Consider the following 144,179-nt stretch of genomic DNA (forward strand, 5'->3'; position numbering starts at 1 on the left):
CTTTTAAAGCCACAGTATAGAATTTTTCTCCACTAGGGGTCGCTATCCTTTTTACAATAACAAAGGCGTAGTTTGATGACGCAACATTTGCTAAGAATTATGGATGTTGTCGTCAACGTCAAGCCGACCGATCTAATAATGTTTATGGATGAATGAATACATCGATGCTTTTATCATGACTGTTATATGAAGCAGTTCGGGATTGCTAAGAGACAGCAATCAGCTCCACACGCGACGCGAGCTCCCGCGGATATAAAAGGAATAAGGACATTTCATTCTACCGAACTACACGCTGAATTACTACTCACAGGTCAGTTTATTAGACAAATTAAACTTGTGAGGTAACGCAGCGCTGTTTCACCTGGTCTAACATTAGCCTACACTAGCACACTAAACTGCATTTGAATGTGTTGAAATGTATGTGTTAGTTTGTCTGTATGAGACTAGCAGTAAGCTAAATCAACATTAGAATAACATACAGATCATATTATAACATTTTATCATTGTTGAACTATATAAAATTGATTAGTTTTATGTAAATGTGCTCACCTGTTTAATAAGTACATGTAGGAGCGGTCGAAGTCTCGGACGTGGAGCTCTCGTTTATATACTGTCTATGGGAGCTCTCGGCATCTCGAAAACACAGCGCTGATATTGATTCTCGGTTTAGTTCTCCTTTTTTATCAAAAGTCTGCTTGCCATGGTCCGTAATGTTTGAACGAAACAACAACAGCGTGCAGATAGACATTGCGAACTCCACAGTTGTCTGCGTCTGTCGCTTTGGTTAATCAGAGGGCTCTGCTCATAGCTCTGGTTACCATGGCAGTACGAGCGGAAACCATAGGCGGAAACCAGGGACAACGCGGATATGACGCTATCGACTGCGACAAACCGGAAATAAAGACACGGTCCGTGTCTTCGAATTAAAATATTAATTTCTCTGGATTTAGAAGTTAATTGGAACTGTCGGGATAATGTAAATACACAACTTTAAAAAATATATAACATATATATAGTGATTTTTTCTATTTTTAAAGCAAAAAAAAATACATATTGTGCCTTTAATATAAGATAGCCAACACTTATGAACATGCCAAGGAAGTTTAACATGATATTTTATACATTTATTTAAAAATGTAATAGTAAAATCAAAGTCCGGACCATTACGCTGAATGAGAATTGTACACTTTGGAGCATTATTTAACTTAGCCTACATTTTCTCATTTTATTTTCACAAAAGTTATTTGAAGCATGAAAGTAGACACTTTACTTGCATTTAATATTTTTTTTTTATGTAAAATCACTTTTGTAAATTTTCCATATATATATATTTTATTTTATTTTTATTTATTTTTAAAAAAATGTATCTATAAAACTGTTCTTTCTGGTTCTCGAATCTGATTGGCTGAGAGCATTTTCCAGTCGTGTGATATTTACGCAGCAACAGCACTCTAACTATTTCACCATATGCATCACCCCGCTAGCGACACCTGTCAAGGGGGTCGAGCAAAACCACCATATTTTTTATAAATACTTCTGTAGTTGTGTCACGAATTATCAATTGAGATATAATTAATTTGTGGTATATCAAATGGGCGATCTTTGGTCTTATTTATCTATTACTTGTTTCAGAGCTAATCTATTTTGGGTAGGCCTAAGGGGAAAATTAAATTTCATAAATATTTAGGCTTTATTTCACTTGAATCCTGTACTAGAGTGCTGCTTGTACGTTTGACTGAATTGTTTGCTTGTTTATTTCCTATTGTCTTTTATAATGGCTATTGTTGTTAATTTAAAAATTGTTGTTCAATATATATTATTATTTATAAATAATATGCCGTATTTGGTATTGAGAAAGGATCATGATATGGACTTCAGTGAAAGTTACATTATTACTCCATTAGATGGCAGCAAAGACTTTATGATTGAACAAGTTGTTAAAGCGCTGTCATGGAAAGCTTTTCTCAGCGGACATTTAAACTGATTTTTTGGTTATAATATTATGAATCGACCTGAAGAATGAATGCTATATCAGATGCTGGTAATACACTCGTTTAGTCGATCTCTCTCGTAACACCATAATACTCTACATACTACAAAAAGCATCAATGAAGCGACTCAACGTTCCTTTGTTACTAGTTCTAAAGTGACGTTTTAGAATTAGTAATGGAGGCTTGAGCTCAACTGTCAAACTGTCAACTTGAGATTTGAATTCATGGCGGAAGGAAGTAGTTCTGCACAAAAGAGGCACTTGTTTATTTACTCACGTGTGCCGTCGAACTGTTGTAAAAACGCAATATCACACTCGTAGCCATGCTGATAACGCACAGCTACTCGTGTGATATTGCTCACATAAGGGATAATCCATGGCTAGCTGTGCATTAGAAGCTATTTTAATGCACGACGTGGAGGCGAAGAACGACCCGACACGAAGCCTCCACGGAGTGCATTTGAATTTAATGCACAGCTAGCCATGGATTATCCCGCTTATACCATGTTTATGTGCCAGCATTGACAAGTTAAGTATCCTAGCACAGAGATAAAGTAGTGCGGTATGGTTAACTTTATTTAATTGAATTATGATTTTTACTTGAATTAATTAGCCTATCGAGAGAAAGAGAGAGAGATGTGCGTGTGAATTACCTGCATCTGTTCAGCAATGAAGCTGTGAGTTGAATTACTTCAAAAACAGTGATGTCACCACCACCTCCTTGCTGAATACTATAAAGCAGCGATTCAGTAGCAGCAAAGTTCATTTATTAATTAAAGTAATGGGGCATTCGGTGCACCTGAATGTTTCTGTGTGTGCGCAGCATGATCTCTGATCTCTGTGTGAGTCAGTGATGTGTGTGTGTGTGCTTCAATAAAAGCAGCGCATTAATATAGAGCGGTGATTAAACTGACTTGGAACTACCTGTGCATTAAATGGTTTTATTGCACACCTTCCAGCCAAACAGAATTGTGTGCGTGTGTTGTGTGTGTTGTGTGTGTGTGTGTGTGTGTGTGTGTGTGTGTGTGTGTGTGTGTGTGTGTGTGTGTGTGTGTGTGTGTGTGTGTGCGTGTGTGCACGTACGTATACGTATATGTATAATATATGTATACATTTTTAGGCACAATTTCCAAAATTAATTTTGTCAGGTGCTGAATGTAAAGGGGGTTCCCTTCCATTTTATTTAGTCATTTCTATTTATGTAAATGGTTAAAGTATTATCTAGATTTTTTTTTTTTTATATATATACAAACTCTGACACATAAATGCACAGCACTATGAAAGCAGAGGTTGTTTCAGAGAATGAAAGAGACATCTATTCTCTCTCTCTCTCACACACACACACACATACACACACACACGCTCACATACAACCCACACAACGAAACAGGACAGTTTGTCCTCATGTGGTGTAAAAAGGTGGGATTGAAACAAATTGGTGTAAAATGACTTAATAAACTAAAAGGCAGTGCTGTGAATAAGCCATGAGTCACAGCAGTCAGCTGTAGGGTAGGCGTTACAGACCAGACTGACTAATGGAAAACATACAGTTTTATTAACTTAACGTCCTCACTGAACTCTTTTAGCACATTAGGTAAAATTCTAAGGTGAAATTAAATTAGTAAATTGCCAAATGTATTATTAGAAACTATAAACGTAATCTGCTTTATCTGTATGTTTTTCTCTAAATAAAAGGAAGCTGGTTTCCATGGTGATATATTGATTGTCTGACCAAACAGGTTGAGATGTGTGTTGTTGTGGGTTTTTTCTTCTCTTTTCACACCTATCTGTCTTCCCGCTGGGTCGTGTCCTGAGTCTCCTTCATTCATTTATCAATAGCTTCTCCTCCTGCTTTGTTAAAGCCTTCTTTAATGACTTGTATTTGATTATTCATGAGTTTGTTTTGTTGATGGTTTTTTATCATGCTGTGACCTGGGGGTTGCATTTTGGGAAATAAACCCAAAGTGTTCAAACAGGCTTTGTGTAGAAAGGAATACTAGCACACTGTTCTAAATATTGTATTGAGAGTATTTATATTTATGTTAAATATATATCCTGCTCACATTTACAGACACACAAAAGAAACTACAGGCAAACTGCCTTTTTCATGAAAGCGAGAGTAGAGCACTACTACTGACACTAGAGGATCTTTAGCGTCCTTGTTAGTGCGCCTCCCATGCCGGAAACGCCGGTTCGAATCCTGTTACATTGGTGCCGTTACATAGTCGCATTGTGGGATACATTGTTCCGCTTAGTAAGCTCTGAATACTTCAGTTTTTGTAAATGTAGTAAGTCATTCATGAATTCATACTGCACATAGTATACTGCATAGATAGTACGAGCAGTTTGGTAGTATGCGCAGTTTCGAACACAGCCTTATCCATCTTCGTTTATCTTCTTTCTGGCCAGAAACTTGCTCTCTTGTTATTTAGGGTGTATGGAAACAGTTTAGTGTTATCACAGTTAAGCCGGACTCTGCCAGACCCGTATGAATAGCTCTGTCTTGCACATACAAAAATACTCGCACACATACTTTTTCAAAACTATTTTAGCAGGCTGAACAGAGGGAATTGTTGGATAAGGCTCTGAACTCACAAATGATGACAGTGCAATGTCTCAGAGTAATTATGGGGTCACCCTGAAATTAACACAGAAACATGAACTCCCATTCTAAAATGATTGTTCTCACGGACAGCTTAACCTCCAGCTCCAATGGCGCTGTCAAGAACAGATCAGCTAAGAATAGATTTAGCCGCAAATCATTCCAGACTTCCCTCAGTCAGGGCATTACAGTTTGGAGTGGATTAACAAGGAATAGATTAATAAAGAATATCATTAAAAAAAAAGTTGAATTACCCCATACTAGATATTACTGTAACCCAGCATCAGGGAAGCTACTTTGAATCTAGCTCGCTAAGCTTCATGCTGCTCATAATTTAAAGGAGCTAAACTAGAGTCAAGCTGCCTTTTTGAAAAAGGAGATACACTACAAGCTGCTAAGAAACAGTAGCTAACTACACTGAAGCCACTTAAGAAACCAATATCTAAACATATAACTTGTGATGATTATTTCTAACTTAATCAGAGCCACATTTTGGCTCACAAACAAAGATGGGGTTTTGAATAAATAAAGATTATAATGGAGTTGAAAACATGATGAACTGCAGCATTTAGCTAAGTATTCTGCTATAATCAATTCACTCAAATCAATGACTTTTTAATCAGGTTTATGGAGTTTTTTTTAACTGTTCCACATATTGTCCAATATGGGAGAGCACATTTACAGTATGAGAGCACGTTTGTTTAGCTCACTCTGCAGTAAAGCCACATGCGCAACACAATGTAATGTTAAAAATGGTAGACGTTAAAAAGGTAGCATGCAGTCCCGCTACACATGTTAAAGTACGCACAAAATCAAAATGGACCTTATTTACTTTGTTAGTGTACATTACTACTCTGTTTTGATGACAGCTGAGCTACAACTAAGTTAGTAGTAGTGAAACTTTTAAGGCTAATTCACACTGCACTGACGTTGGCATTGGATCATCAGTGCTTGTTTTCGCAGAATGAATATGTTCAGTTGTCGGTTGTTGGGTCATTGAATGTTTGAGAAGTGACATTCTGTAATTTAGCTACTCCCCAACACTGCTGTTAGCAGTGTCATTTTTATGCGTGTTCGTTTTACTTGAGAATTGTGCTGCAAGTTTACTTACTGCACATTATGTTTGGACATATGTTTGTGTGCTTTTTCTGAACACTTGAGTTATTTTTTCCTGTGTTGACATGACAGCTAACATTGCACAAATAATCCCATGTGTCTTCTTGTAGGGTGTTCTGAGCTTAGTTAACCGCCAACATACCCTGGTGGACTGGCCGATTCTGACAGCCTGGCCAGAAGTCATGTCTACAACGCCAGTGGTGGGACGCCAGGGTCTCGTGGTGGCCCATTTGTTCAAATGCCACCGCTCCGATGTGCATTTTCACACTTGGCTCTGACCATTCGTCCGGCTGAACGCACCCCCGCGTCTGTCCAAAGGGCCGTTACTCCATCAAACAACCCTCCTCTCTGCTGTGACAGCAGGACAGAAGGTGCTATGGGCACTCGTTGCTGACACAAAGTTAGACAAGGCTGTGGGCACCGTGTGCACAGATGGACCTGGCCCAGCTCAGCGCCGTTCACGCGGAGATTCCCAGCACAGATGAATTAATGCCAGATATCACATTCATGCGAGAGGAATGGCTCATTATTAAAAAGTGCTCCGGAACAATCCATATGTGATTGAGATCACATGTGTGGTCATTGCTGCGCTTAAGGGCATTTAGACCCCCACCTCGCCAGACAGGAGCCAGGCTGCGTTATTGGCTACTAATGTACAGGCCATGAGAGCTTCATGTCTTTATTAGAGACTCCTTCTCAGCCCTTTAGAACTCTGACTCAAGGCCTCTCACTTTTCATTTTGAATGACTGTGACGTTTAGCTCAGTGTTCAAGGTGGGTGACATGTTAAGTTAATTAAGTTAAAGATTAATTTGACTTTTAGAACCCACCCATCATCTTGTTATGGTGACTTCTTTTGGCCACAATCACTGTATTAAAAAATCTGATACTGTTACAGCTGTAGATAGAACTCAACATAATTCAACATTTGATAAAATCTGTGTAATTTGACGTGAACTTTTCGTATCTTTTCTTTTCGTTATGGAATACTTATACTTAGTTTATATCGAATACTTTTACTATGAAAATTCTTTCATCGTTTACTCACCCTCATGTTACAAACCCGTAAGACTTTCGTTCATCTTTGGTACACAAATGAAGATATTTTAAGTAAATCTGAGTGATTTCTATCCCTCCGTTGACAGCTACACAACTACCACTTTGACGTTTCAGAAAGTTCATAAAGAGACTGAAAAACTAATTCATATGAATTGAGTGGTTTAGTCCAAATTTTCTGAAGAGACATGATCACTTTATATGATGAACAGATTGAAATTAGGCTTTTACTCCCATATAAACATTGATCAGCGAATATAAACAGAAGCTTAACCGTACATGCTTGCCACACGAGAACAAATGTCTTGGGAAACTCAAACGTGCAGCGTAACGTGAGGATGAACCTCATCGGTTCTTGCTGAAGCTCAAACGTGCTGCTTAACACGAGAATGAACCTCATTGGTTCTTGCTGAAGCTCAAATGTGCTGCTTAACACGAGAATGAACCTCACTGGTTCTTGCTGAAGCTCAAACGTGTTGCGTAACATGAGAATGAACCTCATTGGTTCTTGCTGAAGCTCAAATGTGCTGCTTAACACGAGAATGAACCTCACTGGTTCTTGCACATCAAGCGAACATGCTTGAGGTTCCGTTTACCATTGATGTGTGAGTTGATAAATGTTTTTATGTCTATAAAAGCCTAAATTCAATCTGTTCATCATATAAAATGATCGTGTCTCTTTAGAAAAATGTATCTAAACCAATAAATTCATATGGATTAGTTTTACGATCTCTTTATGAACTTTTTGAAGCGTCAAAGTGGTAGTTGCGTAGCTGTCAATGGAGGGAAAGAAAGCTCTCAGATTTCTTAAAGATCTTCATTTGTGTTCCAAAGATGAACGAAAGTCTTACAGGTTTAGAATGACATGAGGGTGAGTTCATTTTTGGGTGAACTATCCCTTTAATGTTTCTGCAGGAGGATTTAGGAACTAGTGAAGGCAAAAACCTTGACGCAGATTACATGTTATGTACTACCCATAATATATTCAAAGAAATGGTGACACGCAGAACTATGTATTATGCAGCATGGGCAGTTCTGGAAAATCTTAAACTGAAAGAAATAAAATAAAAAGAATAATTTCTTTCAACCAGTTCATGGAAATGCGCCAGACATCACATTGATATTGAACTCCTTGAACACATTGAACTTCTTCTGTTATCATCAGCAACCCTGAACCGAGCAACCTTTGGTAATGCCCATTAGCTTGTTTAGTTTATGATTAATGTATTTGCTGTGGTTTGCTGACTGATCGATTTGTGCCATAATAGCTAATGGAGTCTTTCACTATTAAGAATTTTACATGTAGCTAAAAAAGCATTTTCCATATACCCCATGTCACTAATTGGCACTTGACTGTCCCCCTGCAGTTGTCAGAATCGTGCTGTTCCCTCCAGGGTATTGTTTGGTTTAGGCGGTGCCAGATCCTCGGCAGGAGATTGTAGATGATGTACAGCAGCGGCTGATGGCTCGGGGCAGGCGGTCACACCTGGAGGTGATAGTAACCACTTTAGACTGATGGAGAAGGTTGGAGCCGTTACAGGATCACATAGTGAAGCGGTGCTAAATTGTGAAGACTGAGACAGCAGTTGTTATCCGATGCTGTTTGTAGATGACAGAGGTCGGACCTAGTTTGGATTATACAGCTGGTAAATTAATAATGTTTAGATAATGGATTGAAAAGATAAATGGCTATTTAAATGAGAATGTTTATTATGTTATAAGAAAGAACATCATATAAATAGATTTTGACATTTTATGAAGAAACCATGAGTAGTGCCTGCCCGAGGTAAAGTGATTTAATTTATTTTCTGTAGAGAATAGGGATCTGTGAATGTATTTTATGTTTAATTTTAAAGTAATGTCTGTTTGTTTTGGGGGATTTGTGGACACAATGATTAACTTAGATATGGATTTTTTTTCTTTATTTTTTAGGAAAAAGTTAGACTTTCAGAATTTGGACGAGACCCCCAGTGGCATGTTGTTGCTGTTGATTTTATTATTCAATTTATTGTATTTACTTTATTATTTAATTGAAATTGTAATAATTCATGGAATTATTTATTAATCTACTTTATTTAAATTACTATTTCAAACATCATTATTCATCATACTACAGGCCAATTTAGTGCCATCATTTAATCCTGTTTCATAGTTTGCAATTATTGAATAACCTTCAATTGAAAAAAGCCGGGATCTGTATAATTCATAAAAAATTATAGTGTACGGTAATTCAGTTGAATCTCTGATTCGGTCGTAATGCAATTTTCAACTAAATTGTAAAAATGTATTCTATTACATTTACGAAGAATATTTGATTATGTATTTTACATGAATGACATCTTTTCAAAAATATGAATCATTAAAAGTTAATATCAGCTGTGTTTTCTTGCATTCGGCAAAAATCAGTCGGGATAAGTTTACTTCAGGATGCTTCTTGCTTCAGAAAGGAAGTCATTTTACCCCATTATCCTGATTTTTAGTTTTGTAAATGATCAAATGTTGTGATTTATTTTCCTTAATAACATGTTGCATAATGTATCATTATGTACACACGAAACACACTGTTCTTAAGGAGGTATCGTCCTACATCTTAGCCTAATAGTAATGTTAGTCTTAGCAAGGATGAGTTTTATGCTGAAGTACAATACTTGGCAAACAGCACTAAAAGAGCATTATGATGTCATGAAAGAAAAATTATTTTGGGGAGAGATGAATGAATCTCTATATCTCATTGCCTTGGATTAGAGACTTCGCCCTTTGAGCCAGTTCAGGGTCACTTTCATATGGACTGAGCAAATGCTAAAAATTCTGCTTGCAATTCAAATCATCTGCACGTGCCCTCACAGTTTTTTTTTTAAATCGAACTCACCTCAAGAGTTGCATTAATCTCTTGAATCTGCTGAACTAAAATGGATCTGAGCCCAAGCCCGCTGCTGAATGCATCAAGCATAAGGACCCGAGCTGAACGGGAAGTGTGCATCATAGTCACTTATTGTAGTGGATGGAGAATGAGTGGTGTGTTATTTCAGCGCACAAACACACAGTCCTCTCAATTAGGATCCTTTTGCATGTCCTTCTAGCAGTGAGTGCTTTATTGGCAGGTCCAGTAGGACTGCATCTGCTTCGGAAAAAAATCTGCTTCAAACTACTGAGGCATCCGTCAACAAGAAGCAGAAAGAGGGGCGTACGTTTTTTTTATTTACTCACAGACTTACTGCTGCCCCTGAGGGCCTAACCTAGCTCACACGCAGCTAATCAACAAGGGCTTTGCGTGGGCTTCTTACACTCAGTTAGGCCATTTCACATACACAAACACACAAGAAATTGTCTGTGAGTGATTTATGAACTGACCATATCTAGTTGTATCAATAAGGCTCTCCCTCAGAGAAACTGTGTGTGTAACTGTGTGTTTTGGATCACCGATTGCATGCGGCCTCCATAGCATTAGGAAGTTCCCTGGTGTCCTTACAGGAAATGAAATATGTGCGTGTCCTAACCAATCGATCGAGAGCATTTTAGTCTTTGGTGTTTTGCAAGGAGAGGCGACAATGAGTGAAATATCAAAACATTTAGTTGCTACTGTAACGATGGTTCAATTGCCATCAATGCATCTCATTTAAAGAGTTTGTCCCATAATATAATATACTTATATAATATAGATACTATGTAGTGCTTTGCACAGTTTGTGCTTGAAATTTTATTTTATTAAATTAAAGTGTAAAAAAAATCCATTACAAACTATGTGCAAAGTTCCACATAGTTTCTCAATTAATAGTTAGTAAAATGTACAACATAATAAAAGCTGTGTGATGATGATGCTAATAATAAAATAATTAGAAAAGTGTTTTTTATTTATTTTTATATCTGTTTAAGACTGAGTATATCACGTCACATTGCTGTCACTTTCTGACATGTCATGTCAATTGACCGTTAGCACAATTTGACATACCATTTAGTATCTGAAGGGTGCATTTTGTCATGTCAGAGATGTTGATCACATGACTGGGAGACATTTTCACTAGCTTACTGAGCGTATATCATAACAAGGACCTGATCTTGATGAGCTCGGAAACCTTTTACCTGGGGAGCTGAGAGAGCATGCTGTCTTTTTCTTGCTGTCTTCATACACTCTTGATTTATTACCACACGCTGCTGGTGATGTAACAGCGCCTCAGCAGGTTATACACGTATTTGTGTGGCTGTGTATTTGAAGGTGGGGGGTCAGCTAAAAACTGCATATTTATGAAGTTCAATTGCAGCCCCACCAGGCGAGGGTGAATCTTTGGCCTTAATTGTGTCTCATTAATATTGATAAGATTAGGATATTTTGGTGTTCCAACACACCCATATACACGCAAGAAAAATAGGATCTTCTTAATATTGCAAGTTCCTTTAAATGTAGCTTACAGATATCAGCTCTTCTGATGTTCGATTAGGTTTCTTTTGCTATAAATTTTCAAAATATCATTGTGTGTGTCATACAGGTTTGAAATGATGTTTTATTAACAAAGTTCGGGAGGAGCACGTTCAAATAATCAAGTAATCAATCAACTCATCAAACACTTACCATGTCTACCCTATCAGCATGAGAGGAAGCATATATATATTCACTCTGTCAACTCATCTAACTTCCTTGACAGTTTTCAGCATCCCTCCACCACCCTGACTCCTCACTCTTGGCTTGTTCTTTCACAGCCAGGAATACGGGGGGAGTACTCTGGGTTCGGGCCGAATACCGAGCCCGGAGCCCTCTCCTCGGACAGCACGCCAAATACGCATTTATTCTATCTGACTTATTTGTAAGTGTGAACTCGTGAAATTACATTTAGGTGAGTAGCATAAATGATGACAATTTTCATTTTTGGTTGACAAACCCTTTAATGCTGGGTACACATCAAAAGATTTTTTACATCTTATAAGATTTTCAAAATGTGATAGACCACAAACATGAGGACAAAAAATTCTAGATTTAATCGTTTTGCTCCTATAGTGTGTGGTGTGCCATGATGTGACAAAGACAGCACACCACACGAAAACAGATTTTCAACCAAAGTCTTGACTGTGGAAATCAAAGTCTCGACCTGACACAGGAAATCTCGCAAAATCTCGCAAGACTTCAGAATGAGCTTGGCGGACGATATACAGGAAAAAATTTCGATGATAGTGTTTGGAATGATTTTGTTGTTGGACCAGCAATACTTGTTGGAATGATCAACAAGCTGATCCTCCATCTCTACTGTCCACATCAATTTCACTTTTTTTACTGCGACATGACTGCGTTTATTATGCTTCCGTCTTCCATCATCTTGCTTTCTGATTGGATATTGTTTTGTTTCACGTGATAATCTCCAGAACGTGCACGCGTTTGTCCTCGGGGGTTCCCCCCACACATCAGGATTTCTGATCTTAAATATTAAACATGTTGAATATTTACGATTCGCGATCGGGGCGGCTCCGACGTTCTTCCGAGCAGGTTCGGACACTTTTAACACACCCCACACCAAGGGAAAATAAGATAATCGGGACATAGCTAGGATTGTCGGAAGGGGGGAAATCGGCCCAAAATCAGCCCAATTATCTTTTGGTGTGTACCCAGCATAAGCCAGTGTCGCTCTAGAGAAAATTGATTGGAAGTCTCTCATTTTCATTGTGATCTTTGTGGTGATATTAGTGACAGCAGCTGTTGATATTGCAACAAAGATTAATAGAATGTAATTATATGCAAATGAGCGACGACTGCCAATAGGAGTGGAGACAGTGAATGGCCTTCTGAAACAGTTGGATGATGCACTCAAGTAGGAACAACTGCTAGGAATCAACTGTACGGCATCTTAATGGCATAATTGTATGTTTCTTGGATGAAAGCATCCGTTAAGTGGCTACTTACAGTACATACTACATCTAACATAAATGCATTTATTTATTGCTGACAGTTTTAAGTGCCATCAGTTACTTTGGGGCTGTTGATATCAGATGTCTATTGTCTACATTTATGCACAAATTTCTTGAAGTATGTTGAGCTGAAATCATAAGCCCCTTTCACACAGATAATACGGAAAATACACGGATAATTTGTCCCGGGATCGTTTGATTTTTGGTTCAGTGATTTTCCGTTCACACATCCCGTAAAGACACGTGACGTCAGGATGTGATGTGTAACATACGTGTCGAAAACATGTTGTGGTACAAATGTTGTGGCATTTTTTTTTCCGGATTCGGTCGTACACTAACGCATCGCGTACCGTTCCGCAAAGCTGGCGAACGATCTCAGCTTCAGTGCGGATAGTAAGGAGCTCATTGGTTTCTGCTTCATTCCAGTTTGCAGACATTTTTTCGTTCTTTCTTTGTTGATGACAAACACAAACTTTCTTCTGAGAGCAACAGAGTCGCACGATAACTACGTCATTGCGATGGCACCTGCGTCATCACTACGACACACCCCTTACGGCATTGGTCCTGGCATTTCTTCACACAGGGCGTGTTCCGGGACTGATTCTGGCAATGTTACTAGGTCCCCATCCCGGCATCAATCCCGGGACGTGTTTGCAATCACACAGAACGCACTCTAGCAATTTTACGGCAATTTCCCGGGATCAACACGCTGTGAAAGGGTCTATAGTGATGTGTCTCTGATCCTAAATCTTATGCTATTAGATCCTGTCACTGTATGTTGTAATTGAAATTGTTTTTATCTTTTAGTGCAGAAACATTTGGTTGTGAGCTCTGGATTTTGACATATGTGTCTGGTGTTGCATTAAACCCAGAGTCCTCTTCTTCATCTTCCTCTTAGTCAGGTTCTCCTGCTGTTGGTGATTTTCTACTCCAGGTGTTTTGTGTCCAGGTTTGGTGCCGCTAGGTTGATTAGATGTGCTTTGGTTGCCATGGAGATGCCGAGTGCTTGAAGAACAGCACATGCTGGATGATTCTGTCTTTGCTCTTGACTCTTGATTTCTTTGTAGAATCTCTTGTGAGAATGATGCCCAGATGTTCCACTAAGATGGTTTCTGTTTTGCCTGTGCAAACGTGCATATTTTTCCTCAGCTGTTCAGTTTGGCTGTTTGTTCTTTGCGGCTGTGCACACATTTACTTTAGCATACATTTACTTCTCTATAAAGTCTCCAGGCTTTGATCAGCAGAATGGAGCAGTTTGCTCAGGGCCTGCGAGGAGACATTTACTTTATTCTTGAATTTGTCGATGTAGATCCTGGGACAACGGTTGTCATTTTAAAGTGGTTCTACAGCCTTCATGGTGTCCAAACTACACTCACAACTCCCACACAGATTGGCATTCTACTGTTGAGAAGTCAGCCTACATCTTTACAAAGTTTTTTTTATTTATTTTTTACTTGTGTCTGTTGGCAGTCAAACTTTTTATCTGGTCCTTAAACCCCATCTGACAGTCTATTTTTTAAACACTTGCAGCTATCTTGTTTTTATTCCACAGATTTTTGCAGAATTCAGAAACTGCTTTGAAATGGTTAGGTTTTCCTCTAATTTGGATGTCAAAATGTAAACAGACATTTAATAAGCCGGTAAAGATATCTAAATGACGAGCGGCATCGGGCTAATGTGACAAATTGGGCTGTGTTTAAACCATTTATAAACTTTACCTGATAAAAGAACACAGTTTCCTCTGAGGAGGCAAGGGAGGCAGTGCCTCCTCCTCAAAAAATAAAAAAATAAAACGTGCAAAAATGTGATATTAAAAAGTGTACAAGTCACTCTTTTTTTTAAAAAAAAGTAACACTCAGCAGGTACAGCAGGATGCCACTTCTCTCTTGCCTCCCTTGGCCTGAGCCCATTGACTTTTAACAGACCCCCTAAAGCGTGCGGTGGGTTTACTGGGGGGTAATTGAGAATGAATGGGGGAAAGTCACTATTATTGGAAATTATTGGTTTTGATTGGATATGATTGGTTAGTGCGATTAAATCCCGCCTCTTGTTTACGCGTTCCGCATGTCAGTCTGAATGAACAGAAATGATGCCGTTAATGGGAAGACTAATTAAAAAGTAAGTAAACAACTCAGCCATTTAGATATCACCGCTTTATGTCACATCAGAATCAAACTTGAAATGGCCTGAAAACATGATGACTGTGGTCTTTTTTTTAATGAGCAATCAGCTTGGAGAAATTAAAGATACGTCTTCATGTCTGTTTACCGAGCATTTCTGATGATCTGAAAATAAGTTGACTATTAATAAGAACAGCTAAACATCAGTTCGCAAATCAAATATAGGCCTATTGTTTAAATGGTTTCTGCCTTTAGATTTAGACTTGGTTGTAATAAATAGAACAATCCTAAAAATAGAATTGTATTTTTTTTTTTTTTATGTAATGTAATGTTTATTTCACCATTAAGTTTAACTGGGACAGTTTACATTTGATGTATTAAAAAACAACTGAGGACTTTGCCTCATTTCAGAACACCACTGTATGCCACTGTTTAATGCAGCAACACATTTTTACCATATTTATATCCATGCCACATATTTCCCTGCACAGTGTATTAATCTTGTGTATAAAAAGAAAAAAGTGTTTTGCTTCCACATGGCTTTGTCACAGTGTTGGGTTTGTGTTCCCTGGTTGTTCCCTAGAGGTCTCTTTTCCCCTTTCTGTCATCATCATTCATGAACTGCATTTCCCACAATCCTTGTCTGCTCTCATCACTGTTCATTGTACCCAGCTGTTCCCCATCATGATCGTTAGTTTCTGTGTTTAAATACCCTGCCTGTTTAGTGTCTGTCACGGAGTCCTTGTTGAATGTCACTGCACTTTTGAAGTCTGTTTTCCTTGGCCTGTTCTTGTATTGTTTCTCGTGTTTGGATTGGATTATATGGATTTTGACCCCCTGCTTGGATGACTACGAGATGGGATTACATTTAATAAACTGCTGCTATTGGATCTACCTTTTCCCGTGTGTTCCGTGACAGAAGGACTCCGTCCCCACAAAGATCCAGCGGTATGTTTTCAAACTTCTCTTCCCCAGCCACCGAGCGGGAGAAGAGAGATTTGTTTAATGGAACCCGTCTAGTAATTTTTCGTGGGACCCGTGGAGGCCGCAGGGGAGGAGGTGGAGGATATGGACCCCAACACCACTCGCCGCTTCAGTCTTTTTCCAGCCCCGAGCCCGAACAGACCAGCGGTTCCAGATCTGAGCCAGGGCTTAGCCCAGTGGTCCCAGTTCTGGTGGTCCCGTTTCCGGTGGTCCCGTTTCCGGTGGTCCCGTTTCCGGTGGTCCCAGTTCCGGTGGTCCCAGTTCCGGTAGTCTCGAGTTCGGTGGTCTGGAGGCGGAGGAGGAGGAAGACCTCCAAGCTCCCCAAAGAACCGGAGGCCGTACCCGTGCAGTACGCAGTCGTCCCCGAGCAGACCACTGTCATCCCAGAGGTCATGCCCGTGCAGCCAGCTGTCATCCCAGAGGTCATGCCCGTGCAGCCAGCTGTCATCCCAGAGGCCATCCAGCACCCTGTCGTCCCGGAGGCCGTGCCCGAGCAGCCCGCTATTGCCACAGCGGCGGAAAGCCTGTTGGATTATTTTGATACGCTATTTCAGATCCTAGAAAGTACCAAGACTGTCCACGGCACGTCTGCCGAGCCTGTGTCTTCGGACAAGATGGCCGCCGCCGAGCCCGTTCACGTCACGCCTGCCGAGCCTGTGTCTTCGGACAAGATGGCCGCCGTCGAGCCTGTGTCTTCGGACAAGATGGCCGCCGCCGAGCCTGTTCACGTCACTTCTACCGAGCCTGGGTCTTCGGACAATATGGCCGCCGCCGAGTCTGTGTCTGTTCCTGAGCCGGTGCTTGTGGTGTCTGTTTCTAAACCTGAACCTGAGCCAGTGGTGTCTGTTCCTGAGCCGGAGCCAGTGTCTGTGTCTGTTCCTGTTCCTGAGCCGGAGCCAGTGTCTGTTCCTGAGCCGGAGCCAGTGTCTGTTCCTGAGCCGGAGCCAGTGTCTGTTCCTGAGCCGGAGCCAGTGTCTGTTCCTGAGCCGGAGCCAGTGTCTGTTCCTGAGCCGGAGCCAGTGTCTGTTCCTGAGCCGGAGCCAGTGTCTGTTCCTGAGCCGGAGCCAGTGTCTGTTCCTGAGCCGGAGCCAGTGTCTGTTCCTGAGCCGGAGCCAGTGTCTGTTCCTGAGCCGGAGCCAGTGTCTGTTCCTGAGCCCTCAGTGACCGTGACACTGGCCATTATGGCCACAGCCATGTGGTGTGTGTGGGCTACGCACACACTTGGACCGGTGGTGTCTGTTCCTGGACCGGTGGTGTCTGTTCCAGTGCCTGAGTCGGTGGTGCCAGTTCCAGTGCCTGAGTCGGTGGTGCCAGTTCCAGTGCCTGAGTCGGTGGTGCCAGTTCCAGTGCCTGAGTCGGTGGTGCCAGTTCCAGTGCCTGAGTCGGTGGTGCCAGTTCCAGTGCCTGAGTCGGTGGTGCCAGTTCCAGTGCCTGAGTCGGTGGTGCCAGTTCCAGTGCCTGAGTCGGTGGTGCCAGTTCCAGTGCCTGAGTCGGTGGTGCCAGTTCCAGTGCCTGAGTCGGTGGTGCCAGTTCCAGTGCCTGAGTCGGTGGTGCCAGTTCCAGTGCCTGAGTCGGTGGTGCCAGTTCCAGTGCCTGAGTCGGTGGTGCCAGTTCCAGTGCCTGAGTCGGTGGTGTCTGTTCCAGTTCCTGCGCCGTGGCCGCCCGAGGGGTCGTCTCCGCCCTGGCCGCCCCAGGGGTCGTCTCCGCCCTGGCCGCCCGAGGGGTCGTCTCCGCCCTGGCCGCCCGAGGGGTCGTCTCCGCCCTGGCCGCCCGAGGGGTCGTCTCCGCCCTGGCCGCCCGAGGGGTCGTCTCCGCCCTGGCCGCCCGAGGGGTCGTCTCCGCCCTGGCCGCCCGAGGGGTCGTCTCCGCCCAGGCCGCCCGAGGGGTCGTCTCCGCCCTGGCCGCCCGAGGGGTCGTCTCCGCCCTGGCCGCCCGAGGGGTCGTCTCCGCCCTGGCCGCCCGAGGGGTCGTCTCCGCCCTGGCCGCCCGAGGGGTCGTCTCCGCCCTGGCCGCCCGAGGGGTCGTCTCCGCCCTGGCCGCCCGAGGGGTCGTCTCCGCCCTGGCCGCCCGAGGGGTCGTCTCCGCCCTGGCCGCCCGAGGGGTCGTCTCCGCCCTGGCCGCCCGAGGGGTCGTCTCCGCCCTGGCCGCCCGAGGGGTCGTCTCCGCCCTGGCCGCCCGAGGGGTCGTCTCCGCCCAGGCCGCCCGAGGGGTCGTCTCCGCCCAGGCCGCCCGAGGGGTCGTCTCCGCCCTGGCCGCCCGAGGGGTCGTCTCCGCCCTGGCCGCCCGAGGGGTCGTCTCCGCCCTGGCCGCCCGAGGGGTCGTCTCCGCCCTGGCCGCCCGAGGGGTCGTCTCCGCCCTGGCCGCCCGAGGGGTCGTCTCCGCCCTGGCCGCCCGAGGGGTCGTCTCCGCCCTGGCCGCCCGAGGGGTCGTCTCCGCCCTGGCCGCCCGAGGGGTCGTCTCCGCCCAGGCCGCCCGAGGGGTCGTCTCCGCCCTGGCCGCCCGAGGGGTCGTCTCCGCCCTGGCCGCCCGAGGGGTCGTCTCCGCCCTGGCCGCCCGAGGGGTCGTCTCCGCCCTGGCCGCCCGAGGGGTCGTCTCCGCCCTGGCCGCCCGAGGGGTCGTCTCCGCCCTGGCCGCCCGAGGGGTCGTCTCCGCCCTGGCCGCCCGAGGGGTCGTCTCCGCCCTGGCCGCCCGAGGGGTCGTCTCCGCCCTGGCCGCCCGAGGGGTCGTCTCCGCCCTGGCCGCCCGAGGGGTCGTCTCCGCCCAGGCCGCCCGAGGGGTCGTCTCCGCCCAGGCCGCCCGAGGGGTCGTCTCCGCCCTGGCCGCCCGAGGGGTCGTCTCCGCCCTGGCCGCCCGAGGGGTCGTCTCCGCCCTGGCCGCCCGAGGGGTCGTCTCCGCCCTGGCCGCCCGAGGGGTCGTCTCCGCCCTGGCCGCCCGAGGGGTCGTCTCCGCCCTGGCCGCCCGAGGTGTCGTCTCCTCCGTGGCTGTCTGAAGGGTCTTCTCCGCCCAGGCCACCCGATGGACTGTTCTCTTCGCCCCGGCCGCCTAATGGAGGGGTTGCTTCGCACTGGCCGCCCGATGGACTGTTGGCTTCGCCCTGTGTACTGTCTGTGTCACCCTGGGCCCCTTTGAGTCTGTTACCCCCTGTTTCTGTTTCCCTTCATGGACCTGGCCCCCCGTCCCTCCCCCTGATCCTCCACCGTGCCACCTCCCTCCTGAACTTTTGTTTTGTTCCGTGTCCTGTCTTGGAGTGTCTGGGAGCCACTCCGTAGAGGGGGGGTTATGTCACAGTGTTGGGTTTGTGTTCCCTGGTTGTTCCCTAGAGGTCTCTTTTCCCCTTTCTGTCATCATCATTCATGAACTGCATTTCCCACAATCCTTGTCTGCTCTCATCACTGTTCATTGTACCCAGCTGTTCCCCATCATGATCGTTAGTTTCTGTGTTTAAATACCCTGCCTGTTTAGTGTCTGTCACGGAGTCCTTGTTGAATGTCACTGCACTTTTGAAGTCTGTTTTCCTTGGCCTGTTCTTGTATTGTTTCTCGTGTTTGGATTGGATTATATGGATTTTGACCCCCTGCTTGGATGACTACGAGATGGGATTACATTTAATAAACTGCTGCTATTGGATCTACCTTTTCCCGTGTGTTCCGTGACAGGCTTACTCATGATTTACTGCATGTTGTGTGTGTATAGATTGTAGTTTTAAATACTCTTGTCTTCATAAAAGTGTTGTTATTGTTACCTAAAACTATTAAATAAAAATCCAATAATTGAAATAAAGCTGAAATAAAAGAAAAAACTAAATTTTACTAGATAAAAATGAAAATTAGAAATGTTGCTTTGGCACCTATCTGAAAAAAGTATAAGTTCAAAACTAAAATAAATTAAAGCTACAGTAATTAAAAAAGTTAAATAAAAATGTCAAAAGCACCCCTAAAAAACTACAAAAACTTAAACTAATATTAAACTGAAAATATAAAACCTAATTCAAAATATAAAAATAAAAAAACTATAGTAGCATATAAATGATACTAAAATAACACTGCTTTCTAGTGGATGCTTCTAGTATGCATATATTTTTAAGCACAGATACATGCTGTCCACTGTAGATTATTCACTCTGTAAGCAGTTTCCAGGACCAATCGTGTATGATATCATCGTTCTTGAATCACTGATTCCTGGTACCCCGTATGACTCCAGAATTAAGTATCTCATTATAGGTCTATTTTAAATTGGTCTGTCTCAGTGCACCCAGTCCCTGTTCATAACGTCTTTTTATGGCAAAATGGCGGTAAACACTTCTCCTTGCGTTCCTCGTAGATCATTATGTCATGTGGTTAATTCCCGCCTGTAGATGTATGTCTTTAGCTTAGCGGGGGGGCGGGGCGGGGCGGGGGGGTGGGGGGGATTGTGTCATAGACTGTCAGCGGCAGACAGTTATTACGCCCAAATGCCCCCATCTACTCTAGCGAGATTGAAACTAGCACGGCTAAGTCAAGTGGAACGGAGGGGAGGCAGGAACCAAGAATCTAGAGCAACAGCACGTCGGGGGGAACTTAAAATGAACACACTTGTGCTGTCATCTCCTCCGAGGAAGTCAATTAAGCAACACACTCAGTATTTCACACCCCCCCGGTACCCGAGCATGAATATGTGTCGCTGTTGCGCACCTTTCAACGCTGTGACAGCGCGCTGGAGAGAGAACGGCCCATGGTCCAGATATGCATCTGTAATTATGCGCCTTAGAGAATACTCCAGAAAAAGAAGAAGATATTTCAACCAAGATATTAAACAAACATTAAGAGAAAGATTATATGCAGTGGAACAAATGATATTTAATTAGATTCATGTTTCACATGTTTATGGTTGATATGATTTTTAAACCTCAGGCAATACTGTAATTACCTTTTATTGTGTTTGATAGTGTTGGTATGCATGTTTTACTGTCTGCAGTTAATGATATCTGTCTTTCTGCTTCTGTCTCTCTCTCCCTGTAGGGAACTAATGAGCAAATCGCAATAGAAGCGCATGCTGCACTAACATCAGGATGAAGTTCTTTAACGCTCAGTGTCAGCAGTCGTCTTCTTCGCTCCATTGAGGATACACACACCCTCGCTTCTGCAAATTTCCTAACTTTCGAAATCACTGGAGCAGCCTGAAACTCTTCACCCTTATCCGTTTCATTTATAGTTACCCATCGCTGGGGCACCACTCACCCCAGCCGAAGCATGTCATTGGTGGGCGTGGCACGATTACGGCGGGAAACGGCCCGCTCCTGCCCGCGCCGCATATCTGACACTTGCCTGGTGTGGCTGCTGGGCTTGGCGCTGCGCCTGGCACTGTCCTCCTGCCAGCGGGCAGACCTCACCGCCGCCAAGCACCCTATGGTCACCACAGGCTACGGGAAGCTTCGGGGCGTACGCAAGGAGCTGAACAATGAGATTCTAGGCCCGGTCGAGCAGTACTTGGGCGTCCCCTACGCCACCCCGCCAGTGGGCGAGAGGCGCTTCCAGCCCCCGGAGGCACCAGGCTCCTGGCAGGAGATCCGCAATGCTACCCAGTTTGCACCAGTGTGCCCGCAGAACATCCACGGAGTGCTGCCAGAGATCATGCTTCCCGTATGGTTCACCGACAACCTGGATGCAGCTGCGGCATATGTACAGAACCAGAGCGAGGACTGCCTTTACCTCAACGTCTACGTACCCACAGAGGATGGTAAGTTTCATAGAAACATACGTTTATCTGTGGAATGTTCCATTCATATTCATTCTCACTCACTATAAACATATTTTCACCCACACAAAAACGTACCTTTCTCGTTGAGATAAGGAAACTAATCACCTGTATTCATCTTGTGCGATTTTGTCCTTTTCCTGGACTTACTGTAGCAGTGTGTTACAGAGAGTTTGTGGAACGTAAAGCAGAGGCTTCAAACTCATTATAACTCCAAATAAGACACTCTTTTCATATAACCCGTTTTCTGGATAACCTTGGGATCCTTCTCTTTTTGTTCTCCTGTAAAAGAAGCTAATCTGTTGCTCCTGATCACATGCAGGGTTTAAGTTAGATTAGTTGCATTTAGTGCATACAAAACGGTAGTTGTCAGAGCTAAAAAGAGCAAGAACTCCTGCGAGCGCGATGGATATTTAACATGCTCCAGTCAGTGATTGTTACTGAAACTGCACAGGCAACAATCTGAGCATGTGCTAAAGTCTCTGATAAATGGCCTCACTGCAGTTTGTAAATGGGTTGTGCAGAGACTGCTGGGTAATGTCTCACTGTGCCAGCTCTCAAAATGGGATGTCATAGTCATGGGAGTGTGGCAGGCAATGTGTGTTTGTTCGAGAGATGAAAGCTCTTCAACGATGAAACTTTATACACAGGAGGTCTTCTAATGCTAATAGCACTTTTGCGTTTTAGCAACTCTGTACTCTTTGAGTGTGTTAATGTGCCTGTCCATTACAGTGAGTCAGTAAATCAGTCTTCCTTAATTTGCAGATATACATTCACTAAGTGCTGTAGATTGCAGTTGGATGATGCATCCATTGCAGGAGCGACTCTAGGATTTCAGTCTTCGAGCAGCTCAATTGATGTGGCTCAGATAGTGATTGCAAGTTTGAATCTTGCTCTAGGTTGCCTTTGTTATATCTAAATCACACTGACATGTTAGTTTTCTTTTAATTTTTGTGATTCCACTGGAACAGATATCATGAAAAATCTTTTGAGAAGTTTGAGATTCGTTTACAATATTATTATTTTTTCTTAGGAGAAGCATAAGTCTTCATTTGCTCTCCATTTAATCTCATTCTGTCTAAATTGCGACGTTAAAATATCTCATTTGTGCTTATTCTTTCCTACCAACTCTTTGAAGTTTTTCAGCTGTAGGTCCACATGTAAAAATCATAAATAAGAATGAACAAGATATATAATTAGTGATTCTAAATCTGAATCTAAGAGAATTAGCACACATTAAACGTAGAAAGATCCAAAAGTCCATGTGTTATTTGCACACATGAGTTGAAAGAAACAGCTTCTGTGAACAGAAATATTTCTTCCCTAATAAGAGATAAAAAAGCAAATCTAGGGCCACATAACAAGAGAAGATATTTTTTCATAATTATGAAGATGAATTGCATTTACTCACAAGGGAATATGCAAACATTTGTTTCATACAGTTGTACACTGTGCGATATTCTCACAGACAGCAATGCAGTGGATCTGCAGTGTGCATGCAGGCATATGACCTTTAATGTGTGTTAATGTCACCTTTGCAGTGTTAAGATGGGTCTACATTACATTAAATAAACACACAAATCCCATTTGTTCACAGAGAAACAATGCCTCCACAGTAGGTGATTAATGCATCTGACAGTGTTGTGGAGGTGTATACGCGTTTATATGTGCTAAGCGCCGCTGCCTTGCTAGTGAGACTTATCAGAAAATCGTCCAGCACACACTCACTGACGGGGATTCCTACACAGTCACCGCACTGAGAATCATTCACAAGTTTGGGAGGGATTTCATGGATCTGGTCTTGGCACCCTCAATGCATTTCAGTTCAACATTTGGTGGGTGTTTAGTGTGGGACTTTTGGACATGTTAGTGGGGATGTGAGTGTAGTTTACAGCCGGAGGATTAGAAGTAATTATCTAATCTATTGCTCCTCTCTCTCTCTTTCTCAGGCATTTTCAAACTTTCTGAAAAACTCACAAATATGATGATCCTTTTGCAAGGGTTCTCCTTCCTACATCCTTATATGCTGAGTGTTAAAAATTAATAAGCATTATATAATAAAGAAAAATGGCTGCCTTTTATTCAGCATTCTGCTAAATATGTTTTAATTACTACAATTTATTAAAATATTTACTTTATTCACTCTGCATGATTTTTTTAACAACTCAATTTAATTTTGATGAAGCTTAATAGATTGATAGCAGAAGCATACTTTATTCAACTCACTTGCACTTTTTTTTTCGTAGCCTCAAAATGATATTTTTTGTGTTATGATATATATATATATATATAAATATATATATATATTATTATTTTAGTGTATATTTTATATATTTATAAATATATAAATATATATATATATAAATTTTTTTTTTTTTTTTAAATCAAGTTTTCTCTGCACTTCATTCTGGCCTCTAGATCCAGCTCAAAGTTATTGAAGCTAATCATAGAGGTTTCCATTGACAAGCACCTTCTCACCTCAAATCTTCTCCTGTATTACGACATAAAGGTTATCGTTCTCTTTTTGAATTAGAAATGTAACTAATTGAACAAATCAGCCACAGTTAGCTTAGTCATTTAATGTCATTAATACTTAATTGGAAATGCTAATTCTATGCTACGTGCAGAGTTTAACAGGCGATATTGTTTCATTTTTATTACAGTGATTGCAAGGCAGCATTACATTGATATTCCTAAATATTTAGGAAGGAATTCACAAATAATGAATTGTCTGCTGGTAGCATTCTTTATTTGCACATTCTGTTTGCGCTATTTAGCACCCGATGGTGCAATTGTTTGGTTTGCCAATCTGCTTTTATCCATCTTTTCAAATTTCTGCAATTTCAGCTCTGATCACTTAATGTATAGCCTAGACTTGCAGTGTATTTAAATACTTATCCTAAATAATCGTTAAAATTAAGTGTTTGATCTGTTTTTTTTTATTAATATTATTGATTAAAGGTTGAAAATCTTCCATCTCCACATTGTTAAAATCTCAACTCAAAATCTAGCCAAAAGCAATGACATCATTGCAATGTTTGCATTCTGACATGCGATTGGTCTTCTTTCTTACGTTTAATTGCATACTGAATTGTGTTTGGCCTTTCCTTTTTTTTACACTGAAAAGACTGCACAGAAGTCACATTATGTGTGTTGATTCTAGTGCGCAGCTGGCAGAAAACAAGACTTGAGTGTCATGACAAAGCCAAAGTTTAAGGAGCTTTTGCAATGTGGCATTTCATTTACGTTGAAACAAAGCATAAACCTAAATTCACCTAAAATGTAACTCGACTCATTCTCTGCCGTACAAGCACTGGTATTTCCTTCAGGCATGTGGCATTTGAAAAAACGTGATGTACGACTGTGCTTCAGAGGCAGAGGTGGGGCCGTTTCTCGGTCACGTCGGGGGAAATTTGATTTCATCCAGACGCGTTTCGTCAAGAAGATTGGAGCATAAAGCTCACTTCTCTTCATTCAAGGCTGCGCTCCAAATAAAAAATCCCTTTAATACAATCCATAAGGTGAGCAGCTAAACAAAAGGATGGTAACAGTCCAAAAGTCAATTGAAGCTTGGCAGCACTATATAAATGTAGATTCGGTTAGTGGCACTGCAGGTTGGGAGAATGTTGCGTTTGGCGGGAGTAGTGATGTCGGCGAAGGTAAATAAATAAATAACCACTTGGTCGACGCTGCAGAAGAACTATGGAGTCAACTGCTTTTGATGCAAGAACAAACCAAAAAAAAATAAAAATGCTGCTATTTCTGCCATCCTAGCAGCTCTTGATCAGGTGAAAATTGGATCTGTATTCTTCTGCAGGGGGAAAGAGAGATGGAGAAAAAAAATGGAAAGGCAGTAAGGGAGAGTGTGTGTACATAAGATGCATACACTCCTATGCCTATTGTCGTCTTATTCTCTTCTAATTGGCAGAAATATATAAGATTTGCTCTATTGTTTATTTGAAAGGAGAGGTTTCTGCTGCTGTTGGTCTGATGGTGTGGCTGCGTGTGATAGAGATGCTGAATTATGGCCTGCGCTGATCAATATTCAATCAATGATGCCGGTGATTGATGACCCGACCGTGACACACATTCATACACGGACTGGACATGCTCCTCACACCCCTCATCACCATTCTAATGCAGAGTTTTTGAAAAAAACATGCCCAGAATGTACAAAATGCCTTCAAACTATAGCCCGATAAAAGAGAGGAAATTGGCGGAATCTCACACCAATTTCATAGACAACGTTTCTGAAATGACAAGAAGTCTGTTATATCAGTTAAAGACTTGATCAGGTTTCAATTTGAAAACAATTTAGGAAAGATGGAAAAACTGCAAATTAGATCTCTTTAACTCAGTATTTTTTTCTCATTTAAAAGTTGAAGTAAAATTATGTGCACAGTTATATATTCAGTTAAAAAGACATTTTTTTTTAGTTTGTTTTGTCAATGTCATACATTCTTATGGTTGATATTTATTGTAATACAGTTAGGCCTAGATGTTATGAGGAGGAGGAGGCGGGAACCAGCGAACATTTTAAGACTTTAATAAATTAATACAAAATGAAAGTAAAGACAGCAGCCCCCCACGGTCGACTGCCGCCAAACAAAACATCAAATAAAATAGTCCAGGCCTGGTCCTCTCTCGATCTTCACTGTTGTCGCTCCTCCTTTTATGCTTCCGCTCCTCCGTGAGAGATACGAGACCGTGCGTTGCGCAGGTGTCGCTCATCATCAATCACTCCACCGGAGTGCTCGCCACATTTATGTATAATATTTAGGCTATTTTCTTAACTTTTTACAAAAAGATGTATTATCAATTTTCTTAATTCACCCACCGTTGACAACTTTTTTGGACCCTGCACCAAAGTCTTCAATCAAAAATGATTGCAAGTCAAATAGTAATTTGACTATTGAAACCATTTTAAAGTCGACATGAAATCAAAAGTTCTTAGTCTACAATTTGGAATATTAATATTGCAGTATTTATTACCATTTTTCCGTGCACATCATTATTTATTTTTTAATTCATGTTCCCTCATAATCTTTAATCACATAACTTCCCCTCCCTCTTGCAGCGACTTCTCTTCTCATCTCTTCTCTTCTCTTCTCTTCTCTGCTGACGTGTTTACTGGCATGAGGGCGGGACAACCTGTCACTCACATGACATCACAGCAATAGCAAACCACAACTGTCCAATCAATTCCCCATGGACAAAATCAAGTATCGGCCTACTTTTTTTTTTCTTGTTTCGAGAAGCCATTTCACTCAGATATATGTCACAATAGGGAAGAAAAGACTAACGCAACTTCCGTTTCATGTCTATTTTAATACTAACTTAAACTTTCTCATATAATTATTCCAAAATCAAGCTGTTGTACAGTAAAGACATGAAGCTAAAATTAACATATTCCATTCACATCAATTTTAGTTTTATGCCATTACTGTACATTGTCTCATTTGCTTCTATTTTTATTTCTCCCAGTGACATTATTAAGTATAAGATTTGTTCTTGTTCAGAAACGAATGAAAGTATTAACTTTCATTATAGTGGTTGTAAGAATTGAAGTCCTGCCTTTTATATAAATGAGATAGCCTAGGCCTAATCGCTTTTTGGTCAGTTTACTCTGGAATCCATTAGCTGACGACATACAGTTTTTTTAGTCTGATTTAAGATAATAGGCATTGTAGTCAGATTTTATTGTTGATTATTGAAACATAATCTTGACAACTTTTTTGGGAGATTTCGATCTTTCCATATTGTACAACTACTAGAAAATAGCTGCCTGGGGCTGTTATCAAGATGGCCGCCAAGTGAACTGACTTTGCCTTACAGGGACTTTTCCTCCAAAGGAATTTTAGGAGAAACATCTGAAACTAAATGAATGTGTAACTGAGAGCTCCGTTAAAAAAAGAGCAAAAATCTTTTGTGTTAAATGTGAATGTTTGAATTTGCATGTTATGATAGCTGTGGATTGGCCTGCTTCACATTCGCAATGAACTCTGAACTCATGCTGTTCACCAACAAACAGTTTCACAACCATCCAGCTGTTCAGAAAAGCAGAAAACACAGCCAAAAACACATCTGAATCTAGAACACTTCTGAGTGTATGTGTGTGTATTCATACAATGTGACAGGATCAGATGTGTTTGTATTTGTCTAGTCAGTGGAATCTTTTGAACCCAAGCCCAGGGCAGATCAGATATCAGTTATATTGATTTGTTTGGCCGCAACCGTGTTGTGTGTGGTGGTTTAAGAGCTGTGACACTGTCCACCTCCCCACAGTGCACGACAGCTGGAATACCTGATATAAACATCTGCACCACAGCACAAACACCCATGTAAATCCATTCACAGGCATACACATGTGCCTAAAGCCACTTTGCCGCAATCATATCATTTAGTGTGACATGCGCACACACATAGTGTAAACAGTCATTTCTTACTGGGACAAGGGTTGTAACCAATGCTGTGGATCATGACAATCTCCTGCGGGCAAATCTCCCATTATACTGTCTCCCTCTCTCTTTCTCTCCCGTATTTTTCTTTTCCCCCTAAGTACAGTACAGTTCAGCTGCATAAGAAAATTTGTCATGTTGTTTTCCCTATCGAATCACTCTAAACAACTAGGGGCAATTCAGTAAGAATTAATTGTGTCCACTGATACCGGCACTTATTTCTTATGCAGCACTTATGCTCTGTTTGTTATTTCACCGCCTGATTCACCAAGGCCCTGACCACTTTCTACCACTTCTGTCCTGATTTCTTCAACGGGAGGGTCTATTGGCGGGTAAAAGTATGTTGTTGTTTTTTTTTCAGATCTTTCAATCTAATGGACTATAAGCTTGCGCAATTTACATACGAACACGTCTTGAAATGTAGGATAAACGTACGGAGAGCAGCAGCTTTCGTTTCTGCCTCGAGACCACGCTGTGACTGTGTGTGTGTTAGAAATCAGTGGTGAGAGAATATCGTGCTTGTTACATTTTTTATCTTCAAAAAAACAAACTTGAGTCTTCAGCCAACAAAGTTTAAAAGGGTCCTATTATGCCCTTTTTACGAAGTCTTGATTTTGTTTTTGGGGCGTTCTAGAATATGCTTTCATGCTTAATTGTTCAAAAAACGCTTTATTTTTCACATATTTTACATTTACAGCTATCCCGAACTCGTCGTTTTCGATGAAGCTCCTCCTTACGAAATACGAAATATGCTGTGATTACTTAGCTGGCCCAGTGTGTTGTGATTGGCAGTGCTTTAGCGTGTGTTTGGGAAATGTCCCGCCCCTCCATAACTGTGTTCTTCTTTGGTGTAAATATTAAGGATGTCTGCAATTTCAAAACACTAACAAGAGGATCATCCAGAACGGATTTCATGCACGGACTTTACAAGCACGGATTTCACAGGACATTTCAGAGTGGTATGTTTTTCTTATACATTATAGATACAATGTTATCCTCCATTTAATCATGATATTTGTAGGAAAACGATGGTTATACAAATAGTAATCGATCACAAAAACATGGCTAATTTTCCGAAGCCTTACAAAAGCAAGAATTTACAAAAGCTTCAGTATATCAACACTAACGTTGGCTAACAGGCCAGTGTAGCAACAACATAAAACTTATAATTAGAACTGTTAATAGAAAACGCAACTACAAATAATAAGACATACTTACAAGTTGTGGTCCAACAACAGATTGTCCCGACAAAGTGGAAACTGCTCCATTTCAGGAGAAGCTTATACATCGCGGTTCTGGACACTGTTCTTCGTAAAATGTGCAACGCACAGATAAACATCGGGATTATAATGTTCAGGAACAGTGTTTCAAATACATTTTAACAGGAAGGTCAAACAAATGAGTTGTGGAAAAAACAGCGTGTCTTTGATATAGCAGCAGCTCATCCAGGCCTCGTCCGCATTTTTGCTTATTCCATGGGCGGAGATTATTTAAATGAGGAACATTATGACTTCATAAAGCCCGGAAAAAATCGCGTTGTAGTCCAAACGTGCTGTTCGTTGAAGTTCCTGAATGTGGATTCTGTTAAATAAAATGTCTCCCTTTGGAGTGGACTTTGAGCTTTGTAACCTTGCAGATCTTTTTTATGCTCAAATAGTAACATTACACACTAACTAAAGTTGAAAAAGTGAAAAAGCATAACAGGACACCTTTAAATCCCATCTGGCTAGAGTGCTTCCCATAATGTTTACGCTTTAGGTCAGTAGGCGGAGAGCAGGCTGTCTTTTGTGGCTTTTGACCTCATGAGCGTTTACAATATGAAAGCATCCCGGTATGCATTTTCGGCTACCTCCGGAAGTGATCGAAAGTGGACAAGCTCAAAACGCTTTATACCCTGTTTACACCTGTATTTATCGCCGTTCATTTGTGATCCGATCGACCAAAACAGATCTTAATACCAGGTGTAAACAGGGCCAAAATGACTTGCTCAAATCTGGTAACTGCACAAATGTTATCAAAATCTGTGCTTAACGTATTTTTGTTTCCACTTTTGTGGCTCGTTTCTGAGGTGTTGTTTTTTATTTATTTTTTATTTTTAAAAGTAAACCAAATCGATTTAAGACCATTAGATTTTTTTTTTTTTTTTTTTTTTTTTGCATTACAGCATTCTTTTCATGACAATTAATAATATCTCTGTCCAAATTGTCATTATAAGAATGCAACAGATGTTTTACTTAGGTTTTTGTATTTCTCATATTTAAGTTTTTTATATATATATATATATATATATATATATATATATATATATATATATATATATATATATATATACAATAATATAATACAAATACAATACAAATTATTGTATCTCAATGATTTGTAATTAAAACAGCAAAACTATATATTATACTAAATTAATACATTTATTTTTTTCTGGTAGTACTCAAGGCCTGTCTCATTTGAAGGTCTCTGTATCGACCGCATTTGTACTCAATCTTGTCTCGGACTAAAAGGACTCAGGATTTTACTCAGGACCACAACTGAGGGGATATCACCAAATTGCCTGTGCGTTGTCTGATTTATTTGTTTACGTTTTGAGCAAAAATGAATGGGGCATTATGTAAAAAATGTCACAAATTAATACAAATGGACACAAAATGCAAGATATGATTGCAAAAAAGTACTTGTATTAGATCATGTTTTTATATTATAATATTTAATTAAGCAGCATCACAAGAGAAAGGGAGCTGTTTTCACGAATATGTGCTGCAGATTGCTAACAGCAACACTAACAGTATTTAAATTTGCTCATTGGCCACTGATGCAACAGCAACCAATCAGCTGCGCTAGATGACGATGTGATCTCTGCCAAATTGAGTTAAGGACCTATCAGCCTGTGCCATCTAGAGTTTCATGCCTAAACTTGGTATCAATGAGCAACCTTCAACTTCCTCCCACTTTCATTATAATGACCTGGACATGTTCTTGTCAGATTTCACCCCTATGATATTCTTGCCTCTGGATATGGCTTGGTTCTCTCCTTCAACCTGTTTCATTTTGTGCTGGGCAAAAATGTCTGATAACTTAATATTGTTATAGCATCTCATTAAACCATACGATATGAGGTATCACTTATGTCTGCAGCATAATTCATACCTAACCTCATACCCAAGTTCAGCACTTACGGTTTGTTTTGAATTCAGCCCTAGGTCTGAGCAAAAGTAGTAGTGATGTTTGCCGTAGCACGCGCCACTAACAACATGGCAGACCCTCTTTTACTGTGAAAGGTCTATTAGAGCCAACAGCTCTACATAAACGCGCACACGTCTTTTAACTCCAGCTGTGCTCTGTGTGGGAAGACAGCTGTATTCTCATCTAGCTGACTGTGTTAGCCTCAGCCACAGTTCTGCCTCCACCAAACACCCAGAATCCTCCATTTTTATTACCGGTTCGACGAGCGATTACCATCCATACGCTTTATTAAAAGCTATATTTCAGTGCACAGCATGATGCAGCAGACGCAGACAGCACACCAGCGAGCGAAAGAGCGAACAAGAGATAGATAGAGCGCGACAGGAGAGAGAGAGAGAGGAAGAGAAGGATGACACTTGTTTGAGTGGGAGCAGCTGGGAGATTGCTAGCAATAACTGAAGGTTTATGTCATGGAGACATGGACGGTCTTCTTCTCACTTGCCCAAAGGCGCCAACAGCAAAGAAACACAGCTCCGCACACTCGTACGCACACGCGTGCCCGATGACCTCATTTTCACAGAGCTCTTGGAGACGATTACAACGGTGATTCTTCCCTCTCCCGAAATTTCACTGAAAAACTGGCCATTACATCATGTCACTTGAGGCTGCGCTCACCTCCTTACTGGGTGACTTTTAAAAACAACATGAAATGGTTTTCGCAACCCATTTAGCTTCCGTAATGTGACATTTTTGAGTGAAATAGAATATTTAGCTGGAATGTTGATGTAAGGTAGGGCATGATTGTATCCATTAGAATTTGATTTGATGTTGAAAAGTGGGCTATTATATAATGGCTAATATTATTGTCCATGCTCACATGGTCTTGTTTGTGTCCATGGTCTCTATCATAATACCTGGAGAAAGCTATTTGTTAGCAAGTGTCAGTAAAAACATTTATAATGTTACAAAATATTTCTATTTGCTGTTCTTTTGAACTCTAATAAAGAATCCTGAAAAAAAATGTATCATAGTTTCCTCAAAAATATTAAGTAGCATAACTGTTTTCAACATAATAAAAATAAATGTTACTTCAGCACCATATCAGGATCATGTGACACTGAAGACTGGAGAAATGAAAGTGCCATCACAGGAATAAATTACATTTTAAAATATATTAAAATAAAAAACTTGTTTCAATTTGTTTAGGCTAATTGTGATAATATTTCACAATATTAATGTTTACTGTATTTTTGATCAAATAAATGCAGCCTTGGTGTGTATAAGAGTCTTCAAAAATATTTTACAAATCTTACTGACCCCAAACATGTGTGTTTGTGATTTGCCATGTCATGCTGCTCATGGATGTGCACAGTTGTGCACATAATTGTTTTTGAGCCAATCACTTAGCCCTTGGCTTGAAGTCATTCATTGGGCCAGTTGCATAAACATAGCCCTTATGTTAAGACTGTGTCTTAAAGGAACACTCCACCATTTTTTGAAATAGGGCGTATTCACCTTCTTTCCTACATTTAGATAGGTGGGCAAATGCATTTTTGTCTCAGTGCATGCATTGTTTTAGTTTGACGGTCGGCGCGAGCTTAGCTTAGCTTAATGAATGGAATCCTTTGTTGCCAGCTAGCATGTCCTGAGTAAAAGTGATAACTTTTTTTTTTTTTTAAACCCACCTAATTACTTCTTGTGGCCTGCGTATTCACAACGAGTACAAATAGCGATGCAGATTAACAATAGGCGATTTCCTAGGCAGATATTGACTTGGGACTATATTAGGGTGAAGCACAGCCGAAGAAGCACTGCTACTTGGGTGCAGAGATATCACACAACACATGAAATCCTGCGACTTCTGTCAACATACCGGCGTGAATTGTAGCTGGCTATTTTTCCTACAGTACATGAATGGCGATGAACATGGCTGATTTTGTGAGAGACGAAGAGGGTGACTTCTCAGACAGTCAAGATCCAGAACCATACCTCTATGAACCAGAGTTTTCAGAAGATGAGCTGCGTGCTTTGGAAATAGAACGACAGGAGGAGGAGGTTGCGATTAAAAAAAAAAAATGTAATCACTTTTACTCAGGACAAGCTAGCTGGCAACAAAGGATTCCATTCATTAAGCTAAGCTAAGCTCGCGCCGACCCTGTCAAACTAAAACAATCCATGCACTGAGACAAAAATGCATTTGCCCACCTATCTAAATGTAGGAAAGAAGGTGAATAAGCCCTATTTCAAAAAAAAGGTGGAGTGTTCCTTTAAGTACTAGTATGACCAAGGGGCAATTGAGTCAAGGGGCAATCACTCTTACTTTCTAGTATCAAATTATACCAATTTACCTTTTTATATAACTGACTTGAAACTTGAAGACTAGTGGAAATGAAGCAGTCAGTCAAGTTTATATTATTTAGTAAACATATTTTCACTCTAATAAAAAAAATATATATATAACAAACACGATTAATGTAACCATTTTAAAGAAAAGGGGATGTTTTGTTATAGCTTTTGGAGCAAGGGCGCCGCCATCTTACCACAGAGGTATTGTGCAATACCACAGCGCGTGAGGTCATATGGTTGGTTGTCTTCAATGTCTTGCCTGAGTTAAATAGATATAGTACGTTTCTCCGCGTGAAAAAAAATTCCACTGTGTACGCCCAGCTTAATATAAGTATTTCTTTGCTGTTTGAACACATTATTGCTCTCAAATGGAGAAAAACAAACTTGAAAGGACTGTTGAGCCCGTAATAAGTCATTGATTACGCATTTGAGCCGTTACGGCAAGGTGCCGTCAATTTGCCACTTTTATAATTCAAAGTGACATCAAAAACCACAAATCCTTTTACTGTAAGGCTATAAATGTCACAATCAGCTGCAAGGTCATTATTTAGTAGAACGAAATAATAACATGATGTTTCTTTCTTTCATTCACTCTGATAAACAGTTTAAATCAGTGCATTGACGGAGTGCTGTTTTCTGCACTGTAAAAATTTTTTTTTAATGAATTAAAACAACTTTTCACAAATTGTTTGCCAAATCACATACTGTATGTAAATAACTATAGAGTGTCTTCATGTTCTGTTTTCGCTGGAGGAAAACAATAGTGTGATAAGGGGTGATTCGTGAACGCAGCGCGAAAACTTGCAAGTGCTGGGCGGTCGGTAGAGCGTTATGGCCAGAGAAATTAAAAACACACGGAGCAACTTCAGGTTTAAGTTTGTTGGTGCGGCGAATGACTAAATTGCCCGAATCAAAGGTATTTTCCTCAATGTAATCTTCCTCCAAAAAAAGTTCACTGCATACTCTGACATCAGCGCCCATTGAAGGGTTCTTCCTTTTCAGTGCCACTAGCCAGTGAAGCAGTAACGTTACATTCTCCGTTTTAGTTCTCTTTTGCCCTTTGCTTTAACGCTTTAAAAATCATTTCTACAACCAGGAGCAATACAGTAGTGCCCCTCCTTTTGACTTATGATGTGGCTTTCCAGTTTCCATCTTCCATGTCTTTAACTTACCCTGTCAGTCATCTACTAAATATCTATGTACCTCAGGTAAGACAACCAACCCTGTGACGTCATGCGCTGTGGTATTGCAAGATGGTGGCGCCCTTGCTGCAAAAGCTATAACAAAACATCCCTCTTTCTTTAAAATGGTTACATTAATCGTGTTTGTTGTATATGTTTTTATTAAAGTGGAGATCAGTTTACTAAATAATGTAAACTTGACTAACTGCTTCATAGATTTTTTCCATTGGCTTTTGGGTTATTGCAGCAAATAAGCTCTGTAACCAACAAAAGTTTATGATTCTTACACATATTATCATCACATCAAGATAATCTTCACAAATCGACACAACTGAATTTCGAAAATACAATAGCCAGAAGTAAAAAGCTAAAGTTAGGCTATAAACAAACTACACCTCATTCACATGACTTTAACGTCACCTTCACTAAGCTTCCAACAGCTCTTTCAATCTTTAAAATCTACAAGTTGGAAAATTTTAGTTTGAATAGTGAATTGAGTTTATAATGAGATGCAGAATAAAGCGTAAAATGTCTTGAGTTTGTGTTAACCAGTATCCTGGGAAAACCCTGATGAACTTCCGGCAAATTTGAGATTTGCTCTGCAAGTTCGTCTGGCCCATTTCCAATTTTTCCAAATCGAGGCACCAATCACAAACGTTGAGGCGATGGCGATCGCTCTGATTGGTTTTAGGTCTATCCAATTGCGCCCAGAGGCATTTGAGCGACGTACATGGTGGACGCCCCTTTGGAAATTGGCTGTGAATGAACCTTCCCCTGACCCACTCTTAGTTACAACTGAGAAGGGTCTGGTGTCAACCAGGCTAGTTAACCACAGACCTGTCCGTCAAATTTCCACTCCATATATTAAACATCAATTTTGTTCTGATTGGCTTGGATTAGCATGGCGTGATTTTATTAAAGTTAAATGCAAACCCCATCCACAATGATTTCATTGGTCAACTCAATCACCCAGCACCTGACAAGAGAAGAAAACAAGACATTTAATTTGTCGTTTGGTTTCTAATTCTGTAGTGTTGTGCTGGTTAGCCCTGCCCGCATCAAAATCTCATTAGTCAAATTTCACTCCACATAGCTGCATTTTAAACATCAAATATTCTCTGATTGGCCGAGATTGTGCAGTATTTTTGCTTTCAGAGTGGACAGACAAGACAGTCGGTGAAAACTGGACATCTCATGTCTGGTTAGGACACAGCGTTAGAGTTAATACAAAACAGAATGAAAGAAACTGCTGTAGCTATTGTTTAATGGCTCATCTAGAGTCTTTAATGGAGGGGAGATATATATTGAGCACATGACATCAGCCCTTCAAGGCAGATTGCTTTCATGTATTGTTTTTTCTAGGTCTGCTCCCCGTGCAGACAGTGAGAGGGAGACAGAGAGATAAAAAAGCAAAAAGAGAGACAGAAAATATACTGAAGACATTTCTACACGGCAAGCCTGTCAGGGAGGACAAACCTGCTGGTTACACTGGGATGGCGTACTGCCGGGTTTCCTGTCACACACTACTGTCAAAAAGTCCCAAATACACACTCGCTCGCATATAAACTTTCTCAAAAAGAAAGTGTTTACTGCACAAACTGTTCGGCGGCTCAACATGCACACTCGAAACCCGTTGCCATCTCTCAGACTGGGAGTAACGCCACGTTCACGGAGCCTAGTTTTCTCTTTCCGACTGTCACCGCACCAGGCGCTCACCAGCCCACGCACCACCCAGGACTCATCCCACGTAAATGATCTTTCCTCCATTTTAAGTCTTCATTATCATGCTTTCCGTTTTTCTTCCACGCCGACGGCATATCCCATGTCTTCTCCTGCACTTAGAGGTGAATTCTGGGCCTTCGTTTTAAAGCTGTTGCATCGTCTTCAAAGGCCAGAAGGATTAGGTTTCAGGGAAAAGCCTGAGCCCTAATGGAGGCTGTAGACCATATAGACGGAAGCAGTAACCAGTAAAATAGTGAAAGCTTGATCTCCAAATGCTTTAAGCGTCGATAAAGTGCTGACGTTGCTGAGACTTAATCACACACACACTCTCGCTCCATACTCCCATCAACCTGTCTCCTGCTCTCCAGCCTTTACTGGAAGAACTGGCCTGAGATGGAGAATTGAACTGAAAATCACGTCAGCATTGATCGAGTCTCGAAGCTTAAGTGCAATTCAGCTGGAGATTCAGCTCAGATGAACATGCAAGAAGGCGCACACACTCGACAACATGAGCAATAAGCATATGTGTCATTCATTTTAGCTTGCATGCTTAAAATAAACGCATGACCAAGTTCTTTTCGTTCTTCGTTTAGGGGTTAATCGAAGTTCGAAATACACAAGCAGCGATATACCGTTAGCGAGCATCCTGACGCCGTCCACACTGCTGAGACTGGCGTTTAGATAAATATGTAAATATGTGCTGCGCGCTTTACTCTCAATAACAAAATAAACAAAATTGAGAAAATAGCAAGAATTTTAATAAAGCATAAGAAAGCATCCGATCATAACATCATGGAAATGTTTGCACGAGCCCTACGGAACTCCGGTAAAGTCACGTCACATTATTTTATATATCACTTTATATAATAGATGGCTTAAAATCAAGCAGCTTTACAGTATTAAACATGAAAAACAGTATCTCATTTCATAAGAAGTATAACTTCATTTTCTACTGTAAAGCAGCTCTCCAGTGTGTTCATGTTTTCACTCACAGATGTCTGACCAAAAAAGATTTTCACCTGAAAAAAGGCGGAGCCTCCGCACACATCTACCTATTACTTAATCGCCACAGACCAATGGTAGTATGAAGGTGTTTAGCAAGTTGTTTCGAAATGACGTCACATCAGTTTGTTTTTCGATTTCGCTTGAAGTATATCGGCACTTAAGGGTGAAGAATGTAATTTCTGTTTGGTGCCACTAGAGGCACAGTTTTGTTAATAAGAGTTAGGGTGTATTCACACCAGGAAAGTCCGATAGTTCACTTGCTTTGGTCCGGACCAAATAGAATGTTGATTTTTTTTTTGTTTGGTACGGTTCGCTTTCACACTGCTCTTTTTGCAAGTGAACTAAAATGTGTAAACAAAACCACACGTGTGCTAAGGTCGTCCATTCATTGGACAGGAATTCTCAAGCAGGGAAAAGCAGGAAGTGCACAAACAGGCTCAGCATGGAGATATTTCGTAATGTAATATTTGTTATTTTACTGATTTGGTGTTATTCTCTACAAACGCAATATGAAGAAACTATATGGTATAGATAAAAGCCCGCCCGCACTGATAATTGATTGCTTGGGTCGTTACATGCGCTTCGTGAGGCACACTAGCGCACACACACACGCAAGGTCTCTCGCTCTCTGCCGTGCGCGCGCTCTTGCTCGCTCGCTTTAGACACCATTATGCCAAAATGTCCGTTTTGTTAAGTATCCTCATAAGAGCAGTCAAATAAAAAGGCGCAGTTTTCTGCAATTGGGTCGGTTCATGTTCACACCGTAAACGAACCGTACCAGAGTTCGTTTGGAACCGTACCGAGACCACCTCTTCAGCTGGGTCTCGGTTCGATTGTTTGGTCCGCACCCGAGTTCGATTGCTGTATTCACACCTGCCCAAAAGGTCCGCACCAAGGGGGGAAACGAACTAGAGTTCGATTCAATCAAACCAAACGAGGCAGGTGTGAATACACCCTTAATAAACCATGAACCAAACCGACCCGCTACGATACAAACTTTTGATTTGGAGCAAAATCAGACAGGAGTTCTTAACGGCATTAATGAGGGAAGCTATCATCAAATGAAGCATTGTGAATTTAAAGATGATTGATTTAAAGATGTTGATTATAGTTGGTTATAAATAATATATTTTATGTTTATTGAAAAGTATGCATACAAATATTTAAGTAGTTAGACAGTGTAGGGAAACTAGTGCTTCATGGGAGTGAGCAGGCTCTAAAGAGTTCTCTGGCGTGAGTTGTTTGTTTTGATTCTGTGACTGGAGTATTCTGTGTATTTGATTCTGTGAAGTATGTGTGCATACAATATGAATAATAGTATGAAAAGTAGACTGTCGTGTCGCATTGCAATTTGATCTGCTTCATTAGCTACATCACTGTTCCTCACTATTTACAAATGTAATGACTCTCCTTTGGCCTCACGCTTCAGAATTTCAGCGCAAAGAATGCGCCATCCAGGTATATTTTTTGCCTTTGGGTTTATGAATACTGTGTATTCGGGCATCCTACACATTTGAAATGCTGTTTGCATACATGCTTTTTGCATATATAGTATGGAAGGAGTTGTATTCAGACTTTGATGGGACTTCAAAATAATAATGGCTTACTTTTAGTTGTCTCTGCACTTGTGATAAGAGAAAGTGTTACTTTCTTTGAAAACATGACACTTTCACTTTAAATGGAATTGTTAATATGTGTGTGCTTTAAGAAAAATCAGGTGGTGAGCATTTGAAGGGAGTGTTTTATGAGAATACAGTCATGCTGTATATATGTTTGTTGGACAATCTGGGTAAGGATTACATGCACAACAATGACAAATGGGGTTTGTGTGTGTGTGTGTATGTGTGGTCTACTGGTGTGGAGAGCCTGTGTAGCAGATAAACGGTAAATAAATGGAGGCGATTTCTATCTCATCTCTTACAGGCCCACCGCCAGTACTAAGGGAGGGGGTAGGGGGTCATGCTGATAATACTCATTAATGTCTGTCGCCACAAACATTTAGCATTTAACCTGAGTTAGCGACAGATGCTAATGTGTGTCGCTGCACCAGATCCAGTCCTGAAGAAGCCAGAATGCTCTCATGAAACTAGGATTTGTTTCATTAGGGTGAATAAGACCAAAAATGAGAAGAAAAGTTTTCATTTTTATTAGTGTTTGTGAGATATATATATATATATATATATATATATATATATATATATATATATATATATATATATATATATATATATATATATATATATAATCACGGAAAATGATTTAGAGCCAACACTGTTATATATAAATTTTTACTGAAAAAACAAGGATAGAGAAGAGACAATGTCAAGTTTGTTGTCATATTTTACATTTTATTTTGTCCCACAAAGTCAAAGTCAAAATCAAATTTACTGTTGTGCTTTTTTTTTTTACACTACAGAGAAACTGGTAAAACTAGTGATCCATACATTGACTAGTTTTACCAGTTGCTCTGCAGTGTAAAAAAATGCACAACAGTAAATTTGATTTTGACCTCAAATTTCACTTTGTACCAGATGCTAATATTGTTTGACAATTTGAATAGATAAAAAGTTAATTTATTGCTATGAATGTCCTTGGCGGATGCTTTCTTAAAGGGTTAGTTCACCCAAAAATGAAAATTCTGTCAGTAATTAGCCTACTCACCCTCATGTTGTTCCAACTCCATAAGACTTTCGTTCATCTTCGGAACACAAATGAAGATATTTTTGATGAAATCTGAGAGCTGGCTCACTTCTACATAGGCTCCTCTGTAATTAAAACTTGCCAGCCCAGAAAAGTTAGTAAAGACATCGTTAAAATAGTCCAAGTGACTACAGTGGCTCAACCATAAGTTTATCAAGCGACGAGAATACTTTTAGTGCGCAAAAATAACGACTTTATTCAACTATTCATTTTCTCCTGTGTGGAATGACTCCTCTGAATGAGTTCACGTAGTGTAACAGTGCAGCGCTTCTGGTTTGTACGTCAGAATGTAGGCTCACTATTGGCCAGCATCACATGCATCACACACACGACCAGCATCGGCCAATAGTGAGCCTACGTTCTGACGTACAACCCAGAAGCGCTGCACTGTTACACAGCCTATGAAGGAGTGAGCCAGCTCTCAGATTTCATCAAAAATATCTTAATTTGTGTTCCGAAGGTGAACGAAAGTCTTACAGGGTTGGAACAACATGAGGGTGAGTGATTACTGACAGAATTTTCATTTTTGGGTGAACTAACCCTTTAAGAAAATTACACAGCAGGTTGGTTGGTTGGTTGGTTGGTTTGTTTGTTTGTAAGACAGAAAAAGAGAGATCAGCAGTCTTATCCTGTGAGGGGGAGTTACAGTCCCATAGGACATTAAGACGGAGGACTCCTGAGGGCCATTGCACTAAACGCAGCTTTGCTACAGTATTTCCACATGTCTCATCACTTTCTCTCTTTGGGCACAAAGAAAGATGGCTGGACATTTGTCATTGAAAGCCTGGTATGTAGCAAATGAGTGAATGTGGAAGGCAAAACTGAGGAAGAAAAGAGACAAAAACATTGCAACTGCTTGTAGAGATGTTAGAAAGTCACACCACCATCAGTTTCTCTCTCTTTCTCTTTCTCTTTCTATGAGTTTGTTGTCTGTTTTGTTCTTTTGCTTTGGCTGCTGTTTTTGATTTTTCTTTTAATTGGGACACATGATCTCTTGCTAGTTTGTCATTTTTCTTGTTTTGCTGTTTTGGAATTTTTTGCTCTTTTTGTTTAAGCGCAGTAAAATCTTTTTGAATTTTGTCTTTTCTCTTTCCCCCCCCCTTTTTGTCTTAACCCCAGGTCCACTCACAAAAAAACATGATGAGTCTTCGATGAACAGGCCGAGGGACGAAGGTATTTTTCTTGCATGTTTTTCCCTTTTTGTCTTGTTTTTCAGACTCTTTTTGGGGGGGGCGGTTGTAATATGTAACATAATTTCTCTTGATTATTTTGTCTTGTATGTTTTCGCATTTGTTTTAGCTCAAGTCACAGACACACACATAGATATGCTCAAGCATACATGCACTAATTCATACACTGCTGATGTGGTTATTTGTGCTGCATATGTTTTTAAACTCTTCTCGAACCAAATGATTCTTACATCATTTCATTATAACTGGCTTTTATTTTAGGAATAATGTCCCGTTGACGGTTATTAAGATTTCATTATACGTCTTGTGTCCTTTTTGATGAATGGCAAAGGATTAGCTAGAAATCAATAAACTACAAATCCCATCAGCCCCCTGTGATTTAGTGCAATTTCATTGGCCGACATGCATCCAGCTGAGAATGCAGTAGAGTAGCTAATGCAGTTAGTCTGTTAAAGACAAGAGGCTGGATTTATTGAGTAAAATTGAGTCTAGATGCTGAATGTTCTAATAGTATTTAAAATGACTTATTATTAATCTTAAATCTTCATATGCCCCGGATTATATGAATAAAAATGTCAACATAATTGCTATATATTAATAAAAATAAAATAATTGTTTTGCTTAAATTTTGATAATAAGAAGGAAGTTGCAGACAAATTCTTGTTGTGTGTATGTGTTTACAGCATATACTGTGTGTCTGAACACATTTGTGTTTGTTTGAGTGTGTGGGTGTCTTTGCAAATGTGTGTGTGCATGTCGATCATTCCATGTAACACTCTTTCACAGATTCCACAAAATGTGTGTTTCTGTTGTGTTGGGAAAAAAAGCTGGCAGCTGTAGTTGCCAGAAATTCACTGTATAAATACAGTGACAACATTTGGTGCCTGTATATTTTACAGTTTATGGCATGCTGTATATCTTTTACCGATTTAATTTACCTATAGGAAGTACTTAAATCTGCTTTGTATTATAAAATATATTTTCATTAATAATGCAAGTAATAAAAGTAAAGAGTCACATGATGACAATGAGTTCATAAAAATTGGCTTTAACATGAAACCAACACGTAGACAGTATACATTATTAAAATAACTAAACAACATAAAATGTAGAATATGTACATATAAAGAAAATACAAATGGAGAAAACACAAATATTTTATAATTAAATAATTTATTTACTGGTAAAGTACACGTATTGTCTTCTTAAAGGGATAGTTCATCCAAAAATCATTTACTCACTGTCATGATGTTCCAGACATGTATATGACATTCTTTCATCTGAGGAACAAAAAAAAGAAGGATTTTGAAAAATTTATTGATGTTTTTTTATTTTTTTATTTTTTATCCTGAATCAGGACTTTGAGCTACGCAAAATCACCAATAAAGTAGTCCATATGACCCATGCGCTATATTCTGAGTCTTCTGAAATTTGTTACTTTGTGTGAGAAACAGACCCAAATTTTAAGTAGATTCACAGAAAATCTTGACATTTGACCAAGTTCTGACATACTTATCTTAAGAGAGTATAAGAGAGTTCATAGAAGTAACAACGTCCATTTCATAAGCATATCATAAGTCTTTTGACTCTTAGTTTCCAATTAATCAATTGATGCAGAAACCTTTCTGAATAACCTTCAGTGCACACAAATTCCTTATTTTGTGTTCCACTGAAGAAAGTCAAATTTGAACAACAGTAACAGGTGAATAATTATTCATTTTCCCTCTGAGTGAGATATATATATATATATATATATATATATATATATATATATATATATATATATATATATATATATATATATTAGGGCTGTCAAGTGATTACAGTTCTTTTGACTGAGAAAATTACGCCCCAAAAATGTATTTATTATATTATTTATTTATATTCATTATTGTGTTAAATGAGAAAAGCATTAAATGGACATTGCAAAAAATAGCTTTAGAAAGAAATGTTATTATACATTTTATTTGATTCAACATAGAGTTTATTACACATAAACTTTTAAGCTACAACAACCATGAGGCCATGAAGGTGAGTAAATGATGACAGAATTATCTTTTTTGGGTGAACTATACCTTCGATGTTTTTTTTTTTTGTTTTTTTTATATTATTATTATTAATATGGAAATATGAAAAAAAAAAATAATAAGGAAATTATACTCTGAATAAGAAACTAAAACTGCCAGTAGGTGGCGGTCATCGGATGCCCATTTTCCACAAGTTGGTATTCTTTAGGTGTTCATGTAAAGTTTGTAATATACTTAGTTAAAATTCCTCAATGGTTATGTAAAACAACACCCTTTTTTACCTCGTCAAAAACAGATTTGTTCACAGTGACCTTTTTCGGTGCATGTCTCTTTAAATGATAATGAGCAACTGCTCACCCCTACCCCTCTCTTCCAGGGGGGGGGGGGGGGTCGAATGGCTGAGGGCAGAAATATGCAGTCCGTCAGTGGTCGTGGGCGGAGCATGAGCATTATGACATCATAGTGCTCAGAAAATCCAAACGGCCTGATTATTGAGTGTGTTTAGACTTTTTGAGGATTAAAAAAAGGAGTGAATGGATTTTTTTCATTGTATGGTGGTTGTGTCCACACACTGCAAAGACACATTTATATGCAAACACCATATAAAAGTGAATTTAGCATCCGATGACCCCTTAGTGAGCAAGTCATTCATTCATCCGATTCGCTCAAACAGCTGATTCATTCAGGAATGAAGTGAATGGTTCTCTTTATAAATGTGCCATTGAATCGTTGGTTCACCCGATTGATTAGTTCAAAGAGCTGATTCATTCAGGAATTTAGTTTAGAGCTTTATGATGGCTCTTTTTATGAATGGGCGATTGAATCGTCGGTTCACCCAATTGATTTGTTCAAAACGTGTATTAATTCAGAAACACTGCTGCATGTTGCTCGGAGACGCACAACAGTCCTGCTTTGGCTTATAGGTCATATTTTCATTTGCAGAATTGAGCAAAAACAGACAATATTGTCTAAAATAGCACAATATTAACTTTGATCACATTTGCACTCGTGCTATTTGGGATAAACAGCACTTATGTGAAATTGCACTTGTTCTTTCTTTCTTTCTTTGTTTATGTCCCCTAAGGGCAATTGGTTTTACAGCAAGACCATCATACAAAAAAGACAATTTACAATACATTAAACGTAACATAAAAAGCTACACAAGACAATTCACCGAAGCAGTCTTTGTCTTCACACTAAGACTGCCATACCAGCATAACATAGCGAATGTTAAGCAGTCTCAATATAAGATTTGTAAAACAAAGTCATCAAGGACCTCTTAACATTAAACTCGGACAGTCTCCGTAGACAGAACGGACGTTGCTGGCCCTTTTTAAAAATCGTCTCCATATTGAACTTAAAATTCAACTTGTTATAAATCACACATCCCAGATACTTCCATAACTTCAACCTCCTGCTGTTTAGTAGTTGTTCTCTTCAAGTCAATTTGATTACGCCTGAAATCAATAAGCATGTCCTTCGTTTTAAACATTTATTTGCAGGAATGCACTGTCACACCACTGAACAAAATCTCAATAATAATATTGTCAAGCAATATCACATGATATGAATATTAGACTAAGTCATTCCAACTGCATTCTGTAGGCTGGTGGGTACATTAAATGCGTTGAATTTTAACACGTTATTATTTTTACATAGCTAATTGACAGCCCAATACATACATTTACATATATATATATATATATATATATATATATATATATATATATATATATATATATATATATATATATATATATATATATATATATATATATATATATATATATATATATATATATATATATATATATATGATACCAGATAGGTAATTAGTAATTAATTAAAATATATATAATACATACACACACACACACACACACACACACACACACACATATATATATATATATATATATATATATATATATATATATATATATATATATATATATGTATAAAGCTTTTACTGGATAGGTAATTAGTACTTACTACTTTCAAAAAACATAATTTAAACAGTGTTGTTTCATTTAAAATCAAACTATTAAAAGGGTTTTATAGTATTCTATTTAAAATGACTATCATTCTTTACCGCAAACATGTCTCTGCATGTGCAGGGCTCGCACTCATTGCGTTGAGTTCTCGGATTTTGGGCGTCTCTAATTGCAGAGGTTTAAATAGAGACACTGCCAGCTAATCCAATTTTGCGTCTCTGAACACGGGAGAGAAGAGGAGAGGAAACGCACAGCAGAGACGGAGGAAAAGAGGAGAACGACAGAGAGGAGAGATGAAAAAGAGGAGGAGAGGGGGAACACTCAGATCCCCAATTTGAGAGCATGGAGGGGGAGAGATCGCAAAAAAAAAAAATCGTGATAAAGACGAGTATATGATGAAATAAGATTCATGGAGCTTTGAAAGTGAGAGAGGATGTGTGGGCGGGAGACAGGAACAAGAAGGGAGAGGGATGGTCGTGGTGCAAAAGGTAGCGCGTTTGCTCACGGGGACCCGGGTTCGAATCTGTCGTGTCCCGATCCCATTCCCATTCCCACCTTCTCTCGCTTTACTTTCCTTTAAATAACGTTGAGAAAAGCCCAGACGGAAAAGAACAAAAGATAGAGAGTGAAGTCCCATAACGAGAGCAGAGAGGCAAAGATGAAGGCAAAGAGTTGAGGAGAGGGGGAGAGAAGAAGGAAAAGCAGGAGATCAGAGAGAAAGGGAGGGGGAGGTGCGGCATAGGAGAGGAAGAGAGAGATGAAGGCTTGGAGGAGGAGAGACAGAATAGCGTTCTTGTATTTTGAGGATGTTTTGAGGCAAATAGGATACTAAGGCCTCTGTTGAAAGGATCTGGCCGTTGTGCTTGGTATCTCTCTCTCTCTCTCTCTCTCTCTCTCTCTCTCTCTCTCTCTCTCTCGCTCGGACTCTTTCCATCCCATATTGAGGCTAATGCATTGCATACGGTCTCTCTCTCTTCCTGTGTCTCCCCATTCTTCCGTCGCTCTTACACACACACACACACACACACACACACACACACAAAGATTATACTCATGGATTCGTAAGCAGGGTTGTCCCAGATAAGATGTTTGTGGATTCTATGTGCTTCTCTGTGATGCATCGCACACAAAAAATATCTCAATACTGCAGCAAAAAAAAAAAAAAAAAAACGGCTTGGAGAAATCTCTTTTTACAGCATCTGATTCTACACGTTTTTCATTATTATTGACATTGAAGGGATAGTTCACTAAAAAAAATGCTTCATTCAGGCTAGGAATGACATGAGCATTAGTGAACTATTTAATATTTGCATATATGCAGCGGAGACGATAGCCTTGTGGGCAGCGCTTTGACATCTAGCGCAAGTTCTGAGAACTTTAAAATAATAAATAACAATAATAATTGTAATAATAAATAATAATAACTTTAATACAGTAAAACTGTAACTCTTTTCTATTTGAATATATTTTTAAATATATTTTATTCCTGTGATGCATAGCTGAATATTCCGCATCATTACTCCAGTCATCAGTGTCACATGATCCTTTAGAAATCATTCTAATATGCTGATTTGGTTTCTTAAGAAACATTCATTATTATCCATAAAACAATTGTGCTTATTAAAATGTTTTGTGGAAAAACAACTTTTTTTTTCTTGGATGTTAAGAATGTTTATGAGTGAATAGAACAGCATTTATTTGAAATTGAAATCATTCAATCCATTTTATGCATCCTTGCTGAATAAAAATATTAATTTCTTTAAAAAATAGGCCTAAATAAATAAAACCTCTTTCCTATGGGCACCCAAGTCGCCTCATAGTGACACAAAAAAGCAGTTCCATCCTGATAAAGATTTCCCATCAGCTGATTGGCTGTTCACAGCACTCAGCCATAACAGCACACCTGATCCACACGGTCTATCTGATTGGCTGACTCATTGGTGTCATTGCTTCAACGGCACCAATAAAACATAGACTTTACCAAGTAACTCTTGCACTGAGGGTGTGAAACAACACATATCAACACCAGAAAAAATCTTAACAGTCTAATATTAGTCATGTGTGTATCTGTGCCCATACTTGTGCACGAGCATGTTCATGCATGATCGCACATAGGTGTGTGTGTGTGCTGAACAAACAGATGTGCTCAATGTATCATAAATGTGTGTATTTATAAAGAGGTGTGTTTGTCTACAAGCAGAGGTGTTTGTGTGTGTGCAAAGATTAAGAAGAAAAAGCGTGAGTGTGCAGTCGCTGTAATGCGTTTGTAACCCGAGATTCAGGTGGTGATGCAGGCGGGCGTGCAAATACGTGTGTAGAATTTGTTTCCGTGGCAACAGGCATGAGTGAGTCAGTGCTGGTGAGCTTCTATTAGACAGAGAGAGAGAGAGAGAGAGAGAGATGAGGCAGTTTCCATAGCGACTCAGCATCACAGCTGCCTGTGTGTGTGTGATTTTGTGTGTCCGTGAAAGGACCTTGGTCTGTGTAACTTTTATTTTATTCTCTTTTGTGTGCCATTTCCTTTTCACATCTCGATCTCTTCCTGTCTCTCTCTCTCTCTCTCTCTCTCTCTCTCTCTCTCTCTCTCTCTCTCTCTCTCTCTCTCTCTCTCTCTCTCTCTCTCTCTCTCTCACTGCCACTCCAGCCGTCTCTCCCTCTCTCTCTTAATCTGTCTCACTCTCGCTTTTATGATTTCTCCCATCTCTCTCACCCACACTCTTTCTTTCTCTCAGACCCCCCTCCTTCTCTCTCTCGGGGTAAACAGATGTCGTGGTAGTTATTTATGTTTCTGCATGGTCTGGTTTTCATATGAATTATCTACAGCGCTTGCACACCACAGAAGCACTGGCTAACTGGACATCTCTGACTGCCCTCACACACTCCATCGCACTCACACACGTTCATACACACACACACACACACACACACAAGCATCTCTGAGAACATGTGTATATATGCATGAGCATGTGCAGCTCAAACACACTGCAAGAGAAAATCAATGGGGAACAACCTGTACCAATAAGCAGCACATATAGATGTGAATCTAAAAGAGACAGGACACTTGAGATGGGGGAGTTTAGAAGGGTCTAAGGACAGAGAAGGCACCAATGAAGCACACGAGGGAACGCGAAAGGTACCACTGCAGCACCTAGACTTGAGATGGTGGAATTGTTGAGAGAGTCAAAGCTCTGTAAGAGCCAGTCTGACCTATCAGAGCTTTTTGTATTCCAAATGTACAGAGGAGAGAGAGGGAACACACACAGACTGTACTAACTGATACAGAGATACATCAGAGCAACTGAGTTTTGGAAGAGAAACAGACAGACTGTGCCAGCAGAGTGGAGAAATGATGAGCCAATCCTAGGCAGACCGTGCCAAAAGATCCCAGAGTGTGAGGAGACGATTGAGGATATGTTCGGAATCGTGTACTAATACACTATTTCTGCAATATACAGTGTTTGCATTTGTATACTCGGATGACCTACTAAAGTTGCCATTGTTTGCAGTATACAGCAGAACATATTGTACTGTGTACTGTAATGCAGTGTGCTCAACTTGACCTTCTATTTTAAGAGTGACAAGTGAACTGGAAGCAATATCAACCCCTGTTTTTACCATCATCTTCTTGACTCATTATTTGATCTGACCGTCAAATGGAAACACATTGCACACTGTGTAGTATGCAGTAAACAGAAAGCTAGTGTTCACTTCCTAACATATCTCCTGTATAAAGAAGGCAACTGCACATAAAAAAGCCTTAAATGCACTTATTATTTTTCCTAAGATAATTTCTGCTTCAAGTTTTAAAATACTGCAAAAAAAGAAAAGAAAATCTAATTGTATGTTTCAATTGAAATGAATGCATTAATATATGGTTCTATATATGTGATGTTATATACACTACCATTCAAAATTGATTATATTGACGAAAGTCACAGTAAAGATGTTTATAAAGATTTTTATTTCAAATAAATGCTGTTCTTTTTAAATTTCTGTTCATCAAAGAATCCTGAAAAAAGTATAACGCTTTCCACAAAAATATTAAGCAACTGTTTTCAACATTGATAATAATAAGAACTGTTTCTTGAGCACCAAATCAGCATATTAGAGTGATTTCTGAAGGACCATGAGACCGAAGTAATGGCTGTTTATTTAAAGTTCAGCATAATAAGCAACATATTAAAACATATTACAATATAAACAGTTATTTTAAATTGTAATATTTCACAACATTACTGTTTTACTGTATATTTGATTAAATAAATTAGTCTTTCAAAAACATAAAAACATTGTGCTGACCCCAAACTTTTGAACTGTAGTGTATAAGAAATATACATTTATTAATTTAATTGTCAATTAAAATTGTGCATGGTTGTAAAATAACATGTTATATATACAGTATATCAAGTGCATAACATCAGGCTTTATCACCAAGCAGATCATTACTGTTCATTTTACAATGATACTTCAACATTTGTATTGGATATTATATGTTGCACTCAGAATAAATGTATGCATGTTTATGCTTTTCACAGATATTAGAGATCGTCGGAAGAAGCCTGTGATGTTGTTTATCCATGGTGGTTCGTACATGGAGGGGACAGGAAACATGTTTGATGCAAGCGTTCTTGCTGCCTATGGAAACGTAATTGTTGTCACTATGAACTACAGATTAGGTGTTCTGGGTAAGTACAACTTAGTCTTTTTTATTATTATTATTATTATTGCTGCTGCTGCTGCAGCTGTTGTTGTTGACCTGTGATAGTTGTTGTTCATTTAAATTTTTATGTAATTTAAAGGATAGTGGCACATTTTTGAGAATGGTCTGGCTGTTCTTTTTAAAATGGCAATAGGGACTGATAAAATTAGATTAAATGCTCCAAAAATGAAATAAAAAATCCCCATAAAAATGTCAATGTTTGCTGAAAATCTCCATCATAACTGTCAAATCTCATTCATATGTTTTAAATAAGTCATGCTGCACCAGATTTAACATCAGTGAAGTCAAATATCATTGGTTCTCATGCCAAAGCCTCCACAACATGTCTTGACATGCCAGTTTTGAATGCAAGTGCAAATGAGATTTGAGCACTATTGTTTTGCTTCAGAAGACTTGCGGATGAATGATCCCTTTTTGTGCAGGTTTTTTTTTTTTTACATTTGTAATATTTAACTTGAATATAAACGTAATATTTACGTTCACATAATATTTAACTTCACATATTTGAAATATAAGTTAATTCAATAAACATTACGGTAAGTCAAAACTTGTAAAATGGTGTTATGCTTAAGAAGGAACTGTATTCTTATTTGCATTTCTGCATTATTGGACTGGTTTTTCACTATAAAGGAAACATTGGCTACTTTCACACCGTCAGTTTTTGACAAATGCATGTACCTACAGGTGTGAGTCTCGAAATGTCCTGTTCAAACAAAAACTTACCGTTGAGCAGCATATCGAATACTGTCTGTATGAACGTGCAACGGAAGTCAAATCCACATTCACTTACCTGTAACCATAATATCATTGACATCCATAAAACTGAAAAGCCTTAACAGATTTGATACGTCAAGAGTCCAATCGAGCTGTGATTTCATCCATCAAATCTTCATTAACCAACAGCAGTTTTTATATCTGGGTGGAGAGCGGAGCATTTGGGTCACACAAAACTGATAGACTGGATCTAAAAGCTTCAGATGATACACAGCTCATATCTCCAAGGCTGTTAGTTACCAAAAATGAAACCACACGGGAAAACCCACAACACACGGTAGAGACGTGTTTGTGCAGCACAGAGCGTCTCTCTCACTCTTTATTAGGTGACATACAACTAGTTGTCCAGTCCGGTTCCGTTCACACAGCGCGGGTTTCCAGAGAAATTTACAAATACAAGTTTGGTTATAGAATGGTTGTCATTGCTGTAACTAACTGAACTGTGTGTGAGCTTAACCGTATTAAGGACTCAAATACAGGACTGACAACTATTTTTGTTGCTGTGTGAATGTGGCCTTTTTTCTGAGAACCTAAGAATGTTGAAAAGGTTGCAGTGAAAAGAAAGGCGGGAAGTTGTAGTGGCGGTACTGCACAAATAACTGCATAAAGCTTGGTCATTGAATTATAAATTTGGTATTTTGTGAATTATATGAAACTGTCAGAGAGGTTTAGAAGAATATTGATTTAATCTCTTCTTCATTTTGAGTTGTCAGAGTATTTTTGAGTCATTAGCATCTAGATGTGGTGTTCTGCTCTACTTCAACTTTAACACATTAAGTGACCTCATCTGAAATAAAAGAATTACAGTAATTTAATCAGGAAGAAGAAACAGCCGAAACTCTAGATGTGGAGTGTTTTTAGCATATAAGAATTACAATAACCCAATCGGGGAGAAGTAAAACCCTATATTCCACTTTCAGTGGCACTAAACTGTAAAAAAAGACCCAATTATGACTGCATTTCCGAGCTGTTAGTAACGATGCTTAAGTTTCAAGCTTGGTTTAGGTGTCACAAAGATTTTGTGAGTAAACTTTCACGCATGGTGTGAGAGAACTGTTTGGGCCGTTTCTGCACTGCATCGTATGAGTTGAGATGATTCCCTTTTTCCATGAACGCATAATGAATGCAGAAGGCCAGAGTGAGTTTACCTTCAAGAATGACGAATTGAATATAAATCTAAACAGACTAAGAAGGTAAATGAAACCGTTCCCTGTGGAGATGAAGTGATCTGAGGGAATCACAGTCAAAGTTGTAAGTGGAGTAGTTTTGGCCTGTGTGTGTTCTCTAAGTGTGTTTATTTAATACAATGATCAAAAGCTTCTCATATCGGCTGGGGTGCTAATAGAGAAGAGAGGCTCCATGTTTAGGATATTTATGTGCTGTGAATAAAAAGTATAGGATTAATAAGAAGTATGGGATTAACTTTTTAACACTATGCAACATTTTGGTGAAAAGACCTCACTCTGTTGCATGTTTAATTCGTCAAGTGGCGTCAAGTACTGTATGACTGGGAGATGAAGGATAAAAACTTTTTGCCCATTAGTGTTTATGTATTTGCTCTGAATGGGCTTAAAATTAAAAAAAAATTCCTAATCAGAAAACACATAAATTCGACCAAACGGTCATTGTAATCCAGTAAATTTAAAATGCTTAATCAAAGAAGTAAAAATAGTTGAGACATGTCTTTCACATTTGTTTTTGAAAAAATTAAACACCAGTGTTGTTAAATAAAACTATTAAAACATGTTTGTTAAATTAAATTAAACTAATATTATATAATATATACATTTTAGATTTAAAAACTTCATGTAAATAAAAAAATGTTGTCTTGGCAAATAACTGAAATAAAGCATGTTTGGTTTGAAGTACTTAAATTACAAACTAAAACTGAAGTTTGTAATTTAAACTTCATTGAAAACCCGTAACTTTAAATTATATAATTATATGAAATGGCAGATTAATTTTGCAGATTCATTTCTACATTCAACTGTCCTTCAGTGGACTACTGTTACAATTACCCATTGGATCTGGTGATTGTTTCATGAGGTGGCGATTTCGTATGAATTTATACAATGTGATTTGATTTTTTGATTTTTTTACATAAAAAATGCCACACTGAGTGATGTTGCAAAAAAATGTATAATTAGTTAATCCAAGGTTTTTTTCCTGTTCAAACTGATTTACAGAGATGAAGTCAAAATTGCTAACTCTATAGCTGTTTTTGATAATGAAATATTTAGCCTTCGTACTTGCAAGTGTTACTTTAATGTATACCTCTGCAAATTTTATAACTCCAGCATTTTTTGTCATATTTATGTAAAAGTTTCTCAGCCTGCAAAAAAATTGTCATTAATAAAGGCTATTACTTTTGCCTCATCACATTGCAAATGGAGTGCAGTGCACATATTGCACATTTTGGTGCAAACCCTAATATTCTATGCATACAGAAAATGTGCATAATGCACACAGTATGCATACTGCAGCATTAGTATAATTATGTTGTATAGCCCACACTGTTTAAAATGAATACATTAGAAACAAAAAAATACATGTACGTCTCCCTGAAAGGATGCAAAAATTACTATTATTAGCATGGGTGATGAATTTTGGTACATGGATGAATAAGAGTAACCTTTCAGTGAATTATCTGTCTTTCTCTCTATTCTTCTTTATAGAGGTTTTCTATAGCGGTGAAGGGGATTACGTGTTTGTGTCTTGCCATTCCAGTCCCATTGGATGATTGGATTGGATGAAGCATTTTCAAACAGGAAAAAAATGCACAAAGGATGTGAAAAAGAGAGAGAGAGAGAGACAGAACAGTGTTCCGCATCATAAAAGCAGGTTTAGCACAAAACCGGACCCTTTATCCAGCTCCCATACGCACCGACACTGTCAGAACTGTGTGAGCTATATGCACATGCACCTTTACACAGCGAAAGAGAGATAAAAGGAAAAAGGGCCAGAGAAAGGTGGAGAGGTGGAGAGAGAGACAGAACAAGTGAAAGAGTGGAGACAGAAGGGAGAAATGTGAACATGCTAAAAATAACCATCAGAAGTGCCTTTTTATATCTGCAGTGAAGCAGAGAATTCATCCAAACCAATGCTAATGCAACTCTCTCACACACACACACACACAGCATTTCTTTCTGGATTCTGACCCGCACAGGTTCGTGTTTTTGAAGCCGTTGCGCAACTATCTGAAATTCCTCACGCACACTCTGAGGAAGGGGTGGCAGGCCAGAATGAGCTACGAGTGCTAGTACACATGTGTTCTCTGAGCGTGCACTGCAGCAGGTTAGCTGCGTTAGCATTAGCGCTCTGCGAATGTGCTCGTTTTCTCCAGATCTGAGGCGCCCTCACCTTCCATCTCTGCCTCCGCCCAGCTGCCCCTCTGAGCTGCTGATTTGTGTACCACAACCATCTGCTCAGACTAATTAACTAATTAACTAATTAATGAACTCTGGGGAAGAAAGAATGCGCTGTCAATGGGCCTTGCGGGTTAGCTCCGTTTTTCTTACCAGGGCCTAAGCGCTTCCTGCATTTCCCTGTTCGCATTACCCCCTCACCTCACTCGCTTTCTCTTTCTCGGCATCTTCCAGTTCTTCATCAAATCTGTTCTATTTGAAGGAACAGATTACCCTAATTAGGTTCCTAATTCCACACGATTCTTTATTTCAGCAGTTTTTACACTTTCCGCCATTCGCCACCAGCTAGCACAGAATTCCCAAATTATGATTCACTCACTGCCGTGCACCTCTCGAGGATGTTTGCTTTGAGCTATATTTATGTTTCTGAAATGCGCTTTTCATTTTTTGATGTGGACGCTAATCGCGTAATTATAAATGCAAAGGGAAACAATGAATGTTTGCAGTGTTGGTATCTGAGAAGTGGAGGAGATTATTTTTGGAAATGTAAATGCCACCACCTCAGAATGAAGAGGGCACATTTTCATATTTTTATACCTGCTGCGGGTGAGCAGCGCCGAGATTTAGCATGATTAACTTCACTTGTTTATTTATATTTCAGAGTAAATGATTACAAAGACTAAAGAAGTCATCAATGGTGCTATTTGGCGGGAGTTCCAACACAATCTCGTAACTATTTTACGTTTTGACGAATTGGTAGCTAATTCATTTTAATTTGTATTATCCCAATTGTACTTATTACCCCGCTGATGGTTAGGTTTAGTGGTGAAGCTTCATGTTTACTTCATGTTTATTTGGTTTCACCAAATCCAATGGCTAATATTGTCGAAAGCTAAATCTCATCTCTTCGCCATCACTCTTCTTTCAGTAGCAGTACGTCCTCTGGTAAAACAGGCGGTTAGTTGTCTGTAGTCTGTTGTAAGGTGCAGCCGTGCAGAACGCAGAATATTGTTTTTATGTTTGTGGGATATTGATGTAGCCTAACAGCGGGGCCCTGCGAAGCACAGCTGATTAACTATTTTACTATACTTCACCAACCAATATGCTTGTTTTAGATGCAGATATTTCAGTTAGAGAAACCTGCAAGGAATGGAGAGGACAAATGTGGTTCTGAGGTTCTGCTTGATTAGACAAAAATCGTAATTTAGGAATTTAGTCAATTCGCAAGCAGGAGTTCGAATTGAATTAGAATGACAAGAAGAGGAATGTAGTGAACACAGCAGTGGACTTCTGTCTAAGGGGTCACTTGTTTGGTGTTCTGTTTAAGGTTTTTAGCTTGTCTTCCTGCTTATATAGTTTGGTTCCAAGGACAGCTCAATTAAAGCATTCTGGGTAATTAAGCGTTCCTCCACAAAGCTCCTTAGAATTATTTATTGTAATTAGTAATTTATTAAATCTATTGAAATATATTTATAATAAGAAGAAGAATTATTAGTGTTGTTAGAGTAAGATTTAGATGAAGTATGTACGTTTTTTTTTTATGGTAAAATACATTATCTTAAAGGGATACTTCAGGATTTAGCATTAAAGGAGAACTCCGGTCAATTTTAACATTGAGCTCATTTTTTTGTACATTTGTTGTGCTGTCAATACAGAGAACAACGACAAAAATCGGTGTTGCCTACACCGAGTTATTCTATTTTTAAAATTTGCACCCTGTTGACTTCAATGGGGCAAGTACTAAACCTGCTTTTAGCCTCTTAACATCCTTGATGATGTCATGTTTACATCCTGTTTTCGCCTGAAGTCCAAAGTAATCGATTGCCGAGTTCACGCGCGTGATCATAGGTAACTAAACCTATGCGCGTGAACTCGGCAATCGACTACTTTGGGCTTCAACCGAAAACAGGATGTAAACACAGGTATTTGCGCTGGCTTAAATAACATCATTTTTATACATATCTTTCACATCTACTGCAGTCAGATTCACTCGTGTTCACTCAGAAGGAATCACTCACATTTTCTGTGCACTTGTAATGACACATCAAGGATGTTAAGAGGCTAAAAGCAGGTTTAGTACTTGCCCCATTGAAGTCAACAGGGTGCAAATTTTAAAAATAGAATAACTCGGTGTAGGCAACACCGATTTTTGTCGTTGTTCTCTGTATTGACAGCACAACAAATGTACAAAAAAATGAGCTCAATGTTAAAATTGACCGGAGTTCTCCTTTAAGCTTTGTATTAGTAGAAAACCTGTAGTATTTTCGAATTACTGTGCTTTCCACCCTCATATCCCCCTGAGAGGAGAGATTTATGTATTTTTTGTCTGGAAAAAATGCGGAACAACACCTTCTACTGGCTGTAGTCTTTAGCCTCTGGCCAGAAAATCCTCCGATGACGCAAAATGACGATTTTTGCGTCATCGGAGGATTTTCTGGCCAGAGGCTAAAGACTACAGCCAGTAGAAGGCGTTGTTCCGCATATTTTCAACCCGCCCATAGAGGGTGGGATCTCACTCACAGAATGTACACATTGTCAGCCGTCTTTCTTTGGAAGCTAAGCTAGCAGGCTTTTGTTCTGTGGAGAAAGCTGAGTAAGTAGGGGTGTTACCATCCTCCTTTTCCCGGACTTGTCCGGCGGGCGAGATCGTTCAAAATGTCCGGGATTCGGCTTTTGCTTTCTGCGGTCGCCATTCATTGTTTACATGCACACCTCTTGTTTCAATCTAACTGAATTCATTCCGATCAGTGAATCTGACTGTAGTGTTTACATGAACGCTAAACAAGTGATCGGTTGATGTGCGTTTTACCATTGCTAAGAAAATTCCGGCTCCTCCGTGAGAGATGCGAGACCCGGCGCGTCTCAGTAATGAAGCCACCGGCCTCGCGCCGTTCTCCCGCGGCCCTCAGCCTCGTCCTGCTCGCCACAGTAAACATGATGAATGGCGACTGTAGAACGCAAAAGCCGAATCCCGGACATTTTGGGCGATCCCGAGATCCCAGGCAGACTCATCACGGAGACTCACTGGTAGCCTAACCTTGTTTTCAACTGCGCTCTCTTACCGGTAGGCGTGGCCTCCTAGGGCAGCGAAGCAAGTGCATTCTGGGAGTTGTTGTCTTTCATCCACATAAGCCAAAAATACATTTTCTGGCTTTTCTCAGTCTAGAAAGCTCCAAATTAAAAAATTTCTTCACATTTCTTCTACATAAATTACCTATTTTAAATACACATTCATCTTTCCAGAGGTGAAGTATCCCTTTAACCCAGTTTTGTTCATTGACTACTATTAGTATGACAATCATGGCTTTATCTCCCCTTAAAGTGTAAACATTGAGTCCCCCCGGGCACCATCAAAACTTTAGCACCTTTTCCACCGTCGGGCTGAACAGTTCTAAGAATGGTAAGGAACGGTTCCAGCAGAGGTCACATTAGACTTCCGCATTGTCTGTCATTTTGACGAACAGGGGTGTAAAAATTTCATCATAATCTATTATTACATGTCAATTTTAATTTTCACACTTTAATAATAATAAACCATTTAATAGGCTCTATTTTTGTTCACATTTTCATTTTTATTCACAAACGTACAGGACAAGCATATAGGCTAGATTATGCATTTATTTATGAAGAGAGAGTTGAACAGAGACTTTGCGTCACTTTTCAGATTTCATCATGAATATTTGTCCAATAAATCGCAATAAACTTTGTGCTTTGTTACTTTTGAAATCAAACAAAGTCTCAGCTTTCAAATTCAGTCTATTTTATCACAAAATTCAACCAATGCTGTTTTGATGCCCTTTAATGTGGCGCGAGTGATCACTGTAGCGCCTCAGTTCAGAGAAGCGGAATAAACATTGAAAGAACGAAATAAACATAAAAAAAAATTAATGTTGAAAGATACAGTCCAACTTACCGAAATCTGTATCATGTCTCTCATGTAATCGCTCAATCAGTGTTTGGACCGCAGTAAGATGTTAATAAAACAGCTTATAGACAATGTCAAGTAACTCAGAAAAGCTATTCGTTGACCATTAACTTGATAGTCAGCAAGAGCGCACTCACCACCAAGTGGACAGGGGTGAGAATTACAGTTACAAGTTACAATACATCGCTCTCAGTGTAATCTGTCAAAATGACGGACAGCTTTCAATTTTTACGTCACCGCTAAAAAAATTCTGTCAATGACGGAAATTTTTTCGTTAACACGGCCTCTGGGTTCCAGTTATATTTTTGAACTTGGTTCGGCATGGCTCGATCAAAAACCGTTCTCGGCCTGGAGTTCTCACGTCAGTATTGAACTGTGCTGGTAGAATGTGTGTAGTGACGTCGCCACTCAGGATTGGTCACTTGTCTTTTGTTTGGCTACCAGTTTCTTGGTTGCTGGCCAAGCGCACTATTTGAGCAAAGTTAACACAAGTTAATAATGAATCATCATACGCCAGAGCGAGGTCGCTTACATTTCATATCACCTATTAACACTTGCGTTACCAAGGCAAAGACTAACATTTATATTACATTCCAAAGAGCTCCGTTATCAGCCCCACAGTGGAAAATGAAACCATATCCAGACCAGCTGGGCCGGATCACCATGGAAAGGAACGGTTAAGCAATGAGGACGGTTTGGCCCGGCGGTGGAAAAAGGGCGGCCCACTCAGAACTGTCAATCTCTCTCCAGCTCAACCTATAGCCTGAGTTTGGGGTGTGGCTACTATAGACGGCGGAGCCAGAGGGTGCTTAGCTGGTGTGGGACCATGACTGATTCGTACATGGGGGAAAAATTCAACTTCGGGTATAGGGGTGCAAACTACATTTCGCTGCATTTAGACCTTCAAAACAGGTCATAAACACATCAAAGCGAACGGGGCATTGCGATGCAATTGGCTTCAATACAATCATCAATCATCATGCACACATTCAGAAAGACACATGTTCAAGTTTATAATGTTTACTTTGACAGGTCTAATGTCGACAACCTCTAACAGTTGTGGCACGTCATGTTAAAACATACGCCTGATGGAGATATGTTGCATGGGTTAATTATATAAGCGAGGCGCTTGCGTTCGCTCACATAGCAACGCAGCTTAAAGTATTCCTAATATGTTGGAGCTTTTATTGGAAGTATCCTCATTTTCTATCCATCTATCTATCTATCTATCAACCTTTTCCCCTGCATCTCCCTCTCACCTCCTCATCCCCCTTTTACCCTGGCATGCAACACTCTCTTTCTCTGTCTCTCTCTCTCTCTCTCCCCCTCTCCGATCTGCCGTTCGCTGGAGTGGTGCATATGCATGAGTCCAGACCCAAACTGCTGCTCTCAGCACCAAAGTCTGCAGGAGATTCAACTCAGCACTCAGCTCACAGTGAAACTTACCGAGCGAATCAGAGCGGTGCACGGGGTTAGACTTTGACTGATCATTTTGTTAAATTGTAATATGATATTTCGTTACACATATGGACGCAACCCGTAGTTTAGGATAATCACTGCATTTTTGCAACATTCACCATTGTGTCTGCGCACTCGCAAAACACATCCCTTTGAAAGAAGTAGTAGCTGGTTGCCAGGCAACAGCAAACAGCGCTACAGAAGGAGGTTAATTTGAAGACAGTCAAACCCACCGACCCTCAGCAACCAGTTCCTGAACACCGTTTTCCCATCGATCAGCCTTTTATCCAATGGCTGTGCTGCACACACAGATTTCCAGTCATCTGACAGACCACACAAGGGTTCCCACTCATCCAGGTGCACAGATGTTTACATACTTACCTCCTAACAGTAGGTTTAGACAACATTCATGTTCAGAATAGCATACTTCCATACTGCTATTACTATATCTGATGCATGTATATTGTGCACAGTATGACATTTTTCTGTATACATGGAATTCCCCCATGACCTTCTACATTTGCCATAAGGTGCATTATGCAACTGTGTGGTATACCGTATCCCACATTGTAACTTGCTTGACTGCTTATATAATCAGACTTGACAAAAGTTAATGGTTTTTTTTTTTTACACATAATGGTATAAATGTAAAAAAAAAAAAAAAAAAAAGGTTTAACCAAAATAGCTACTGTTAATTTAAACATGCGTTGTGGAGAGGTCATGTGACAGCAATAAAGCATACTACTGTTTGCTGTTGCAATTATATAGCCTATTTTATTTCATGTTGTTTATGTAGTATACAGTATATACTGAGCATGATGTAGTTAGGACTATGTGATTACCAGTGTTATTTTTGTATTATATACCAGTACAGTTATTAATATTTTGAATTAGCATTTCAGGTTTAATTTTATTTTTTTTTTTTACTATGTTTTTGTTAGTTTTTTATACTACTATTTGGGTTTAATTTATTTTAGTTAAGTTTTAGTTTGTTCAGTTTAAGTTTTTATTTTTCCAGCTAAAAATAGTAATTTGAGGGCAGGGTTTTTCAGCCAAGACTGCATTTCTAATTTTCATCTAATATTTACATTTTATTTTATTTCTGCTTTATTTCAATTAACATTTTAGGTTGGGTTAACAATAATAAACCTGGCTACAGCTGAATTATGAATATAGCAACAGTTCCAAATGACATACTAACAATCTAGTTACTGCATATGGAAGGTTGAGTTGAGCGGGTTGCATTGTGGGATACAATACCCAGTGAAGTAGGTCATCTAGCTATCCCGTGCCTACAGAAATGTGCATACTGCACAAAGTATGCGCCACATTTCCGAATATAGCCACAGATTCACAACCTCTAGGATTCACACTCACCTAATATGAAACCATTATAAAAAGACCTCACGTCCACACTTCCCCCTCTAATTTGCACTACAGTTGTATTTGTAATGCACTCAGTGACTTCACTCATCTTTAGGGACTCGCCTGTGGTGGCCTGATCTAGCAGTTTGATGAATACGTAATTTGTCTCGTTTTCTAGGGGTTGTCCTTGACTCGTGAGGCCGACGCTTAGAATGTGAGTTAGCACACATCCAGTTACCTGCCCTATTAATGTCGTTTAGACAATACGGAAGTCTATGTTCACACCACAGCTGTATGTGGTCCATATTTTGTTTTTAAAATCGCCTGAATCTTCAAAGTGGAAATAAAACAGATCTGCATTTGATGTTTTGCAATATAACTTAAGTGTGAACAGTCAGGGTGGAATTTGTGCAAGGAGGCATTAAATTGATAAAAAAAAAAGTATCATAATGTTAGTTTTATTTCAAATAAATGCTGTTTTGTTATATACAAATATACATTTTGTCATGGAAACAATTGCAACAGTTTAGAATAATGATGCGGTCATGAATACATGCTACTATTTTATATAACATGTAAAAGGATGTAGCAGAGGCTGTGATATCCTTTAAAACAATGTCATTGTCATCCTTTGGGACTTTCAGACGTCAAAAGCTTTTTTTTAACATCTGTAACGAACATTTTCAAAGAACTCTATTTCGGTATATTCCTCCATCTATGACACACGGAGAGAGCCTTTTATATGTAGAGGTGCCAAGTTTATGATCTGTTGTGTGTTGTTTGTGATGTGATGTGCCGTATGTTGACGCTTGTCGTCTTCCTCACAGGCCTGACTCCTGAAAACAACATGGCAGTTTGTCTTTTTCTCTACTCGTCCCTCTTAGTTTCTTTGACTTGCTCTTTTTCTCTAAAACACACACACACACAGTCACACTCACTGGCTCTTATATTGGGTCTGAGGGCACGTAGCTTTTAAGCATAGGTCTATTGTTATCTCCTTTTCCCCTTTTATGTCTTTTCCCCATTTCTTTTAATATTCCAGTGGAAGCCTTTCTTTCACAGTCTGAAGAGTGCTTTCTTAGACATGTGAAATATTTTTGAAATTCCCCTTTTTTCTCTCTACATTATCATGTTTTTAGTGCATCACCAGTTCAGTTAGTGTAATAAAATAGACATTCTTACATAAGCTCTTTAGTTCTCATTTACACCGTGACTCAAGAGCCACATACGGTCCATTTTAATGAGCAGTAGCATGTATAATTTGTATAGGTCCATTATGGTATGTGGGCTTCCTATTTTAAAGTATGTATGTGCATGTGAGCAGTGAGCACTTAAGCTTTTGCTAACCAAAGAACAACGGTCCAAATGTCTAAACTGGCTAATCGGCGAGACCCGTCATAAAGATGGGCTTGACAAGATGATAATAAAATTCTTCTCACCAGCGATGATAACAGTTAATGCATCAAACTCACCCCAGCATCCCTGAGGTTCACAGTACAGAAAATATGTTCTGCTAAAGCATTCATAGTGCTGTAATTTTAGTCACATGTGTTTTTGAGCAATTATAAATAGATTTATGAACTAGCAATGGGATGATTAGAATCGTTTGAGTCATTTGTTCAATCACTGTTCACCAGTCATGTTCACCTAGCCAAAGATTAAGAGTCTTTTAAAAATACTTATGTACTGCTTACTGTATACTGTGCAGTACACTGAGTAATGCCTACTGTTGTTTTCTCATGTTATACATCGATAAACATGCTGATTTTTGATAAAAGTTTACTCCAATCTTATGAGGGAAAGTGTCCTAAATCTTGACATTAAAATCTGTTCTGCTAAGGCTTTCATAGTACTGTAATTGAAGAGACTTACTGTGTTTTAAATTTTAAATAGATTTATGAACTGGCAATGGGGTTGATTTTAATCTTGAATAAGTTTAGATTCTTTCACTCATTTGTTCAGTCACTGTTCCTCTAGGCAACATCACAAGTTGGCGACTACTAAGTGGCCCAAAGGATTCAGTCACTGAATCATTCACTTAAAATGTTCTTTCAAAAACGCTAATGTACTGTATTCTGTGAAGTATAAATTTAACAATGCCTACTATGTTTTTTCATTATGCATGGATAAACAGAGAAGAAATTGTCTCAAATCTCATGAGAAAAAAAGAGCTCTTAATCTTGACATTCAAATGATGAGTTTGAGCACATTGCGTTGTGGATCATCTGTTAACACAGTAACATGCAAAATACAGGACTTTGTACAAGTATATCATAGTGTACAATTGTTATTAATGATCAATTCAAGTCTATTGTAAACATTAATATGAATCATTCCAAGTAGGAACAGGAAGTTCTAAAAGAACATGTCCAATTAAAGCTTTAGTCCTCTGCCTCATTTCATTCTCTCATTTTACTAATGCACTTTGCTCTTCTCAGGCTCAGAGTGCTTGATCTTGATCAACATGTATTGATCATGCTGTTTTTATTTTGGTCGACATTGTCTGTTATCTTTTCTCTGGTCTAACTCTCCTGCTCTCCGCAGGTTTTCTGAGCACTGGAGATCAGTCTGCAAAGGGGAATTATGGGCTACTAGACCAGATTCAGGCTCTACGTTGGCTCAATGAGAACATCGGACACTTCGGAGGAGACCCAGAGAGAATCACCATATTTGGCTCCGGGGCCGGAGCCTCTTGCGTCAACCTTCTCATCCTATCCCATCATTCTGAAGGTTTGAACCTCTGTTGCTGTGATCATCATCAATAAAGAGCTCCATAATTTAAAGGAAGGGCATCCAAAAAAAAATGACTCTAATTTACTAATTTTAGGATGCTCATTTGTGTCTAATTTATTCTGTAATGCATTCGAAATTTAATTCATACATACAATACCATTCAAATGTTTGGGGTCAGTAAGAGTTTTTCTTTTTCTTTTCTTTTTTATAAATTAATACTTTCATTCAATAAGGACTCATTAAATTGATCAAAAGTTCACTTTCATATTAGAAGGATTTCTGAAGGATCATGTGACACTGAAGACTAAAGTAATGGATGCTGAAAATTCAGCTTTGAATGACATGAATACACACCTCTTCTATGATGAGAAAAAAAATCATTTCTATATTAAATTTTAAATTTATATAGGGTGGCATAAAGTCAAGAACAACATAATACAACTGTCCTGATATAATAATAATAAAGAGACAAGCCTCTTTAAAAGAATAAAATTCTTAAAAAGTATACATTATTAAGTAGTTTGACAATCTATTATTCTATTATTATTTATTTTTTTAACATGTCTGCTTCACTCTAATTAATATTTGAAAAGCAGTTTCCAGGTCAGTAAGTCTCATAAAATATTTTTCTAAAAAATGAGAGGTTGCAAAATATCCCCAAAAAAATAATTTTTGAATTAAACAGAAGCCATGAACTCAATTATTAAAACAAAACATTTACTTTGAAAATATATTTTGTTGTCTACACTCACAAGGTGTAAACAAAATGTATTAGGCTACTTTTTACATCACTTGACATTTTAGAGAAATTTAAACTTTCCTTGAAAATGGTATAAATGTTTTTATAAAACGGTTAGTTTCAATCCTTGGTTTTGATTGGTCAATAGCTGTGTTTTATTCACGATAAACACATCACCCAACGGTTCTATGTATCACTACACAACACCCCTAGCAACCACTCTTAGCAACTTAAACAAATGTTTGATCTCATTGATATTGTTCATTGAAGCTACAGTAGAGTATTGTGAGAGATCGAGTAAGCGAGTGTGCCTGCATTTGCAGTAGACATAGCATTTTCCTTCAAGTCAGTCCTTATATTCATAATAAAAAAAATCAGTTTTAATGTCCGCTGCGATATCTTGTCCTTTTAACAATTAAGGGGTTTTCCCGTGCCCATAGAGCTGGTAAGTCCCGCCCCTGCCGCTAATCCCCCTGGACCTCTAGGTTGAAAAATCGTCAATGCAAGTGAATGGGAGAAAATAATTATTTTCTGGTCCCGTTTGAATTTTGCCATGAATGTGAACATATGTTGTCTGTGAATTTTTTATATAACTTTTCATGTAAAGAATGCTACAATTTAGCGGGTAGAAGTTTGATACGGTTAGACTTTGTGTGAGAGCACTTTGCAGACTACAACTCTTCGCTGCTTTCGACGCGTTTGAAACGTCACCACCACTCGCACACGGACACTAGCTCACGGATCCCGCTAAACATGGCTGTGTCTTTGGTGCACTTCACCGCCTTCTTTCAGGGAGAGGACAAAATCGCTGAGGTTGGCGAAAACCACGGGTAAGTCAACTTTATGGGGTGACGTCACATAGGCGACATGTAGTCTTTCTCGTTATGTCTTTTCCACAACTGCTAGCCGAAGAATCATACCATATACTGTCAAACTCGTAACATGAAAAGTTATATAAAAAATTCACAGACAACATATGTTCACATTCATGGCACAATTCAAACGGGACCAGAAAATAATTATTTTCTCCCATTCACTTGCATTGACGATTTTTCAACCTAGAGGTCCACTTGGGGTTTTACGGATGGGCGGGACTTACCAGCTCTATAGTCATTTGTCAGTTGCATCTTCCTTCTCCGTTTTCACAAGTTTGAGTGCTTTCAATGTAAAAGTCTTCTCTCTAATGACTGACTCACTCATAAAGACCATCTAATGGCAAAATAATGTATGTAACTTCGGTTGCTGTTTACGGTCAGGCACTATTTTCTTCCAGCAGAAGGAATGATTTAGTAATAATACTTCATGAAAGTTGCATAGATACATGTTTTTCGGCTTTAATATTTGTGTTGTGTGGTAACCATTTTATAAAAGGTTATTCAGTAAAAAGGTTAATAAGTCACGGCTGAAGGGGTTGCAGGCACTAACAACGTGCCTAACAACGCCCTTCAGCCGTGACTTATTCACGATACAGCACTAGCCTCGAGTACCTTATTGCTTACTTCAAAACCATATAAAACCAACATCAGTAGAAAGATTACATTTCTAAGAACATGATGTATATTGAATATGAAGTTTTTTCTTTCTCTTTATCATGGATGCTCTCATTTGCCATTGACCCATTTACTGACCCTCAGCTCATTTCAAAAATCTGAATTACTTTTGTATTTGGATATTTGGAACTGTTCTTTTAAAAGGTTTCAATTCAATTTCTGTCATTAATTACTCAACCTCATGTCGCTCCAAAACTGTAAGCCTTTTGTTAATCTTCAGAACACAATTGATGATCTTTTTAATGAAATCTGAGAGCTTTCCATCCCTCCATTGACAGCTACACAACTACCACTTTCAAGGCGTAGAAAGGTAGTAAAGACATAATTAAAATAATCCATGTGACTCCTGTGGTTTAACCTCAATTTTATGAAGCATAAATTTTGAGCAAAACATTTTTATTTACAAAATATTAATCTCAGACGTAAGTAGTTAATGACAGAATAAACATTTTTGGGTGAACTAACCCTTTGAAGTCTTTAACCCTTTTATGCTATATGTTTTTACAATATGCTATTCTATGTCCTGAATTTTTTAATACACTGATGATATATTGTGCGGCTGTGTGAAAGTGAGACTGATTTTTGGCACTGCCTTGCGGTGTGTGTAAGACTGATTTATACTGCTATCTCGAGATCACACGTGCATCTGCATTTGATGCCAGTTTATAATGAGTGCTGTGTGATAAAAATGGAGAGATGTGAGACAAATTTATAATGAGCAGCATGTACAACTATGTGTGTGTGATGCAGAAGTGTTGGACTGCAGCTGAGCTGATTCTTAATTGATTTCATAGGGAACTGGAGCTGGGGGGGTCTTGTAATAGAGTATAGCGTGTGTGTGTGTGTGTGTGTGTGTGTGTATGTGTGACTGGGGGGGTGGGGGAAACATTTTAATAATTAATAACAGAATCTGCAGATGAAAACCGTGGGACACTTTACATAACAGTGCAGCAGGGTTCTGGAATCCAAGATGGTTTCCTCATGCTCATCCAGAGCGTTTTCACTTTGTCTCACTTTCATTCAAGTGCATCAGAGTTTCTACCTGCCCTATTTAAAACACACATTAAAACGAGCCCATGACTCCTGGTTCATGTTGTTATTGGTTACACCCTGTTGAAGACCAGCATGACCTCAGAAAACTTCCTCCATGTTTGCACAGCTCCAAAAGTCCACATTGTAAATCTGGACCCGAGTATGCATGACACATTATGAAATCAAATCTGATTTGTGTTTCACACAACTGCAAAAAATGATGGAAAAAAGTTCCACTGTCCTTCCTTGTATGATGATAAAGATATTCAGTGGCTTTATCTTGCTCATGGTCATGGGACACTCAGTGTCCACATTGACTCACTCATATTATAGCCTGCTATCTGACTTTTCTTAGTCATTGCTTATATCTAGCCCTGGTTTCAGGATTGTTCCAGAGGGCCATTGCTCAGAGTGGCTCCGCCATATCCAGCTGGTCAGTGAACTACCGGCCCCTGATGTACACCAAGATCCTGGCCAAGAAGGTGGGCTGCAGCTACAGCGACACTGCAGATCTGGTGGACTGTCTGCGAAGGAAGAGCTTCAGGGAGCTGGTGGATCAGGATATCCAACCTGCCCGTTACCACATCGCATTCGGACCAGTGGTGGACGGAGACGTGGTGCCCGATGACCCTGAGATCCTCATGCAGCAGGTGTGATTTTGGACACTGCAAGGTCCCCGAGTTTAGAGTGATCCCAGAGTATAATCATGACAGTTCATTAGCGAAAGTGAGTACTGTGGGTGACATTTGTGCAATGTCCTCAGGGGGAGTTCCTGAACTACGACATTCTGTTGGGAGTGAACCAGGGTGAAGGGCTGAAATTTGTAGATGACAGTGAGGGTGAGGATGGAATTTCAGCTGCTTCCTTTGACTATACCATATCCAACTTTGTGGACAACCTATACGGATACCCAGATGGTGAGTTTCACAGACACACTTGCACTATAACAGATCCGTGTTTGCACTGCCATTGCCGCCACTGAATCAAAAGTGCAACGGCAAAATAAACTGTACTGTTCACTGAGTTGTATGCATGCAGAATTATTTTAAACATCTGTCTTTATGTAAAAAAAAAATATATATATATATATAATTTGATGATTTAAGAGAAAGTGTAAAATAATGGCACAACTATATGGATTTCTATTCCATTGCATATGCTGGCTACACTCAAAAACAAACATACAGACTAAGCATAATCTGATTCCTGAGTACTCTTATAAATCAGTTCATTTTAATGAACCACTAATAAAGACTTACAAACTTACCACTTATTAGTTTGAATCAAATCCTTGAATAATTGAACTCATCAGAGCAGTTACTGAGTTAACATCTGATCCCAATGCCTGTTCAAAATATATCATGTTATTGTGGCAGACTAGGAAACTAATGCAATTTGCTGGGTAGATTACTTACAAATTGTAGTCCATTACTGAATACAAATTACATGATAAAAATTGTAGTTAGTAACATAATCTATTACATCACATTTTAAGTTGTATATTTTAACTACTTTTTGATTACTTTTAGATTACTTTTGACCTAACTTGTTTATAATATTGATTTGAATTGTATAATTTTGTACCACACTGATAAAAAATACAAAAAAGAAACATTATTCAATTTTGTGGTTGGGGCGTTGCGAAGGTCGTCTGTTATAGGACAACTTAGTTTGAATAAACGAGCAAACATTGATTAGCTACTTGGTCGCCTATTAAACAAATAAAATTAATATCTCATCATCCGCACCAATGTTTTTTTTTTTTTTTTCAAAGCCGCACCCGCCCGCCATCCGCTGATTGTTTTGCGGTCTATGGACGATGCAATGATCTGCTGATGCGAGCCGCAAGAAAGCCCTTGTCTGTTCTAGAAAGGATGCAGCAAAGATATTTAATGCTAATGTATGAGGCATAGGCCTACGCTGAGTTTCATTCATTTACGATGAGATGCGCTCTAGTTCACAATGAAATGCAATGCAAGTGAACGCGGCGCACCCGCGCCTGCATGTCGCGGTTATTATATTGTCTACTATGTTTTCTTTTTATTTATTAAATACATGAAATTGGTTGATGAAACATTTATTAAAATTAAGATACAATTTGTACAAAACGAAATTCGTTTTAAAGAAAGGCTTTCTACAAAGAAAAACTTAATGAAGTGGTAAAAATCATGTCTGATGATTTACAAAACAAAACTTCATTAAGTGGTAAAAACCATGTCTCCCGAAATATTGCGCATCTTATGATCCAATCTTTTATTACAATTGTTTTTTGAGCTAAAATGTAATACACATCATATATACACACACACTGTATATGTTTCGTTTTTCAAACATGTTTGGGGCCAGTCAAGGGCTAAACTGCACGATCACGGTAATGATACATTTGTTATTATTGCAAATGTTTATTGCTAATGTTTATTATTGCAAATGTTTTTCCTTTGTTTAATAAATCTCATAATGATGGCACATCACTATATCATAGTCGTAGCTTTTATTTCTATCTCAAATGATTGGCGGCCGGTCAGGGGGTACTTGGCAAAGACTCAAATACAGTTGGAAACGACGTAGATCACTAATAACACAGACTGTTAACAATTGTTTTTAATTAGTATTTAAACATTCTCTATGATAAAAAAATGTTTGTAAAAAATATTTTAATAACACGGTTTTGGCGGTTGTAGAGTTCTAATGACGGTGTTCAACTATAACCGTCGGTCTCACGGTTATATACTAACCGTCACACCCCTACTATTCTGATTGAGCAAGTATTTATTTTTTGGAATCTGATTACATAATCATATAATAAGTTACTACCCAGCACTGAAAGGTATCTATCTGTTAGTTGTATGCTAAACTTGCAGGACCATTTATTGCTTCTGTTGTCATTTAAAATACATTATTTGTCATATTTACATATTCAACAAAAAGTATGTTAATAAAATGATTCTGTAGTATTTTTAATCAGGCACTGAATTGAGTACCTATTAAAAGTTATTTCAGCCAAAAGATTTGCTTTGTGCTCCAAAGAAGATTCTGCAGGATGAAAAAAATCTTTCATAAATGTGCATTGAGTACACATCAAATGACACTACACATTCTTTTAGCGGTTGTTCAAGGTAATCAGTCTAATTTTACCCCTCACCTTGGGTGCTTCTGTCTCATTGTCTCCTATATTGGGTCAAGGTGCCCTGCTTTGTCAACCAACTCTGTCTTTCATCATCCAACATCCATCTTTTTCTCTCTTGGTATCTCTCTGTCCCTTCTTAGGTAAAGACATATTGCGGGAGACTATAAAGTTCATGTACACAGATTGGGCCGACCGTGACAACGGTGACATGCGGCGGAAAACTCTACTTGCACTTTTCACCGATCACCAGTGGGTGGCGCCAGCAGTGGCCACAGCTAAACTGCATGCCGAGTTCCAGTCCCCCGTTTATTTTTATACCTTCCACCACCACTGCCAGACGGAAGCGCGACCCGAGTGGGCAGACGCAGCACATGGTGATGAGATCCCCTATGTGTTCGGTGTTCCCATGGTGGGCGCCACAGATCTATTTCCCTGCAACTTTTCCAAGAACGATGTCATGCTCAGCGCTGTAGTGATGACGTACTGGACCAACTTCGCCAAGACGGGGTGAGAGTTCGAATTTGTTCATTCAATGAGACCTGAATACAAATGCATTTTCTTCTTCTGTCCTGACTTTCTTTCAACTTTTTTTTACCAGTGATCCGAACATTCCAGTGCCGCAGGATACCAAGTTCATCCATACTAAGCCCAATCGCTTTGAAGAAGTTATCTGGACCAAGTTCAGCTCTAAAGACAAGCAGTACCTCCACATCGGGTTAAAGCCTCGCATCCGGGACAATTACCGTGCCAACAAAGTTGCCTTCTGGCTTGAGCTGGTTCCTCACCTGCACACCCTCCATGAGGAGATCATCACCTCCTTAACCACACGACTGCCGCCAGACGGCCCGCACCGGCCCGGCAGAAAAGGCACGCCCCAGAGTCCAGGCACACGCTCTACTCGCAATCCCACGGTTTCGACCTACCCACCCGACCCGGACCTCGAAGGTTCCGAACAGCCTCCTGAACGCTTCCCGTTCCCGAGTGACACGCGTGACTATTCGACGGAGCTGAGCGTGACGGTAGCAGTGGGTGCGTCGCTGCTCTTCCTCAACGTACTGGCATTTGCTGCATTGTACTACAAACGTGACAAACGGCACGAGCTGCTGCAACGACGCCATCGTCGTCTCTCGCCCCAACGTGGGGCGGCGCCAGGAATCGGCATTGTGGGGGCTCCGCCCCATAACGACCTGGCACTGAGCCAGGAGGAGGAGCTAATGTCCTTGCAGATGAAGCAGCAGAGGGTGGAGCTCGACCACGGCACGCCCCTTCCAACACGTGGTCTCCTTGGCGACCTGGAGCCCCTGAGACCACCCGTGTGCCCGCCAGACTACACTCTGGCGCTACGGCGGGCCCCCGAGGATGTGCCACTCATGACGGCTAACACACTTTCCATGATCCCCAGCACCATCACTGGCATGCAGCCCCTCCATGCCTTCAACACTTACCCCCCTGCCCCTGCACCAAGTGCTGGGCACAGCAACAACGCCCTGCCCCACCAGCACTCCACCACGCGAGTATAGTGACCCCTCTGAGGGGACCAGGCCCCCCCAATCGCATAGGAACACAGACCTCTGGTACTAAGAGTGGTGCTCTACACAGATACTGTCCAACCCACCACTCCTGTCCTTTTTAAGTCCACTCCCAGAACACACTGTTTCTCTCTTGTTCTTTCTTTTTTTTACTCTTCCTGCTCCTCTTGTTCTTGGGTTGAGTAGCGGAGAAGGTTTTGGGTGGAGAAACGTCATTTTCCCCACTCAATACAGCAGCTATCCCCTTCCCTGTTTTCTTTTTTCTTGTTTTCTTTTCTTTCTTTCTTTATTCACGTTACATTGCCGTTTTTCTCTTTCTTTTTCTTTTTTTCTTCCCTGACAGTCTTCTGCTCTTCTGTAGCTGTTTCTAGTCCCCCAAAAAAGAACAGTTTTTCCTACTTCGGACTGTTTTATAAACCAAGAAAACATACGTGTAAAATATGTATTATTGATAACCTTATAAGGCTATGAATGAAAAAAAAGATTCTACTATCTAATTTTTACCAGCATTCTTGTGCCAAGTACTGTGATCATCGTCCAATCAGACGCAGTCTTGTGGACGGACGTGGAGAGAATCGCCTGAACTGGATTTATTCAAGGAATTTGCAGAATTGAGAAAAAAGTGCCAAATTTGTTTTTGTTTTCTTTGGTCTCTTTCTCGTTTTTTATGTTTGTTTTTGCATTTTGTTTTGCACTGTCACTGTTATTTGCCTATGGGGAGAAATGAACAACTAGATACAACTACTACAAATATATATATATATATATATATATATATATATATATATATATATATACATATATACATATATAAAGTAAAGATATAGAATAATTAAATTTATAACTTGATTGCGCTTTGGGAAATTTGCATGATTTATTTTTAAGAGGAAAATGGACATCTTGAAGAGAATTTGTTCCGCATTTGAGATTCAAGACTCTTCATTATTTGTCTTTTTATTGTTGTCTTTTTCTGCAATAGTCTTCTCTATCTTCCTCTCTCTATCTCTTTCTTTTTTTTCTCTTTTTTTTTTACATCAGCTATATTTTGTGCACTTCATTTGGAGATTCTTTTCCCTCTGTAGATACATGGTCGTATCCGGAAATGAAACTGATTCTTGACGATAATAAAGAGGATAAATAGTTCCCTTCTTTTTTTCATTTATAATTACGGAAGCCGTACGACAAAGCTCATCTCAGAGAGAAGGACTGATCAGATCCACGATCCTCTCCTCTCCTTTTTTTATCCCTTTTATCTCTCTCCGCTCGTATAGTCCTCTGTAGTTACCCGCGCATTACGCCACATTGAGTTAAGGAACATTCGCTGTTGCTCTTTCTCTCCGTTTCGGCGTCAAGACTTGGACTCTGCTGAGCTGGACGTCCAGAGCGACGGGATCAACACCTGCGCCCGTCCCCGCACAGCTGGAGTCTCTCCGTATCTCTCTTTTATCTAGAGCCCATGAGAGCTCATGACGTGTCCAGAACATTCTCCCCCCTCACTGACACTGACCTTTGAGTGATTATCTCAGTTTGAGCTCACTTGTCATCAGGCGGACATCTTGTTATATGCCCTGTCACAAGTCTCCATAAGACCTTCTGATTCAACCTCTCACTTCTCAAAGTGTTTTTTTTTTCTCCGAAATCTCTCTTTCAGGGTGCCGAGAACGATCTGGCCGAAAGGAAATGGGAGATGGGCCGTTTGCATTCGCGTGTGTATGAGGAACAGGACAGATGTGGCCTCTAAATGAGCTCTGGAGACTGACTCTGGAAGCTTCGTACATCAGGTTTGAGCCACGGTGACGGTCAGAAACTAAACACACTACCGTTACGCAGCCTGAAGAGGTGCACTACTCTACAGTGGGCGAGGCATCACTCCTCGCACCACTTAAATATACATTTATGATCCATAACGCAAGCAACTGTGCACACCGATCTCATCTCCATCCATTTTTTGTTCTCTCGTTGTCTTGTTTTTGGAGTTTCTTGTCGGTGGGTGGATGAAAAACACACAAGACCACTTTCTGTCATGCCATGACGAAAAACACAAGATGCAAACTGTACATTTTTATAAGTGTAAGAGATGACATGGTCTTTGTAAATATTTTGTTTATTGTTGGGTTCACAGCCAATCGTATCCACTGTAAAAACAGGTGCAAGCTCATTCGTCCAATCACATCCCTCCTGAAGACCCTATTAGATTTTCATTTGAAGGTTTACAGATATTTTTGACAAAAGACATTAAATCGTAATGAATGTTGAGGGAAGCGGGAATGAAGCGAATCCACATTAGAGGATATATATGAGTCAAGAATGAGCGCATTTTATGAGAATAATTGCATTTGGAAGTCAAATTTGCTGCAAGGCCCGACAATGCGGCGGACAAAAGAGTTGCTGGCTGCGTCTGATTCTGTTTCATTTGAAAAACGGAGGGTGGAACCGATCAAGGCTCTAATCAGAATATTTAGTTGGAGAGAGTTAAATGAGAAAGTTTATTTGGAGAAGCTCGTTTTATTTCCACGTAAAAGGCGATATGATGCAAATCGCTAGAGTCAGCCGTTTTGTTTTTTGTTTTTTTTTGAGAGGCCTGCTGTTTGAGTCATTCTCCTGGGTGTTCTTCATTACGCTTCAGTGGACTAAATGACACTGTGGGGTGTTTGTTTTCTCTTACCTGGTTGTAAGTTCTTAGAAATTTAATGTTTCCCAAACCATTGGAGTTTTGTTGGAGTGAAAGTGGGATTTCACAGAGTTCTGGCTTATCTCTTTGTTGTGAATTTGAGCTGCATATATTTCAAAGTAGAGAATTTAAACAGTTCATATTTTTCTACAAAATAAAGGGAGAGAGATGATTCTACCGGCAACTGACAGACATATAAAGCACACTCTCACCAGACATACATGGTGATACTTTTTGTCTGGGTTGCCTATGTATTATAGAGGATTTAAAGAAAAAAATACTGAGAAACACAACTGTTGAGTATTAATGCTTGGTCGCCAAAAAAAAAAAGAAAAAAAAAAGACTTGCACCTGTTGAGTTTCATTTTGTTGAATTTCAGCAACGTAAAAAAGGCTTGATGAGGGGACTGTGTGACCGCAACTGGTCTAAAGAATGAAATTCATATTTCTATTTCCTATACAGGCTACTACACACTGTATGTTGTGTATCTGAACTGGACAACATTAAAAAGGCTATTAAACATACAGACAGGCCTGTCTCCTTCTTTGCATGTTGTTGTCCTAAATTGTCTACTTTCAAAAATAATATGAATCGGTTTTATTTGCTTATTTTATTTATGTATTCTTACAGTTCCATTTAAACTTGTTGTTTTGACCTGTAGATGGAAGCATATGCAGCCTCACACTGTTGCGTCCACATGGCAAACCTTGCTGAACCCTACACTGTGTACCTTAAACGTACACATCTCAGCAAGAGGGACGTGTCCTAAAAAAAACCAAAACAAATAGCAGCACAATTCATGGATTTGTAGAAAAATTGTACATACAAAGATAATTAAATAAAAGTGTCTCACGTGTACTATAGTCCAGGTGGCCTTATACAGCCGGACAAGCTGTTCGCCAAACCGCTATGAGCCTTTGAGCCTGCGACGGGTCCACTTGTGGGCTCTGATATGTTCCTCCGCAGGTTCCTCTGCCATGAACACCTTTTTGAATACGTCAAGGTGTCTCTACCGTTTTGCTTTACTCTGCACGTGATGCATACTTTAGATGACTGCAGGCTTTTAAATGCAATAGAGCATTTGAAGAGCGGCACCCGGAAAGTATAAGCTCTTTATGATTGAGGAAGGAGTCACAATCAAGCGTTTTTGTCCGGGTTTGTGTGTATGCGTGACTGTTGTGAACAGTTCCTCGAATCAGCTGTTTTGCCGCTGGCTGGCTGGTGCAGCTGAAAGCAGGAGTCTGACTTTGCCTCGCAGGAAACTGCTCTGCACCTGCAGAAGTTCTGGGAGAGAGGAGACCTCCTGCATCTGTGAGCTGGCAGGAGCTGAATCATCTGGAAGAACTGTGGACCTGGCCTGCTGCGGAAACAGAACCGATTAATTAGAGAAAATTGATCATCCCAAAAATGTATGAAATGGATAGATTGCAGCTCTAAAATCTGATTAACACGTAAAACAAACCAAGACAGTTTTCTAGTGTGAAAATCAACTACTGGTAACGGCTTTGGCTACTAAGCTAGTTACCCCTCCCATTTCATGTATCGTACCCTAGTGTTATATTTTAAGCATGATTCATTATATTTTAGCACCCTGGGAATGGTTCACTGATGATGATTGATATATATTGATGCAGCCTTTAATTCATTCTCATTGTTACAGACGGCAATGAATCATATATTGGGGCCTTGGTTTACTATGGTGCGAAAAATCCCATTAGACTGAATTACTTATTTAGAATGCAATAAAATCAGCAAAGTCTGCTCCAGACATACAATTATTTAGCCATCCCTATTGTCTATTCAACTGACATTTTATTTATTGGTTTATTTATTTATTTATTTATTTATTTATTGCTTTATCTGAATTGCAAAACTGAAGACTTTTATTTATTATTTATTTATTTATTTTTAAATATATATATATATATATATATATAATGGCCAACCACCCCCCACCCCAAAAAAAAAAAGTTTTTGTTTTTGAAAAAAAAAAAAATAAAAAAAATATATATATATATATATATATATATATATATATATATATATATATATATATACAGTAGTAATAGAAATGATTCAACCCCCAATGCAAATGAAATAAAAGTAATTAAAATAGCTCAACACAACAAATGTTTCAAGTGGTTTCCCCAAATTCAACTGAAAATGCAACTTTTAATGACTTCTGCAGTCTCAAAATTATTCAACCCCTAACCAGACACCAGCTTCTGGCAGCGTTTCTGAGGAATCTTAGCCCATTTCTCATTAGCAATGCCCTCCAGTTCAGTAATATTCAAGCCTTGGTTGAATTTGAGATATGCTTGGGTTCATTGTCCTGTTGGAAGGTCCAGTGACGTCCAAGCATCATCTTCCTCAGTGATGGCATGACGTTTTCTGATACTTTAATGAATCCATCTTGCCTTCAACAGGCTGCAGGTTTCCAGTTCCAGGATGCAAAGCAGCCCCAGAGCATCACAGAGCCACTGTCATGCTCAACTGTAGGCAGAGTGTTCTTTTCAGCATATGCTTCATTCTTCTTCCTCCAGACATACAGATGATCCATAGGGCCGAAAAGTTCCATCACTCCAAGAACAGAATCCCAAAACTTCTGTAGCTTATTTATATGATTTTGAGCTTTTCTTGTGCTTTTGGGTCAGTAGTGGTGAATGTCTTGGAGTTCTGGCATGAGTTTAGTACGCATCTTACTGTGCAAGCTGAAACCTCAGTGCCAATTGCCACCAAGTCTTGCTGCAAGTCTTTTGCAGTCACTCGAGAGTTTTTCTGCAGTAGTTGATAGATTCTTTGTTCTGCTCTGTCCAGGTAGAGTAACCACTGTCCCTTTAACTTTGAATTTGTGAACTATGCTTCCAAGGATGTCTCTAGGAACATTTAGTGCCTTCGCTATATTTTTGTATCATGTTCCTTGTTTGTGAAGGGTGATGATATCTTCTTTTAACTTTTTGGATGATTCTTTTGACATATTTTTAACATGCAGTCAAACGTGACACTCAACAAGCCTAGCCAGTTCAGATATTTCATGTGTTCTAGCTCAAGCACACCTGGTGCAACTAATGAAGCCCTTGATTAGTTGCATCAGGTGTGCTTGAGACAACACCTGTTTTGCAGATTTGTGCTGTTTTGAGGGATTCTATTCAGGGGGTTGAATAATTTCGATTACAACTGTACACACACAAACTGAAAAATAAACAAAAAAAAATTTAATTTACTCCTGTGATGTCAAAGCTGAATTTTCAGCTGATTTGGTGCTCAAGAAACATTTCTTAGAATCAGTGTTAAAACCATTTAAAAGTTTGGGGTAAGAAAGATTAAAATAATTGAATTAGGGTGCATTAAATTGACACTAAAGACATTTATAATGTTACAAAAGTTTTCTATTTCAAATACTGTAACTTTTTATTCGTCCAATAATCCTGAAAAAAATTTATCACGGTTTCCAGAAAAATATTATGCAAAGCTGTTTTCAACATTGAGAGTAAGAAATCATTCCTGAAGGATCATGGCTAAAATTCATGTCTAGCGCTGAGCTGTTCATTTTCAAAAATCATTTTGCATTTTTCATGACAGAAATAGGTTAAAATATCCAGTTCCCTAAAAGGTTAGTATGCTACTACTGCAACACCCTCCACTCATGGACAGCTATTATGACATGCATGCAGTGCAAACACACAGACATGAATCTGCACAGCACTACACTTCACCTCACAGTCACTGAACTATCAAGCTTTGGGGAAACAAAACGCACTTCCCAGAATCATGCTGCCGCTTTGACTGCAGCCAACAGAAGAGAGAGAGAGGAATTAAAGGGCAGACTGCACGTTTGCACAATTTAACTAGAATGCCAAATTAGCTAAGAGGCTCATGCTAGATGTTAATGTCAGAATTGTCAAGAAGAAACAAGACTTCACTCTGACACTCTTACTTTACCTGTAAATCAAGGCTGTGCAGGTTCTGGCCGAGGCTGTGGATGTTACTGATGTTGTTATCCAGAGTGCTGGCCAGAGAAGAGTTGCTCACTGTTTTCTTCGCTGTACTCAGAGCCAGCAGAGACAGTCCAGTTTGGACCTCCATGACCTGCCCCTGAACCTGGACACGTCTATCAATGATTTGAAATGCTTTCACATAATACACTTGCTGTAAAGGGGCCATGTACTGGATTATTTTATTATTTTATGTTTCCTGGGGTGCCCCTATAATGGTAGAATGATTTTTACATAAAAATTGTCATAATTTAGAAATAAAAGGCATTTTTCCTAGCCTGATTTTAGCCTCTGATTTGAACGCTCTGTTTGAAGGGGCGTGTCTGCTGTGAGACTAAACGCCCACTACTGTGATTGGCTGACATGTTTGCATATGAAATAGCTAGCATTACATGTGGAAATCTTTTACCACGTTTTTACTATTACATCTATTGAGATTAACGAATCGTGAAAAATTATTGATTAAAGCATTATATTTAAATCTATTCCATCAAATGAAAGGTTGCAGTGATGAGCATTGAGCAGATGACAGTCTGTTGATCGCGTGAATGAAGAGATCTCATCATTGCAATGCAGTTTCTGCACTCTCACAAATGCTTTCGCCAAATAACAATGCAAACACGATGTAAAAACAGTAAGAGCTTCGTTGTGCTGTGTAACAGCGTCATTGATTTCATAACAAGTTTTGGCAAGTGTCCAGATAAACTCGCGCTGTGTGATTGACAGGTTGGGCGATTGGAAAGGGAGCGTTCTTTGATCGCTTTCTGTATATAATTTAATAACAATTTAAATAAGATTATTTTCATCCTACTAAGAGAAACGATGTGATGTTGATTGTTTAGTCACTGGCTTGATTTACTGATGCATAAACAGTATTGAACGAGTTTGAGAGAAAGATTATCTGTCTGAACTTGATTACACATCAGAAATCACTGATCACAGATCAGGCATTGGAATAAACATGGTTACTTACATGTTTGTGGCATTGCTGGCAGATCCATATCGTAAAAGTCTGTTTGCAAGCAGCTGCGCCGAAATTGTGACTGATTTAACCAATAATCCACAGTGAAATGTACCGAATACAAACAAATAATGCCCTGCTGAGACATTCACATTGTTGAAAAAAAAAAAAAAAAACTTTCCTTGCATTAGGATCCTTTGGAAGGTAATGGTATCAATCCTTTGTCGATCAAAGCTGGTCTTTTGCGGCCCTGTGACGTCATAAGTCTTCACTTTTTAGATCCTGTCATTTTCTGGCCTTGGTTTCAATAAAAGCAGTTTTTGGAATAACAAGGAAGTTTGGAGTTTTGAAACTTACAGGGTATTTTTATAGTAGCCTATAACGAACTCTTAACTGTCAAAAGATCTAGGAAAAGTTGAATTCTCAGTTCATGACCCTTTTAATAGTTTATAAAATAGACCAATACTAGAATATAATATAATAATGCTCCTGTATTTGATCATTTTAAACAGACATTATGACTCACGTCTATATGTTCCCAAACAGCGAAGTCAACACTACTCTGAAGAACAAAGTAGGATTTCATCACTCTACAGCCACCTCTGCAACCTCGCTGAGAGAACAAGAGACAGATGAAGTGATGTTTCTCAAAATAACATGTCATTCTGCGTGAATCACTATAGAAACTTCACAATGATAACTTCAGAATCTCGAGCTTCTCGAACAAAATGGTCCAGAACCCTCAGGTCGCAGATGGGTCGGAGGGCCGAGTCCTGGTTTCCACCCAGCCACACAAAACTATCAAAACCGTCACCAGACCTTAACAGACAAGGGAGACAGTGACCAAACCAACTAGATTAGATGAAAAATGGACCCATATTCAAAGCAACTTCATTGTGCCTAATCTGGAAATTAATTCTTTATTTGGAACTGGTATTCACATACAGTAACACAAGCACAATATTCAATGCGATTTTAAAGTGATGGCAGCAGTGTGATTCAAACCCACGCCTCCTGAGAGACTGGAGCCTAAATCCAACACCTTAGACCTCACGGCAGGCATGTCGAAAACAAGTCGCTCATTCATATAATCATATTCAATTTCTTTACACATTTGAGGTTAAACACTTCTGATTCATCATTGTGTCACTGTCACTCACTGACACTGTTCATACTGGGGTCGCCGCTCAAAATAGCATGACACATCAGCTTAAAGCATTATAAGTGCATGGGGAAGGCAGTCCAGCATAGTGTTGATGGGGATTAAAGGGTTAGTTCCCCCAAAAATGGAAATTATCCCATAATTTACTCACCATCAAACCATCCTATGTGCATATGACTTTCTTCATTCAGACGAATATAATCAGAGTTATATTAAACAATATCCTGGCTCTTCCAAGCTTTATAATTGGACTGAATAGTACCTGAGATTTTGAAGCCCAAAAAAGCGCATCCATCCATTATAAAAGTAATCCATACGGCTCCAGGGAGTTAATAAAGGCCTTCTGAAGCAAAGCTATGCGTTTTTGTTAGAAAAATATCCATATTTATAACTTTATAAACTATAATCACTGGCTTCAGGTAACGACCGTACACGAGTCGAGATCAATAGCGGTCACAAATTAGAAGTCTAAAACCAGAATTTTTAAAGAGAAATGACGGAGGATTTCGATATAAGAGAAGAGGAGCTTGAGTTTGTTGCCCAGCCCTATTTGTTTGAACCGCGAGAGGCATCTAATCTCACCTAAGCTTACGGTACACCTACATCCCATGTCATACGTCGGGTGAGAGGTCACTCTTCTGCCAGAACTAGACTCGCGTACGGCCGTTACTGGAAGTCAGTGATTATAGTTTATACAAAAAAGGATTGCTTCGCTTCAGAAGGAATTGATTAACACCCTGGAGCCGGATAACTTTTATGATGGATGGATGCACTTTTGGGGCTTCAAAATCTAGGGTATCATTCACTCTCATTATAAACCTTGGAAGAGCCAGGATATTTTTTAACTCCGATTGTGTCCGGCTGAAAGAAGAAAGTCATATACCTAGGATGGCTTGGGGGTGAGTTTTGGGTGAACTATCCCTTTAATTTGTAGGTATAGGCCTACTAAAAAGATTAATTCACTGAATCACTTCCTGCTGGTTGCAGTAGATGGTGGCAACTGGCAAGTGAGTAGGTGTGTTCACTTGAAGCAGTGCTGCGCAGACCAATCAGTGTATCTGTATGAAATCAAAGTACTGCGAGAGCGAGTGATGTCATACACCGATCGGTCTGCGAAGCGCTACTTCAAGTCGAACAAATCGATTGATCACATCCCCAATCGATTGATATCGTTTCGTTATTTTATTACCAATTTGGAAAACAGTTCATATTTTTGTGGAAACGGTGATACATTTTTTTTCAGGATTCTTTATTGAATAAGAAGGTCAAAAGAACAGCATTTCTGTGAAATAGAAATCTTTTGTAACATTATAAATGTCCTTGCTGTCACTGTTGATCAATTTAATGCGTCCTTGCTGAATAATAGTCGGCCTATTAATTTCTCTAATTTAAAATCTTACATGCCTCAAACTTTTGAATGACAGTATGTCACGTTTTCACACACACAAGAAAAGCAAAATGATAAAATAGTTTATATGCCTATATTGTAAACTTTAAAATAAAATGATTCTTAACAACAAGGGAATGCAACGAGAATTGTTTGACCGGCATGGATTCAAACGCGAGACATCAAATTTTTTGTTTAAATTTAGCTCCACTTTAGATAAAAATCTTACCTGAAAACGATTGCATCCGTTTGCATAACATTATGCATTTTTACGATGCATAATGTTCTTAAGTCCGACTTTTATGTTCTTTTTTTGCACAGTCTGCAGACTAGCCTGATCTCGTGCACGACCCTGTTCCTCGTGCGTCCTGATAGTATTCCAGCGCTGAACTCAAGTTTGAGGGCAAACTTGTTAAACGTTCCTAGAAGCACTTTTATATGGTGACTGTATGAATAGACCTACAATTATAAACAAATATATTAAATCATAGGCCTTGTTGAGGGGGGAAAAACAGCAGACCCGCTTAAACCAGCTCATTTATACGACTATTTAATGTTTTACGATTTTCCAAAACTTATTAAACTGATATTATTCAAGATTTATTCAAAAATGTTTCTTCTAACTGGAAAAATGTCAAGATTGTGGTATGTTTTTAGTTTGACAGCAGCACCATCTAGTGTACAAATACTGAACTACAGCCAGCCATGCATCGTTTGGTCCAGGTTTGGTCACAGCTGTAGAAATGGGTTGCACTACTCAAGCATGGATAATGGGCCGGGCCCTGGGGTCTTTCTTAGCACTAGTGCCTTCTGAGCACCTTATTGCGACTCGGATGTTGTATATTTGGACCCCATGTTGATTTTAGACTGAGGGACATGTGTTAAAGTCCCTGGCCTGAGGCTCTGTAATAGTTAGGGAGATAGAAGGCACCTGATACAAAGGTGTGTTTTCCTGATCTGGGATCATTTACATTGGGCCACATGTGCAAAGTCTTTCAGAACAGACTCCATAGTACTTCCATCTTGCACAGAAACCAGCAGCTAAGAAAGAAAAAATCATATATTTTTTTATTTCCTTGAGTTCATTCACCATTGCTGGCACTATAGACGCAAAATTACAACGACAGTAATAATATTAACCAAAGACAATTTACAGAAAGGAATACAAAGGAGAATATGTGATAGAGAGAGAGGAGAGTTAAGGCTTATTCAGCCTTGTCAGCTTCATTTGCATATCCATCCTCATTTGTGTCTCTCTGAGATTAGATTACAGCCTTAAGAAATGAAAGGAATATCACCCAAATTTGCTAATCTCACTTAGATAGTATTACGTTTCCAGTAGTCAATCATTGAAGACTTGTCCTATATGTGACCTGGGAATTATTGTGGACTTTCATAAAGGCTGCATTTCCTTACAGTTCCTTTTCTGTAAGTGTTGGAAGCCATTTATTCTATCATCATGGAATTGTAGGTCGTACAGAATAACAGCATGACGTGGGCAGATGTTCTTGTATGACCATTTCTAGTTTTCAAGGCCCTTTATAAACCACCGTCATTGCAAATGTGCACAGGCTAACAACTATCTTCCAAATTCATCTACTCTTCACATCTTTTACCATGCCATTCTTATCCTTTTCATCCTTAGAATGATGACCGGACATTTGGACTGTCTAGAACTGACAAAATGCCGTTTTTAGTCCTAAAATTATAAACTGATCAACTGAACATTGGTGAAAGAGAGATGGAGACACTTTCACTGTGTTTTCTTAATCTGATTTAAAGAGATCATAATGATAATCAATTCTCTTCATAACCCATTCTCTTCCTGTTTCTCACAATGTTATATTGATTTGATACAGTGTCTGTTACGTAAGGGATAATGTATAGAGAGGCAGTTGTTATAGCGAATAACAACCCCGACAGGCTGAACAGCGAAAGCGGAGCGCCTCTCTATACATTATCCCGCTTATTACATGGCTACCTACAAAATAAATAAATAATTTGACACGAATTATTGATTTAAAAAGGAGTTTATTGATTTAAAATAGGGCTGTCAAAAGATTAATCGCGATTAATCGCATCCAAAATAAAAGTTTGTGTTTACATGTGTGTGTACTGTGTATAATTATTTTGTATATATAAATACACACACATGTATGTATATATTTAAGAAATATTTGCATACATATACTGTATATATTTATATTATATATAAATATAATTTTTTTATATAAAAATTACACATTTTTCTTAAATATATACAAGCATGTGTGTGTATTCATATATACAAATTTAATTATACACAGTACACACACATATATTATTTAAACACAATCTTTTATTTTGGATGCGATTAATCGCGATTAATCTTTTGACAGCCCTAATTTAAAAACGATTGTATTGCTTCCGCCAAAGAAAATAGTCCGTTCCGCGTCCATAGCAACGCGCTGTTTTTCATGGCAACGGTCTGTTATAGCCTACATCGCAGCGGTCGTCTGTTATGTAAGGGTTAATGCCCGACGAGGTGTCCATTATCAGGTATTAATGGACGACGGCGAGGCGTGAACCGAAGTCCATTAATACCTGACAATGGACACCTCGAAGGGCATTAACCCGCTTATACCATGGTCCCTTACGAAAGAAAGACATATTTAATCAATTAATAATACTTTAATGTGTTTTAGAGTAAAAATCGTGAGGGTTTTTATTAAGTCGAGCGCACTATTTAATATCTCCCGTATACAGGCGTTGCCAAGCAACGTGGCCACAGCGACCCGACCGCAGCAATTGATCAGTGAGTTTGAGCCAGCGCAATCATTTAGAACTGTCATCAGGCAAATTGACGGGACGCCTTTCCTAGGTGTACATTATCACTTTTTAATGGACACCCTGCAGCCAATCAGAATGGAGTATTCACCCAGACCATGGTATAACAAGAAATATCGGACCGCATTCTACATTGGAATTCAGCCAAGCCATGTAATAATGAAAATTATTCCTGATATTAATTGTGTAAAATTGTGTTCAAGTGGGGGTAATGATGAAATTCGACTAGAATTGTCCTTAGGTTTTTATTGGTTTGTATCAGTCATGTTATATTGAAAAAACAAGGATGGAAAAATGTGACATGTCAGGTTTTTTTTTTAAAGATATACCACCTGTTCATCCTTAAAAAAACACAAACTAGAACTTCAGGTGGTATCAGTGAATTACGTAGCATTTATATGCAAACTGAGGCACTTTGTCACGATTACTCTGTGCATATATAGGATGATTAATGTTAAGATAAAAGCATTAAAATAGTTGTAAGCAGAGAGCTGACAGGAAAAAAATGTACAGACAAAATCATTTTCAAAGCGTAACATGACAAATTTCCCTTAAGTATTCGCAAAATATGAATAATGAATTAAAAATATTTTAGGCATATACACTAACGTTTAAAAGTTAGGGGCTGGTAAGTTTAGAAAAAGATATTTTATGCGATCAAGTGTTTAAAATGTAATATAACTTTTCTATTTGAATATATTTTAAAATATATTTATTCTAGTGATGCAAAGCTGAATTTTCAGCATCATTGCTCCAGTCTTCAGTGTCACATGATCCTTCAGAAATCATTCAAATATGCTGATTTGGTGCTCAAAAAACATTTATTATTATCAGTGTTGAAAACAATTTTATTTTTTTTAAATCTTACTGACCCCAAGCTTTTGAAGTAGTGTGTAATATTGCAATCCACTAAATGTGACATTCTGCAGATTGTCAAATTTAGTTGTTATTTCAACTCTTTTTCTATAATGAAATACATGGCGAAGCTACAGGAAAGAAGAAAGCAAGAAAAACGAAACCACAACCAAAGCTATAAGCTGAAGGCAGGTTGGATCAGTTGCTATGATGAAGGTTTGGAGGAAGAGGTGAAGGTGAGATGCAGTTATCATAGAACAGCTGGAAATTCTTGTCTACAGCCATTCTGTTTGTCAGGTAACTCTCCAGATCCAGCACTGAGAGCTCTTGGACTGTGTTCCCCTCCTTTGCATTCTTGGCGAGGGCCGCTTGGGTCGGGAAGAGGACGCGCACGACGTGTGGCGCGTTCCGGTCGTACTCGGTGCAGCAGTAGGCAGACCACACATCTTCGGGGATGCCGACACGGTCCTGGTTGTTGCGTCGGATCATGTTTCCGGTAGTGGTAACCCCAGTTACGATGTAGGCTGTGCCCCGGCAGAAGTTGTTGAGGCGCACGCGGATGCGCTCTTCGTATTGGCGCCACGGACCGATGTTGAACTCGCGGATTTCTGGCACGACGTTGGTGAGGGTGTAGGTTGCTGCTCGGTCCTGGGGGTCTGACTGGTGCTGGTCTGGATTCAGATGGCCTCGCTCGTACAGAACCACGTCGGAGTAGTCATCCAAAACCGCCTGGCTGTCCTCAAACTTCATGTGCAAGTATCCGGTGGGGAACGGCAACATGTTCCCATTCCCATCAAGCTCTGCAAGCTGGGAAAGTAGGACACCACTTCATTAAAATCATAACAAAGAAAGCCATTCCACACACTCTTAGAAAGAAAAGGTAGGCCTACAAAGGTGTCACTGTCTGGGACGGTACCATTTCCTACACCTTTGTACCCCATAAACGGTGCATATTCGCACTTTAAAGGTACATATTAGTACTAAAGTGTACCTAAATTGTACATGATGGGTAGTAACTGATTATATGTAATCCGGATTACGTAATCGGATTCCAAAAATTAAACACTTGTAATTTGGTTGCACTTTATTTTACAGTACTTACAGTGTACTTTCCTAAGAACATACTGGATAATATAAGATAACTAAGGTTAGGTTTAGGAGAAGGTTCATGGTTAGTACCTAGTTATTGCAATTACTGTAATTACATACAATAAGTTCATAGTATGTACATGGGGAACAGGATTGTAAAATAAAGTGCTACCAAATAGGTAACACTCTATTTTACAGTGTAATTGTTACATATGTTACAAGTAATAATTATAAATTATGCATAACTACATGCAAATAACCCTAAACCAAACCCTAATCCTAACCCTATAGTACATTAAGTAAATGTAGTTGCTTAATATTACTCAGTACTTAAATGTATAATTACAAAGACACCTTAAAATAAAGTGTGACCATTTTTTTTGTTGGTTTAACTTAAAGTTAACTGATTGCCTCAAACATTTTAGTTCACTGAAATTGAAAATTTGAGGTAATACAATGAAGTAACTCAAAATATTATGTTATCTTAACCGCATTAAAGTTGATTTGATAAAAGATAAAAAGTTGTGATATTAGTTCGTTTTAAAAGGGTGCTGCCCCAGTGACAGCTTTGTGTAGATATTATTTCGTGAGTGTGATTCATACCTGAGGCTCATACATCCAGGGGTAGTCCACACGCCGATCACCCTCTGTTTTCTTGAAGGAGTACGCAGAGTAAACTGGAATGCGGTTTTTGGGGTCGTACAGGGTCACGAATCTGGGTTTGTCAGCATAGCGCTGGCAGATCTTCTTGAGACTGACATCTCTGAAGCCGCGCGGTGGGGTGCCCATATACAGCGAGTCCTTGCATCTCTCAACATGGTTGAAGTCGTCAACCACGGTTGCAGTTCCCCGGTGTTCAGAGAGCCACACTGTGATGACAAGGGCCAGAAGGATGACTGAGGGATGCATTTTAGTCAAAGGAGCTTACTGACGGTCTCACGCGAGTGTTTCTTTGATAGAGTGAGCAAGTGAGAGAAAGTCGAAGCTGGTTCCTTTGAATAGCTCTGACTAGATAAGCAAAACAGAACTAGTGAGACTTTGCCTAAACGAGGAGAGCGAAACAGCTTTACGCCTGTCCTCCAGGTGAAGGATACAAGGATAGCCTACAACACTAACATTCTGACACATTTTCACGTTGCTATTTTAAAGAAGCACAAGCACCCTCTCAATTTCAACTGCTTTTTCTCCAGCAAATTTCTTAACGTGTAAATATTTGTATGAACACAAAAGATTTAAGAACTGAGACATAAACTAAACAAAGAGCGTCGAAAGTGTCTATTTCCAATGTGTTTTGCAGTGGTGAGCAGTGTAGCCAATCGCAGACATGTCTGTTGATTTCTTGAACGCATTGGCCGATCAGAGGTGTTTAATTTAGGCATAATCCACTCACTTCTCAAAACGCCAGTGTGTTTTTTTTTTTTTTAGTACTGGATTCTGCATGCTCGTGAATCCTCTCATTATAAACAAAGCGTAGTAGACGCGACGTAAATAAGAGATCATTGTGCAGTGTAAACAGTTTAATTCATTTTAGCAGAACTTTGTTAGATCACGATGAACTGAAGTGAGTTTTTAGTGATTATAAGAGAAGAGCACTTGGCTATATAATCCATTAAGAATTTGAATATTATAAATTACAAAATGATAAAATGTTTAGTTTCAAATTATTAAATTGGTTGTAAATAAAAATCATTATCCCCCTGTTTCAAAGACAAAAGTCTTAAAGGAATAGTTCACTTTAAAATGAAAATTCTGTCATCATATACTCACCCTCATGTTGTTTCAAACCTGTATGAATTTCTTTCTTCTGCTGAACAGAAAGGAAGATATTTACAAGAATATCAGTAACCAGACAGTTTCTGGGTCCCATTGACTTCCATAGTATATTTTTTTCCTACTATGGAAGTCAATGGGACCCAGAAACTGCCTGGTTACTGATATTCTTCTAAATATCTTCCTTTCTGTTCAGCAGAAGAAAGAAATTCATACAGGTTTGAAACAACATGAGGGTGAGTATATGATGACAGAATTTTCATTTTAAAGTGAACTATTCTTTTAAGATATAGTCCCAGACTAAAATGCAGAATATAATGTTTGAGCTGTTTTTTAGCTGAAAGCAACTTGCACTGTCTTATCTCAAAATTTGTCAGTGCCATTGTTTTGTCTCAAAATGCTTTTTTTTCTAGAGCACGTTTATAAAAGCTACATAAATGCCCTAATTGAACTAAGGCCTTATCCTGGCTTAATCTAAACCCTGTCTGTGAAATCGGGCCTTTAATTATACAAGAAAATATTTATATATTGTGTTGTTAGGTATAGACTTCTGTATTATTCACTCAATTAATTGCTGAATTTGCACAATTCCATAGACATGTTGTGAAGGGGTAAATATATTCCAAAATATGAGACAGCGAATAAGTGTTACGAAAGTAAACGAACGCATAGTTGGTGTGATGGGGCCTCATACCTGGCCCCCAAATCACTAAGTCTGGCACTGCTCTTTAACCAAGGCATTTGCAAGTTCTCGAACACGTCTGGGGGTACATATATTTACACGTGGTTTGGAAATGCAAGGACAATCAGCTGTTTTTCCTGGCTCCCTGTAGCACTGTCTTCGACATCTTACATTACGGACACTGCATTTTATTGTTCTGACCACACACACACACACACACACACACACATATATATATATAAAAGAGAAGAAGAAAAAGAAGATAAAAGAAGAAAACATAGGCTACATATATACGTATATTAATCAAAAAAGGTTTCTTTTTCTTCTTTTATTAACCAGCAGCTTTCTTTGGAAGGAGTAATCATTAAAATGAGGGATAGATGGTTCAGGCAAATACTGTGCAGAAACCTTATCACATATTCCCAGAACAATGTATACGCAGGTCCTCTTTTCTGTAGAGCTAATCGTCTTTATGGGTGACTCGGCTGTCTTGTAACATGTAAATCAGGTTATTCTATAGTCCCGATCGTGAGAGAACAAACAGTCCTCAGTAGAGTGTGAAGAGGTGATAAACCTGTCTGAATGGAGTCTGTGTCCTGTGTGAACAAGGGATTAGGAAGAAAGGGGCTCCGTTCACCTTCTTTTTAATTGTTTGTCTGATATTTCACAAGCTATCTCATATTCATACCATTGTTTATCTTGCATGCACACACAAAAGCAACATTTTACTTTGAGAATCAGTAGACAGTGTTCATTGAAGGGGGTGGATTGGAATCCACTGCTGCTTCAATGGATATGTAATGACTGATTATAATCAATATTTTTCCTTCTAAATATCAAATGAGTTGAATGACTTCTCTGGAGATTTTATTTTGTTATAGAAGTTACCAGTGTGATCACTGAAATGTTCTTTTCATATATTCTTTAATGTCAGTATTTGATATCTGAATGCAGTAACAGTGCTTGCCTATTTATCCCGGCTTCCAGAAATGAAATAAGGACTGGTTTTGTGTTTGAGAAAGGTCTTCAACGTGTTAACGGGTCATTGAAGCCAATAGTTTAAGGGACCATTTCTTTGTTAAAGCCTTACTTTCCAGTTAGACTAATAGCTCTCCTTGAGAAAGAACACATTATCCTGATGTTTTGAGACGACTCTCCCGTTTATAGTTAGAGCCTGGCCAAATCCAACCTTGGAAAAGCTGTGTGTCGGTGTGTTAGTCTTCTTGGTTACAGGTTAAGGAACCACTGGCATTGTTGTTGTTCTGGACATGTTGGCGCCCAGCAACCCAAATCTGCGACCTGGAAGGTCACGACGTGCCTAACTTCAGGGTCCGAGTTTCAGCTGCCTAATCGATGCAGATATGCTTCAGTCTATCTGTATATGTGTGGACAATTACTGTTTATCTTTTTCTTAGCCAATGAGACTCATTCAACCTGAAGCAAGGACATAGCTTAGACCTTGGTGAAGGGTATAGCTGCTGAGATCTTTGTAACTGTAAGCGGGACGGCCTACGATCTCCTGTGTGAGTCTTGAAGCTGACTTCTGCTGATGAAACTATATCTTCAGTAAAACTTTTCTTTTCTTTCTACCCCCTAACAACATATTAAATTGATCAAGCAATATGAGTTTGATATCAGCTTCATTTGTTGTTTGATTTTGAAAATATTTATCCAGAACACCTGCCTTTTATGTTGTAGACCCATGTTTTCATGTTTTTTTTTTTATATTGGTTATTGACAGACTGCAAGCACAGAGAGAAGATTAAGTGGTCAATTTTTATTTTAGAAGAGTTACAGTATTCAGATAAATTGTCAGAAACATGATTACCAAGTGAGAAAAGATTAGTTGTTGCAGTTTCATAAAGAAGTTAATGGACCAAATAAAACTCCTGAGGCCCCATATGATTATAGTCATTATCTCTCTCATTTTATCTTAAATTTCTGTCCTCTCATGGATAAATATTCTTCATTTGTAGATTTAAAATATCTCTGAAACTTAAATCTGCATTCTACCAATCAAGGCTAAAAGAAATTGATACAGATTTTACCCTTCAAATCAAACAAACAAACAACAAAAAAATGATGAAAAGTAAATAGTGTTATATCCAATAATATCTGGGTTCTTTAAAGCACATACACTACCGTCCAAAAGTTTGGGGTCAGGTGGGCAGTCAAGAGTAACATGTGAGGAGTGCCGGTACGTGAGAGTACACTAGAAGTGCCAAACACTGAGCACAACTGTTTTCAACATTGATAATAATAATAATACATATTTCTTGTGCAGCAAATCAGCATATTATTATTATTATTTTTTTTAAATCAGCATATTAGAATGATTTCTGAAGGACAAGGAAGACTGGGACTAATGATGATGTAAATTCGGATTTGGATGGCAAAGGAATAACAGGAATAAATTACATGAATTAAAAGTATATTAAAATAGAAAATAGTTATTTTCAATTATATTAATATTTCACAAATTACTGTTTTTACTGCATTATTAATCAAATAAATGAACATAATAGACTTTATTCAAAAATCTTAATGACCCCAAACTTTTGAATGTTACACAAATATTATTTTCATAATTTGTTATCGCAACTTTTTATCTTTTGTCAAATCAACTTAGATCATTAATGTGGTTCAGATGACATTATATTTATAGTTTCTTTTTATTAAACCAATCTACTTCATAGTATTAACTCAAATAAAAAATGTAGATGAACCCTGTTTAAGGCAACCAGGTAACTCAACCAACAATAATTTTAGTACCGTCAATGATTTTCTAAAGAACTGAGAATGTTTTCTGTGGAACCTAAAAAGTATTTTTCTGTGCCATCAGGTTGTAAAACCCTTATTCTAAATCTAAATTCTAAATGTAAGAGTGTATGGTAGACTATTCTACAGAACACAACTGTACCAGCTGAAAGATATGAAAATGTGTATATGAATTTCAACAGGATCGACAAGTAACTTAAAGACACCTAAGTCTTGCCAGTCATTATGACATTATTAGGCTCACAATTCTCAAAGAAAATCTGAAACCTCTTGTCCACAAAGGTGTTCCTCTTCAAAAAATCTTCCAGTTGCTGCACGGACATCTCTATGACCTCCGGTCCTCCTTTCTCGTTGAGGCCTTGGGATGCGAAGGCCGGGAATTTGGATCGTTCGTCAAACGGGGCGTTGTGATCGTAGTCTACGCAGCAGTATGCCGACCACAGGTAGGTAGGGACGGCCACTCGGTCGATGTTGTATCTACGGATCATCCTTCCAGATGTGGTGACCCCAGTGACTATGTATGCCGTACCGCGGCAGTAGTTGTTGAGTCGACGGCGGATGATGTGCTCGTGGTTTTTCCAGTGGCCAATGTTGAACTCGCGGACCTGTGGGACCACATTGGTCAGGGTGTATGTGGCCGCCTTGTCATCGGGGTGAGCCTGGTGCTCATCGGGGTTCAAATGACCTCGCTCGAAATCGACAGTGTTTGAGTAGTCTTCCAAGATGGCCTGGGTGTCTGCAAAACTGCCGTGGACATTTGGAGGGAATGGCTGCATCTCACCAGAGTCCGATGTTGTGGAGAGCTGTGTGCGTAGAGAGACACACTATTTAAAGAGTAGGTGCATAAAATATTTACCATTTGAAAAAAATATCTACAACCAGCCTAAGATTGTTTGATTGTCTTGTCTTGATTGTTTGGCACTTTTCATTTAGTCAAGCTGGGAGACCATCTTAGACCAGCAAATTACAGCAACTTACCCTACAGCTTAAACCAGTCTAAGATGGTTGCTAGTTTTAGCTGGTTTAAATTGGTCTCACACCTTGGCTAAGATGGTGTTTAACTGATTTAGTTGTTCGGCAGTCTGACCACCAGAATAGTGTCCAAAACTAATCTAAAACCAGCCAACAGACCAGGCTGGGAGACCAGATAAGACTAGAAGAACCAGTTTAAGCTGGTTTGTGTGTTGTTGTTGTTGTTTTTTTTCCTCAGCTGGGTGTTGAAGAGAATTCACATTGTGCCTTTTTTATACATTGAGACTACACTACACTTTAAAACTTTACTAAAGTTCAACTTCACCAAACTGTTTACCTGAGGCTCGTACATCCAAGGAACGTCAACCTTCTTGAAGCCGTCGGAGCGTTTGAAGGTGTAGGCAGAATACACCGGGATGTGATCCACCACATCGTACAGACTGACATACCGAGGCATTCCGTTGTAACGCTGACAGATCTTTTTAAGTGACCGGTTCTCCAGACCCCGTGGGGCGGTGCCCATATACAAAAATTCACGGCATTCTTCGGAAAAATCTTTCTGCACTTCTGAGCGCACAGTCACGAGCAGAAAGTAGAGAAACACCTGCAGAACAGTCCGGTGATCCATTACATTGAAATGAAACACCGCTCTCATTAGAAATCTCCTTTGAATAACCCCTTAATGTGTCCCGGCGTGCTCATTTTTCATACTGCGATGATAGTCAAATAACTGCTCGCTGCACTCTCCTCACATGACGCCACATTCACGCCGCTGCACGTTCTCACCAGCGTTAAATAGGCTAAGGAATATGAAATAGTTTTACGCAGAAATATAATATTTAAAATATAAGGTAGCCTATAATAAAGATGTTATATGGAAATATAAGATCTCATAAATAAAGATGGCTTAAATTTAAAAGGGTTAAAAGCCCTTTATCCCTAGTAATAAATAGAAATGAAAGACTTTATAAGTGAAATATTAATAGGCCTACATAAATAAATGGTTCAATTACTTATTTCCCTTTTAAATTGTATTTTGAAATTCCACTATTTATTTACGAATTCACTGATGTATTCTTAAATGCTGTTTTTTTTTTTGTAAATCCCTTTTTAATTTGAATCATTTATTAATGGATTAATATTTCATCTATAAATTATTTTTTATAATTGCTTTTATTCAATAAAATTTTTAAAAATGAATTACTTTGCAATTGTATTTTGCTTTACAATGGTTATTTTAATGAATTAATGGGTAAGCAAATGTATTAATGCCTATTTTTACTGTGCAATTGGTTATTCATTAATTAAATGCTTTATTACTATTTCCATGACACTTGTGGTCCTCCATACACTTGTTCTCTAATGTTGTATTTTTGTTATCCTAATCGTAGTTTTGCTCGTATAAAAAAGTCATGCAACATACAGCAAAAGCAATGACAATAATAATTAAAGCTGCAAGCAGCATTTATCGGGGTTCAAGCAGTTAAGGCCTTTAAGGCATTTAAGCACAAAAGCATCAAAAGTTATTAAGATTTATTTAGCAAGCATGTAACCACTGACATAATAGATGGAAAAGACCATTTACAGCCAATACAGGCAATTTGCCATGGGATATATATTGTTTTAAAGCTTTTTAACAGTTATGGCGCCACCTATGGTCCGATCTCCATAAAATTGTTTACTGTGACCTCAAATTGAACCCATACACATGTGTACTGAGTTTGGTGAAGATATCTCATTTACTTCTTGAGTTATAGCCATTTGAGTAAAATAGGCTCCTCCCACAACGATTTGCCACATTCTAGAATGATTTAATATGATTCTAGCATGATTTACTATCATATACCATGTTCCAGAATGATTTATTAGGATTCTAGCATGATTTACCTTGATACACCTCATTTCAGTATTATTTACTATGATTTACAATGTTTCTAGCATGATTAACCACATTACTAGCAATTATGTGAAGTGTCAGTGCAAATGAGGTGATGAACACTGACAAAATATTATTGTGTTATAATAGTTAGTTATATACGTGATTTTTAGTGTGTGTCCAAGTATGAATGCAAAAGCACATGTAAAATATTTCATTATTAAGTAGAATGGCCAGCAGAGGGCACTAGAAGACCACTTATTGGCTCACTTTCACTTTAAACCAGTTTTCTGCACTAAAGCAAACCAGTTTATCCATGTTAACTCAATGCATGCTTACACACACACACACACACACACACACACACACACACACACACACACACACACACACACACACACACACACACACACACACACACACACATACACACACAGCATAGTTAACCATGATTTACCATGATATACCACGTTCTAGTATTATTTACCAGGAGATAAACGACAATCTAGTATTATTTACTTTGATTTACCATGTTTCTAGCCTGATTTATCACATTACTAGCAATTATTTGAAGTGTCAGTGCAAATAAAGTGATTAACACTGACAAAATATGATTGTGTTATAATAGTTATTGCTATATAAGTGATTTTTTTAGTGTGTATTCAAGTATGAATGCAAGCACATGTTGAAATATTTCATTAATAAGTAGAATGGCCAGCAGAGGGCAGTAGAAGACCACTTATTGGCTCACTTTCACTTTAAACCAGTTTTCTGCACTAAAGCAAACCAGTTTATCCATGTTAACTCAATGCATGCTTACACACACACACACACACACACACACACACACACACACACACACACACACACACACACACACACACACACACAGCATAGTTAACCATGATTTACCATGATTTACCACATTACTAGCAATTATTTGAAGTGTCAGTGCAAATAAAGTGATTAACACTGACAAAATATGATTGTGTTATAATAGTTATTGCTATATAAGTGATTTTTAGTGTGTATTCAAGTATAAATGCAAGCACATGTGGAAAATTTTAATTAATAAGTAGAATGGCCAGCAGAGGGCAGTAGAAGACCACTTATTGGCTCACTTTCACTTTAAACCTCATGATTTTGACCAGTTTTCTGCACTAAAGCAAACCAGTGTTTCCATGTTAACTCAATAATGCATACTTGCTACATATGCTACACACAATAATGCTACACACACACACACACACACACACACACACAAATGTTTCAGTGATATTGGTGTCACATTCACCTTCATCACATTCACCTTCTGTCTTCATCACATTCACCATCTGTCGTCATCACCTGCACCTGCTCCTCATCATCACCTGCTCCTCATCATCATAACCGTCACCTGTTGTCCTTGTCTTGATCTGTGTATTTAAGTTCCCCTCTCATCCATTATCATTGTCGGTTATTGTTTGTGCACTAGCACTCTGTTATGTTTGTTTTCATGTTGGAAAATAAAACCTTTGTTATATTTGTACCACACACACACACACACCATCATTTATCATGATTTACCATGGCTGATACCAATACCAATATGAGAAAATGACTATTTTAAACAGCAGGGGGCAGTAAAATACCACTTATTGGCTTAACATACCATTAATTCATATCATTTTCACCTTTTTAACTGTTATAGAGGCAAATTTTGTCCGATCTGTCTGAAAATTTTCATGCTTGTTCAGGGTGATATTTCACACGTTCTGACTTGTTTTTAAGAAGGTCTGAGCATTGATTAAAGAGATATAGGCTTTCGGGGACACTTGGTAAAGGCCAGATTTTGAAGTGAACCTATTATAGCTATCCAAATGAAGTAGTTCAACTTTTTCTGACAATTATTGATCTAGTGAGTCCAGAGAATTGTATTGCACTAGTTTTGAACATTATGATATGAAAATTATATGATCAGAGATGGAAAAGACCATTTACAGCCAATACAGGCAATGTACCATAGGAAATATATGGTTTTAAAGCTTTTTAACAGTTATAGCGCCACCTATGGTCCGATCTCCATAAAATTTGGCAGGCTTGTTAATGATGTTATGTCACATATGCTCACCGATTTTTGTGAAGTTCTGAGTTTTCATTTAGGATTTATAGGATTTTTAATGTATTTTGCCACGCCCATATTATAAATTACCCTATTACAGCCATCCAAATGCAAAAGTTCAACTTTTTTTTGATAGTTTTTGATCTAGAGAGGCCAGAGAATTGTCCTAGACTGGTCTGGTTCCAATCGGGCGAAAAACCTAGGACTAGTTCGCAAAAGTAGGTTTTTAACATGTTTGTGAATATTTAATCAACGGTTTGATTGACAGCAATGGTTCTTGAGGCAAAGTTGTTCAGGATGAGGAGATCTATCAAATGATATGCATATTGTGTGGATATTTGTAACACCACGTGATTACAGAGCCATAAAACTCGTTAGCACCAACTAGTGGCCGATTTCTTTCAAAATTCTTACAGACCTCTAGGGCCTTGAGTCGAACATGCCCATCGAGTTTCGTTCCGATCGGCCTCCGTTAACCTTGTCTAATAGGTGCTCAAATTTCATTGGCCGATGGCGGCCATGTTTTTTGAGATACGCCAATGTCCTCATACACATACATGGCACCTTGGACCAAGACACTGCATACCAATTTTCAAGTCAATCGGACTAACGGTCAGGTGGTTATAGCCTGTTTTATGTTTTTTTCATGTTATAGCGCCACCATGTGGCCAATCGCCGCGGTTTTTTTACTGTGACCTCAGATTGACCTCTTACACATGTGTACCAAGTTTGGTGAAGATACCTCATTTACTTCTGGAGTTATAGCCATTTTAGTAAAATAGGCCCTGCCCACAATGTACGTTTTGGCGCCCCTTAGCGTCCGTGAATCGAAATTTCAACTTTTTTTCGATAGTTTTTGATATTCAGACTCAAGAGAACATTTCTGCACTGGATTGGTTCCGATCGGGCGAAAAACCTAGGACTAGTTCGCAAAAGTAGGTTTTTGACAAAATTCAAAATGGCGGAAAATCTATCATGGCGGAAATGAAATCGGAGATATACGTTTTGTTCGTCAGGCGTCCAGCTTTCCAATGATATAAGACACTTGAGTCTATGTCATACGGTCTAGTAGTTATGAGCAGTTTTGCGCTTTTGGTTGCTATAGCGCCACCTATGGGCCAATCGGGGTCATACTTTTATAGGTTCTCCCCAAATTGAGGACTACCATTTGGCCAAGTTTCAAGGTTCCAGCTCTTACGGTTTGGTCTGCACGATGAGTTTAAGGGGAAAATAATAATAATAATAATAATAATTAAAGCTGCAAGCAGCATTTATCGGGGTTCAAGCAGTTATGCATTTTGTTACGATAAGTGTAACACCACGTGATTACAGAGCCGTAAAACTCGTTAGCGCCAACTAGTGGCCGACTTCTTTCAAAACTCTTACAGACCTCTACGGCCATGAGTTGAACATGCCCATCGAGTTTTGTTCCGATCGGCCTCCATTAACCTTGTCTAATAGGTGCTCAAATTTCATTGGTCGATGGCGGCCATGTTTTTTTGAGATACATGAGATACGTTAATATCTAACGGTCAGGTAGTCATAGCCCTTTTCAAGTTTTTTTCATGTTATAGCGCCACCTAGTGTTCAATCATCACGATGTCTTTACTGTGACCCCAGACTGAACTCATACACATGTGTACCAAGTTTGGTGAAGATATCTCATTTACTTCTCGAGTTATAGCTATTTTAGTAAAATAGGCTCCTCCCACAACATGAATTTAGCAACCTCTAGTGACCAGGAACCGAAATTTCAACTTTTTTTTAATAATTATTGATATTCAGACTCCAGGGAACATTTCTGTACTGGTTTGGTTACAATCGGACACAAATCCAGGGACTAGTTCGCAAAAGTAGGTTTTTAACATATTCGTGAATATTTAATGAACTGTTTGATTGACAGCAATTGTTCTTGAGGCAAAGTTGTTCAGAATGAGGAGACCTATCAAATGATATGCATTTTATGACAATAAGTGTAACACCACTTGATTACAGAGCCATAAAACTTGTTAGCGCCAACTAGTGGCCGATTTCTTTCAAAATTCTTACAGACCTCTAGGGCCATGAGTCGAACATGCCCATCGAGTTTCGTTCCGATCGGCCTCCGTTAACCTTGTCTAATAGGTGCTCAAAATTCATTGGCTGACGGCGGCCATGTTTTTTGAGATACGCCAATGTCCTCATAAACATACATGGCACCTTGGACCAAGACACTGCATACCAATTTTCAAGTCAATCGGACTAACGGTCAGGTAGTTATAGCCCTTTTCATGTTTTTTTCATGTTATAGCGCCACCTAGTGTTCAATCGTCGTGACTTTGTTACCGTGACCCCAAATTGAACTCATACACATATGTACCAAGTTTGGTGAAGATATCTAATTTACTTCTCGAGTTATAGCCATTTTAGTAAAATAGGCTCTTTCCACAACGATCAATTAGCGCCCCCTAGAAACCATGAATCGAAATTTCAACTTTTTTTTGATAATTATTGATATTCAGACTCCAGAGAACATTTCTGCACTGGTTTGGTTCCGATCGGACACAAAACCAGGGACTAGTTCGCAAAAGTAGGTTTTTGACATAATTCAAAATGGCGGAAAAATTTGCATACCGTAAATGAAATCGGAGATATACGTTTTGACCTTCAGGCGTCCATCTTTCCAATGATATAAGACACTTGAGTCTACGACATAGGGTCTAGGAGTTATGAGCAGTTTCGCGCTTTTGGTTGCTATAGCGCCACCTATGGGCCAATCGGGGTCATACTTTGATAGGTTCTCCCCAAATTGAGGACTACCATTTGGCCAAGTTTCAAGGTTCCAGCTCTTACGGTTTGGTCTGCACGATGCGTTTTAGCGGAAAATAATAATAATAATTAAAGCTGCAAGCAGCATTTATCGGGGTTCAAGCATTTAAGGCCTTTAAGCACATAAGCATTTAAGACATTAAGATTTATTTAGAAAGCTTTTAACCACTGAAATAATAGATGGAAAAGTCCATTTACAGCCAATACAGGCAAGCTTTTTAACAGTTATAGCGCCACCTATAGTCCGATCTCCATGATATTTTGCATGCTTGTTAATGATGTTGTGGCACATATGCTCACCAATTTTCGTGAAGTTCTGAGTTTTCGTTTAGGATTTATAGGCTTTTGAGTGCATTTTGCCACGCCCATTTTCTTTATGACCCAATATACCCATGCGCAAAATGCAAAAGTTCAACTTTTTTTTGATAATTATTGATCTAGAGTGTCCAGAGAATTGTCATAGACTGGTCTGGTTTCGATCGGGCGATAAACCTAGGACTAGTTCGTAAAAGTAGGTTTTTAACATAATTACGAATATTTAATAAACGGTTTAATTGACAGCATTAGTTCTAGAGGCAAAGTTGTTCAGCATGAGCAGATCTATCAGATGATATGCATTTTGTGACGATAAGTGTAACACCACGTGATTACAGAGCCATAAAACTCGTTAGCGCCAACTAGTGGCCGATTTCTTTCAAAACTCTTACAGACCTCTAGGGCCATGAGTCGAACATGCCCATCGAGTTTCGTTCCGATCGGCCTCCGTTAACCTTGTTTAATAGGTGCTCAAACCTCATTGGCCAATGGCGGCCATGTTTTTCGAGATATGCCAATATCCTTTTAGACATACATGGCCCCTTGGGCCAAGACACTGCATACCAAATTTCAAGTCAATCGGACTAACGGTCAGGTGTCTACATGTTTTTTTTGTTTTATAGCGCCACCATGTGGCCAATCGACGCATTTTTTTTACTGTGACCTCAGATTGACCTTCTACACATGTTTACCAAGTTTGGTGAAGTTTACTGAATTACTTCTTGAGTTATAGCCATTTTAGTAAAATAGGCTCCTCCCACAACGTTAATTTTGCACCCCCTAGCGACCGTGAATCGAAATTTCAACTTTTTTTCGATAATTATTGATCTTCAGACTCCACAGAACAATTCTGCACTGGTTTGGTTCCGATCGGGCAAAAAACCAGGGACTAGTTCGCAAAAGTAGGTTTTTGACAAAATTCAAAATGGCGGAAAATCTATCATGACGGAAATAAAATCGGAGATATACGTTTTGTTCGTCAGGCGTCCAGCTTTCCAATGATATAAGACACTTGAGTCTATGACTTACGGTCTAGGAGTTATGAGCAGTTTCGCGCTTTTGGTTGCTATAGCGCCACCTATGGGCCAATCGGGGTCATAATTTGATAACCTCTCCTCGATTTTTGTACTACCATATGGCAAAGTTTCAAAGCTCTAGCCCTTACGGTTTGGGCTGCACGATGCGTTTTACGGCAGAATAATAATAATAATAATAATTAAAGCTGCAAGCAGCATTTATCGGGGTTCAAGCATTTAAGGCCTTTAAGCACATAAGCATTTAAGACATTAAGTTTTATTTAGAAAGCTTTTAACCACTGAAATAATAGATGGAAAAGTCCATTTACAGCCAATACAGGCAATTTACCATAGGAAATATATGTTTTTAAAGCCTTTTGACTGTTATAGTGCTATCTTTGGTCCGATCTCCATAAAATTTTGCATGCTTGTTAATGATGTTATGTCACATATGCTCACCAATTTTTGTGAAGTTCTGAGTTTTCATTTAGGGTTTATAGGCTTTTTAGTGCATTTTGCCACGCCCCTTTTATAAATAACCCTATTACAGCCATCCTAATGCAAAAGTTTAACTTTTTTTTGGATAATTATTGATCTAGAGTGTCCAGAGAATTGTCCTAGACTGGTCTGGTTCCGATCGGGCAAAAAACCTAGGACTAGTTCGCAAAAGTAGGTTTTTAACATATTCGTAAATATTTATTGAACGGTTTGATTGACATTAATGGTTCTTGAGGCAAAGTTGTTCAACATGAGGAGGTCTATCAAATGATATGCATTTTGTGACGAAATTTGTTACACCACGTGATTACCGAGCCTTAAAACTCGTTAGCGCCAACTAGTGGCCGATTTCTTTCAAAATTCTTACAGACCTCTAGGGGCTTGAGCCGAACATGCCCACCGAGTTTCGTTCCGATCGCACTTCGTTAACCTTCTTTTAATAGGTGCTCAAAACTCATTGGCCAATGGCGGCCATGTTTTTCGAGATACGCCAATATCCTTTTAGACATACATGGCCCCTTGGGCCAAGACACTGCATACCAAATTTCAAGTCAATCGGACTAACGGGCAGGTGTCTATACGTTTTTTTTTTTTTTTAGCGCCACCATGTGGCCAATCGACGCAATTTTTTTACTGTGACCTCAAATTGACCTCTTACACACGTTTAGCAAGTTTGGTGAAGTTTACTGAATTACTTCTTGAGTTATAGCCATTTTAGTAAAATAGGCTCCTCCCACAACGTTAATTTTGCACCCCCTAGCGACCGTGAATCGAAATTTCAACTTTTTTTCGATAATTATTGATCTTCAGACTCCACAGAACAATTCTGCACTGGTTTGGTTCCGATCGGGCAAAAAACCAGGGACTAGTTCGCAAAAGTAGGTTTTCGACAAAATTCAAAATGGCGGAAAATCTATCATGGCGGAAATAAAATCGGAGATATACGTTTTGTTCGTCAGGCGTCCTGCTTTCCACTGATATAAGACACTTGAGTCTATGACTTACGGTCTAGGAGTTATGAGCAGTTTCGCGCTTTTGGTTGCTATAGCGCCACCTATGGGCCAATCGGGCTCATAATTTGATAACCTCTCCTCGATTTTTGTACTACCATCTGGCAAAGTTTCAAAGCTCCAGCTCTTACGGTTTGGGCTGCACGATGCGTTTTAGCGGAGAAGAAAAATAATAATAATAATTAAAGCTGCAAGCAGCATTTATCGGGGTTCAAGCAGTTAAGGCCTTTAAGGCATTTAAGCACAAAAGCATCAAAAGTTATTAAGATTTATTTAGCAAGCATGTAACCACTGACATAATAGATGGAAAAGACCATTTACAGCCAATACAGGCAATTTGCCATGGGATATATATGGTTTTAAAGCTTTTTAACAGTTATAGCGCCACCTATGCTCCGATCTCCATAGAATTGTTTACTGTGACCTCAAATTGAACCCATACACATGTGTACTGAGTTTGGTGAAGATATCTCATTTACTTCTTGAGTTATAGCCATTTGAGTAAAATAGGCTCCTCCCACAACGATTTGCCACATTCTAGAATTATTTAATATGATTCTAGCATGATTTACTATCATATACCATGTTCCAGAATGATTTATTAGGATTCTAGCATGATTTACCTTGATACACCTCATTTCAGTATTATTTACTATGATTTACAATGTTTCTAGCATGATTAACCACATTACTAGCAAATATGTGAAGTGTCAGTGCAAATGAGGTGATGAACACTGACAAAATATTATTGTGTTATAATAGTTAGTTATATACGTGATTTTTAGTGTGTGTCCAAGTATGAATGCAAAAGCACATGTAAAATATTTCATTATTAAGTAGAATGGCCAGCAGAGGGCAGTAGAAGACCACTTATTGGCTCACTTTCACTTTAAACCAGTTTTCTGCACTAAAGCAAACCAGTTTTTCCATGTTAACTCAATGCATGCTTACACACACACACACACACACACACACACACACACACACACACACACACACACACACACACAAACACACACACACACACACACACACACACACAAACACACACACACACACACACACATACACACACAGCATAGTTAACCGTGATTTACCATGATATACCACGTTCTAGTATTATTTACCAGGAGATAAACGACAATCTAGTATTATTTACTTTGATTTACCATGTTTCTAGCCTGATTTATCACATTACTAGCAATTATTTGAAGTGTCAGTGCAAATAAAGTGATTAACACTGACAAAATATGATTGTGTTATAATAGTTATTGCTATATAAGTGATTTTTTTTGTGTGTATTCAAGTATGAATGCAAGCACATGTTGAAATATTTCATTAATAAGTAGAATGGCCAGCAGAGGGCAGTAGAAGACCACTTATTGGCTCACTTTCACTTTAAACCAGTTTTCTGCACTAAAGCAAACCAGTTTATCTATGTTAACTCAATGCATGCTTACACACACACACACACACACACACACACACACACACACACACACACACACACACACACACACACACACACACACACACACACACACACACACAGAGCATAGTTAACCATGATTTACCATGATTTACCACATTACTAGCAATTATTTGAAGTGTCAGTGCAAATAAAGTGATTAACACTGACAAAATATGATTGTGTTATAATAGTTATTGCTATATAAGTGATTTTTAGTGTGTATTCAAGTATAAATGCAAGCACATGTGGAAAAATTTAATTAATAAGTAGAATGGCCAGCAGAGGGCAGTAGAAGACCACTTATTGGCTCACTTTCACTTTAAACCTCATGATTTTGACCAGTTTTCTGCACTAAAGCAAACCAGTGTTTCCATGTTAACTCAATAATGCATAATTGCTACATATGCTACACACAATAATGCTACACACACACACACACACACACACACACACACACACACACACACACACACACACACACACACACAAATGTTTCAGTGATATTGGTGTCACATTCACCTTCATCACATTCACCTTCTGTCTTCATCACATTCACCATCTGTCGTCATCACCTGCACCTGCTCCTCATCACCCTCCTCATCATCACCTGCTCCTCATCATCATAACCGTCACCTGTTGTCCTTGTCTTGATCTGTGTATTTAAGTTCCCCTCTCATCCATTATCATTGTCGGTTATTGTTTGTGCACTAGCACTCTGTTATGTTTGTTTTCATGTTGGAAAATAAAACCTTTGTTATATTTGTACCACACACACACACACACACACACACACACACACACACACACACACACACACACACACACCATCATTTATCATGATTTACCATGGCTGATACCAATACCAATATGAGAAAATGACTATTTTAAACAGCAGGGGGCAGTAAAATACCACTTATTGGCTTAACATGCCATTAAATCATATCATTTTCACCTTTTTAACTGTTATAGAGGCAAATTTTGTCCGATCTGTCTGAAAATTTTCATGCTTGTTCAGGGTGATATTTCACACGTTCTGACTTGTTTTTAAGAAGGTCTGAGCATTGATTAAAGAGATATAGGCTTTCGGGGACACTTGGTAAAGGCCAGATTTTGAAGTGAACCTATTATAGCTATCCAAATGAAGTAGTTCAACTTTTTCTGACAATTATTGATCTAGTGAGTCCAGAGAATTGTATTGCACTAGTTTTGAACATTATGATATGAAAATTATATGATCAGACATGGAAAAGACCATTTACAGCCAATACAGGCAGTTTACCATAGGAAATATATGGTTTTAAAGCTTTTTAACAGTTATAGCGCCAACTATTGTCCAATCTCCATAAAATTTTGCAAGCTTGTTTGTGATGTTATGACACATATGCTCACCAATTTTTGTGAAGTTCTGAGTTTTCATTTAGGATTTATAGGCTTTTGAGTGTATTTTGCCACACCCATTTTATAAATGACCCTATTACAGCCATACAAATACAAAAGTTCAACTTTTTTTTGATAATTATTGATCTAGAGAGTCCATAGAATTGTCCTAGACTGGTCTGGTTCCGATCGGGCAAAAAACCAGGGACTAGTTCGCAAAAGTAGGTTTTTAACATATTCATGAATATTTAATGAACGGTTTGATTGACAGCAATGGTTCTAGAGGCAAAGTTGTTCAGCATGAGCAGATCTATTAAATGATATGCATTTTGTGACAATATATCTAACACCACGTGATTACAGAGCCATAAAACTCGTTAGCGCCAACTAGTGGCCGATTTCTTTCAAAATTCTTACAGACCTCTAGGGCCATGAGTCGAACATGCCCACCGAGTTTCGTTCCGATCGGCCTCCGTTAACCTTGTCTAATAGGTGCTCAACTTCATTGGCCAATGGCGGCCATGTTTTTTGAGATACACCAATGTCCTCATAGACATACATGGCACCTTGGACCAAGACACTGCATACCAATTTTCAAGTCAATCGGACTAACGGTCAGGTGGTTATAGCCTGTTTTATGTTTTTTTCATGTTATAGCGCCACCATGTGGCCAATCGCCGCGATTTTTTTACCGTGTCCTCAGATTGACCTCTTACATATGTGTACCAAGTTTGTTGAAAATACCTCATTTACTTCTGGAGTTATAGCCATTTTAGTAAAATAGGCTCCGCCCACAACGTTAATTTTGCGCCCCCTAGCGACCCTGAATCGAAATTTCAACTTTTTTTCGATAATTATTGATCTTCAGTCTCCAGAGAACAATTCTGCACTGGTTTGGTTCCGATCGAGCAAAAAACCAGGGACTAGTTCGCAAAAGTAGGTTTTCGACAAAATTCAAAATGGCGGAAAATCTATCATGACGGAAATGAAATCGGAGATATACGTTTTGTTTGTCAGACGACCAGCTTTCCAATGATATAAGACACTTGTGTCTACGACATACGGTCCAGGAGTTATGACCACTTTCGCGCTTTTGGTTGTTATAGCGCCACCTATGGGCCAATCGAGGTCATAATTTGATAACCTCTCCTCGATTTTTGTACTACCATCTGGCAAAGTTTCAAAGCTCTAGCCCTTACGGTTTGGGCTGCACGATGCGTTTTACGGCAGAATAATAATAATAATAATAATAATAAAAATCAGTACAATTACAATAGGGTTTCAGCACTTCGTGCTTGAACCCCTAATAAAAATCAGCACAATTACAATAGGGTTTCAGCACTTCGTGCTTGAACCCCTAATAATAATTAAAGCTGCAAGCAGCATTTATCGGGGTTCAAGCAGTTAAGGCCTTTAAGGCATTTAAGCACAAAAGCATCAAAAGTTATTAAGATTTATTTAGCAAGCATGTAACCACTGACATAATAGATGGAAAAGACCATTTACAGCCAATACAGGCAATTTGCCATGGGATATATATGGTTTTAAAGCTTTTTAACAGTTATAGCGCCACCTATGCTCCGATCTCCATAGAATTGTTTACTGTGACCTCAAATTGAACCCATACACATGTGTACTGAGTTTGGTGAAGATATCTCATTTACTTCTTGAGTTATAGCCATTTGAGTAAAATAGGCTCCTCCCACAACGATTTGCCACATTCTAGAATTATTTAATATGATTCTAGCATGATTTACTATCATATACCATGTTCCAGAATGATTTATTAGGATTCTAGCATGATTTACCTTGATACACCTCATTTCAGTATTATTTACTATGATTTACAATGTTTCTAGCATGATTAACCACATTACTAGCAAATATGTGAAGTGTCAGTGCAAATGAGGTGATGAACACTGACAAAATATTATTGTGTTATAATAGTTAGTTATATACGTGATTTTTAGTGTGTGTCCAAGTATGAATGCAAAAGCACATGTAAAATATTTCATTATTAAGTAGAATGGCCAGCAGAGGGCAGTAGAAGACCACTTATTGGCTCACTTTCACTTTAAACCAGTTTTCTGCACTAAAGCAAACCAGTTTTTCCATGTTAACTCAATGCATGCTTACACACACACACACACACACACACACACACACACACACACAAACACACACACACACACACACACACACACACACACACACACACACACATACACACACACACACACACACATACACACACAGCATAGTTAACCATGATTTACCATGATATACCACGTTCTAGTATTATTTACCAGGAGATAAACGACAATCTAGTATTATTTACTTTGATTTACCATGTTTCTAGCCTGATTTATCACATTACTAGCAATTATTTGAAGTGTCAGTGCAAATAAAGTGATTAACACTGACAAAATATGATTGTGTTATAATAGTTATTGCTATATAAGTGATTTTTTTTGTGTGTATTCAAGTATGAATGCAAGCACATGTTGAAATATTTCATTAATAAGTAGAATGGCCAGCAGAGGGCAGTAGAAGACCACTTATTGGCTCACTTTCACTTTAAACCAGTTTTCTGCACTAAAGCAAACCAGTTTATCCATGTTAACTCAATGCATGCTTACACACACACACACACACACACACACACACACACACACACACACACACACACACACACACACACAGAGCATAGTTAACCATGATTTACCATGATTTACCACATTACTAGCAATTATTTGAAGTGTCAGTGCAAATAAAGTGATTAACACTGACAAAATATGATTGTGTTATAATAGTTATTGCTATATAAGTGATTTTTAGTGTGTATTCAAGTATAAATGCAAGCACATGTGGAAAAAATTAATTAATAAGTAGAATGGCCAGCAGAGGGCAGTAGAAGACCACTTATTGGCTCACTTTCACTTTAAACCTCATGATTTTGACCAGTTTTCTGCACTAAAGCAAACCAGTGTTTCCATGTTAACTCAATAATGCATAATTGCTACATATGCTACACACAATAATGCTACACACACACACACACACACACACACACACACACACACACACACACACACACACACACACACACACACACACAAATGTTTCAGTGATATTGGTGTCACATTCACCTTCATCACATTCACCTTCTGTCTTCATCACATTCACCATCTGTCGTCATCACCTGCACCTGCTCCTCATCACCCTCCTCATCATCACCTGCTCCTCATCATCATAACCGTCACCTGTTGTCCTTGTCTTGATCTGTGTATTTAAGTTCCCCTCTCATCCATTATCATTGTCGGTTATTGTTTGTGCACTAGCACTCTGTTATGTTTGTTTTCATGTTGGAAAATAAAACCTTTGTTATATTTGTACCACACACACACACACACACACACACACACACACACACACACACACACACACACACACACACACACACACACACACACACACACACACACCATCATTTATCATGATTTACCATGGCTGATACCAATACCAATATGAGAAAATGACTATTTTAAACAGCAGGGGGCAGTAAAATACCACTTATTGGCTTAACATGCCATTAAATCATATCATTTTCACCTTTTTAACTGTTATAGAGGCAAATTTTGTCCGATCTGTCTGAAAATTTTCATGCTTGTTCAGGGTGATATTTCACACGTTCTGACTTGTTTTTAAGAAGGTCTGAGCATTGATTAAAGAGATATAGGCTTTCGGGGACACTTGGTAAAGGCCAGATTTTGAAGTGAACCTATTATAGCTATCCAAATGAAGTAGTTCAACTTTTTCTGACAATTATTGATCTAGTGAGTCCAGAGAATTGTATTGCACTAGTTTTGAACATTATGATATGAAAATTATATGATCAGACATGGAAAAGACCATTTACAGCCAATACAGGCAGTTTACCATAGGAAATATATGGTTTTAAAGCTTTTTAACAGTTATAGCGCCAACTATTGTCCAATCTCCATAAAATTTTGCAAGCTTGTTTGTGATGTTATGACACATATGCTCACCAATTTTTGTGAAGTTCTGAGTTTTCATTTAGGATTTATAGGCTTTTGAGTGTATTTTGCCACACCCATTTTATAAATGACCCTATTACAGCCATACAAATACAAAAGTTCAACTTTTTTTTGATAATTATTGATCTAGAGAGTCCATAGAATTGTCCTAGACTGGTCTGGTTCCGATCGGGCAAAAAACCAGGGACTAGTTCGCAAAAGTAGGTTTTTAACATATTCATGAATATTTAATGAACGGTTTGATTGACAGCAATGGTTCTAGAGGCAAAGTTGTTCAGCATGAGCAGATCTATCAAATGATATGCATTTTGTGACAATATATCTAACACCACGTGATTACAGAGCCATAAAACTCGTTAGCGCCAACTAGTGGCCGATTTCTTTCAAAATTCTTACAGACCTCTAGGGCCATGAGTCGAACATGCCCACCGAGTTTCGTTCCGATCGGCCTCCGTTAACCTTGTCTAATAGGTGCTCAACTTCATTGGCCAATGGCGGCCATGTTTTTTGAGATACACCAATGTCCTCATAGACATACATGGCACCTTGGACCAAGACACTGCATACCAATTTTCAAGTCAATCGGACTAACGGTCAGGTGGTTATAGCCTGTTTTATGTTTTTTTCATGTTATAGCGCCACCATGTGGCCAATCGCTGCGATTTTTTTACCGTGTCCTCAGATTGACCTCTTACATATGTGTACCAAGTTTGTTGAAAATACCTCATTTACTTCTGGAGTTATAGCCATTTTAGTAAAATAGGCTCCGCCCACAACGTTAATTTTGCGCCCCCTAGCGACCCTGAATCGAAATTTCAACTTTTTTTCGATAATTATTGATCTTCAGTCTCCAGAGAACAATTCTGCACTGGTTTGGTTCCGATCGAGCAAAAAACCAGGGACTAGTTCGCAAAAGTAGGTTTTCGACAAAATTCAAAATGGCGGAAAATCTATCATGACGGAAATGAAATCGGAGATATACGTTTTGTTCGTCAGACGACCAGCTTTCCAATGATATAAGACACTTGTGTCTACGACATACGGTCCAGGAGTTATGACCACTTTCGCGCTTTTGGTTGTTATAGCGCCACCTATGGGCCAATCGAGGTCATAATTTGATAACCTCTCCTCGATTTTTGTACTACCATCTGGCAAAGTTTCAAAGCTCTAGCCCTTACGGTTTGGGCTGCACGATGCGTTTTACGGCAGAATAATAATAATAATTAAAGCTGCAAGCAGCATTTATCGGGGTTCAAGCAGTTAAGGCCTTTAAGGCCTTTAAGCACAAAAACATCAAAAGACATCAAGTTTTATTTAGCAAGCATGTAACCACTGACATCATAGATGGAAAATACCATGTTTTAGCATGATTTACCATGATTTACCATGATTTACCCTGTTCTAGCATAGTTGACCATGAATTTATCTTAGTTTACCTTGATTTACCATGTTCTAGCATGATTTACCATGATATACCACATTGTAGCATGATTTACTATAGTTTATCATGATTTACCATGGTTTACCATGATTTACCATGGTTTACCATGATTTACCCTGTTCTAGCATAGTTTACCATGATTTACCATGGTTTACCATTATTTACCCTGTTCTAGCATGATTTACCATAATATACCACGTTCTAGAATGATTTATCAGGATTCTAGCATGATTTACCTTGATACACCACATTTTAGATTTATTTACTATGATTTACCATGCTTCTAGCGTGATTTACCATGATTTACAACACGTGAAGTGTCAGTGCAAATGAAGTGATAAACACTGACAAAATATGATTTTGTTATAATAGTTATTGTTATATAAGTGATTTTATAAGTGTCTAGAGTGACGCAAAATCACCTGTGAAAAGACTTCATTAATAAGTAGAATGGCCAGCAGAGGGCACTAGAAGACCACTTATTGGCTCAGGTTCACTTTAAATTTCATTATTTTCACCAGTTTTCTCCACTAAAGCTAAACACGGAATGGTTGCAGGAAGGCACGCGGAGACAAGGATGAACATACAAGATGCAGGTTTAATAGGAATTAAACTCAGGATATCGGAACAGGCAGCAACACACTCTAATTACAGCATAGAACTGACAAAGAACAAGGCAAAACTCAGGGCTTAAATACATGGGAGAACTGATCAGGGAAACAAGACACAGCTGACAAGACTAACGAGGAAACAGGTGTGACAGATGCACTAAATGACAGTTACCGTGGAAACCAAGGAGTGGCGGGAAAACAGAACAAAGGAAGACATGTGATCAGAGACAACAATACTCAGACAGAACACAACTGTGACAAAAGCAAACCAGTTTTACCATTTTAACTTAATGCATGCTTACACACACACACACACACACACACACACACACACACACAAAGACAAATGTTGTTGTTGTTGTTTTTTCAATGCTATTGGGATATGTCATTATGAAAATATATTTGAATGGTCAATTAACATTTCACAAAGTCTTTGTAAGCTATTAATCAGACGATTCAGAATTTATTCAGAAACCTAAGACTACACACACATTATGTTGTAGATACAGACAGTTGAACTATATGATGTGATCAAACTGTCAGTACTAATACTTTAACAGATAGATTTTGACTAAATGTAATTGTAAATGTTAAAATAGGGATTTTATAAAGTCTAAATATAAATTATAGAACAATATGACAAAATTCCTATTTTAAACAGCAGGGGGCAGTAAAATATCACTTATTGGCTTAACATGCCATTATATTCATATCATTTTCACCTTTTTAACTGTTATAGAGGCAAATTTTGTCCGATCTGTCTGAAAATTTTCATGCATGTTTAGAGTGATATTTCACATGTTCTGACTTGTTTTTAAGAAGGTCTGAGTAATTCATTAAAGAGATATAGGCTTTCGGGGACACTTGGTAAAGGCTACATTATGAAGTGAACCTATTATAGCTATCCAAATGAAGTAGTTCAACTTTTTCTGACAATTATTGATCTAGTGAGTCCAGAGAATTGTATTGCACTAGTTTTGAACATTATGATATGAAAATTATATGATCAGAGATGGAAAAGACCATTTACAGCCAATACAGGCAGTTTACCATAGGAAATATATGGTTTTAAAGCTTTTTAACAGTTATAGCGCCACCTATCGTCCGATCTCCATAAAATTTTGCATGCTTGTTAATGATGTTATGTCACATATGCTGACCAATTTTTGTGAAGTTCTGCATTTTCATTTATGATTTATAGGCTTTTGACTGTATTTTGCCACGCCCATTTTATAAATGACCCTATTACAGCCATCCAAATGCAAAAGTTCAACTTTTTTTTGATAATTATTGATCTAGAGAGTCCAGAGAATTGTCCTAGACTGGTCTGGTTCCGATCGGGCGAAAAACCTAGGACTAGTTCGCAAAAGTAGGTTTTAGACATATTCGTGAATATTTAATGAACGGTTTGATTGACAGCAATGGTTCTTGAGGCAAAGTTGTTCAGCATGAGCAGATCTATCAAATGATATGCATATTGTGTGGATGAGTGTAACACCACGTGATTACAGAGCCATAAAACTCGTTAGCGCCAACTAGTGGCTGATTTCTTTCAAAATTCTTACAGACCTCTAGGGCCATAAGACGAACATGCCCATCGAGTTTCGTTCCGATCGGCCTCCGTTAACCTTGTCTAATCGGTGCTCAAACTTCATTGGCCGATGGCGGCCATGTTTTTTGAGATACGCCAATGTCCTCATAGACATACATGGCACCTTGGACCAAGACACTGCATACCAATTTTCAAGTCAATCGGACTAACGGTCAGGTGGTTATAGCCTGTTTTATGTTTTTTTCATGTTATAGCGCCACCATGTGGCCAATCGCCGCAATTTTTTTACTGTGACCTCAGATTGACCTCTTACACATGTGTACCAAGTTTGGTTAAAATACCTCTTTTACTTCTGGAGTTATAGCCATTTTAGTAAAATAGGCTCCTCCCACAACGTTAATTTTGCACCCCCTAGCAACCATGAATCGAAATTTCAACTTTTTTTCGATAATTATTGATCTTCAGACTCCATAGAACAATTCTGCACTGGTTTGTTTCCGATCGGGCGAAAACCCAGGGACTAGTTCGCAAAAGTAGATTTTCGACAAAATTCAAAATGGCGGAAAATCTATCATGGCGGAAATAAAATCGGAGATATACGTTTTGTTCGTCAGGCGTCCAGCTTTCCAATGATATAAGACACTTGAGTCTATGACTTACGGTCTAGGAGTTATGAGCAGTTTCGCGCTTTTGGTTGCTATAGCGCCACCTATGGGCCAATCGGGGTCATAATTTGATAACCTCTCCTCGATTTTTGTACTACCATATGGCAAAGTTTCAAAGCTCTAGCCCTTACGGTTTGGGCTGCACGATGCGTTTTACGGCAGAATAATAATAATAATAATAATAATAAAAATCAGCACAATTACAATAGGGTTTCAGCACTTCGTGCTTGAACCCCTAATTAAAGCTGCAAGCAGCATTTAGCGGGGTTCAAGCATTTAGGGTCTTTAAGCACATAAGGCAGTCTAGTGAGTTGTCTGAGTTTTTGTTTAGGATTTACAGGCTTTTGAGTGTTTTTTGCCATACCCATTTTCTAAATGATCCTGTTATGGCTACCCAATGGGTAAAGTTAAAGTTTTTTATATAATTAATAATCTAGAGCTTCCAGAGAATTGTACTGCACTGGTATATTTCCGATCGGGCGAAAAACCTAGGACTAGTTCGCAAAAGTAGGTTTTTAACATAATAGCAAGTATTTAATGAACAAATTGATTGACAGCAGTAGTTCTTGAGGCAAAGTTGTTCAGTATGAGGAGATCTATCAAATGATATGCATCACGTGATTACATAGCCGTAAAACCTGTTAGCGTCAACTAGTGGCTGATTTTTCAAAATTCTTACAGACCTCTAGGGCCACGAGTCGAACATGCCCATCGAGTTTCGTTCTGATCGGCCTCCGTTAAGAGCAAACTAACAGCTTTGAATTAAAATGGTGAGGTATCCTGTTGTAAACATCAACCATGCCTGTTGACAGTTTTGTGGGAAGGGAATGAAAAGTTCTCAAATCCACAGCACAGCCTCAGACATAACATTTATATCCATGATCTGCCATTTTCACTATTGTCCTTGCTTGCTTCTTCACAATACCTGCAGATCTTCTGATGATTCGGCTGTGCAGGTCCACATTAACACTGCCTGGCCTAGAACATGGACTGGAAAATGCAAATTTGGGGGGTATAAATATTAATGATCCTGACTCCAACGTCACAGTCGGTGTTATGGTGGGATTCACTCATTTTTCAGCGGTCTTTTGCAAACAGGAGATTTACACAAGAAGGAGGAAACAATGGTGTTTGAGGCTCACAGTATGTCAGTTCCATGTCCAGAACTCTTATCATTCAACTATGCCAAGATAAATACAGTTTTCAATTGTATGGCACCTGTAAAATAGATGATTAGTAATATAATGCTTACTTGGAGTCTGAAATGGCTTTAACAAAAGAAGAAAAATAGTCTTAGATTTCTGTTCATTCTAATCATGTACAAATAAAGTAGCACAGTAAGATTACATTTATTTGAATGCATTAGTGAGTGTGTGATTGTGCTGTGTGTGCAGCGTGTCAATACTAAAAGTGAAGGTGTAGTTGATATCTTTGGTGATAATATCTGTAGTAATCATAAAAAAAAACACTTAAGAAATAAAGAATTAAAATTACAAATAATATTCTATTAAGATATGAGTTACAATAACATGATTTGCAATAGTAATAATATCAATAATATATGCACAATACACACAGATTAGACTATCAGGTCTGTGTTTTACAAAAACATTAGTATTGCAGCCAATGTGAGTCTGTGGGATTTATAAACAGACAAAATATGATTTGAAATGTTATTTTAATGATTTTATTAAGTTTAAACAATATTTCAAATGGAAAAAAAAATTAAAAATAATATTTTAGTGAGCAGAATGAACCAATGAGTGTTCTTCTTCTGGTGGTTAAAATGTAAATGAAAACAATAATACTTAAACAATAATACTTAATACACTAACCATGCTTGAACACACACATGCACACACATTTTGTTGTAGATGGAGATATTTAAAATAAAAGATAGGTAACAAAATGATAATTGCAAATCTCCTCTGTATAACACCATTTTCAGATTTCAAATTAATCACTGAGAGGCAGAATTGTTCAAACTGAGAGCTCAGTAAAAATGAAGTGATAAACTTTGACAAAACATGACTGTGTTATAATAGGTGATTTTCATGCAAGTAATTTGATATAGTCCAAAAACTAATGCAAAAGCACAGATGAAAATATTTTATTAAGTAGAATGTCCTGCAGAGGGCAGTAGAAGACCACTAATTGACTCACTTTCATTTGAAATACTTTTTTATCCACCAGTAAAACAAAGCAGTTTCTTCATGTTCTTTCCATTAAGCATGCTTACACACACACAGACACACACACAAACCCACACACACACACACACACACACACACACACACACACACACACACACACACACACAAAGACAAATATGTTTTCAATGTTTTTAGGATGTGATATTGTGAAAATATCTTCATCTCCTCATCTTGAACAACTTTGCCTCAAGAATCACTAATGTCAATCAAACCGTTCATAATCATAATAAAAAAAAATAAAATATATACAAATATCATAATAATAAAAAAAACATCATAATAAAAAAGATTGCTTCTTAAAGCATTTGTTTATTTCCAATACTGAAGCGAATTAAAAGATCATGCGTAATCCTGCTGCTCCCTCTAGTGGACAACAGTGGTATTATAGCTTACATTTTACAGTTGAAGTGTTTGAATGAATGGGAATTTGTTTTTTTACTTATATCTCAGGAACCAAAAGGCGAAAAATTCTGAAACTCAGAGCATAGATAGTGCTTGAGGAGCCCTGTTGAATGAGACCATCAATGTGTTTTTGGGCGATTGGGGCTGGGAGTTATGACTGTTATAAGGCATATCTGTTCGAGCTATTATCTCTGGAATGCCCAGGGCAAATAACACCACATTTGAATCGAAGCTAGCCAAGGACGCGCCCTTTCCAACGAGCTCTCACACAATGTTCGGGGTGGTCTGGGTCGGGAGTAATGGCCGTTCAAAATCGGGGGTCCCGCGGATTCGCGATGCGCGGGGGGCGCGCTCCCGAGGCCCGCGACGACACGTTTCGATCAAGAGCCCGGAGAGGTCCTCACCATCAAAATTTGAGCGCGCAACGACTTTCCGTTTTCGAGTTATGAATGGATTTGTATTCGGGGGCGTGGCTTAAATGCCGTTATACTTTCGTTTCATTTCATTCATTTACTTTCGTCCATTTCCATATCTCAGTGTAACACAATTGTCAATAGTAATACTCAATAGATGAGTTTTGACAAAATGTGATTGTAAATGTTAAAATAATGATTTTAAAAAGTCTAAATATGAATTTTATAACAATATTAGGGAGTAGTATGATGAAATGACAGCAGGGGGCAGTAAAATACCACTTATTGGCTTAATATGTCATTATATTCATATAAAATCACCTTTTGAAGAAGTTAAACTTTTTTTCTGATAATTATTGATCTAGAGAGTTCAGAGAATTGTGCTGCACTGGTTTTGAACATTATGATATGAACATTATATGATAAAAGATAGAAGACATCATTTACAGCAAATACAGGCAATTTACCATAGGAAATATATGGTTTTAAAGCGTTTTAACAGTTATAGCGCCAACTATCGTCCGATCTCCATAGAATTTTTCATGCTTGTTAATGATGTTATGTCACATATGCTGACCAATTTTTGTGAAGTTCTGAGTTTTTATTTAGGATTTATAGGCTTTTTAATGTATTTTGACACGCCCGTTTTATAAATGACCCTATTACAGCCATCCAAATGCAAAAGTTCAACTTTTTTTTGATAATTATTGATCTAGAGAGTCCAGAGAATTGTCCTACACTGGTCTGGTTCCGATCGGGCAAAAAACCTAGGACTAGTTCGCAAAAGTAGGTTTTTAACATATTAATGAATAATTAATGAACAGTTTGATTGACAGCAATGGTTCTTGAGGCAAAGTTGTTCAGGATGAGGAGATCTATCAAATGATATGCATATTGTGTGGATATTTGTAACACCACGTGATTACAGAGCCGTAAAACTCGTTAGCGCCAACTAGTGGCCGATTTCTTTCAAAATTCTTAGAGACCTTTAGGGCCATGAGCCGAACATGCCCATTGAGTTTCGTTCCGATCGGCCTCCGTTAACCTTGTCTAATAGGTGCTCAAACTTCGTTGGCCGATGGCGGCCATGTTTTTTGAGATACGCCAATGTCCTCATACACATACATGGCACCTTGGACCAAGACACTGCATACCAATTTTCAAGTCAATCGGACTAACGGTCAGGTGGTTATAGCCTGTTTTATGTTTTTTTCATTTTATAGCGCCACCATGAGGCCAATCGTCGCGATTTTTTTACTGTGACCCCAGAGTAAGCTCATACACATGTGTACCAAGTTTGGTGAAGATACCTAATTTACATCGGGAGTTATAGCCATTTTAGTAAAATAGGCCCCTCCCACAACGTACGTTTTGGCGCCCCTTAGCGACCGTGAATCGAAATTTCCACTTTTTTTCGATAATTATTGATATTCAGTCTCCAGAGAACATTTCTGCACTAGTTTGGTTCCAATCGGGCAAAAAACCAGGGACTAGTTCGCAAAAGTAGATTTTTGACAAAATTCAAAATGGCGGAAAATCTATCATGGCGGAAATAAAATCGGAGATATACGTTTTGTTCGTCAGGCATCCAGCTTTCCAATGATATAAGACACTTGAGTCTACGCCATACGGTCTAGGAGTTATGAGCAGTTTCGCGCTTTTGGTTGTTATAGCGCCACCTATGGGCCAATCGGGGTCATAATCTCTGAACCTTTCCTCGATTTTTGTACTACCATCTGTCAAAGTTTCAAAGTTCCAGCTCTTACGGTTTGGGCTGCACGATGCGTTTTACGGCAGAATAATAATAATAATAATAATAATAAAAATCAGCACAATTACAATAGGGTTTCAGCACTTCGTGCTTGAACCCCTAATTAAAGCTGCAAGCAGCATTTATCGGGGTTCAAGCAGTTAAGGCCTTTAAGGCCTTTAAGCACAAAAACATCAAAAGACATCAAGTTTTATTTAGCAAGCATGTAACCACTGACATCATAGATGGAAAATACCATGTTTTAGCATGATTTACCATGATTTACCATGATTTACCCTGTTCTAGCATAGTTGACCATGAATTTATCTTAGTTTACCTTGATTTACCATGTTCTAGCATGATTTACCATGATATACCACATTGTAGCATGATTTACTATAGTTTATCATGATTTACCATGGTTTACCATGATTTACCATGGTTTACCATGATTTACCCTGTTCTAGCATAGTTTACCATGATTTACCATGGTTTACCATTATTTACCCTGTTCTAGCATGATTTACCATAATATACCACGTTCTAGAATGATTTATCAGGATTCTAGCATGATTTACCTTGATACACCACATTTTAGATTTATTTACTATGATTTACCATGCTTCTAGCGTGATTTACCATGATTTACAACACGTGAAGTGTCAGTGCAAATGAAGTGATAAACACTGACAAAATATGATTTTGTTATAATAGTTATTGTTATATAAGTGATTTTATAAGTGTCTAGAGTGACGCAAAATCACCTGTGAAAAGACTTCATTAATAAGTAGAATGGCCAGCAGAGGGCACTAGAAGACCACTTATTGGCTCAGGTTCACTTTAAATTTCATTATTTTCACCAGTTTTCTCCACTAAAGCTAAACACGGAATGGTTGCAGGAAGGCACGCGGAGACAAGGATGAACATACAAGATGCAGGTTTAATAGGAATTAAACTCAGGATATCGGAACAGGCAGCAACACACTCTAATTACAGCATAGAACTGACAAAGAACAAGGCAAAACTCAGGGCTTAAATACATGGGAGAACTGATCAGGGAAACAAGACACAGCTGACAAGACTAACGAGGAAACAGGTGTGACAGATGCACTAAATGACAGTTACCGTGGAAACCAAGGAGTGGCGGGAAAACAGAACAAAGGAAGACATGTGATCAGAGACAACAATACTCAGACAGAACACAACTGTGACAAAAGCAAACCAGTTTTACCATTTTAACTTAATGCATGCTTACACACACACACACACACACACACACACACACACACACACACACACACACACACAAAGACAAATGTTGTTGTTGTTGTTTTTTCAATGCTATTGGGATATGTCATTATGAAAATATATTTGAATGGTCAATTAACATTTCACAAAGTCTTTGTAAGCTATTAATCAGACGATTCAGAATTTATTCAGAAACCTAAGACTACACACACATTATGTTGTAGATACAGACAGTTGAACTATATGATGTGATCAAACTGTCAGTACTAATACTTTAACAGATAGATTTTGACTAAATGTAATTGTAAATGTTAAAATAGGGATTTTATAAAGTCTAAATATAAATTATAGAACAATATGACAAAATTCCTATTTTAAACAGCAGGGGGCAGTAAAATATCACTTATTGGCTTAACATGCCATTATATTCATATCATTTTCACCTTTTTAACTGTTATAGAGGCAAATTTTGTCCGATCTGTCTGAAAATTTTCATGCATGTTTAGAGTGATATTTCACATGTTCTGACTTGTTTTTAAGAAGGTCTGAGTAATTCATTAAAGAGATATAGGCTTTCGGGGACACTTGGTAAAGGCTACATTATGAAGTGAACCTATTATAGCTATCCAAATGAAGTAGTTCAACTTTTTCTGACAATTATTGATCTAGTGAGTCCAGAGAATTGTATTGCACTAGTTTTGAACATTATGATATGAAAATTATATGATCAGAGATGGAAAAGACCATTTACAGCCAATACAGGCAGTTTACCATAGGAAATATATGGTTTTAAAGCTTTTTAACAGTTATAGCGCCACCTATCGTCCGATCTCCATAAAATTTTGCATGCTTGTTAATGATGTTATGTCACATATGCTGACCAATTTTTGTGAAGTTCTGCATTTTCATTTATGATTTATAGGCTTTTGACTGTATTTTGCCACGCCCATTTTATAAATGACCCTATTACAGCCATCCAAATGCAAAAGTTCAACTTTTTTTTGATAATTATTGATCTAGAGAGTCCAGAGAATTGTCCTAGACTGGTCTGGTTCCGATCGGGCGAAAAACCTAGGACTAGTTCGCAAAAGTAGGTTTTAGACATATTCGTGAATATTTAATGAACGGTTTGATTGACAGCAATGGTTCTTGAGGCAAAGTTGTTCAGCATGAGCAGATCTATCAAATGATATGCATATTGTGTGGATGAGTGTAACACCACGTGATTACAGAGCCATAAAACTCGTTAGCGCCAACTAGTGGCTGATTTCTTTCAAAATTCTTACAGACCTCTAGGGCCATAAGACGAACATGCCCATCGAGTTTCGTTCCGATCGGCCTCCGTTAACCTTGTCTAATCGGTGCTCAAACTTCATTGGCCGATGGCGGCCATGTTTTTTGAGATACGCCAATGTCCTCATACACATACATGGCACCTTGGACCAAGACACTGCATACCAATTTTCAAGTCAATCGGACTAACGGTCAGGTGGTTATAGCCTGTTTTATGTTTTTTTCATGTTATAGCGCCACCATGTGGCCAATCGCCGCGATTTTTTTACTGTGACCTCAGATTGACCTCTTACACATGTGTACCAAGTTTGGTTAAAATACCTCTTTTACTTCTGGAGTTATAGCCATTTTAGTAAAATAGGCTCCTCCCACAACGTTAATTTTGCACCCCCTAGCAACCATGAATCGAAATTTCAACTTTTTTTCGATAATTATTGATCTTCAGACTCCATAGAACAATTCTGCACTGGTTTGTTTCCGATCGGGCGAAAACCCAGGGACTAGTTCGCAAAAGTAGATTTTCGACAAAATTCAAAATGGCGGAAAATCTATCATGGCGGAAATAAAATCGGAGATATACGTTTTGTTCGTCAGGCGTCCAGCTTTCCAATGATATAAGACACTTGAGTCTATGACTTACGGTCTAGGAGTTATGAGCAGTTTCGCGCTTTTGGTTGCTATAGCGCCACCTATGGGCCAATCGGGGTCATAATTTGATAACCTCTCCTCGATTTTTGTACTACCATATGGCAAAGTTTCAAAGCTCTAGCCCTTACGGTTTGGGCTGCACGATGCGTTTTACGGCAGAATAATAATAATAATAATAATTAAAGCTGCAAGCAGCATTTATCGGGGTTCAAGCATTTAAGGCCTTTAAGCACATAAGTATTTAAGACATTAAGTTTTATTTAGAAAGCTTTTAACCACTGAAATAATAGATGGAAAAGTCCATTTACAGCCAATACAGGCAATTTACCATAGGAAATATATGGTTTTCAAACCTTTTTAACAGTTATAGCGCCACCTATGGTCCGATCAACATGAAATTTGGCATGCTTGTTTAGAATATTATGGCACATATGCTCACCAATTTTCGTGAAGTTCTGAGTTTTCGTTTAGGATTTATAAGCTTTTGAGTGCATTTTGCCACGCCCATTTTCTTTATGACCCAATTATAGCCATACGAAAAATTCAAAAGTTCAACTTTTTTTCGATAATTATTGATCAGGAGAGTCCAGAGAATTGTCCTAGACTGGTCTGGTTCCAATCGGGCGAAAAACCAGGGACTAGTTCGCAAAAGTAGGTTTTTAACATATTCGCAAATAATTAATGAACGATTTGATTGACAGCAATGGTTCTTGAGGCAATGTTGTTCAGCATGAGCAGATCTATCAAATGATATGCATTTTGTGACAATAAGTGTAACACCACGTGATTACAGAGCCGTAAAACTCGTTAGCGCCAACTAGTGGCCGATTTCTTTCAAAATTCTTACAGACCTCTAGGGCTATGAGTTGAACATGCCCATCGAGTTTCGTTCCGATCGGCCTCCGTTAACCTTGTCTAATAGGTGCTCAAACTTCATTGGCCGATGGCGGCCATGTTTTTTGAGATACACCAATGTCCTCATAGACATACATGACACCTTGGGCCAAGACACTGCATACCAATTTTCAAGTCAATCGGACTAACGGTCAGGTGGTTAAAGCCTGTTTTATGTTTTTGTCATGTTATAGCGCCACCATGTGGCCAATCGCCGCGATTTTTTTACTGTGACCTCAGATTGACCTCTTACACATGTGTACCGAGGTTGGTGAAGATACCTCATTTACTTCTGGAGTTATAGCCATTTTAGTAAAATAGGCCCCTCCCACAACGTACGTTTTGGCGCCCCTTAGCGTCCGTGAATCGAAATTTCAACTTTTTTTCGATAATTATTGATATTCAGACTCCAGAGAACATTTCTGTACTGGTTTGGTTCCGATCGGGCGAAAAACCAGGGACTAGTTCGCAAAAGTAGGTTATGGACAAAAGTCAACATAGCAGAAAATTTTCCCTGCCTACATCCAAATCGGAGATAGCCATTTTGTCCGCCTTGAGCCAAGGATTCCAACGATATAAGACACTTGATCCTGGGACAAACGGTCTAAGAGATATGAGCGATTTTGAACTTTTGGTTGCTGTAGCGCCACCTATGGGCCAATCGGGGTCATACTCTGATAGGTTGTCCCCAAATTGAGGCCTACCATCTGGCCAGGTTTCAAGTCTCTAGGCCTTACGGTTTGTCCTGCGCGATGCGTTTTACGAATCCTTACAATTACAATAGGGTTTCAGCATTTCATGCTTGAACCCCTAATAAGAATGAAGGCTTTTTGCCAGTTATAGCGCCACCTATGGTCCGATCTCCATGAAACTCTGCATGCTTCCTCACCATGTTCTGACACATATGCTCATCAATTTTGGTGAAGTTCTGAGTTTTCCTTTGGGATTTATAGGCTTTTGAGCGTATTTTGCCACGCCCCTTTTCTAAATGACCCTGTTACAGCCACGCAAATGCCAAAGTTCAACTTTTTTTTGATAATTATTGATCTAGAGAGTCCAGAGAATTGTCCTAGACTGGTTTGGTTCCGATCGGGCGAAAAACCAGGGACTAGTTCGCAAAAGTAGGTTATGGACAAAAGTCAACATAGCAGAAAATTTTCCCTGCCTACATCCAAATCAGAGATAGCCATTTTGTTCGCCTTGAGCCAAGGATTCCAACGATATAAGACACTTGATCCTGGGACAAACGGTCTAAGAGATATGAGCGATTTTGAACTTTTGGTTGCTGTAGCGCCACCTATGGGCCAATCGGGGTCATACTCTGATAGGTTGTCCCCAAATTGAGGCCTACCATCTGGCCAGGTTTCAAGTCTCTAGGCCTTACGGTTTGTCCTGCGCGATGCGTTTTACGAATCCTTACAATTACAATAGGGTTTCAGCATTTCATGCTTGAACCCCTAATAAGAATGAAGGCTTTTTGCCAGTTATAGCGCCACCTATGGTCCGATCTCCATGAAACTCTGCATGCTTCCTCACCATGTTCTGACACATATGCTCATCAATTTTGGTGAAGTTCTGAGTTTTCCTTTGGGATTTATAGGCTTTTGAGCGTATTTTGCCACGCCCCTTTTCTAAATGACCCTGTTACAGCCACGCAGATGCCAAAGTTCAACTTTTTTTTGATAATTATTGATCTAGAGAGTCCAGAGAATTGTCCTAGACTGGTTTGGTTCCGATCGGGCGAAAAACCAGGGACTAGTTCGCAAAAGTAGGTTATGGACAAAAGTCAACATAGCAGAAAATTTTCCCTGCCTACATCCAAATCGGAGATAGCCATTTTGTCCGCCTTGAGCCAAGGATTCCAACGATATAAGACACTTGATCCTGGGACAAACGGTCTAAGAGATATGAGCGATTTTGAACTTTTGGTTGCTGTAGCGCCACCTATGGGCCAATCGGGGTCATACTCTGATAGGTTGTCCCCAAATTGAGGCCTACCATCTGGCCAGGTTTCAAGTCTCTAGGCCTTACGGTTTGTCCTGCGCGATGCGTTTTACGAATCCTTACAATTACAATAGGGTTTCAGCATTTCATGCTTGAACCCCTAATAAGAATGAAGGCTTTTTGCCAGTTATAGCGCCACCTATGGTCCGATCTCCATGAAACTCTGCATGCTTCCTCACCATGTTCTGACACATATGCTCATCAATTTTGGTGAAGTTCTGAGTTTTCCTTTGGGATTTATAGGCTTTTGAGCGTATTTTGCCACGCCCCTTTTCTAAATGACCCTGTTACAGCCACGCAAATGCCAAAGTTCAACTTTTTTTTGATAATTATTGATCTAGAGAGTCCAGAGAATTGTCCTAGACTGGTTTGGTTCCGATCGGGCGAAAAACCAGGGACTAGTTCGCAAAAGTAGGTTTTGGACAAAAGTCAACATAGCAGAAAATTTTCCCTGCCTACATCCAAATCGGAGATAGCCATTTTGTCCGCCTTGAGCCAAGGATTCCAACGATATAAGACACTTGATCCTGGGACAAACGGTCTAAGAGATATGAGCGATTTTGAACTTTTGGTTGCTGTAGCGCCACCTATGGGCCAATCGGGGTCATACTCTGATAGGTTGTCCCCAAATTGAGGCCTACCATCTGGCCAGGTTTCAAGTCTCTAGGCCTTACGGTTTGTCCTGCGCGATGCGTTTTACGAATCCTTACAATTACAATAGGGTTTCAGCATTTCATGCTTGAACCCCTAATAAGAATGAAGGCTTTTTGCCAGTTATAGCGCCACCTATGGTCCGATCTCCATGAAACTCTGCATGCTTCCTCACCATGTTCTGACACATATGCTCATCAATTTTGGTGAAGTTCTGAGTTTTCCTTTGGGATTTATAGGCTTTTGAGCGTATTTTGCCACGCCCCTTTTCTAAATGACCCTGTTACAGCCACGCAAATGCCAAAGTTCAACTTTTTTTTGATAATTATTGATCTAGAGAGTCCAGAGAATTGTCCTAGACTGGTTTGGTTCCGATCGGGCGAAAAACCAGGGACTAGTTCGCAAAAGTAGGTTATGGACAAAAGTCAACATAGCAGAAAATTTTCCCTGCCTACATCCAAATCGGAGATAGCCATTTTGTCCGCCTTGAGCCAAGGATTCCAACGATATAAGACACTTGATCCTGGGACAAACGGTCTAAGAGATATGAGCGATTTGGACTTTTGGTTGCTGTAGCGCCACCTATGGGCCAATCGGGGTCATACTCTGATAGGTTGTCCCCAAATTGAGGCCTACCATCTGGCCAGGTTTCAAGTCTCTAGGCCTTACGGTTTGTCCTGCGCGATGCGTTTTACGAATCCTTACAATTACAATAGGGTTTCAGCATTTCATGCTTGAACCCCTAATAAGAATGAAGGCTTTTTGCCAGTTATAGCGCCACCTATGGTCCGATCTCCATGAAACTCTGCATGCTTCCTCACCATGTTCTGACACATATGCTCATCAATTTTGGTGAAGTTCTGAGTTTTCCTTTGGGATTTATAGGCTTTTGAGCGTATTTTGCCACGCCCCTTTTCTAAATGACCCTGTTACAGCCACGCAAATGCCAAAGTTCAACTTTTTTTTGATAATTATTGATCTAGAGAGTCCAGAGAATTGTCCTAGACTGGTTTGGTTCCGATCGGGCGAAAAACCAGGGACTAGTTCGCAAAAGTAGGTTATGGACAAAAGTCAACATAGCAGAAAATTTTCCCTGCCTACATCCAAATCGGAGATAGCCATTTTGTCCGCCTTGAGCCAAGGATTCCAACGATATAAGACACTTGATCCTGGGACAAACGGTCTAAGAGATATGAGCGATTTTGAACTTTTGGTTGCTGTAGCGCCACCTATGGGCCAATCGGGGTCATACTCTGATAGGTTGTCCCCAAATTGAGGCCTACCATCTGGCCAGGTTTCAAGTCTCTAGGCCTTACGGTTTGTCCTGCGCGATGCGTTTTACGAATCCTTACAATTACAATAGGGTTTCAGCATTTCATGCTTGAACCCCTAATAAGAATGAAGGCTTTTTGCCAGTTATAGCGCCACCTATGGTCCGATCTCCATGAAACTCTGCATGCTTCCTCACCATGTTCTGACACATATGCTCATCAATTTTGGTGAAGTTCTGAGTTTTCCTTTGGGATTTATAGGCTTTTGAGCGTATTTTGCCACGCCCCTTTTCTAAATGACCCTGTTACAGCCACGCAAATGCCAAAGTTCAACTTTTTTTTGATAATTATTGATCTAGAGAGTCCAGAGAATTGTCCTAGACTGGTTTGGTTCCGATCGGGCGAAAAACCAGGGACTAGTTCGCAAAAGTAGGTTATGGACAAAAGTCAACATAGCAGAAAATTTTCCCTGCCTACATCCAAATCGGAGATAGCCATTTTGTCCGCCTTGAGCCAAGGATTCCAACGATATAAGACACTTGATCCTGAGACAAACGGTCTAAGAGTTATGTGCGATTTTGAACTTTTGGTTGCTGTAGCGCCACCTATCGGCCAATCGGGGTCACACTCTGATAGGTTGTCCCCAAACTGAGGCCTACCATCTGGCCAGGTTTCAAGTCTCTAGGCCTTACGGTTTGTCCTGCGCGAGGCGTTTTACGAATCCTTACAATTACAATAGGGTTTCAGCATTTCATGCTTGAACCCCTAATAAGAATGAAGGCTTTTTTGCCAGTTATAGCGCCACCTATCGTCCGATCTCCATGAAACTCTGCATGCTTCCTCGCCATGTTCTGACACATATGCTCATCAATTTTGGTGAAGTTCTGAGTTTTCCTTTGGGATTTATAGGCTTTTGAGTGTATTTTGCCACGCCCCTTTTCTAAATGACCCTGTTACAGCCACGCAAATGCCAAAGTTCAACTTTTTTTTTGATAATTATTGATCTAGAGAGTCCAGAGAATTGTCCTAGACTGGTTTGGTTCCGATCGGGCGAAAAACCAGGGACTAGTTCGCAAAAGTAGGTTTTGGACAAAATTCAACATAACAGAAAATTTCCCCTGCCTACATCCAAATCAGAGATAGCCATTTTGTCCGCCTTGAGCCAAGGATTCCAACGATATAAGACACTTGATCCTGGGACAAACGGTCTAAGAGTTATGTGCGATTTTGAACTTTTGGTTGCTGTAGCGCCACCTATGGGCCAATCGGGGTCACACTCTGATAGGTTGTCCCCAAACTGAGGCCTACCATCTGGCCAGGTTTCAAGTCTCTAGGCCTTACGGTTTATCCTGCGCGATGCGTTTTACGAATCCTTACAATTACAATAGGGTTTCAGCATTTCATGCTTGAACCCCTAATAAGAATGAAGGCTTTTTTGCCAGTTATAGCGCCACCTATCGTCCGATCTCCATGAAACTCTGCATGCTTCCTCGCCATGTTCTGACACATATGCTCATCAATTTTGGTGAAGTTCTGAGTTTTCCTTTGGGATTTATAGGCTTTTGAGTGTATTTTGCCACGCCCCTTTTCTAAATGACCCTGTTACAGCCACGCAAATGCCAAAGTTCAACTTTTTTTTGATAATTATTGATCTAGAGAGTCCAGAGAATTGTCCTAGACTGGTTTGGTTCCGATCGGGCGAAAAACCAGGGACTAGTTCGCAAAAGTAGGTTTTGGACAAAATTCAACATAGCAGAAAATTTCCCCTGCCTACATCCAAATCAGAGATAGCCATTTTGTCCGCCTTGAGCCAAGGATTCCAACGATATAAGACACTTGATCCTGGGACAAACGGTCTAAGAGTTATGTGCGATTTTGAACTTTTGGTTGCTGTAGCGCCACCTATGGGCCAATCGGGGTCACACTCTGATAGGTTGTCCCCAAACTGAGGCCTACCATCTGGCCAGGTTTCAAGTCTCTAGGCCTTACGGTTTGTCCTGCGCGATGCGTTTTACGAATCCTTACAATTACAATAGGGTTTCAGCATTTCATGCTTGAACCCCTAATAAGAATGAAGGCTTTTTTGCCAGTTATAGCGCCACCTATCGTCCGATCTCCATGAAACTCTGCATGCTTCCTCGCCATGTTCTGACACATATGCTCATCAATTTTGGTGAAGTTCTGAGTTTTCCTTTGGGATTTATAGGCTTTTGAGTGTATTTTGCCACGCCCCTTTTCTAAATGACCCTGTTACAGCCACGCAAATGCCAAAGTTCAACTTTTTTTTGATAATTATTGATCTAGAGAGTCCAGAGAATTGTCCTAGACTGGTTTGGTTCCGATCGGGCGAAAAACCAGGGACTAGTTCGCAAAAGTAGGTTTTGGACAAAATTCAACATAGCAGAAAATTTCCCCTGCCTACATCCAAATCAGAGATAGCCATTTTGTCCGCCTTGAGCCAAGGATTCCAACGATATAAGACACTTGATCCTGAGACAAACGGTCTAAGAGTTATGTGCGATTTTGAAATTTTGGTTGCTGTAGCGCCACCTATGGGCCAATCGGGGTCACACTCTGATAGGTTGTCCCCAAACTGAGGCCTACCATCTGGCCAGGTTTCAAGTCTCTAGGCCTTACGGTTTGTCCTGCGCGATGCGTTTTACGAATCCTTACAATTACAATAGGGTTTCAGCATTTCATGCTTGAACCCCTAATAAGAATGAAGGCTTTTTTGCCAGTTATAGCGCCACCTATCGTCCGATCTCCATGAAACTCTGCATGCTTCCTCGCCATGTTCTGACACATATGCTCATCAATTTTGGTGAAGTTCTGAGTTTTCCTTTGGGATTTATAGGCTTTTGAGTGTATTTTGCCACGCCCCTTTTCTAAATGACCCTGTTACAGCCACGCAAATGCCAAAGTTCAACTTTTTTTTTGATAATTATTGATCTAGAGAGTCCAGAGAATTGTCCTAGACTGGTTTGGTTCCGATCGGGCGAAAAACCAGGGACTAGTTCGCAAAAGTAGGTTTTGGACAAAATTCAACATAACAGAAAATTTCCCCTGCCTACATCCAAATCAGAGATAGCCATTTTGTCCGCCTTGAGCCAAGGATTCCAACGATATAAGACACTTGATCCTGGGACAAACGGTCTAAGAGTTATGTGCGATTTTGAACTTTTGGTTGCTGTAGCGCCACCTATGGGCCAATCGGGGTCACACTCTGATAGGTTGTCCCCAAACTGAGGCCTACCATCTGGCCAGGTTTCAAGTCTCTAGGCCTTACGGTTTGTCCTGCGCGATGCGTTTTACGAATCCTTACAATTACAATAGGGTTTCAGCATTTCATGCTTGAACCCCTAATAAGAATGAAGGCTTTTTTGCCAGTTATAGCGCCACCTATCGTCCGATCTCCATGAAACTCTGCATGCTTCCTCGCCATGTTCTGACACATATGCTCATCAATTTTGGTGAAGTTCTGAGTTTTCCTTTGGGATTTATAGGCTTTTGAGTGTATTTTGCCACGCCCCTTTTCTAAATGACCCTGTTACAGCCACGCAAATGCCAAAGTTCAACTTTTTTTTGATAATTATTGATCTAGAGAGTCCAGAGAATTGTCCTAGACTGGTTTGGTTCCGATCGGGCGAAAAACCAGGGACTAGTTCGCAAAAGTAGGTTTTGGACAAAATTCAACATAGCAGAAAATTTCCCCTGCCTACATCCAAATCAGAGATAGCCATTTTGTCCGCCTTGAGCCAAGGATTCCAACGATATAAGACACTTGATCCTGGGACAAACGGTCTAAGAGTTATGTGCGATTTTGAACTTTTGGTTGCTGTAGCGCCACCTATGGGCCAATCGGGGTCACACTCTGATAGGTTGTCCCCAAACTGAGGCCTACCATCTGGCCAGGTTTCAAGTCTCTAGGCCTTACGGTTTGTCCTGCGCGATGCGTTTTACGAATCCTTACAATTACAATAGGGTTTCAGCATTTCATGCTTGAACCCCTAATAAGAATGAAGGCTTTTTTGCCAGTTATAGCGCCACCTATCGTCCGATCTCCATGAAACTCTGCATGCTTCCTCGCCATGTTCTGACACATATGCTCATCAATTTTGGTGAAGTTCTGAGTTTTCCTTTGGGATTTATAGGCTTTTGAGTGTATTTTGCCACGCCCCTTTTCTAAATGACCCTGTTACAGCCACGCAAATGCCAAAGTTCAACTTTTTTTTTGATAATTATTGATCTAGAGAGTCCAGAGAATTGTCCTAGACTGGTTTGGTTCCGATCGGGCGAAAAACCAGGGACTAGTTCGCAAAAGTAGGTTTTGGACAAAATTCAACATAACAGAAAATTTCCCCTGCCTACATCCAAATCAGAGATAGCCATTTTGTCCGCCTTGAGCCAAGGATTCCAACGATATAAGACACTTGATCCTGGGACAAACGGTCTAAGAGTTATGTGCGATTTTGAACTTTTGGTTGCTGTAGCGCCACCTATGGGCCAATCGGGGTCACACTCTGATAGGTTGTCCCCAAACTGAGGCCTACCATCTGGCCAGGTTTCAAGTCTCTAGGCCTTACGGTTTGTCCTGCGCGATGCGTTTTACGAATCCTTACAATTACAATAGGGTTTCAGCATTTCATGCTTGAACCCCTAATAAGAATGAAGGCTTTTTTGCCAGTTATAGCGCCACCTATCGTCCGATCTCCATGAAACTCTGCATGCTTCCTCGCCATGTTCTGACACATATGCTCATCAATTTTGGTGAAGTTCTGAGTTTTCCTTTGGGATTTATAGGCTTTTGAGTGTATTTTGCCACGCCCCTTTTCTAAATGACCCTGTTACAGCCACGCAAATGCCAAAGTTCAACTTTTTTTTTGATAATTATTGATCTAGAGAGTCCAGAGAATTGTCCTAGACTGGTTTGGTTCCGATCGGGCGAAAAACCAGGGACTAGTTCGCAAAAGTAGGTTTTGGACAAAATTCAACATAACAGAAAATTTCCCCTGCCTACATCCAAATCGGAGATAGCCATTTTGTCCGCCTTGAGCCAAGGATTCCAACGATATAAGACACTTGATCCTGGGACAAACGGTCTAAGAGATATGAGCGATTTTGAACTTTTGGTTGCTGTAGCGCCACCTATGGGCCAATCGGGGTCATACTCTGATAGGTTGTCCCCAAATTGAGGCCTACCATCTGGCCAGGTTTCAAGTCTCTAGGCCTTACGGTTTGTCCTGCGCGATGCGTTTTACGAATCCTTACAATTACAATAGGGTTTCAGCATTTCATGCTTGAACCCCTAATAAGAATGAAGGCTTTTTGCCAGTTATAGCGCCACCTATGGTCCGATCTCCATGAAACTCTGCATGCTTCCTCACCATGTTCTGACACATATGCTCATCAATTTTGGTGAAGTTCTGAGTTTTCCTTTGGGATTTATAGGCTTTTGAGCGTATTTTGCCACGCCCCTTTTCTAAATGACCCTGTTACAGCCACGCAAATGCCAAAGTTCAACTTTTTTTTGATAATTATTGATCTAGAGAGTCCAGAGAATTGTCCTAGACTGGTTTGGTTCCGATCGGGCGAAAAACCAGGGACTAGTTCGCAAAAGTAGGTTATGGACAAAAGTCAACATAGCAGAAAATTTTCCCTGCCTACATCCAAATCAGAGATAGCCATTTTGTTCGCCTTGAGCCAAGGATTCCAACGATATAAGACACTTGATCCTGGGACAAACGGTCTAAGAGATATGAGCGATTTTGAACTTTTGGTTGCTGTAGCGCCACCTATGGGCCAATCGGGGTCATACTCTGATAGGTTGTCCCCAAATTGAGGCCTACCATCTGGCCAGGTTTCAAGTCTCTAGGCCTTACGGTTTGTCCTGCGCGATGCGTTTTACGAATCCTTACAATTACAATAGGGTTTCAGCATTTCATGCTTGAACCCCTAATAAGAATGAAGGCTTTTTGCCAGTTATAGCGCCACCTATGGTCCGATCTCCATGAAACTCTGCATGCTTCCTCACCATGTTCTGACACATATGCTCATCAATTTTGGTGAAGTTCTGAGTTTTCCTTTGGGATTTATAGGCTTTTGAGCGTATTTTGCCACGCCCCTTTTCTAAATGACCCTGTTACAGCCACGCAGATGCCAAAGTTCAACTTTTTTTTGATAATTATTGATCTAGAGAGTCCAGAGAATTGTCCTAGACTGGTTTGGTTCCGATCGGGCGAAAAACCAGGGACTAGTTCGCAAAAGTAGGTTTTGGACAAAAGTCAACATAGCAGAAAATTTTCCCTGCCTACATCCAAATCGGAGATAGCCATTTTGTCCGCCTTGAGCCAAGGATTCCAACGATATAAGACACTTGATCCTGGGACAAACGGTCTAAGAGATATGAGCGATTTTGAACTTTTGGTTGCTGTAGCGCCACCTATGGGCCAATCGGGGTCATACTCTGATAGGTTGTCCCCAAATTGAGGCCTACCATCTGGCCAGGTTTCAAGTCTCTAGGCCTTACGGTTTGTCCTGCGCGATGCGTTTTACGAATCCTTACAATTACAATAGGGTTTCAGCATTTCATGCTTGAACCCCTAATAAGAATGAAGGCTTTTTGCCAGTTATAGCGCCACCTATGGTCCGATCTCCATGAAACTCTGCATGCTTCCTCACCATGTTCTGACACATATGCTCATCAATTTTGGTGAAGTTCTGAGTTTTCCTTTGGGATTTATAGGCTTTTGAGCGTATTTTGCCACGCCCCTTTTCTAAATGACCCTGTTACAGCCACGCAAATGCCAAAGTTCAACTTTTTTTTGATAATTATTGATCTAGAGAGTCCAGAGAATTGTCCTAGACTGGTTTGGTTCCGATCGGGCGAAAAACCAGGGACTAGTTCGCAAAAGTAGGTTTTGGACAAAAGTCAACATAGCAGAAAATTTTCCCTGCCTACATCCAAATCGGAGATAGCCATTTTGTCCGCCTTGAGCCAAGGATTCCAACGATATAAGACACTTGATCCTGGGACAAACGGTCTAAGAGATATGAGCGATTTTGAACTTTTGGTTGCTGTAGCGCCACCTATGGGCCAATCGGGGTCATACTCTGATAGGTTGTCCCCAAATTGAGGCCTACCATCTGGCCAGGTTTCAAGTCTCTAGGCCTTACGGTTTGTCCTGCGCGATGCGTTTTACGAATCCTTACAATTACAATAGGGTTTCAGCATTTCATGCTTGAACCCCTAATAAGAATGAAGGCTTTTTGCCAGTTATAGCGCCACCTATGGTCCGATCTCCATGAAACTCTGCATGCTTCCTCACCATGTTCTGACACATATGCTCATCAATTTTGGTGAAGTTCTGAGTTTTCCTTTGGGATTTATAGGCTTTTGAGCGTATTTTGCCACGCCCCTTTTCTAAATGACCCTGTTACAGCCACGCAAATGCCAAAGTTCAACTTTTTTTTGATAATTATTGATCTAGAGAGTCCAGAGAATTGTCCTAGACTGGTTTGGTTCCGATCGGGCGAAAAACCAGGGACTAGTTCGCAAAAGTAGGTTATGGACAAAAGTCAACATAGCAGAAAATTTTCCCTGCCTACATCCAAATCGGAGATAGCCATTTTGTCCGCCTTGAGCCAAGGATTCCAACGATATAAGACACTTGATCCTGGGACAAACGGTCTAAGAGATATGAGCGATTTGGACTTTTGGTTGCTGTAGCGCCACCTATGGGCCAATCGGGGTCATACTCTGATAGGTTGTCCCCAAATTGAGGCCTACCATCTGGCCAGGTTTCAAGTCTCTAGGCCTTACGGTTTGTCCTGCGCGATGCGTTTTACGAATCCTTACAATTACAATAGGGTTTCAGCATTTCATGCTTGAACCCCTAATAAGAATGAAGGCTTTTTGCCAGTTATAGCGCCACCTATGGTCCGATCTCCATGAAACTCTGCATGCTTCCTCACCATGTTCTGACACATATGCTCATCAATTTTGGTGAAGTTCTGAGTTTTCCTTTGGGATTTATAGGCTTTTGAGCGTATTTTGCCACGCCCCTTTTCTAAATGACCCTGTTACAGCCACGCAAATGCCAAAGTTCAACTTTTTTTTGATAATTATTGATCTAGAGAGTCCAGAGAATTGTCCTAGACTGGTTTGGTTCCGATCGGGCGAAAAACCAGGGACTAGTTCGCAAAAGTAGGTTATGGACAAAAGTCAACATAGCAGAAAATTTTCCCTGCCTACATCCAAATCGGAGATAGCCATTTTGTCCGCCTTGAGCCAAGGATTCCAACGATATAAGACACTTGATCCTGGGACAAACGGTCTAAGAGATATGAGCGATTTTGAACTTTTGGTTGCTGTAGCGCCACCTATGGGCCAATCGGGGTCATACTCTGATAGGTTGTCCCCAAATTGAGGCCTACCATCTGGCCAGGTTTCAAGTCTCTAGGCCTTACGGTTTGTCCTGCGCGATGCGTTTTACGAATCCTTACAATTACAATAGGGTTTCAGCATTTCATGCTTGAACCCCTAATAATAAAAATCAGCACAATTACAATAGGGTTTCAGCACTTCGTGCTTGAACCCCTAATTAAAGCTGCAAGCAGCATTTATCGGGGTTCAAGCAGTTAAAGCCTTTTAAGCATTTAAGCACAAAAGCATCAAAAGTTAAGATTTATTTAGCAAGCATGTAACCACGGACATAATAGATGGAAAAGACCATTTACAGCCAATACAGGCAGTTTACCATGGGATATATATGGTTTTAAAGCTTTTTAACAGTTATAGCGCCACCTATGGTCCGATCTCCATAGAATTGTTTACTGTGACCTCAAATTGAACCCATACACATGTGTACTGAGTTTGGTGAAGATATCTCATTTACTTCTTGAGTTATAGCCATTTTAGTAAAATAGGCTCCTCCCACAACAATTTAGCACATTCTAGTATTATTTACTATGATTCTAGCATGATTTGCCATATTCTAGCATAATTTACCATGATATACTACATTCTAGTATGATTTACCATTGTTTACTGTGATTCTAGCATGGATTACCATAGTTTATCATGATTTATCATAGTTTACCATGATTTACCCTGTTCTAGCATAGTTTACCATGATTTACCATGTTCTAGCATGATTTACCATGATATACCACATTCTAACATGATTTACCATAGTTTATTATGATTTATCATGGCTTACCATGATTTACCCTGTTCTAGCATAGTTTACCATGATTTACCATGTTCTAGCATGATGTACCATGATATACTATGTTCTAGAATGATGTACCAGGATTGTAGTATGATTTACCTTGATACACCACATTCTAGTATCATTTATTGATTTACCATGTTTTTAGTGTGATTTAACCATGATTTACCACATTGCTAGCAATTATGTGAAGTATCAGTAAAAATGAAGTGATAAACTCTGACAAAATATGATTGTGCTACAATAGTAATTGTTATATAAGTGATTTTTTAGTGTTTTATTGTTATATAAGTGATTTTTAGTGTCTAATGAATGCAAAAGCATATGTGGGTAGACATTAATAAGTAGAATGGCCAGCAGAGGGCAGTAGAAGACCACATATTGGCTCACTTTCACTTTAAACTTCTTGATTTTCACCATTTTTCTGCACTAAAGCAAACCAGTTTTTCCATTTTAAATCCATAATGCATGTTAACACACACACACACACACACACACACACAAGACAAATGTTGTTTTTTCAATGCTATTGGGATATGTCATTATGAAAATATATTTGAATGGTCTATAAACATTTCACAAAGTCTTTGTAAGCTATTAATCAGATCATTCAGAATTTATTCAGAAACCTTAGACTACACACACACATTATATTGTAGATACAGACATTTGAAATATATGATGTGATCAAACTGTCAAAACTAATAATTTAACAGATGGATTTTTGACTAAATGTAATTGTAAATGTTAAAATAGTGATTTTATAAAGTCTAAATATAAATTATAGAACAATATGACAACATGACTATTTTAAACAGCAGGGGGCAGTAAAATACCACTTCTTGGCTTAATATGTCATTATATTCATATCATTTTCACCTTTTTAACTGTTATAGAGGCAAATTTTGTCAGATCTGTCTGAAAATTTTCATGCATGTTCAGAGTGATATTTCACATGTTCTGACTTGTTTTTAAGAAGGTTTGAACATTCATTAAAGAGATATAGGCTTTCGGGGACACTTGGTAAAGGCCACATTTTGAAGTGAACCTATTATAGCTATCCAAATGAAGTAGTTCAACTTTTTCTGACAATTATTGTTCTAGTGAGTCCAGAGAATTGTATTGCACTAGTTTTTAACATTATGATATGAAAATTATATATTCAGAGATGGAAAAGACCATTTACAGTCAATACAGGCAGTTTACCATAGGAAATATATGGTTTTAAAGATTTTTAACAGTTATAGCGCCACCTATCGTCCGATCTCCATGAAATTTTGCATGCTTGTTAATGATGTTATGTCACATAAGTTCACCAATTTTTGTGAAGTTCTGGGTTTTTATTTAGGATTTATAGGCTTTTTAATGTATTTTTCCATGCCCATTTTATAAATGATCCTATTACAGCCATCCAAATGCAAAAGTTCAACTTTTTTTTGATAATTATTGATCTAGAGAGTCCAGAGAATTGTCCTAGACTGGTCTGGTTCCGATCGGGCAAAAAACCTAGGACTAGTTCGCAAAAGTAGGTTTTAGACATATTCATGAATATTTAATGAACGGTTTGATTGACAGAAATGGTTCTTGAGGCAAAGTTGTTCAGCATGAGCAGATATATCAAATGATATGCTTTTTGTGACGATAAGTGTAACACCACGTGATTACAGAGCCAAAAAACTCGTTAGCGCCAACTAGTGGCCGATTTCTTTCAAAATTCTTACAGACCTTTAGGGCCATGAGTCGAACATGCCCATCGAGTTTCGTTCCGATCGGCCTCCGTTAACCTTGTCTAATAGGTGCTCAACTTCATTGGCCAATGGCGGCCATGTTTTTTGAGATACGCCAATGTCCTCATAGACATACATGGCACCTTGGACCAAGACACTGCATACCAATTTTCAAGTCAATCGGACTAACGGTCAGGTGGTTATAGCCCTTTTCATGTTTTTTTCATGTTATAGCGCCACCTAGTGTTCAATCGTCGCGATTTTTTTACTGTGACCCCAGAATGAACCCATACACATGTGTACCGAGTTTGGTGAAGCTATCTTATTTACTTTTTAAGTTATAGCCATTTTAGTAAAATAGGCTCCTCCCACAACGATTATTTTGCGCCCCCTAGCGTCCATGAATCGAAATTTCAACATTTTTTCGATAATTATTGATCTTCAGACTCCAGAGAACATTTCTGCACTGGTTTGGCTCCGATCGGGCAAAAAACCAGGGACTAGTTCGCAAAAGTAGATTTTCGACAAAATTCAAAATGGCGGAAAATCTATCATGACGGAAATGAAATCGGAGATATACGTTTTGTTCGTCAGGCGTCCAGCTTTCCAATGATATAAGACACTTGAGTCTGCGACATACGGTCTAGGAGTTATGAGCAGTTTTGCGCTTTTGGTTGCTATAGCGCCACCTATGGGCCAATCGGGGTCATAATCTCTGAACCTCTCCTCGATTTTTGTACTACCATCTGGCAAAGTTTCAATGCTCTAGCCCTTACGGTTTGGGCTGCACGATGCGTTTTACGGCAGAATAATAATAATAATAATAATAATAAAAATCAGTACAATTACAATAGGGTTTCAGCACTTCGTGCTTGAACCCCTAATTAAAGCTGCAAGCAGCATTTAGCGGGGTTCAAGCATTTAGGGTCTTTAAGCACATAAGGCAGTCTAGTGAGTTGTCTGAGTTTTTGTTTAGGATTTACAGGCTTTTGAGTGTTTTTTGCCATACCCATTTTCTAAATGATCCTGTTATGGCTACCCAATGGGTAAAGTTAAAGTTTTTTATATAATTAATAATCTAGAGCTTCCAGAGAATTGTACTGCACTGGTATATTTCCGATCGGGCGAAAAACCTAGGACTAGTTCGCAAAAGTAGGTTTTTAACATAATAGCAAGTATTTAATGAACAAATTGATTGACAGCAGTAGTTCTTGAGGCAAAGTTGTTCAGTATGAGGAGATCTATCAAATGATATGCATCACGTGATTACATAGCCGTAAAACCTGTTAGCGTCAACTAGTGGCTGATTTTTCAAAATTCTTACAGACCTCTAGGGCCACGAGTCGAACATGCCCATCGAGTTTCGTTCTGATCGGCCTCCGTTAAGAGCAAACTAACAGCTTTGAATTAAAATGGTGAGGTATCCTGTTGTAAACATCAACCATGCCTGTTGACAGTTTTGTGGGAAGGGAATGAAAAGTTCTCAAATCCACAGCACAGCCTCAGACATAACATTTATATCCATGATCTGCCATTTTCACTATTGTCCTTGCTTGCTTCTTCACAATACCTGCAGATCTTCTGATGATTCGGCTGTGCAGGTCCACATTAACACTGCCTGGCCTAGAACATGGACTGGAAAATGCAAATTTGGGGGGTATAAATATTAATGATCCTGACTCCAACGTCACAGTCGGTGTTATGGTGGGATTCACTCATTTTTCAGCGGTCTTTTGCAAACAGGAGATTTACACAAGAAGGAGGAAACAATGGTGTTTGAGGCTCACGGTATGTCAGTTCCATGTCCAGAACTCTTATCATTCAACTATGCCAAGATAAATACAGTTTTCAATTGTATGGCACCTGTAAAATAGATGATTAGTAATATAATGCTTACTTGGAGTCTGAAATGGCTTTAACAAAAGAAGAAAAATAGTCTTAGATTTCTGTTCATTCTAATCATGTACAAATAAAGTAGCACAGTAAGATTACATTTATTTGAATGCATTAGTGAGTGTGTGATTGTGCTGTGTGTGCAGCGTGTCAATACTAAAAGTGAAGGTGTAGTTGATATCTTTGGTGATAATATCTGTAGTAATCATAAAAAAAAACACTTAAGAAATAAAGAATTAAAATTACAAATAATATTCTATTAAGATATGAGTTACAATAACATGATTTGCAATAGTAATAATATCAATAATATATGCACAATACACACAGATTAGACTATCAGGTCTGTGTTTTACAAAAACATTAGTATTGCAGCCAATGTGAGTCTGTGGGATTTATAAACAGACAAAATATGATTTGAAATGTTATTTTAATGATTTTATTAAGTTTAAACAATATTTCAAATGGAAAAAAAAATTAAAAATAATATTTTAGTGAGCAGAATGAACCAATGAGTGTTCTTCTTCTGGTGGTTAAAATGTAAATGAAAACAATAATACTTAAACAATAATACTTAATACACTAACCATGCTTGAACACACACATGCACACACATTTTGTTGTAGATGGAGATATTTAAAATAAAAGATAGGTAACAAAATGATAATTGCAAATCTCCTCTGTATAACACCATTTTCAGATTTCAAATTAATCACTGAGAGGCAGAATTGTTCAAACTGAGAGCTCAGTAAAAATGAAGTGATAAACTTTGACAAAACATGACTGTGTTATAATAGGTGATTTTCATGCAAGTAATTTGATATAGTCCAAAAACTAATGCAAAAGCACAGATGAAAATATTTTATTAAGTAGAATGTCCTGCAGAGGGCAGTAGAAGACCACTAATTGACTCACTTTCATTTGAAATACTTTTTTATCCACCAGTAAAACAAAGCAGTTTCTTCATGTTCTTTCCATTAAGCATGCTTACACACACACAGACACACACACAAACCCACACACACACACACACACACACACACACACACACACACACACACACAAAGACAAATATGTTTTCAATGTTTTTAGGATGTGATATTGTGAAAATATCTTCATCTCCTCATCTTGAACAACTTTGCCTCAAGAATCACTAATGTCAATCAAACCGTTCATAATCATAATAAAAAAAAAAAATATATACAAATATCATAATAATAAAAAAAACATCATAATAAAAAAGATTGCTTCTTAAAGCATTTGTTTATTTCCAATACTGAAGCGAATTAAAAGATCATGCGTAATCCTGCTGCTCCCTCTAGTGGACAACAGTGGTATTATAGCTTACATTTTACAGTTGAAGTGTTTGAATGAATGGGAATTAGTTTTTTTACTTATATCTCAGGAACCAAAAGGCGAAAAATTCTGAAACTCAGAGCATAGATAGTGCTTGAGGAGCCCTGTTGAATGAGACCATCAATGTGTTTTTGGGCGATTGGGGCTGGGAGTTATGACTGTTATAAGGCATATCTGTTCGGGCTATTATCTCTGGAATGCCCAGGGCAAATAACACCACATTTGAATCGAAGCTAGCCAAGGACGCGCCCTTTCCAACGAGCTCTCACACAATGTTCGGGGTGGTCTGGGTCGGGAGTAATGGCCGTTCAAAATCGGGGGTCCCGCGGATTCGCGATGCGCGGGGGGCGCGCTCCCGAGGCCCGCGACGACACGTTTCGATCAAGAGCCCGGAGAGGTCCTCACCATCAAAATTTGAGCGCGCAACGACTTTCCGTTTTCGAGTTATGAATGGATTTGTATTCGGGGGCGTGGCTTAAATGCCGTTATACTTTCGTTTCATTTCATTCATTTACTTTCGTCCATTTCCATATCTCAGTGTAACACAATTGTCAATAGTAATACTCAATAGATGAGTTTTGACAAAATGTGATTGTAAATGTTAAAATAATGATTTTAAAAAGTCTAAATATGAATTTTATAACAATATTAGGGAGTAGTATGATGAAATGACAGCAGGGGGCAGTAAAATACCACTTATTGGCTTAATATGTCATTATATTCATATAAAATCACCTTTTGAAGAAGTTAAACTTTTTTTCTGATAATTATTGATCTAGAGAGTTCAGAGAATTGTGCTGCACTGGTTTTGAACATTATGATATGAACATTATATGATAAAAGATAGAAGACATCATTTACAGCAAATACAGGCAATTTACCATAGGAAATATATGGTTTTAAAGCGTTTTAACAGTTATAGCGCCAACTATCGTCCGATCTCCATAGAATTTTTCATGCTTGTTAATGATGTTATGTCACATATGCTGACCAATTTTTGTGAAGTTCTGAGTTTTTATTTAGGATTTATAGGCTTTTTAATGTATTTTGACACGCCCGTTTTATAAATGACCCTATTACAGCCATCCAAATGCAAAAGTTCAACTTTTTTTTGATAATTATTGATCTAGAGAGTCCAGAGAATTGTCCTACAATGGTCTGGTTCCGATCGGGCAAAAAACCTAGGACTAGTTCGCAAAAGTAGGTTTTTAACATATTAATGAATAATTAATGAACAGTTTGATTGACAGCAATGGTTCTTGAGGCAAAGTTGTTCAGGATGAGGAGATCTATCAAATGATATGCATATTGTGTGGATATTTGTAACACCACGTGATTACAGAGCCGTAAAACTCGTTAGCGCCAACTAGTGGCCGATTTCTTTCAAAATTCTTACAGACCTTTAGGGCCATGAGCCGAACATGCCCATTGAGTTTCGTTCCGATCGGCCTCCGTTAACCTTGTCTAATAGGTGCTCAAACTTCGTTGGCCGATGGCGGCCATGTTTTTTGAGATACGCCAATGTCCTCATACACATACATGGCACCTTGGACCAAGACACTGCATACCAATTTTCAAGTCAATCGGACTAACGGTCAGGTGGTTATAGCCTGTTTTATGTTTTTTTCATTTTATAGCGCCACCATGAGGCCAATCGTCGCGATTTTTTTACTGTGACCCCAGAGTAAGCTCATACACATGTGTACCAAGTTTGGTGAAGATACCTCATTTACATCGGGAGTTATAGCCATTTTAGTAAAATAGGCCCCTCCCACAACGTACGTTTTGGCGCCCCTTAGCGACCGTGAATCGAAATTTCCACTTTTTTTCGATAATTATTGATATTCAGTCTCCAGAGAACATTTCTGCACTAGTTTGGTTCCAATCGGGCAAAAAACCAGGGACTAGTTCGCAAAAGTAGATTTTTGACAAAATTCAAAATGGCGGAAAATCTATCATGGCGGAAATAAAATCGGAGATATACGTTTTGTTCGTCAGGCATCCAGCTTTCCAATGATATAAGACACTTGAGTCTACGCCATACGGTCTAGGAGTTATGAGCAGTTTCGCGCTTTTGGTTGTTATAGCGCCACCTATGGGCCAATCGGGGTCATAATCTCTGAACCTTTCCTCGATTTTTGTACTACCATCTGTCAAAGTTTCAAAGTTCCAGCTCTTACGGTTTGGGCTGCACGATGCGTTTTACGGCAGAATAATAATAATAATAATAATAATTAAAGCTGCAAGCAGCATTTATCGGGGTTCAAGCATTTAAGGCCTTTAGGCACATAAGCATTTAAGACATTAAGATTTATTTAGAAAGCTTTTAACCACTGAAATAATAGATGGAAAAGTCCATTTACAGCCAATACAGGCAATTTACCATAGGAAATATGTGTTTTTTAAAGCTTTTTAACAGTTATAGCACCATCTATAGTCCGATCTCCATGAAATTTTGCATGCTTGTTAATGATGTTATGGCACATAAGCTCACCAATTTTCGTGAAGTTCTGAGTTTTTGTTTAGGATTTATAGGCTTTTGAGTGCATTTTGCCACGCCCATTTTCTTTATGACCCAATATACCCATGCGAAAAATGCAAAAGTTCAACTTTTTTTTGATAATTATTGATCTTGAGAGTCCATAGAATTGTCCTAGACTCGTTTGGTTCTGATCGGGCGAAAAACCTAGGACTAGTTCGCAAAAGTAGGTTTTTAACATAATTACGAATATTTAATGAACGGTTTGATTGACAGCAATGGTTCTTGAGGCAAAGTTGTTCAACAAGAGGAGATCTATCAAATGGTATGCATTTTGTGACAATAAGTGTAACACCACGTGATTACAGAGCCATAAAACTCGTTAGCGCCAACTAGTGGCCGATTTCTTTTAAAATTCTTACAGACCTCTAGGGCCATGAGTCGAACATGCCCACCGAGTTTCGTTCCGATAGGCCTCCGTTAACCTTGTCTAATAGGTGCTCAAACTTCATTGGCCGATGGCGGCCATGTTTTTTGAGATACACCAATGTCCTCATAGACATACATGGCACCTTGGACCAAGACACTGCATACCAATTTTCAAGTCAATCGGACTAACGGTCAGGTGGTTATAGCCTGTTTTATGTTTTTTTCATGTTATAGCGCCACCATGTGACCAATCGCCGCGATTTTTTTACCGTGACCTCATATTGACGTCTTACACATGTGTACCAGGTTTGGTTAAAATACCTCTTTTACTTCTGGAGTTATAGCCATTTTAGTAAAATAGGCTCCTCCCACAACGTTAATTTTGCACCCCCTAGCGACCGTGAATCGAAATTTCAACTTTTTTTTGATAATTATTGATATTCAGACTCCAGAGAACAATTCTGCACTGGTTTGGTTCCGATCGGGCAAAAAACCAGGGACTAGTTCGCAAAAGTAGATTTTCGACAAAATTCAAAATGGCGGAAAATCTATCATGGCGGAAATAAAATCGGAGATATACGTTTTGTTCGTCAGGCGTCCAGCTTTCCAATGATATAAGACACTTGAGTCTATGACTTACGGTCTAGGAGTTATGAGCAGTTTCGCGCTTTTGGTTGCTATAGCGCCACCTATGGGCCAATCGGGGT

At 39.1% G+C, this 144,179-nt stretch overlaps 4 protein-coding genes across 4 annotated transcripts; 1 reads left to right on the forward strand and 3 right to left on the reverse strand.

The window, feature by feature from the left end:
* Window positions 1-20,987: 20,987 nt before the first annotated feature.
* Window positions 20,988-71,615, forward strand: nlgn2b (neuroligin 2b; the record flags this gene model as incomplete). Its single annotated transcript, XM_081353585.1, has 8 exons — window positions 20,988-21,474; window positions 41,216-41,269; window positions 49,843-49,992; window positions 63,459-63,644; window positions 67,353-67,618; window positions 67,732-67,885; window positions 70,236-70,602; window positions 70,694-71,615. 8 exons carry the CDS (start codon window positions 20,988-20,990, stop codon window positions 71,613-71,615), a joined length of 2,586 nt encoding a protein of 861 aa, XP_081209711.1.
* A 3,875-nt stretch (window positions 71,616-75,490) lies between these two features.
* Window positions 75,491-80,314, reverse strand: epob (erythropoietin b; the record flags this gene model as incomplete). Its single annotated transcript, XM_081353883.1, has 5 exons — window positions 75,491-75,655; window positions 78,238-78,396; window positions 79,778-79,864; window positions 79,944-80,070; window positions 80,301-80,314. 5 exons carry the CDS (start codon window positions 80,312-80,314, stop codon window positions 75,491-75,493), a joined length of 552 nt encoding a protein of 183 aa, XP_081210009.1.
* Window positions 80,315-85,426: 5,112 nt separating this feature from the next.
* On the reverse strand, window positions 85,427-87,686 carry LOC308683563 (endonuclease domain-containing 1 protein). Its single transcript, XM_081354048.1, has 2 exons — window positions 87,174-87,686; window positions 85,427-86,288 (listed from the first exon to the last, which is right to left on the reverse strand). The coding sequence occupies exons 1-2, from the start codon at window positions 87,477-87,479 to the stop codon at window positions 85,680-85,682; spliced, it is 915 nt and encodes a 304-aa protein (XP_081210174.1). The 5' UTR covers window positions 87,480-87,686; the 3' UTR covers window positions 85,427-85,679.
* Window positions 87,687-91,524: 3,838 nt separating this feature from the next.
* Window positions 91,525-93,540, reverse strand: LOC308683252 (endonuclease domain-containing 1 protein). Its single transcript, XM_081353608.1, has 2 exons — window positions 93,110-93,540; window positions 91,525-92,603 (listed from the first exon to the last, which is right to left on the reverse strand). Exons 1-2 carry the CDS (start codon window positions 93,425-93,427, stop codon window positions 92,007-92,009), a joined length of 915 nt encoding a protein of 304 aa, XP_081209734.1. The 5' UTR covers window positions 93,428-93,540; the 3' UTR covers window positions 91,525-92,006.
* Between the last annotated feature and the right edge of the window lie 50,639 nt (window positions 93,541-144,179).

Source organism: Scardinius erythrophthalmus (assembly GCF_964197995.2).
Source record: "Scardinius erythrophthalmus genome assembly, chromosome: 23".
Taxonomy (NCBI): Eukaryota; Metazoa; Chordata; class Actinopteri; order Cypriniformes; family Leuciscidae; genus Scardinius; species Scardinius erythrophthalmus.

Bases quoted from the DNA above. Each gene is read 5' to 3' on its own strand.
- LOC308683563 (XM_081354048.1), bottom strand. From the start codon at position 87,479: ATGCATCCCTCAGTCATCCTTCTGGCCCTTGTCATCACAGTGTGGCTC. The intron at 86,289-87,173 runs GTATGAATCACA...CTACTTTCCCAG, and splicing joins CCTGGATGTATGAGCCTCAG to CTTGCAGAGCTTGATGGGAA.
- LOC308683252 (XM_081353608.1), bottom strand. From the start codon at position 93,427: ATGAGAGCGGTGTTTCATTTCAATGTAATGGATCACCGGACTGTTCTG. The intron at 92,604-93,109 runs GTAAACAGTTTG...CTACGCACACAG, and splicing joins CTTGGATGTACGAGCCTCAG to CTCTCCACAACATCGGACTC.